The sequence below is a fragment of the Hyperoodon ampullatus genome (genome assembly GCF_949752795.1).
Source record: "Hyperoodon ampullatus genome assembly, chromosome: 7".
Taxonomy (NCBI): Eukaryota; Metazoa; Chordata; class Mammalia; order Artiodactyla; family Ziphiidae; genus Hyperoodon; species Hyperoodon ampullatus.
Window position 1 is genome coordinate 11,997,248 of NC_136920.1, and position 127,118 is coordinate 12,124,365.

General features: G+C 50.5%; 2 protein-coding genes across 5 annotated transcripts; both read left to right on the plus strand.

Moving 5' to 3' along the window:
* Nucleotides 1-544: 544 nt before the first annotated feature.
* EEF1G (eukaryotic translation elongation factor 1 gamma) lies at nt 545-11,325 on the plus strand. The gene is made up of 10 exons (XM_079708729.1): nt 545-561; nt 1,649-1,807; nt 2,480-2,543; nt 2,701-2,843; nt 3,351-3,494; nt 5,443-5,572; nt 5,971-6,175; nt 10,466-10,638; nt 10,732-10,856; nt 11,088-11,325. The coding sequence occupies exons 1-10, from the start codon at nt 550-552 to the stop codon at nt 11,244-11,246; spliced, it is 1,314 nt and encodes a 437-aa protein (XP_079564855.1). The 5' UTR covers nt 545-549; the 3' UTR covers nt 11,247-11,325.
* A 1,577-nt stretch (nt 11,326-12,902) lies between these two features.
* AHNAK (AHNAK nucleoprotein) lies at nt 12,903-109,620 on the plus strand. Of its 4 annotated transcripts, XM_079708962.1 has the most exons (8): nt 12,903-12,936; nt 16,066-16,791; nt 31,729-31,832; nt 32,102-32,258; nt 32,678-32,865; nt 71,568-71,667; nt 92,849-92,905; nt 109,300-109,620. In XM_079708962.1, the coding sequence occupies exons 4-8, from the start codon at nt 32,102-32,104 to the stop codon at nt 109,305-109,307; spliced, it is 510 nt and encodes a 169-aa protein (XP_079565088.1). In that variant the 5' UTR covers nt 12,903-12,936; nt 16,066-16,791; nt 31,729-31,832; the 3' UTR covers nt 109,308-109,620. The 4 variants fall into 4 exon arrangements, with proteins under 4 accessions (XP_079565088.1, XP_079565089.1, XP_079565086.1 ...); XM_079708963.1 differs by lacking the exon at nt 92,849-92,905; XM_079708960.1 differs by lacking the exons at nt 71,568-71,667; nt 92,849-92,905; nt 109,300-109,620 and adding an exon at nt 33,813-51,578.
* The last annotated feature ends 17,498 nt before the right edge of the window (nt 109,621-127,118 follow it).

Below are 127,118 nucleotides of genomic sequence, written 5' to 3' on the forward strand. Positions count from 1 at the left end.
TCGGACTTGGGCTCGGGTTAGATGTACAAGCTCTCCTCTAGAAAGAGCCGGAACAAAAGGAACGTGGCACCCCGCCACCTCCACGCAGTTGCTTCCGCTCCTATGAGTGTCACACAACCACGATGTTAGGGGGTCTGGCAGGACCTCCATCAAATCACCGCGGGCCCCGCGACCCGGAGGGAAACGCCTCTGGGGCCCGGCGCGATGCCGGGCTGGCAGCTCTGCCACGTAGCTGCAGAGGGGCGGCTTTCCAGCTAGTTCTCACAGTCTCCCCACCCTCCACGCCTGCTACCTCCATGTCGGGATTCGGATTGGCCCTCCCTCACCGCGCAGGCGCGAGCTTTTTCCGCGCAGGTCCCAGGCCCCACCTCCTGTTTCCTTTCAGCTGCCGCGGGATACCGAACTGTCGTGTGTAAGCGTTCTCTGCCGTCCTCGCTTTCCGGCTGCTGTTTCTCCACGGCTCTCCCCCCCTCCCCGCACCGTTCTCTCCCTGACGGCTTACTTTGCGGCAGCGCGAAGAGCCCCACCCCCTTTCTCTGCGGAATCACCATGGCGGCTGGGGTAAGTTTGCCGGCTCTGGCAATCCAGGTCACCCTATCCGACGCCATCCTCTGCCGGAGTGGGTCCAGTCGGCGTCAGAGGGTTTCTGGAGCCGAGTGGGGAACTGATCCGGGGTCTAGAGACCGTACTGTTGGAGATTAGGGCTTCCAGGCCCCGGAGGGGAACTGAGGCTGGGGCTCTGGGAGGCCAAAGAGGTGGAAGGATCTGGGGTAGGAGAGAAGAGGGATGCCAGATCCTGGCAGTCTGGGACCTGAGAACGGAGTTCGGTTCGTTGCCTTCTCGAGACGTGGGATCCGGGCAGGTTGACAGAACTTTTGCGATCGTTTTGTGGGGCAACAGGAGGGACAAGGGAAGAGGAGGGTCTTTGTGGGCACGGTTAAGGGTCGTCCTGCGGGGAGGTTTGGCAGCGAGCGGAGCCTCCGGACGCTGGAGTCAGACCAGTTGGACCCCGCTGGCCACGTTAATAGAAGGAGAGAAGGAAACCCCTGGGAACTCACTGCGGGACAGGACCGGAGGGATGGTACGCGTGACAAGGAATGAAAGGTTTTTTAGGGAGACCGAGTTGGCTTAGGAAGAGAAGATGCCATTCGGTCTCTAAGTGGCTGTTCGGAGGGGACTTGGAAATGTCTTGGTTGGTGTGTGTGTCTTGGAAACAAGGGTGATGCTTTTGAAGGGTGAGCGGCTCAGTAGAGTAAGCAGGCGCTCAGTGACCATCAATGAATGAACAAGGGCTCTGGGAAGGGAGGGGCGTGTATTTGTCGGCAGATGGAGTCTGAGGGAGCTAGAAGTTCTGCATTTCTTAGAGATGTATTTGAGGGGACGAGAACGCTTCCAGAGACGTCCTTACGGAAGGTCACATCTGTCAACAAGCTTTATTTAGCAGTTGGTGTGTAGTTCTCTCTTCGTATTTTGGAGGACTCTGATTACACAAGACTGCAGATACTGAAGAACTAACTTGGTTCACCAAAGGGAGTAAAAGAGTGAGTCGAAGCAGATTGGGATTACTCGGGGAAGTTGTTCCCGGGTAACACTTAGGACTGGGACCCTTCTAGTCATTAATGGCTTATTCCCCGCCTTTTCCCCACAGACCCTGTACACATATCCTGAAAACTGGAGGGCCTTCAAGGCCCTCATTGCCGCTCAGTACAGCGGGGCTCAGGTCCGCGTGCTCTCCGCACCACCCCACTTCCATTTTGGCCAAACCAACCGTACCCCCGAATTTCTCCGTAAATTTCCTGCTGGCAAGGTGAGTAGGAAAGTGGAGAGGGGCCTTTGGTCCTGAGAACCCAAGGAGAACTGAGATTCCATCACTCTGAAGATGACCTCCATCTTTAAAACGGAGCTTTCCATGTTACTTTTTTTCTTTTCATGTTTCAGAGACTTAAAAAAACTTTTATTTTGAGACAGTTGTGATTTCTTTGTTAAAAATAGTACACAGCTATTCAGTCATTTCCTATGAAATTCACAGGCTTCTTTGTGGGAGAGAGGATCAGTTTTGACTGATCTCAGTGCAAATAGATCAAATATTTGCTATGAGTAGAATTCTTGCCCCAAGGGGCTTACAGAGATAGATAAATAACCATGCTACATGTAGAAGAGATCAAGTGCAGTGGGGGAGTACTATAATACTTGGGATAATATAGACACAGAAATATCGGACTCGGGTTTCTTGCCTTTTGCTTATTTGACTGAGGTTATATACAAACATCTAATATCTAAATTTTGGGGGTCTCTTATGTGAGTTCAGATTGTAGGGGATGGTAAGTTACTTTTGGTTCTTAAGTTTCAGATAGTGTCAAGAGTTTGGTCAGCAAGGGTTCTCAGCCTTGTATAAAAAACTTGATTCAAAACGATTGAGTCCCTGGGCTTGACTAGTGAGAAACTGCTGTGTATTTACTTATGACTGCTTTGTCCCCAGGTTCCAGCCTTTGAGGGTGACGATGGATTCTGTGTGTTCGAGAGCAATGCCATTGCCTACTATGGTAATCTGCAGTGGCTGGGGAATGGGAGGGTCTGGAGGTGATGGGGTGCAGGAGAGGGTGAGGGGAGCTGGAGCGGGCAAGGAGAGGAATTTTCAGGGACCTGCACTGGCTTTTGACACAGCCCCAAAGTTCTGACCTTTATGTTCCGCCTCTGCAGTGAGCAACGAGGAGCTGCGGGGAAGTACTCCCGAAGCAGCAGCCCAGGTGGTGCAGTGGGTGAGCTTTGCTGATAGCGACATAGTTCCCCCAGCCAGTACCTGGGTGTTCCCCACCTTGGGCATCATGCACCACAACAAGCAGGTGAGCCTTGGAACTTGGGGAGAAACTAAGAGCAGGGGTGGCGTCAGCTCCTCAGTATCAGGGAGGAAGAAATAAAAAAGATTGAGGAAGGGTGATGCCAAGAATATGTGCATAATAAATACCTAATCTTTGAGCTTTCAGTTTGGAGCACTGGGCTGTTGATGGTATATGGATTCTTTGTCAGACAGACCCAGTGGAGGTGGGAGGTCTGAGTGGCCAGACGAGAGGCCTCTGCTTTAGAAAGGTTGTACCAAATGGTAAGGGAGTGGTTAGACCAGATGACCTCTAAGGTTCCTTCTAAAATTGAAAGATATATGCCTACGATCAATACAGTGGGAAATGAAGCCAGACTGCGCCATGAAAAAATTTAACATTGAGAGCTTCATTTGCGATACATTTAGAAGGAGCCAGGACTCAGTGGAACAGCTACCTTAGTTATTACTGGGGGAGAAGGGCAGGGACAAGGGTTGGTACCCACTGCCAAGTCTGACCATTTTAAATCAATAGGCCACAGAGAATGCAAAGGAGGAGGTGAGGCGAATTCTGGGGCTGCTGGATGCTCACTTGAAGACAAGGACTTTTCTGGTGGGCGAACGTGTGACGCTGGCTGACATCACAGTTGTCTGCACCCTGTTGTGGCTTTATAAACAGGTGAAGTTTATAAAGAATCTGGGTTGACGGGGTAGGTGGGGATTAGAAACAGAGTGACAGGCCTGCCAGGTTATCTGTATCCTGCTGATGTGAGGGAGTCTGAGGCAATAGCTAGTCTTCAGGAATTCCAGGATTGAGTACCACTGTTAACAGAGAACCGGACTGGCCTCTTGATGGGCATTGAGCCAGAAGACCCAGCGAAGCCAAAGATCAGGATAAGGAAGGATTGATTACTTTCAACAAGAAAGGAAAACACTAGGGATCTTTCCCAATAGCAAAACTGGGGAAATTTTTAAGCTAAGGGTACATGCGTACTCATGATTGGGCCTTGGGTGGTTGACAGTCTGAGCTTTAGCTGATTGAATTCATGAGGGTCAGAAAATGTCATCATCATCAACCCTTAGGTTCCAGTTGATCTGGTAGTTGAGGGCTTCAGGCTAATCTTTACTATTGAAACAGAACTGGGAGTCTACTACTGATACACTATCTTTGCTGCTGTTACTTCTCTTGCCTGATAATAGTTGTTTCCGCATTTTTTTTTGTTTGTTTTGTTTTGTTTTTTTTGCTATGCCATGCAGCATGCAGGATCTTAGTTCCCCGACTAGGGATCGAACCTGTGCCCCCTGCAGTGGAAGCGCGGAGTCCTAACCACCCGACCGCCAGGGAATTCCCAGTTTCTGCGTTCTTTTGTTCCCTTAAGATCATTAATTACAAAGACCTGTTCAAGGACAAGCATTACAGCCAGGTTCAGATCATAAAATGGCTTAGGCCAAAAATGGCTTCTCATGTCAAGAAAGTGCCTGGTTCTCTTTTTCCAGAGACCCTCTAACCCTGTCTTCTTACACCATGACTGCTTTCCCTCCTTCTGAGAAGTTTGATCCTGTTCTATTGCCCTTAATTTCTGTTTGGCAGCTAATGTGTTTAGTTTGTTCCCATGTTTCTCAGGTTGCCCAGTTGTGCTTAGTTGTGAAGACAGAGGTAGAGGTGATAGCTTCAGCATCAAGATCTTTGGAGGCAAAACTAGGATCAGTTCTTGACTTCACTACTTACTGGTTGTTGTGGGGAGGGTGTGTGTGGATTCGTTTAGTCCTCTTTTTTCACCCTGTGGAAGCTATAAAACCAGGGTAGGAATAATCGCTGTTGAGGTTATTGGGTTAAAGATGGCACATTGCTGGTTCCTAAACAGCAGCTCTTGGACTGTTGCTGGACCAGAATAGTAATGTGATAACAGCAAAGAATAAAGCACCTACTTCGTGTCAGAGCCTGTGCCAGGGCATAACAAGGACAATCTTAGTGAGTCTTTGCTTGTTGTGTGGGTGAAAGAAATTTAGCCCGGAAGTTGTGGAGTAGGATTTGAACCCAAGTACTGCAGAACCAGCAGTACAGAGCTGACTGTGATGTATCCTTGACAGGATTATTTTCCCTCTGATCGTGGCAAATGGAAAAAATGGTAGATGAATTTTTCATGAAGCTGAGTTTAAGCACTCTGTTATTCTGAAACTTTTGCTGTTGAATATTTACTTTCTGAATTTTGATGCATGTATATATCTCTCACACATCACATAGTTCATATAGATAGTTTTCATTATTTGCTTGGCAAAGTGAGTAGTTTGTAGTTCTCTGTTGGTCCCAGTCTTTTAAGTTTTATTGACATGTGAAATTATAGGTATGAAATGGCTTTGTAAAAGGAGTAAGGCACAATATAAATATTCCTACCAGGTAGATTCATACTGAATAGAGGGTGGGACCAAGCATCCATTAAATTGGATTGGACTGCAGGAGAGAGATTAGTAAGGTAAGTGGGCAGTAGCTCTCCAGGGAAAGCTGGTGTTCTGGGGGCTGAAAGGAAGCTGGAGCTTTGGTGTAGAAAGAAACAAGGGGCTCTGACTGGAAACTCGTCAGGATTTTTCCCTCCGCTGATGATATGTCCACTCTTGCATCCTGGCAGGTTCTGGAGCCTTCTTTCCGCCAGGCCTTCTCTAATACAAACCGCTGGTTTCTCACCTGCATTAACCAGCCCCAGTTCCGGGCGGTCTTGGGGGAGGTGAAACTCTGTGAGAAAATGGCCCAATTTGATGGTAAGTCTGAGGAGGTAGGGGAGCATGCAGGCAGGGTCAGGGGACTGGTCTGCTCAGTCTTAACCCCTTGATTTCCTGTCTAGCTTTTGGGTTATGTGGATCCACAGAACGCAGGGCATTGCACGTAGCAGCTAGTATTTTGTGATACTACTTGTCTTATACACACACATGCTCCCACTCATTTGTGTTAATATGTAGAATCATGATGCACGTGTATCTGTAGCTGAGGGTTGCATTCTTGCTCAAGGATGTACTGTGAACTGGTAGCAGGCAGTGTAGCGTCTAGATCCCTTAGCTGTCCCACCCAGCAGTTTTCCTCCATTACTTTGCTTGTGCCTGGCTTGGGAGGGTTGTGGAAAGAGACCAGACATTGACTTTTCTCCTTCCCTTTGCACCAGCTAAAAAGTTTGCAGAGAGCCAGCCTAAAAAGGACACCCCACGGAAAGAGAAAGCTTCTCGAGAAGAGAAGCAGAAGCCCCAGGCCGAGCGGAAAGAGGAGAAGAAGGCAGCTGCCCCTGCTCCTGAGGAGGAGCTGGATGAATGTGAGCAGGCGCTGGCTGCTGAGCCGAAGGCCAAGGATCCCTTTGCTCACCTGCCCAAGAGGTACGGATGGTGGAGGGTAGGGGGCATGGGGCCCAGGAGGGCCTGTGCTCACCTATGTGCATCCCCCTCATACTGCTAGTGCCTAGGATTTTAGGTTGTCCATATAAAATTGAAAGATGTATTTTAGTTGCAAATAAAGCAGCTTCCTGACTTTACCATCAAGGGTTGGGTGACTTTTGAAAGGAGAAAACAAGTTCCGAATGCATCTGGTATTTGAGGATATCAGAACTCCCCTTCTAGCAAAGAAAGCAGATGGGCCCAGGGCCCAGAATTCGGTGTGGAGGTGAATTGATTGGTCTTGTGTGCGCACGTTAGGATTTGAGATTGAGAACGCTTGGAACTCATACACTGAGGGCTGCAGGAAGGAAGAAAATGCAGAGAGCCTCCATCTGCTCTGCTTTGCTGGCTTTGCTGAGGCAGCAGACACCATGTCAGTGTCCTTTGATTGTCTTTTTGCTGTTTTGATGCATCAGCCTATATAAAAATTGCTCACTTTAAGAGAAAGGATGATGACCATGGCTACGTAGTGCCTGTCTGTTTTATTGTTTCCCAGCGTGGGGGAGTTAAACCCCGCAAGGAGAAGGAAGTAAATGGGGTGGTCGTCTGTGTCCTCTTCTCAGTCACCATAGGGGTTCTTGGAAGAAAGAATACAGTGAAGGGGGATTTTTAGTGTGAAAAAAGTGGTACAGCCAGTACTTGCCCAGTTGTTTACCATCAAATCTTTCTTCAGTCACTGCTCCGGGTCACCTTATTAGAATTTCAAGCAATATGAGAAATGTCTTTTCCGTGGTCACGTCACTTAGTTCGCTTTTCTGTTTTTCTTGCCCATTCTGCCTTTCCTAAAGCCATCTATCCTTTCACTAGTTGGTTTGTTGGGGTGCAGCAGTGTTTGACCTCCCCATTTTGTCGTGGTTTGTATATGGGATGAAGGAGCACGCGCTGGTGGTAGGCATAAGAAGTATGTGGAGTTGTAAGCGACCTAGTACTGGATGGTTGCCCTCAGGAACCGCTGCTTCCCCATTTGGGGAGCAACTTGGGGTGCAGCTGAGAGCTCTTACTCCCAGGTACTTCATACAAGAAGGCTCCTAACGCAGCTGCTTTTTAAGGATATATTTCTTTCCGAACCAAAGTGATTACCTTGAATCTAGCACAGGGGCAGGTCAAGAGTGAGCAGGATTTTTGGTATCTGGAAGTAAGCTATGATAACCAACCCAAATTATGTATGTATGCCCTTGTAACATAGGTACTGCTGATAGCTAGAGATATTCACACATATTGGATCTGTACACTGGACAGAAAATAAATCAGGCAGTAAACTTAAAATCTTTAATAAACTTAGCATTTTTTAAAAAATTTTATTTATTTATTTATGGCTGTGTTGGGTCTTTGTTTCTGTGCGAGGGCTTTCTCTAGTTGTGGCAAGCGGGGGCCACTCTTCATTGCGGTGCGCGGGCCTCTCACTATTGCGGCCTCTCTTGTTGCGGAGCACAGGCTCCAGACGCGCAGGCTCAGTAATTGTGGCTCACGGGCCCAGTTGCTCCGCGGCATGTGGGATCTTCCCAGACCAGGGCTCGAACCCGTGTCCCCTGCACTGGCAGGCAGATTCTCAACCACTGTGCCACCAGGGAAGCCCGAACTTAGCATTTTTTTTTTTTTTTTTTTTTGCGGTATGTGGGCCTCTCACTGTTGCGGCCTCTCCCGTTGCGGAGCACAGACTCCGGACGCGCGGGCTCAGCGGCCATGGCTCACGGGCCCAGCCACTCCCCGGCATGTGGGATCTTCCCGGACCGGGGCACGAACAAGTGTCCCCTGCATCGGCAGGCGGACTCTCAACCACTGCGCCACCAGGGAAGCCCAGCATTTTTTTTAAAAATAATTTTTTTTAATTTTTTGGCCGCGTTGGGTCTTCGTTGCTGCTCACGGGCTTTCTTTAGTTGCAGCAAGCGGGGGCTACTCTTCGTTGCGATGCGCGGGCTTCTCATTGTGGTGGCTTCTCTTGTAGCGGAGCACGGGCTCTAGGCGTGTGGGCTTCAGAAGTTGTGGCACGCAGGCTCAGTAGTTGTGACTCACGGACTTAGTTGCTCCGCGGCATGTGGGATCTTCCCGGACCAGGACTTGAACCTGTGACCCCTGCGTTGGCAGGTGGATTCTTTTTTTTTTTAACAGTTTTATTGAAGTATAATTTCCATTATGAAGTATAATTTTCCATATAAAATTCAGTCATTATAATTATATAGGTCAATGCCTTTAACTAAATTTATAGATCTGTGTAACCACAAAAATTCAATTTAAAAACATTTCCAACACTACAAAAGTCACTGGTAGGCGGATTTTTAACCACTGCGCCACCAGGGAAGCCCCAGCCCTTTTTTTTTTTTTTTTTTTGTATCGTTTGGGAGTGCTTATTAGTACTTATTTGTTGCATTACCATGGTGTACTCCTGGGCTGCCAAGATGGTTTTCCCCAGGATTCTTAATGACTCAAAGGTGATGTCTTCAAAGACAAGACTCATTTGTCCAGAGTTAATTTGAAGGCCTTCCAGCTACCCTAACTCTGTGGTCATTTGTTTGGGTTTTTTTGAATTTTATTTATTTTTTTATACAGTAGGTTCTTACTAGTTATCCATTTTATACATATATCAATCCCAATCTGCCAACTGTGGTCAGTTTGGGGAGAAAAATGGACACATGGTCATAAATAATAAAGTTCAAACAGCTCAGGAGAAAGTGAAGAAAAACTCCCCAGCCCTACTGTTTTTTTTGTTTGTTTGTTTTTTAAAGTCTTTACTGAATTTGTTACAATATTGCTTCTGTTTTATGTTTTGGTTTTTTGGCCCTGAGGTATGTGGGATCTTATCTCCCCAACCAGGGATCGAACCCGCACCCCCTGCATTGGAAGGTGAGGTCTTAACCACTGGACCACCAGGGAAGTCCCCCCCAGCCCTACTTTTTGCGTGGTTGAGGAAGTAAAGCACCTCAGATGAGGTCTCTGATGTGCATTTGGGAAGGAACCTGGGACCCCCGGTTAAAGGACAGATTCTCTGCTTTGCTACATTGCAGCAGTGAGCAAGTCACACCACTTAACCTTATTTGTAAAGGGAGGGATGGTAACGTTCTCTGACTCTAGGGTTTGTTGACATTGATTATATACTAATGAATAATTGAACCAATTAAACATTCAGTATAAGGGGGTTTAATAGATTTATGGCACATTCATGCAGAAGATTATTTAGCCATTAAAACATCTGCAAAACGTTCTTGTTAGCCAGGCAGTATTAAGTGAGCAAATTGTGTAGGGCACAGAATTACATGCATCATCTTTGGAAAACTGCCAGTGGGAAATACATTAAAATATTAGTTATCTTGTCTGGCAAAGTGGGTGATTTTCTTCAGTTAGTATGTGTTTTTATAACTGGAAGGAAAGAAGAAGAAAAAAAAACCAGAAGCCCTACCGTTGTGGGGGGGCACCTCTCCTATTCTGAAGCTCAGTGTGCCAGATTGCTTCAAAGATCACCTGAACTTGTTTCTGAGCAGAGTAACTAAAGGACACGGGTGTAGGATTTGGGGTGGAGGCCCTTTGCAAACATTCGCTTACATTGCTGTCATAGTGTGTGTAACCTGAAGAGGCCTGTGTGGTGGGGAGGGGTGGGGGCAGCGACTTGGGTGAGTCAGGAACTGAGGGTGACTCTTGGGAAAGAGCCCGGGGAGGGGCTGGCCAGAAAAAAAAAAAAAAGGAGTCCTCGCTGTGAGTCTCCACCAGGGGGCAGCAGCTCGCCATGCCTTTCTTCGGGCAGATCCTGGGCCCCACCCTCCACGTGCCTAGCATATTTAAGCTGGGGGTGGGGGGATAAGGGAATGCCCTGGGCGCCTCTCATACCCCCCAGCTCTCCTCCCTTGGAAGGTGATACACATCTGCCAATCCAGCGACTCTACCTTTTTTTTTTTTTTTTTTTTTTTGTTTGTTTTTTGCGGTACGCGGGCCTCTCACTGTTGTGGCCTCTCCCGCTGCGGAGCACAGGCTCCGGACGCGCAGGCTCAGCGGCCATGGCTCACGGGTCCAGCAGCTCTGCAGCATGTGGGATCCTCCCGGACCGGGGCACGAACCCGTGTCCCCTGCATCAGCAGGCGGACTCTCAACCACTGCGCCACCAGGGAAGCCCCCAGCGACTCTACCTTTAAAGCAGTAAATTTGAGTGGAAACACCCTTAGCTTCTCTTAGCACGGCAACGTTGCCGTTGCCGCGGTAGGACCTTCTCCACCTTGATCTCCTTGCTTTTCTTCCTTCATTCAGTACCTTTGTGTTGGATGAATTTAAGCGCAAGTACTCCAACGAGGACACACTCTCTGTGGCGCTGCCGTACTTTTGGGAGCACTTTGATAAAGATGGCTGGTCCCTATGGTACTCCGAGTACCGCTTCCCTGAAGAGCTCACCCAGACCTTCATGAGCTGCAACCTCATCACTGGTGAGCAGAGGGTGGCTCTGGGAAGAGGAAGGGAGGACATGAGGTAGTGAGTGACATGATTTCAAAGGCTGAATGTTCTTCCTTGCCCTTCAGGAATGTTCCAGCGGTTGGACAAACTGAGGAAGAATGCCTTTGCCAGTGTCATTCTGTTTGGAACCAACAATAGCAGCTCCATTTCCGGGGTCTGGGTCTTCCGAGGCCAGGAGCTTGCCTTTCCGGTGAGGAGGGTGCAGGGGAGGGGCCTTGTCTCTTTAGGGTGGGGTGAGGGCTTGGGAAGTATTCCTGAGCCGGTGGGCACTCCCGAGAGTTCAAGGCATGTGTCCATGAAGGAGCTGTCATGTTCACAGGAGTCCTGGGGTCTGATGACGGGTGTCTGCGCTGGAAATAACAGGTGTGGGGCAGCAGCCGATAACCTGACCACATGCTTCTACCTGGCTTTTTCTCCCCAGCTGAGTCCAGATTGGCAGGTGGACTATGAGTCATACACATGGCGGAAACTGGATCCCAGCAGCGAGGAGACCCAGACGCTGGTTCGAGAATACTTCTCCTGGGATGGGGACTTCCAGCATGTGGGCAAAGCCTTCAATCAGGGCAAGATCTTCAAATGAACATCTCTTGCCGTCGCCTAGCTGCCTGCACCTGCCCTTCAGGGAGAATGGGGGTCATTAAAGGAAACTGAACATTGAACCCTTTCCTGCCCTGCCTCCTTTGTTGGGTGATGGCTTCTTCAAAGGGGAGTAGATATGTTGAAGCAGGGTGTTGTCTATACCTGCAGGACCTCCCTGTGTAGGAGAGAAGTCTTCAGAAGAGCAGAAAGAGAGGCCTCTCCTCAGTTTTGATTTTTTTTTTTTTTTTTTTTAATTGCCTTGCCTCTCCTGTGATGACCATCTTCTATCCTAGCTGGGAGAGATTGGATGTAGTTAAGAGGTGGTGACACGGGGCTTTTGTAACTACCTAACTCCAGACCTTCCCGCACGAAGGGGGAGAATACCTGCCGATGGGGTGAGAGCACAGCATGCAGAGCGACTTAACGCTACTTCCCACAACTGCCCTGTGAGGTGGGGCAGCAGCCGTATCCCAAGAGTCATAGTTTCAACACTTCAGACAAACAGCGAGAAGAGACTGCTTGGAACAGATACTGGCCTGTGGCCCCTAACCTGGCTACGGATTATCTCTGGGGTATCCCTACTTTCTAACAAGGAAGTGGGGCTCAGGGATTTAAGCAACTTGCCTGTGATCACATCTTAGGTGGTGGAGACAGGATTTTGAACCCAGTGGGTGTCACTGGAGCCTGTACCCTAAACACGCCCTAGCGCTTCCTGCAATGTAGAGCAGTCATAAATGTCTTCTAACAACCCTGCTCAGACCGGTGGTTGCTGTTTTTGCTTCTCTGAGCTTATTTTTTTTTTTTTTTTGCGGTACCCGGGCCTCTCACCGTTGTGGCCTCTCCCATTGCGGTGTGCTCCGGACGCGCAGGCTCAGCAGCCATGGCTCACGGGCCCAGCCGCTCCGCGACGTGGGATCTTCCCGGTCCTGGGGCACAAACCCGTATCCCCTGCATCGGCAGGCGGATTCTCAACCACTGCGCCACCAGGGAAGCCCTGAGCTTAATTTTTTATTATACCCTTTTCAGAGATCACTTGCCCCTAATCTGATCGTCTTTCCCGTGTATTCTGAAGAGCATTAACAATCTCCCTGTAAATTTAACAGCTCAGGTGAAGTTGGAAACCTGGTTTGATTCACATTTTGAGGCTTTGGTCTCCAGGTTGTGGTTTTCTGAATGGTTATTTTTTTCCCATCCCTTACGTCCAAGCACAAAGCAAGGGCAGGGGGTCTTGGCTTGGGAGGGGAAGAAGGTGATCTTTCCCAGTACAGGTGGGGGCTGCTAGCTTTTGAGGGAGTAGGACTGTAATCTCGCTGGTACCTTAACTGCAGTTAGGGTTCTGTGAACAAATGGGCAGGGGAGAGTGGTGGTTTGGAATCCAGTTGGGTGAGGATGGGTTGATTCTTGCTCAGAATTTGCTCCTTGGTAGTTGTGAGTTGGTTCCAGACTTGCCACCTGTCTTGGTTCTGAGCATTCTGGCCTCCTCTAGGATAGGAGCTAAAAGTGCTAGGTGCTGGCCAGGGTGTGCCCTGAGCTGGTTGCCTGGGCCTCACAGAACCGGTCAGACTCCCCTCCCGGGTTCCATTTCCCTCCACACCCTCTGCTCCTTGGCTTGTGTAATTTTCACGACCTTCCTGGTATCCTTAATCTTCCCAGGACCTGAAGATGGAGGCAGGAGAGATTGAGCTGTGCAAGTAGGTTTGCGGGGTTAGGCCTGAGAGGCCCGGGGAAAAGGGGGCGGCTTGGGCAGCGGCGGGCCTGGCAGCCCACGTGCATGGGGGGCGGCGGTTCTGGCCTGGGGGCGCTGGACCGCCTCCTAGCCTCCCTCTGAGACTGCAGGAAGAGTGACTCACCCACACGTCCTGCTTCTTGTGCCTCTAGCTCTGGCGGTTTGGTGCCGAGGAGTGTGGCCAGGTTGGTTGAGGCCAGGCCTGCGCTTGGGGGAGGGCCAGGACCCAAAAGCAGGAGGTGGGGTGGGAGGCCCAGAGGAGGGGGGGTTGTGGCCTCAGGAAGGTTTGCTGTTGGCCTCCAAAGGTGGGGGGGGGCCTCTACTCTGCCGGGGTGGGCAAGAAAGAGATTAACATCAGGAGATTCTAGGGCAGATGTGGGGCGGGGAAAGGGGGAGTACAGCTGTAGTTGGGTCGGTCCCCGCCCTGCCCCGGGGAGCCCTGAGTCACCACCGCACCGCCTGAGGACTCGGGATCTCTCCAGGATCCGCTTGGTGCCCGCCCCGCCCTCCGCGCTGCTCTGCTAGAGCCCCGCCCCCCGCTCCTCCCAGTGCGGGGTGTGGGCGCTCTCGGCCCCGCCCGGCTCCCTAGCCGCAGCCAGTGAGAGCCTGCGCCGTGGGGACGTCTCCCGTGGTGGGGTCGTTTTACAGACGTGCCGGGGAGGCCCACGCTACCGCTGGCGTCCCCGCGCCCACGCGCCCACGCGCCCACTGTGCTGCTCAGGCCGGCAGAGGCTGGGGTCGCGGGGCGGAAAGGGAAGGGGCTGCTGCGAGTGGGTGGAGAGCTGAGGACAGGGCAGGATCTTGGAGAAATGGGATAGGATGAGGGAAGGAGCCCACTTACGGAGCAAAATCTCAAGAGCCTCCAGAAAGGGAGGGTGAGAAACTGGAGAGGGGGCCGGGTCTCAGACGTGCGTTTGACTGCAGATACAGTCTTTACAGTGGCTGGAGTGTGAATGGGAGGCCGATACTTGGTTTAGCTCGTAGATAAACCAGTAGATACTGGTTATAAGCGGCTGTTTATTTTAGCTTTGTTGGCGTTTCTGCTTAAGTCACTTATTAAAAAGTCAAAAGCCTTTAAAGTTCTTCCAGGAAAGACCTAGGTTGTCTTTTCCTCATGTCCTGGTTGGAGCTGGACAGCTGCTGCTCACACTGGGTCAGACCCATCCATCCCACCAGCTGCCCACATGCCCCAAATGTGCCACTTCCCCTTTTGAAGGGTGGGGGAAGGGTCTAGAATGTTGAAGGGAGAGGAGTGAAGTGCTTTGAAGACTCCACCCAGTCATTTCTGAAATTAATACCGTGGTTTTCATGGCAGCCTTTCATGGCATGTCCTCAGAACCCGAACTTACCCTCCACACATCAGATGGGTGTTCCTGGGTGACTGTGGCTTCCCCGGCTCACCCCATCAGTGGTACCTGCAGGACACTGTAACTTCCCCAACTTGCTTTGGTCCTCTAATGTATTTTGGTTTGGGGTTTTTTTGAAATAAATTTATTTTCTTTATTTTTGGCTGCGTTGGGTCTTCGCTGCTGTGCGCAGGCATACTCTAGTTGCGGCTAGGGGGGCCACTCTTCGTTGCGGTGCACGTGCCTCTCATTGCGGTGGCTTCTCGTTGCGAAGCACGGGCTGTAGGTGCGTGGGCTTCAGTAGCTGTGGCGCATGGGCTCAGTAGTTGTGGCTCGTGGGCTGTAGAGCGCAGGCTCAGGAGTTGTGGCGCACGGGCTTAGTTGCTTCGCGGCATGTGGGATCTTCCCGGACCAGAGCTGGAACCCGTGTCCCCTGCATTGGCAGGCGGATTCTTAACCACTGTGCCAGCAGGGAGGTCCCCTCTCTGTATGTTTAAATGTAATTCTGGGGCACCCACCTTATTTATTCTTCCCCTAATGCTATGGAGCTAAAATATTGGTGCTCCAGAAAGGTTAGAGAAAGTATGCCACCTGCTCTTGTCTGTTTGCTCTAATCAGGCTGGCATGGCTCCCAGAGAAGGCTGTTGTTTTACTCCAGTGGAATGACTGGGGTGTCCCAGTGCCTCAGCACGCAAGGGGTGGGTGGAGTGGGGGTAATGGGGGTTGCTGGGGAGTAGCTCTGTATTCATTTGAATCTCTTGTTAAGAGAAAGAACGCCTTGGGCAGGTGGGGCTGGTTCAGTGGCAAAGGTATCCTTGGTGACCCTGGATCTCTACCTGTTCCTGGATTTTTTTCATTCTTGTAGCCCTCTCCCCTCATGTAGCCGCCCCCTTTTGTTTTGCTGATTTCCTCAGGATTCCAAAGGGAGCCTGTTGACCTTACTTTGTTTTACACGATGGGCAGGCCTTGCGCTGAGCCGAGGTGGATGGTCATTAAGGGTTTGGGGCTATTTCTGATCAGATCTCCCATGGAATGTGCCTCCCTCTACTTCCAGCTGCCCCCTCCCCTCTGCAGCAGGAACAGCTGTCATGTGAGGGCCTCTCCCGCTGGCTCAGCCCTTTTGCAATCGTTTGGCTGGCTCTGCCTGGATGGGGGTGGATAGTGAGAATGGGCAGAGCCAAGGGGTAAACGAGGGGACACGGCAGGGCAGGGGAGCCATTGGAGGGTAGGGAGGGCTACGGAGTTGAGGGCAGAGGGGTTGCCAAGGCCAGGCAGGAGGAGTGGAAGCTAGACCAGGGAGGTTAGGGTGCTCGTCGAAAGACGTGGGGCCCACACTGGGATCAGAAACTTTGTAGGTGTAAGGGAGAGTTGGTTATAGCGGGACCCTGGCCAGTCATTCTCCAGGGAGATCTGCATTTCCCCTGATTCACAGGAGAGTCACGGGGTGCTTTCCTGCCCATTGGCCTGTATTCGGGACCTGAGTCACCGAGTTGCCTAGAGGGTTGGCTGCCCTATAGTGGCGGTTCCTGTGCCCTACCCCATCCACTCCTACTGTTAAGACAGGGGTTAGCAAACACGCCCCTTTTATCCCGCTGTCTTCAATAGCAACTTTCCATCTCTTTGACTCAGTCTTACAGAATGTACCTCGGGGAGACCACAGCAAGTAGTCCCTTTCTTTCGCCCAAGAGAAAACTGAAGCCCAGAGAGGGGAAGTGACTCATCAAGGGTGCATGCTTCTCTTTCCACAGTTCCTGCAGCCGCTCACCGAGTCACTTTTGCTCCTAAGAAGAGCAGGAGGACGCGTCCCTCAAAAGCTGTGGACAGGGACTTCCCTGGTGGAGCAGTGGTTAAGAATCTGCCTGCCAGTGCAGGGGACACGGGTTCGATCCCTGGTCCGGGAAGATCCCACATGTCACGAGCGACTAAGCCCGTGCGCCACAACTCCTGAACCTGCACTCTAGAGCCCACGAGCCACAACTACTGAGCCTGTGTGCCACAACTACTGAAGCCCGTGTTCCTAGAGCCCATGTTCCACAACAAGAGAAGCCACCGCAATGAGAAGCCCACACACCTCACCACAGTAGCTCCCGCTTGCCGCAACTATAGAAAGCCCGCATGCAGTAACAAAGACCCAATGCAGCCAAAAAATAAATACAATTTAAAAAACTAAAAAAAAAAAAAAAAAAAGCTGTGGATAAAATACAGTTTCGGAAGCAAGGAGAGCCTTGTAACTAAGGCTGCCAGCAGCCCGACTAAGGCAGCCCTGACCCGGGAAAGGCTTATGGAAGTGGAGCAGGTCCTGGGGCAGGGGCAGGCCCAGCGATCCAAGTCCTGGGGCGCGCAGAGGGCACAGGGTGTAGCAGAGGCGGGACTTCGAGTGACAGGAACCTCAACTATGTGGTGACTCAGGCTCTGGGCAGCCTAGGCCCTTCCTTCCCTGCTCAGCCTGATTCTCCTTAAACTGGACTTGAGAAGTATGGGCACAGGAGGGAGAGGAACCCTGGGCTGGTCTTCCCTTCCCTGGGGAACTGGGGGAAAAGCAGAGGAATTTGGAGAGGACGGCAGAAAGGCAGATCCCAAAACAGGAGAGAGGAGGCCGGTGTTCCCCTCTCCCAGCCCCTCCCTCCCTGCTCCCTGCTCCCTGCTGGGGAGGGGAGCTGCCTGGGGCGTTGGCTGCTCTGTTCATTCCAGCTCCCTCCCTCGGCTCCTGTTTACAAGTCCATCCGCCCAGTCCCTAGCTCAGCTCTGGGCTCTTTTTTTCTCTCTCTCCCTCCCTCCCTCCCTGTACAGCCTCATTCAGTGCTGTTTTGCCACTTCTTTTCCTTAATCTTGAGTCTCCATTTCCTATTATCTTTTTGCTCCCCCAGCATCCCGGCACCCACGGCTCAGGTGCCTCTAGGCCATCTCTCTCTGCCGCTGGGAATCCAGCTGTCTTGATGTGGTCACCTGCCCTACTCTCCCTGCTCACATCTGTTCCCCGTCTCTTGCCTGGACAGCCTTTCTTTGCCTTCGTACATCCCAGAGTCTCTACTCAGGGCCCTGTGTCTCATCTCTTGTTCTCTAATCAGCTTTAACTTGGGTTCTGCTTGGGCCTGAAGATTTCAATTAGGACTGAGTGTAATGGGAGGGTTTCCGGTATCCTAGCTGTCTGATCTGCGTAATTCAGGAACTCCTTATTTGAAGCCTGAGGTTTAACACAGGCTGGGATTTGAATTGAGCTGGAGGAGGATGGTTTGATTTGGCTTCCTATTTTGGGTTTGGGTTAGGAGTTTGGGGTTTGAGAATTGCTTAGAAAATAATGTTTGGATCCCAGAATCGCCCAATAATTTTGCTGTTCCACGAGGGAAGATGATAGATTAGAATCAATGAAAGTGAATGGAGAAGGACCTGGTGCTTGGCAGGGATGCTCATCTCTGGGCTGGTGTGGGTATGAGGTAGAGGTGGGGTCTGGGAGATCCCAGATGGCTCGAAGAATGGGTAACAGTAATTTCTGTGCTTCTAAGGCTGACATGCCAAAGGGCCCTCATCCGGGGAAAAAGTCTGCTTTCAAAGAGACTGCAAGCAGACTGCACACTTCGCTTCCGTTCTGGGATCAGAGTTTAAAAGCCATGATGACTCTTTGAGCAGTTGGCTTCTTTTCTTCCTCGTCGTAACACACTGATTTCAGAGAAGGGGACTGTGGAGAGAAGGGAGGGGAAGGGGAATCCCCTGGCATGGGGCCTGCCCACGGAGCTCCCCTCTGTGGTAGCTATGGAAACAGGCATAATAAGAACAAAACAGAGGCACGTTGCCTGGCAACAAAGGAGCCCAGGGTTCATCACACACATACTACATACATATCAGGGAACCCCCAGGGAGGGCGTGACACTTCTGGGGAAGCTAGGGTATCCCAGTGATGAGGAGTCCTAGAGCTTACCTAGCTTTTCCAGTGAGTCTGGAGGACTGGTGTGGGATGCTTCTGAAGGATGGTGTAGTGGCAGGGGAGGGCTCACGTCCTCTCAGATCCCTGGGGAGCCCTTATTTTGACAGGGAAGTCCGAAACAAAGGTTTTCTTTGCGATGTTGGAACCAACTGAGGGGACATATAACTAAAAAATAGTGTGTCTGTGTGGGGGGAAGTAAGGTAGGGGTGTAAAAGATCTGTAAGAAAAGATAATGTCCAGTTTCTCCAAAGCATAGGACTCGAGTACAAGGTAAGGTGGCATCAGAGGATAGTTCCTTCTGGACTGAGCGCCTTGAGGGCAGGGATTCCATCTTGCCAAGTACTCCATTACCTGCACAATCACCACCAGCACCACCACCCCCAGCGGCCTCTGACCCAGTGCTGGACAGTGAATGTTTGTGCAGCTGCATGAGAGACCTACACGTGGGGGAAGTGCTCCCTGGGGCTGAGAGCAAGGGGAAGCTGACTTCCCCTCGTGAGAATCATGGGGTACAGGATGCTGTTGTATAAAGAACAAGGGCTTTGGGGCCAGTTATACCTGTAGTTCATTCATTCATTCACTCATTTAACCAAGTGTTCTGGAGTGATTGCTTGGTGCCAGCCACTGCTCTAGGCATGGAGTATACAGCAGAGAACAAAGAATTCCTGCCCTCGTGGAGCTTAGATGCTGGTGGGAGCTTTGACTCCTGCTTCTGAGGGTTGTGTGATTTTAGCTAAATCACTGCCCCTCTCTGAGACCCTTTCCTTCCTTCATGTGAGGATTAAACGAGCTGACACGTCAAGTGCCTGCAGCAGTGTCAGGCACAGTCCCCACTGAGGTAGCTTTGGGGAGTGAAAGCTGGGGGCTACAGCAGTGGGCGGAAGGAACAGGGTTGGCAGAAGTTTCTAAAAGTGTGTGTCTCCAGTTGCACCATTGCCAACTGTTGAAAATATTCCCTTCGCCTGGGCTGAGGAGGCTGACCCTAAGAAACCCCAGCTTTGGTCTGGCAGGCACGATCATGGCTTTGTAGCGGGCAGGGTCTAGGTTACCCCTTATCTACCCTCCTAGCCTAGAATGGGGCAGGAGCCAGTCCCCAGGACCACCTCCCAGCAGGTATCCTGACCCTCCTACCCCTGAATGAAGTACCTGGACAGTAATCCCTGCTCTGTGGCTGCTCCCCAGACCATCCTCTCCCACCTTTTTCTCTGTTGACCAAGAGGGTGGCCAGAACAAACAATGGAGCAGATAAGTTGGCTCTGAGCCCAGGACACTAGCCTCTGCTCTTTCACTCCTGGGGGGCTGATGGCGCCCAAGCCAAGGTGAGGGGACAGTATCCACACCCGTTCCCCACTCTTCCTTTCCTGCTCCAGCCCCTCCCTCCAAACTCCCATGGCCATCTTTTCAGAGCTATCTTTCTGAAAAACCTACCTGTAAATCAGCTCCCATCTTAATATGCACTGGAAACCCTTGTACTTTCAAGGAACCAAATGACTCATTTCATAAAGTTAAAATCCTCTGGTAAACTGTTAACAGTGATTACTTTTGGGGAGAGGGACTGGGTGTGGGTGGGAGATGTCTACTTTTTTTTTTTTTTTTTTGCGGTACGCGGGCCTCTCACTGCTGTGGCCTCTCCCATTGTGGGGCACAGGCTCCGGACGCGCAGGCTCAGTGGCCATGGCTCACGGGCCCAGCCGCTCTGCGGCACGTGGGATCCTCCCGGACCGGGGCACGAACCCGTGTCCCCTGCATCGGCAGGCGGACTCTCAACCACTGCGCCACCAGGGAAGCCCCGTCTACTTTTTATTGTTCTACTTTTCTGTACTGACATTCTTCACCCTATGGAGGTATTGATTTTGTTTCAGAAACAGCAACAAGGATTATCCGACTTGTAGGATCACAGGACACTTTGTCTGTATTCTTGGTTCATATTTAAAAACCGAGTAAATGTTATTTAAAATGAGATAAAATTTAAAAAGCCATTGGTATAAGGAAATAATTAGCTCTTGGTCTCTATTTTTATTTTTTAAAGCATCCCAAAGTTGAAAAGTTTAGATTTTTTCTTTAAATAAAGTAGGTGCTGGGAAAGGGGTGCAGACCACAATGGAGGTGGAGGTGATTCTTCAGAAAGTCTGGGTTTCTGATTGTGTGCTTGTGATATGGGTGGTGGAACCGCCTCTGCTGTGGGTTTGAGTCACTGTGTGTGTGTGTGTGTGTGTGTGTGTGTGTGTGTGTGTGTGTGTGCGTGAGAGAGAGAGAGAGAGAGAGAGAGAGAGAGAGAATGAGAGAATGCTGGTGCCCAAGTCTGTGCTTTGACTATGTGTCTCTGCATGTCTATGCCTGTCTGAATGTCTACACATGTGTCTCCACCTTTCTGTGTCCATTATCTGAGTGTCTGCCTGTCTGTGGCTCCTTTGGCTGTCTCTTCCCTCCCCCATGCCTGTACCCTGTGCTGGTAACTGGACCTGGGACACAGCCCCCAGGGCTGGCAGCAGAGTTGGCTGCTGGGTATTTTTAGCCTGTAAACATGCTTGCCATTTCAGAGGACAGGGCCGCTGGTCTCAGCCCTAGCCCACTCATGATCATACAGCGAGGAGGGCGCTCCCTGCCGGGGCCAGGTCTTCTCAGGTCCCCAGCCTGGGGTCTCCCTTCTGCACGCAGCATTCCAGAAGGAAAGAAAACTGGCTTCGCGTGGGTAGTGGGTGGCCATCCAGGAAGGAGGATAAGAGAGCTCACGGGGGAGAAGCGAATGAGGGTGTAGCCAGAAGGCCCCTGCACCCCGTCATTAAGCGTTTAATAAAATCTCCGTGTAGTTAGAAGTGCCTGTGGGAAATGGCTTAAATTTGGAAACTCAGCGTCCGGCCAGTGGGGCGGTGGAGGGAGGGGGTCGGAGAAGAAATAGGTAGAAAGCGAAAAGCGGGGGAAAGGGAGGTAGACAGCGGGCTCTGCTCCTCCAAGGGGTGCAGGCCTGACTCCCGTGTCGCTGCAGAGGCCGGAGCAGCACGGTGGCACGGGGGTCACTGGTGACCCTGACTCCAGCAGGTGGGGCGAGCGTCTCCAGGTCGGTTCTGTGGGGGGAGGGGCTGAGGGGCCCCCAGAAAGAGGGAAGGCGAGAAATGCGCGCGGCTGCGTGGAGCCTGGGAACCGAGTGAGGAGCCTGGGGCCGAGGATTTGAAGGGTAGCTGCCCGTGTTGAGAGAAAACTCAAAGGTCCGCGTCAGGCTGGCGGTCGCGGCTGAATCACCCAAGCCCCCCAACCGCAGCCTGAACCCCTTGGTCCTTCCTGAAAAATGGGCTGATTCGCAGTTCCAGCTGTGAGGATGAACCTCAGGGAGCTTCGAGGAGTTTCTTGCCGAAGAAGCCACATAGTGCATCCTTTGGGGGTAGATCCAGGCCCGGGCCAGGCCGAGGGGCAGTGGATGGGGGGAGGGGAAGGCAGCACCTCGGACGTGCGGCGCCCCCGGGTCCCCGCGGCCCCTAGTGCCCTAGCAGCCCGTTCCCTGGTGCCTCCAGGGTTGGCCCCGCTCACCAGTCCCAGCCCCGCTACGGCCCCGCCCGGCCCCGCCCTCTCCCCACCGCTCAGGGCAGACCCGCCCGCCCGCCCCAGCCGGAGTTACAAGAGCCGCCTCCGCGCGCGGGGGCCGGGCCACTCGGAGCAGCTCCGCCGCGGGGACTGCACTGCCCGCCCTGCCGGACCCGCCCCGACCGGGGCTCGCCGCCCGCAGCAGCCGCAGCACCGCGACCTCGGGCCCCGCGCTGGCTATGGCTGTGCCCTGGGGCTGAGCGCGCAGGTAGGGGCGCCGGGCGCACCTCGGCGCAATCGGGGAACGGGACTCCGGGAACGCGCGAGGGGAGGTGGGTGGCAGGGCTTGGGCGAGGCACCTTGGGCGGGTGTCACTGGGAAGATTCAGTTCGGCGCAAGGTGGGCAGCCCTGGGCCGCACGGGGAGGCGACGCGTAGCGCCCTGGGAGCCGAGCTCTGCCTCCGGAGTTGGGGCGCTGGTAGGGGCGCAAGTTGGGCAAAGTTGGAAAATCGCTCCGAGGCGCGCTTTGCTCCAGTCTGTCTTTCTCTCGAGGGCTGACTGTGGTCCCTGCTGCACGGCCGGGCGTCCGTTCTTGGCCTGGTGGCCCCTGTCCCACCCCCTCCTTCTCCGTGGGGCGGTGGCTCAGCGCGCTACTCCGTTCCTATTCCATGTTTACTGGAGAAGTTTCCGAGATCGCGGCGCGGCCCCTCGGCCCCGCCCGGCGCCCCAGCGCCCCCGCGCCGCGCACTCCCTCCGCCGTCCCTCCCCGCGCCCCACACCTCCGCCCCTGACTTCGCGTCCCGGGTCCTCCCGGCCCCACCCAGTTCTGCACCACCAGCCTCTTCTTTTCTTGCTCCGGGCGGCCCCTCAGCCTCCCTCCAGCTGCCCCGCCCTAGTCTTGCCCCTGTGTGTTTCCAGCTCCAGAAAACTCCCTTCTTCCGCTGGGGCCGTTGAGCCTAGGAGTTTGCAGCTCGCCCGGCAGCGGGACGGGTGGGAGTGGGGGTGGGGGACATAATTGGGGAGATGCCTGCCCTGGGGTGGGCGGGGAGGGGGGCTGTGCCGCGGCATAGCCCTCGGGACCGCCCCTTCCCCTTCCGAGGCGGCGCTCTCTCCCCAACCCCACTCCCAAACCCGGCCGGGTGGGACGGCCCCCGCCCCAGCGCCTGGCTCGGCGCCAGCAGCCTGAGGAATGTGGTGGTTGGAGCCGGTGACTAATTCAAACCAGAACTCGGGGAGGAGTGGTGAGGGGCAAAGGGGAGGGGGGCGAAGGGTCTGGTTAGGGAGGCGGGGGCAGGAGCCCGGCTGGCGTGGGAGGAGGGCTCAGCTGCCCTCCCTGGCTGGAGCCCTCCTCTCCAGAGACGCGCTCCTGGAGAGGCGGCTGGGGGGCGAGGTCCTGCCGTGGAGTTGGAAAGGCACTGGGCTTAGGGTGTGTTCAGAGAACTGTGTTATGTAAGGCTTTCCCATGCAGGGAGAGGGTGTGCAGTGTGCGAGGGCCGGCCCTGCTGGCGGGCTCGGCGCCCCCTGCAGTGCCAGTGCCTTGGGAGGCGGGGGCGCAGCCCTTTGGCGTCTCTGGCCACGAGGGACACGTGGGGTCTGAGCAGGGCTGACTGTGCCCCATGCGTGGGAGGGGAGCCGAATGGGCAGACGGGGCATCTCACGGCACTAGCTGGGCCCCAGCACCACGTGGGGACAGCTCTGGCGCCTCTGCGAGTCGTGGCCACGGAGAATTGTGTGCCTTGTGTGTGTGCCTTTCACAGGGCGTGGCTGCCACCGAGGAGGAGGTGAGGCGCCCCCAGGGAGCCTGCCGCTGGGTGCCCTGCTCTGTGGAGTGGATTTGTGGAAAGGCGAAGTGGGATCCTCCCATGGCAGTGAGGTCCTTAGAGAATGACCTGGACTTTCGGGAGGAAAAGGGACCCAGATATTTACCTCTGGGTCCCCAGCACAGCGCTGGGCTGCCAATAATTGGTTTTGAAACAGTTTATTAGAATCCAGCCTCTGACTGCAGGGATCGCATGCCCTGTGCACAGCCTAGCACATGATAGGGATTGGGTTGATTTTGTGGGACACAGTGACACATTGGAGGGCTGCGGTAACAGGTGATGGTGAGGGATTTCGGGGAAAGGAGGAAGAGATTGAAGATGCCTTGGAAGGCATTTTAGGGCCTCCTCACCTGTAATGTGTCTAAATTCAGGGAGTAGATTCTGCTTTCATTCCCCCCCTCTTCCCCTGCCCCCCATGAGGGAAATCCGTGGGGCAGGGTACTCACTTCCTTTCCGAGGCTGAATGGGGCAGCTTCCTTCTCCTTGGCACCCAGGGATGTTGGGTTGGGCCAGCACTTGGTGGGTGTGTGTGTAGAGTGGGGAGTAGAAGGGAGCCCCAAGATGAGGGGGTACCTCCTTGCTCTGAGCTGGGAGCTGTGGGATGAGGTAGCGGGGAGAGGACCTGGGACCATGAGAGCTGGGCTAGCAGAAGTCAAAGGGTCTGGACTATTGGCAATGGGGATTGGAGGGTGTCTGAGCCCCTCTCCAAAGCCCTGTCTTTAAAGGTTACATGCAGGGACATTGTTCAGAGAACCAGGACACAGAGGTAGCCACAGAAGTCATGTGGGGCTTAGTGCTGCAGCTGTGGGCCCACAGCAGTGATTCAGGGGTCCTGGTTTGGGCAACTTCTTGCAGAGCTAACCCCACAGAGCTGAGAACTTGTACCAGCCAGACTTGGTTGAGGGCCATGCGACTACAGGTCCAGGGCTCAAAGTGGGACCCAATAGAGTGAACCATGGGAGACCTGTGGAAGGAGAAAGCCAGCATCAGTCAAGGGCAGGGTATGGGCTGGGGGTCCCCAGGGTCACCTTAGTCCCAGGAAGGCCGTGGGTGGAGGTGCCTGGGGACCGCTGGGCTGGATTCTTAGGCTCACTTGGAATTGGCTGGCTGGCCCTGGCAGAGCACGCCACCCAGAGCCTGAGGATCTTGTTTGAGGGGTTGGGGCAAAACTGCGGGAGTGGAGGAGTGTGTGGGGCTCTGGGGTGTGGCCATCACCTTCCTCAGAACCTGGGAACCGCTGGGGGACGGACAGAGAGGCAGACGGGGAGAGCTAGTCTGACTCCTGCTGGGAACTCTCCCATGCCGGCTCTGTCCTACCCCCCACACCTGGAAGCCCCAAGCTTCTCTCCCTGGAGCTGGGCTGATCAGGTACGTGTGCACACGAGGAAAGGAGGTGGCCCCTGGAGAGCAGTGAGAATGGGACGTTTCAGCTGGTGGGTGTCTGGGGCCTTCTGTTCTCCCTCTGACCCCCATGGGCTTTATCCAGGCTCCCAGGGAGCTGGCATTTCCCTGGGCTCCGACCATCCCACTGGGCTCCCAGGCCTTCCTGAGAACAAGCGGTTTCCTCCAGGCCTGGGGGAGCCCGAGGAGTTGTGAGGACCACGTTGGGGGGAGGGGGCACAGCGGGCTCAGCAGGAACGTGTTTTGATTGAACCCTTCTTCCTCCCTGCTGGCCTCAGTCCACATCCGGGGGCCCGCTGGGCTGTTGTCCTGGAGGTCTTGGGTCCGGGGTCCCTGTTTCACTGTGGCCTTGAGTCCCTGTGACCGCTAGTGTCACAGTAGAGAGATACGTGTTATTACCTATGAGAAGGTGTCTCTGGCTGTGCTCACTGGTCCTGAATGTGTCACCTCTGCTTGCCTCTGGGGTTTATAGGGCAGGGGACACCAGTGGGACTCTGTCCCAGTGGCGGAGGTTTCATGGGGGCTTCAGGGGCTGTAGGTAAGGACTCAAGTAAGTTTCTCCGTCCTGGACAGGTTCCAGGCCCTGGAATTTGTGTCCAGAGGCCCCAGGGAGGGTGAGCACAGACGTGGGAGTGAGGCTGCGCCGATCCAGGCTGAGCGAGGCGCCGCACAGGGCCGGTCTGGGAGGGGCATCCTGCCCCGTCCCCGGGGGCTGGAGCGGAGGTTCTAGGGAAGGGGAAGCGCCTGGTTTTGCGTCCTGGCCAGGCTGGGGGGGTGGCTCTTTGGCAGCTGAGCCGAGTGGCCTGGCCCCGAGCCCCTGCACTAGTGTGACCCGACTGCTGGGCGGAGAGATCCGCCTTGGTCTTGTCCGCGGGCAGCTCCCAAACTGTAATCTACCCCCGGGGCCAGACCCGGTGAGACAGCGAGCTCTTCTTCACCCCTTGCCCCAGTCAGGAGGACCGCCCCCCCATCCCCCATCCCCAAGCTGCTGTCTTAATCCCAGCCATCCAGGGTCAAGGCCCACTCTTCCCTGGCGAGGTGGCCAGGGGTGGGGACTGCCCGCTGGAGAATGGAAGCTGCCCCCAGCCCCTGCCACAAGGAGAGGGGAGTCCAGTTTGGTGAGGGGAGGAAGAAGGAATCTCTCTCCCTGTTGGAAGCTTGAACTTGGAGCGTTGGGGCTGCGGGAGTGGGAGGGGCCAGGGGACAGAGGTGGAGAAAGGCGGCTGGGCGGAGCCCTGAAAGCGGCTGGCTGGCTGGCTGGAGTGGGGGTGGGGGGCTGCCCTGGAAGTCGAGGGGCAGGAAACTCTAGCGTGATGGTGAGGGGCCAGGGGAAGGGGCTGACGCGGAGGAGAGGGCTGGAGTGATGAGGCTGGAAAAACTTCCTCCAAGTGGGAGGTGTGGGCGGGACCAGCAGCCCTGGTAGCCTGGGAGGAGCTAGGCAGGCGCACGCGCTAGAGGGAGGCACGGAATCTGGGCACCAGGTTAACGGGTATAGGCTCCCTCCATGATGCGCAGGGCCTGGGGCTGCCCAGACAGGTGTCTGTGGTGAGCTGGGGGAGGCAGGGGCTGTGGGCCTGCTCTGAGCTGTGAGGAGGGGGGACTGAGGAGTGTGTCTGCGCGCCCGGGTTGTGTGTGCTTCCTCGTGTGTCTTTCTTTGATTGTTTCTCCAGTGCCCACGTTGCCCGTGTCTTGCAACATGTTCGTCAAATTCTCCCTGATAATTCGACCTCCCCAACACACTATCCCATTCAAGTTGAAGGTGCCCGCTGAGGGTGTGCCATCCAGAATCAGCTGACCTCAGAGCTCTTGGTGCCAGCTTAGACTGAATATAACTACGCAGTGCTACTCCAGTTAGAATGGGGCAGGTTGTTTTCCAGACCAAGGTCTGGCGGCTGCATATGTGGAGGTCCGTTTGGAGGCTTCGGCGCTGGAAGAGAGGCGCCCCCGTATTCCTCCGTATTCCTCTGGACCTGGGATTTCCCAGTGAGTGGAAACGTTTGCCTTGCCCTGCTGGTGCCTGTCTCTAGAGTGGGCCTGGTGCCTGCCAAGCCCCAGAAGGGGATGATTCCCTTGGTCTTCACCGGCTGGGGTCCAGAGAGTCTACAGGTGAGCTGGGTTCTGGGTGGCTCAGGATCTCTGACTCCTGGGGACACAGCGTTGATGAGCCTCAGAACCAAAAAGGCCCTCAGATCCTGGGCTCCGGGATGCCTGGGATTCTGCCCATTCTGGGTTAGCTGTCCCCAAGCTGGGCCAGGACAAGGCTGGTGTGTGGGCAAGGAAGCTGATGGCCACTCACCCTTCCTCTTGTGCTGGTGGAGCTTGATGGGCATCACTGCTTCCTGGGGTCCCTACCCGTGCCCCTACCCAAACCTCAGCCCCTCTCTTTCCGTGTGTTTCTGTCCCTCCGAGACATCCTTCTCCCGCCATGCCTGCCTCCCTCTGGATGAGCATGGAGGCCTCTCCGCCTTCCTGTGGACGTCTCTCCAGCTCACTCTGCCCCCCTCCAGTATAGGTCTCTCGGTTTCTCCCTCCCGTGTATCTCCCTTGTGCATCTTTCTCTGTGGTTTCTCATCCTCTGTGTGTGTTTATTTGTGCCTTAGTCGCTGTCCGTGGGTAAAGAGGCCTTGGCGTCAGAGAACCCCGGGCTTGTATTTCAACTGTCTCATACTCGGGCCAGTCATTTTACCTTGGGGCCTATTTCTGCACTCTAAAATAAGGATATTAATTCTTAATCACATAGGGTTGTTTGGGGAAGGAAGGGGACCCCTTGGTGCCCCAGGCATAAAACAAGCACAGTCCTGGGGCACCATAGGAGCTCTGCAAAATTCTCTTTCTCTCCCCCTGGGGCAGGGGATGGGGGTGGCAGTGGCGGTTTCTTTTAATGTGGAGCTTTCTCTTCCTTTTTTACCGCCCCGGAGTGTTCATGAGCCTAGACGGCCTCTCGGGCGTGTCTCTCTTTTCTCCGAATATCTCAGCCCCTTGGTCCTGGTTATAAGTGTTCACAGCTTTCCCGCTGGTGGAAGTCTCTGGCTCTGGCTGTGAGTCATCTCATTGTTCTGAGCTTGGGGACTGCTTCTCCCTGGCCTGTGTGTATGGTGGGTCGGTTTGCTCGTGTGCTGGGTGGAAGTTTCATTGCTGTCAGTGTCCTCCCCACCGTGGGTGGGTGTGCTTCCTTCTGCCTTGGAGTGCCACCTCCTACGTCCCGCCTGTGCTGGGCTTATGCACAAACTTCTGTCCCTCTGCTATGTATCTTGACTTCAGGGTTGGTGCGTGGAGGCCTTGAGGCCCGTGGGCCTGACTCTCGGGTGTGTGTATGTATCAGTTCCTGTCATCTTGACACTGACGCTGGCTGCGAGGTTGTCTTTGGCTGCTGCAGCAGTTAGGCTGGGTCCCCTCCCTCGCTGTTTTCATACTGGCTCTTGGGCAGAAGGGGCTCTGTTTCCTGGGAGCAGTGGGAGAACATGTTCCTCTGGAGGTAGCACCTGGCGGAGACCATCTTCCTGGGGCAAAGAGTCTGTTTCCTGGGCCTTCTCCGGGATCTGCCTGGGTGTTGCCCCCAGTCTGCAGAGGTGGCATGAGCAGAGCCCTGCTGCTCTGCACATCCTCTTTGTGGTTTTGAATTGTCAGGGCAGCTTCGCTCTTCTCTAGCTGCTTCTGGCCTGAATTACACTGTCCCTGCAGCCTCAGATGCGTGTCCTCTCTACCTTGAAGCTGGAGTGGCCTCACCATATCACTCCTTTTTTGCCCTCCAGGCAGCCCTGTGTCTTCGCGGGTCTCCACTCCAGCCCATCCCATCACGAAGGTTACTGTGAGCCAGTGTCGGGTGGACTGCAGACAGGGAGCTAGCAGTCCTGGGTTCTAGGGCCCCAACACTCCCGCATTCTCAGGGCTCTGGACCTCTCTCTCCCCATCTATAAATAGCAGGCGGTGCTGTCCCACAGGACTTTGCAGCGGTAGAAATGTTCTGTATTTGTGCTTCTAATATGGTAGCCCTGCGTGGCTGTTGAGCTCTTGAAGTGCGGCTCCTGTAACCAATGGACTAAATGTTTAAGTTAAATTAACTTACGTTTAAATAGCCACATGTGGCCTCAGTTTTCTTCCACTCCGAGGGCTTATGCCACTTGACTGAATGTGCAGAATTCCCCAAAGCTTCAGAGACCCTGCTTTGGGTAGCAGCAAGGTGGAGCCCCCAGCCCCCCGGGTAGCTGGCTTCACCTGACTTGTGTGGGAGGAGAAGGAAGGCCCATCTGGGCTCAGTACAGGCCCCAGGGGTGGGTGAGATGGAGGGCTGGGACCCAAGTGCAGAAAATAGGCCCTTGCCACCGTGGCCTCGAATCCCCTATCAGCACCCCCGTGTCCGGCCAGGTCAGATGAAAGAGGAGGGGAGTCTTTCCTGGCTGTGCCAGGAGGTGAGGCCTGAGCCAGAGCAGGCGTGGTGGTTGGCAGCCCTGCCTGGCCAGGAAGCCAGCGGGTGCTCTGCCAGGGCCAACCTGTAGCCTTGGGTCCAGCGCCTCCTCTTCTCATGGGCTGTGGCCCTTTCTCTGCTCACGATGGCCTCCTCACTAGCCCCAGGGGTTGAGGCATGTGGCACATCCCTCCTGAGCCTCCCAGCTGTGCTTCCCTGGACTCCGGGGCTGGGGCTCTGTGCCGAGCAGCTGGCAGCGAAGCTCACTGCCTCTCACCGGGCCCCAGCCCCTCTGGCACCCGGGGGTCTGGCCCGTGAAGCACTTGGTCGATCGGGTTTTAGGCGTGACCCTTGGTGTGTCTGGAGCTACTGCAGCCGCAGTGACTCATTGGGGAAGGAGGGAAGGTGGGGCTGAGATGTGGGCGAGGGTGAGCTGGCTGGCTTGCTGCCCCATCGCCGCTTGCTGGCTCAGCACCAGGATGCTGGGCTGAAAAAAAGGGGCCCCGCTCAAGGAGGAAGAGGGGCGTGCCAGTGCAGTCGGTGGCTTCGGAGATCTGAGAAGCCCTCGGGTGGAAGCCCTTTCCTTCCCTGCCCTGCCTGGCTCCTTGTCTGCAGGGCTGGCTTCTCAGTGCTGGACGCCGGGGGAAGACACCATTTAAGCTCCAGCTTGCTGTTTCACTATGGGTAGGGTCAGCGGGACTTCCGGTAGGAAGGGAGGAGGTGATTTCCTCAGCTCACACCTGTGCCAACTGGCTGCCCCCTGGCCTCCTAGCTGGCACCTGTGCTGACATAAATACCGCGCGAGCGAGTGCAGGTGGTTGGCGAACAAGGTGTCTGCGGCTGTCTTCACCAGTGTGGTGATCTGCCTGACACTGGAAGTCCTAAGTGCCTATGAATTTCCACGAATCCCGTCCTCAGAGGCAAACTCAGCACCTTCAAGACTCCATTTAGATTTCATTCCCCCAGAAGGCTCCCAAGCCTTCCGGAACATTCAGAGGCTAAATTGGTCACGCCCAGAGCACCTTGCTCATAACTTATATCCGGGACAGGAGCTAAGTCTTTTAACTCTCCATATCTGGCACGTGGAGTGCATTCAATAAATGTTTGGAGTGAAGTTAGGTAATAGCCTGATGCAGTGTATAGTTCAGTGCTGGGCCGAGCTGTCTCCGTCCCTTGCTAGTTTTCTCGGCAGTGTCCTGTACAATGTTGGACATACAGGAGACGATCAGTATGCATGTATTTATTGATTGGTTGGCTAATTTCTGGGTGTCAGCAGATTCAGGGCGGAGCTTTGGGCGAGGTTCTCCACGATTTATAGCACCCCCCGCATGGTTTCACAGGCGTACTTCTGGGTGTCTGGAGGCTGGAGGCCTGCCTGGTGTCTTCCCCTGCGCCTCTGCAGCCGACAGTTCATCCCGTGGCTGGAGGGTGTCTTTGCTCCCTCAGTGCCCGCACCTATGGGGGCCTGGTTTCAGGGCCCAGCAGGTGCAGCCAGATGGGCCCTGACTCACCACGTCCTTGAGGCAGCACAGCTGGACCGCAGCCTCTTGGGCTTGGGCCGGTGCTGGGGGGCCTGGGGCTTCCATTGTTTGGCCTCTGCCTGTGGCAGGGCTCCTGGAGCTCCCAGCTGGCGAGCGTCCCCCTGGTTCTGAGGCCGGGGTTAGGGTGACCCGGAGTCACTCACCGTCGGCCACTGGGGGACGGAGGGCACCACCAGCCCTGCTTGCAGGTTGCCAGTGGCCCCCCAGTACCGGAGAGTCCGAGGAGGGGTCTCGCACAGGTTAGAGCTGCAGGCCTGATGTGGCATCGGAGGAAGAGTTACAGGCTCAGAGCCCGATCATAGCTGCTGTCTCACGGTGCACCCCCGGCCGGCTGGCCTCTCCGAATCTCGGTTTCCCCACCTGCACTATGGGGGCAGTAACATCTCCTGCCTGAAGCTGTTACAAAGGACCTAATGAGAATGGGGATGTTGGGAGGCTCCGGTGGGCCAGAGCTTTTCTCACATGCTTTCTCTCGCCCCTTCAGTCCTCATGGGAATTCTTTATCATCTCCATTTTTGCAGATGAGGAAATGGAGGTTCAGAGAAGTTAAGTGACTTGGCCCGGGTCGCGCAGGCGGGAAGATGCAGGGCCAGGATTGGAATCTGAGTCTGGCCTCTTCCAAACCCCCTTCCTGTGATCCCAGGCTGGAGAGTCTTGTGTGAATGGAGCTGTTGACAGTAGCAGGGTTGGGGATTTGGTTTGGCCCGGCGGGCAAAACATCCAGCCCTCTCTTGCACAGCAGCTGGTCGGGGTTTCGACAAGCCGAGTGCTGAGTGTGAGCCTGATTGTGACCTTCTCCCTAGGCTGTGTGACCGAGATTCCCAAGAGAGAGACACTCCGAGGAGAGGAGAGGAAGGAGGGGCGGGCTCCTGGCAAGGCATCCGCTCCTGAGCCAAGTCCTGCGAAGGTCAGTAGGAGGGAGGGTGACAGGGGCGGTGGAGGTGAGAGGATGGGGAGGGTAGAGACCCAGGAGGCACGTGCTATCGGGAGGCAGGGCCGGGGTGGGGTACAGGACGAGGGGCTGGTTGCCTCCGCTGCGGCTGTGTCCACTGTCCACCTTGGGAGCCCGCCCACAGTGGAAGCAGGCACCTCGGAGACAGTGCCCCACGCCCAGGGGGATCCCTGGCTTCCCCATCCCCTCATGCCCCCACTGCCCCGTTTCCTTACCTCATCCAGATGGAGAAGGAGGAAGAGACGACCCGGGAGCTGCTGCTGCCCAACTGGCAGGGCAGCGGCTCCCACGGGCTGACCATCACCCAGAGGGACGACGGCGTCTTTGTGCAGGAGGTGATGCAGAACTCCCCTGCGGCCCGCACTGGGGTGGTCAAGGAGGGTGAGTCACCTCGGGGTGCGGTCTGCTGCTGGGGCGGGGAGGGGGAGGGTGCGGGAGGGAAAGGCAGGGGCAGCACAAGCGGGTGGGTGGTTGCGGAGGGCTGGGTGCCAGTGGCATCAGGATGGCCGGTACGTAAGCCCTGCCCTCCCCTGCCCGCTCTCTATCCCTCGTTCCCTCACAGTCCTCGCGGCAGGTGGTTCTGAGGGCTGGTGGACGCGCCGTCCTCTGTTCCAACTCCACCACCCATGAGCTCTGCCACTTTGGGCGAATTAGTTGGCCTCTCTGCCTCAGTTTCCTCATCTGTACAATGGGTGTTACCACACCTGCACGTCAGTCTGAGGGCCCGGCACAGAGTGGTTGTGTGTTGTTTCCCCGAGACCCTGGGTGGTCTTACCCGCTTCCTGCTCCTCCCTGCTCAGGGGACCAGATTGTGGGTGCCACCATCTACTTTGACAACCTGCAGTCGGGAGAGGTGACCCAGCTGCTGAACACCATGGGGCACCACACCGTGGGCCTGAAGCTGCATCGCAAGGGGGACCATTCCCCTGAGCCTGGCCAGACCTGGACCCACGAAGTCTTCAGCTCCCACAGCTCTGAAGTGGTTCTGGTGAGTGCCTGGCTGGCCGGCCGTGCCCTTAGCTCCCCCGACCACGCCGACGGGCCGGTCCCCCTTCCTGAGCCTCTGTCCGCCCGCTGGACCTTGCTCGCTTGTCCTTCCTGGCTTCTCTCCTGCTCTCACCCTCTGCTCTCTGTAGAGCCAGCCTGTTTCTCCTTTTCACGTGTGGCTGCCGCTAAAAGTCTTCCATCAGTCTCTTCCGAGGGTCCCCGCCTGGGGAACCCACTCATTGGTCTGGTCCTTGGTGCCAGGAGGAAGTTGGCTGCTTTGCAAGCATCTTTGAAATGATTTCACAGGTGCCCAGTTCTGCCTCACAGACATCATTTTTCTACTTCCAGAGGCCTGGACTCATCTGTGAGTCAGAGGCTGGGCAGCAGAGTGCCTGAGGGACAGTTCTCTGCTGCTTCTGATGGCTTGTTTATTTAACACATAATGAGTCCTCAAAGTGGAAGTGTTAACCCCGGCACAACCAGGCTCAACAAATGCTTTCCGAAGGGTCCCTGGGAGGATTCCCCTCCAGATTAAACAAACAAGCTAGGCAGTTGAGAGGTGAGAGGTGAGAGGTGAGAGCTGAAGGTCCAGTCAACACGGAGCTAGTCACCAGGAGGTGTCCATGAGACCTGCTGGGCCGATTTGAATCTAGAACTGATTGTAAATCCTTCTCCCAGACTCCACTGTCCAGGAGTCTACCTGTCCCCACTCCCCATGGCTTTTGCTTACCAGAGATTCCCCAAGTAATTTCTGTTATCGTCCTGTGGTGTGGCTGTCAGCCCCTCTCTTTAGTCCCCTGTGCTGTGTCCCAGGAGGCTCCGTGGACCTCCCTTATGGTCCCGGCTTCTTTGGGAAACAGGCAACCATGCTGTGGGCTGGGCTGCGGCCAGGCGGCTGTCACTCACGCAGACTCTGCTGCAACCTGTGGGGGGCGTGTGTTTCTGCAGAGCGGGGATGACGAGGAGTACCAGCGCATCTACACCACGAAGATCAAGCCTCGGCTGAAGCCAGAGGATGGAGTAGAAGGGGAGCCTGGGGAGACCCAGAGCCGCACCATCACGGTGACTAGGAGGGTCACAGCCTACACTGTGGATGTGACAAGCCGCGAAGGAGCCAAGGACATTGACATCAGCAGCCCTGAGTTCAAGATCAAGATTCCACGGCACGAACTGACTGAAATCTCCACTGTGGATGTGGAGACCCAGCCTGGGAAGACAGTGATCAGACTGCCCTCGGGCTCGGGGGCACTGTCCCCCACCACAGGCTCCACTGTGGACATCCAAGCAGGGTCCATTTCCACTTCAGGACCAGAGCTCCAAGGTGCTGACCACTCGAAGGTCCAGGTCACCGTGCCTGGGATAAAGGTGGGAAGCCCGGGTGTTAGTGTCAGTGCAAAGGGCTTGGACTTAGGTAGCAAAGGAGGGGTCCAAGTCCCAGGGGTGGACGTTTTGTCTTCTCTTGGGGGTGGGGCAGCAGAGTGGCAGGGCCCAGCTCTTGAGAGTGGCAATAATGGGAAAATTAAATTTCCCTCCATGAAGCTGCCAAAATTTGGTGTCTCAACAGGGCTTGAGGGTCAGGCCCCAGAGGCAGGGTTGAGCGTTTCTGCCCCTGAATTCTCTGTGGGGCACAAGGGTGGCAAGCCAGGCTTGACCATTGGCGGGAACATCCAGACCCCTCAGCTAGAAGTCAGTGGTCCCTCTGCCAGTATTAAGGGGTTTGAGGGGAAGCTGAAGGGCCCCCAAATCACTGGGCCATCCCTTGAGGGTGACCTGGGCCTGAAAGGTACCAAGCCACAGGGGAGTTCAAGGGTGGACATCTCTGTGCCCAAAATCGAGGGCAGCATCGCTGGCTCCAGGGTGGAAGTTCAAACTCCTAACATTGATATTCATGGGCCAGGGGGCAAACTGAATATGCCCAAGGTGAAGGCCCCCAAATTCTCTGTATCAGGTTCTAAGGGAGAGGGAGCTGGCATTGATGTGACACTTCCTGGGGTCTCTGGGGATGTTGGCCTGCCTGAGGTTGCTTCTGGGGGGCTGGAAGGGAAGATGAAAGGTCCTAAAATCAAGACTCCTGAAATGATTGTTCAGACACCTAAAATCTCCATGCAGGATGTGGATCTGAGCCTCAGGTCCCCTAAACTGAAAGGAGACATTAAGGTTTCTGCTCCTGGGGTTCAAGGTGATGTTAAAGGCCCTCAAGTGGCAGTTAAAGGCGCCAAAGTGGACATAGAGACACCCAGCCTAGAGGGGACCATGACTGGCCCCAAGTTTAGTGGTCCTTCTGGGGAAGAAGGAACCTGCAAGATCTCTATGGCAGATGTAGACTTAAATGTGGCTGCACCAAAGGTGAAAGGGGGTGTGGATGTCATGCTTCCAAAAGTAGAGGAGAAAGTCAGTGTCCCTGAAGTTGATGTCAGAGGCCCCAAAGTGGATGTCAGTGCCCCAGATGTGGACATTCATGGCCTGGACTGGAACCTGAAAATGCCCAAGATGAAAATGCCCAAGTTCAGCACTCCAGGAGTTAAAGGGGAAGGGCCAGATGTAGATGTGAATCTCCCCAAAGGTGATGTCAGTATTTCAGGGCCCCAGGTCAGTGTGGAAGCCCCAGATGTGAACATAGGGGGCCCGGTGGGCAGCCTTAAAGGCCCTGATGTTCAGCTGCCTGAAGTGAGTGTCAAGACACCAAAGATCACCATGCCTGATGTGGATTTGCATGTGAAAGGCCCAAAGGTAAAAGGAGAGTATGATGTAACAGCAACAAAACTTGAAGGAGAGCTGAAAGGCCCCAAAGTGGACATTGATGCCCCTGATGTGGACGTTCATGGCCCAGACTGGCACCTGAAGATGCCCAAGATGAAAATGCCCAAATTCACTCTGCCAGGGTTCAAAGCAGAGGGCCCCGAAGTGAATGTAAACCTGCCTGAGCCTGATGTGGACATTTCTGGGCCCAAGGTAGATGTCTGTGCTCCAGATGTGAGTATTGAGGGACCAGAGGGGAAATTGAAAGGACCCAAGTTTAAGATGCCTGAGATGAATATCAAAGCCCCAAAGATCTCCATACCAGATGTGGACTTACATTTGAAAGGCCCTAGTGTAAAAGGAGAATATGATGTCACAGTGCCGAAGGTTGAAGGTGAGATTAAAGTTCCTGATGTTGAACTTAAAAGTGCCAAACTGGACATTGATGCTCCAGATGTGGACATTCACGGCCCAGACTGGCACCTGAAGATGCCCAAAATGAAAATGCCCAAGTTCAGCATGCCCGGCCTCAAAGCAGAGGTCCCAGAAGTGGATGTGAACCTGCCCAAGACTGACATTGACATCGCTGGACCCAAGGTGGATGTTGAACTTCCAGATGTGAATATTGAAGGACCTGAAGGAAAGCTGAAGGGTCCCAAGTTTAAGATGCCTGAGGTGAATATCAAGGCCCCCAAGATCTCCATGCCTGATGTAGATTTGCATATGAAAGGTCCCAAGGTAAAGGGGGAATATGATGTTACAGTGCCAAAGCTGGAAGGGGACCTGAAGGGGCCAAAGGTAGACGTCAGTGCCCCAGATGTTGGAGTTCACAGTCCTGATTGGAACCTAAAGATGCCAAAGATGAAAATGCCCAGATTCACCAGGCCCAGCCTTAAAGGAGAGGGCCCAGAATTGGATGTGAACCTGCCCAAGGCTGATGTCGACGTTTCTGCATGCAAGGTAGACATTAGTGCTCCAGATCTGAGCCTTGAAGGACCAGAAGGGAAGTTGAAAGGCCCCAAGTTTAAGATGCCTGAGATGCACTTCAAAGCTCCCAAGATGACCCTGCCAGATGTTGACATGGATTTTAAAGGACCCAAAATGAAAGGGAATCTAGATGTGTCTGCACCAAAAATAGAAGGTGAGATGAAAGCTCCACACGTGGACATCAAAGGCCCCAAAGTAGATGTTAAAGCACCAGATGTGGAAGTTCAGGATGCAGACTGGAGTCTGAAAATGCCCAAGATGAAAATGCCTAAATTCAGCATGCCAAGCTTCAAAGGCGAGGGCCCAGATGTGGACATGAAACAGCCCAAAGCTGACATTGATGTCTCCGGACCCAAGGTGGACATTGAAGCCCCAGATGTGAGCCTTGAGGGGCCAGAAGGGAAGCTCAAGGGTCCCAAGTTTAAGATGCCTGAGATGCACTTCAGGGCCCCCAAGATCTCCATGCCTGAGGTGGACTTAAACTTGAAAGGCCCCAAAGTCAAAGGGGATGTGGGTGTGTCTGTGCCCAAGATAGAAGGTGAAATGAAAGTGCCCGATGTGGACATCAAAGGCCCCAAAGTGGACGTTGATGTCCCAGATGTGGACGTTCAAGGCCCCGACTGGCAGCTGAAGATGCCCAAGATGAAAATGCCCAAGTTCAGCGTGCCCGGCTTCAAAGGAGAGGGCCCTGAAGTGGACGTGAACCCACCCAAGGCGAATATTGATGTCTCAGGACCCAAGGTGGACATTGAAGCCCCAGATGTGAGCCTTGAGGGGCCGGAAGGGAAGCTCAAGGGTCCCAAGTTTAAGATGCCTGAGATGCACTTCAAGGCCCCCAAGATCTCCATGCCTGATATAGATTTACACTTGAAAGGCCCTAAAGCCAAAGGTGATGTGGATGTTTCTGTGCCCAAGATAGAAGGTGAAATGAAAGTGCCAGATATGGACATGAAAGGCCCCAAAGTGGATGTTGATGTCCCAGATGTGGATGTTCAAGGCCCCGACTGGCACCTGAAGATGCCCAAGATGAAAATGCCCAAGTTCAGCATGCCTGGCTTCAGAGGAGAGGGCCCTGATGTAGATGTGAACCTGCCCAAGGCTGACATTGACGTCTCAGGACCCAAGGTGGACATTGAAGCCCCAGATGTGAACCTTGAGGGACCAGAAGAAAAGCTTAAGGGTCCCAAGTTTAAGATGCCTGAGATGCACTTCAAGGCCCCCAAGATCTCCATGCCTGATGTGGACTTACACTTGAAAGGCCCCAGAGTCAAAGGGGATGTGGATGTGTCTGTGCCCAAGATAGAAGGTGAAATGAAAGTGCCCGATGTGGACATCAAAGGCCCCAAAGTGGATGTTGATGTTCCAGATGTGGATGTTCAAGGCCCCGACTGGCAGCTGAAGATGCCCAAGATGAAAATGCCCAAGTTCAGCATTCCTGGCTTCAGAGGAGAGGGCCCTGATGTAGATGTGAACCTGCCCAAGGCTGACATTGATGTCTCAGGACCCAAGGTGGACATTGAAGCCCCAGATGTGAGCCTTGAGGGGCCAGAAGGGAAGCTCAAGGGTCCCAAGTTTAAGATGCCTGAGATGCACTTCAAGGCCCCCAAGATCTCCATGCCTGATGTGGACTTAAACTTGAAAGGCCCCAAAATCAAAGGGGATGTGGATGTGTCTGTGCCCAAGATAGAAGGTGAAATGAAAGTGCCAGATATGGACATCAAAGGCCCCAGAGTGGATGTTGATGTCCCAGATGTGGATGCTCAAGGCCCCGACTGGCAGCTGAAGATGCGCAAGATGAAAATGCCCAAATTCAGCATGCCTGGCTTCAAAGGAGAGGCCCCTGAAGTGGATGTGAACCTGCCTAAAGCTGACATTGACATCTCTGCACCCAAAGTTGAGATTGAAGCCCCAGATATGAGCCTTGAAGGTCCAGAAGGGAAGCTCAAGGGTCCTAAGTTTAAGATGCCTGAGATGCACTTCAAGCCTCCGAAGATCTCCATGCCTGACATTGATTTAAACCTCAAGAGCCCCAAGGTGAAAGGTGATATGGATGTTTCTCTGCCCAAAGTTGAAGGGGGTCTGAAAGGACCAGAGGTTGACATCAAAGGTCCCAAAGTGGACATTGATGTCCCCGATGTGGATGTTCATGGCCCAGACTGGCACCTGAAGATGCCCAAGATAAAAATGCCCAAGATCAGCATGCCCAGCTTCAAAGGAGAGGGCCCTGAAGTGGATGTGAACCTGCCTAAAGCTGACATTGATGTCTCAGGACCCAAGGTGGATGTTGAAGTTCCAAATGTGAATATTGATGGTCCAGATGCAAAACTAAAAGGTCCTAAATTTAAGTTGCCAGAAATGAATATAAAGCCTCAGAAGATATCCATGCCTGATGTTAGTCTGCATTTGAAAGGCCATAAAATGAAAGGAGATTATGATGTTACAGTTCCAAAAGTAGAAGGAGAGATTAAAGCTCCTGACATTGACATTGAAGGTCCAAAAGTAGACATTAATGCACCAGATGTGGGAGTTCATGGTCCAGACTGGCACCTGAAGATGCCCAAGATAAAAATGCCCAAGATCAGCATGCCTGGCTTCAAAGGAGAGGGCCCAGAAGTGGATGTGAACCTACCCAAGGCTGACATTGATGTGTCAGGACCCAAGGTGGACACTGATGTTCCAGATGTGAATATTGAAGGTCCAGAGGGGAAACTAAAGGGTCCCAAGTTCAAGATGCCAAGCATGCATATACAAACACACAAAATCTCTATGCCTGATGTTGGACTTAATCTGAAAGCCCCTAAACTGAAAACTGATGTAGATGTTTCTCTTCCCAACGTGGAAGGAGACTTGAAAGGTCCTGGAATTGACATAAAAACCCCTAAAATGGATGTGGATATTGGTGATATAGATGTTGAATGTCCAGAAGGAAAGCTTAAGGGTCCCAAGTTTAAGATGCCTGAGATGCACTTCAAAGCCCCCAAGATCTCCATGCCTGATGTGGACTTAAACTTGAAAGGCCCCAAAGTCAAAGGGGATGTGGATGTGTCTGTGCCCAAGATAGAAGGTGAAATGAAAGTGCCCGATGTGGACATCAAAGGCCCCAGAGTGGATGTTGATGTCCCAGATGTGGATGTTCAAGGCCCCGACTGGCACCTGAAGATGCCCAAGATGAAAATGCCCAAGTTCAGCATGCCTGGCTTCAAAGGAGAGGGCCCTGATGTAGATGTGAACCTACCAAAGGCTGACATTCATGTTTCTGGCCCCAAAGTGGACATTGGTACTCCTGATTTGGATATTGAGGGACCAGAAGGAAAATTAAAAGGTTCTAAATTTAAGATGCCTAAGTTGAATATCAAAGCTCCCAAGATATCCATGCCAGATGTGGACTTGAATTTGAAGGGACCCAAACTGAAAGGAGAGATGGATGCTTCTGTGCCACAACTAGAAGGTGATCTCAAAGGTCCGCAAGTTGATATCAAAGGTCCTAGTGTGGATGTGGAGGTGCCTGACGTTGATCTGCAATATCCTGATGCAAAGTTGAAAGGACCTAAGTTTAAGATGCCTGAGATGCACTTCAAGGCCCCCAAGATCTCCATGCCAGATGTGGACTTACACTTGAAAGGCCCCAAAGTCAAAGGGGATGTGGATGTGTCTGTGCCCAAGATAGAAGGTGAAATGAAAGTGCCAGATGTGGACATCAAAGGTGCCGAAGTGGACGTTGATGTCCCAGATGTGGACGTCCAGGGCCCAGACTGGCACCTGAAGATGCCCAAGATGAAAATGCCTAAATTCAGCATGCCTGGCTTCAAAGGCCAAGGCCCAGATGTGGATGTGAACCTGCCCAAGGCTGACATTGATGTCTCAGGGCCCAAGGTGGACATTGAAACCCCAGACGTGAGCCTGGAGGGGCCAGAAGGAAAGCTTAGGGGTCCCAAGTTTAAGATGCCTGAGATGCACTTCAAGGCCCCCAAGATCTCCATGCCTGATGTGGACTTAAACTTGAAAGGCCCCAAAGTCAAAGGGGATGTGGATATGTCTGCGCCCAAGATAGAAGGTGAAATGAAAGTGCCCGATGTGGACATCAAAGGCCCCAAAGTGGATGTTGATGTTCCAGATGTGGATGTTCAAGGCCCCGACTGGCAGCTGAAGATGCCCAAGATGAAAATGCCCAAATTCAGCATGCCTGGCTTCAGAGGAGAGGCCCCTGAAGTGGATGTGAACCTGCCCAAAGCTGACATAGACGTCTCAGGACCCAAGGTGGACATTGAAGCCCCAGATGTGAACCTTGAGGGACCAGAAGGAAAACTTAAGGGTCCCAAGTTTAAGATGCCTGAGATGCACTTCAAGGCCCCCAAGATCTCCATGCCTGATGTAGACTTACACTTGAAAGGCCCTAAAGTCAAAGGGGATATGGATGTGTCTGTGCCCAAGATAGAAGGTGAAATGAAGGTGCCAGGTGTGGACATCAAAGGGCCCAACGTGCACACTGATGTCTCAGATGTGGATGTTCAAGGCCCTGATTGGCACTTGAAGATGCCCAAGGTGAAAATGCCGAAGTTCAGCATGCCTGGCTTCAAAGGTGAAGGCCCAGAAGTGGATGTGAACCTGCCTAAAGGTGACATTGATGTCTCAGGACCCAAGGTGGACATTGAAGGCCCTGATGTTAATATTGAAGGACCAGAGGGAAAGTTGAAAGGTCCTAAGTTCAAGATGCCAGAGATGAACATCAAAGCCCCCAAGATCTCCATGCCTGACTTTGATTTGCACCTGAAAGGTCCTAAGGTGAAAGGAGATGTGGATGTTTCTGTGCCTAAGGTGGAAGGTGACCTAAAGGCCCCTGAAGTTGACATCAAAGGCCCCAAACTGGACATTGATGTCCCCGACGTGGATGTTCATGGCCCAGACTGGCACCTGAAGATGCCCAAGATAAAAATGCCCAAGATCAGCATGCCTGGCTTCAAAGGAGAAGGCCCAGAAGTGGATGTGAACCTTCCCAAGGCCAACATTGATGTGTCAGGACCCAAAGTGGACATTGAAGGCCCTGATGTTAACATTGAAGGACCAGAAGAAAAGTGGAAAAGTCCAAAGTTTAAAATGCCTGAAATGCATTTTAAGACTCCAAAGATACACATGCCAGATATTGATCTTAATCTAACAGGTCCAAAGATGAAAGGAGATGTGGATATCACATGCCCCAAGGTAGAGGGAGATTTTAAAGGACCTGAAGTTGACCTCAGAGGCTCCAAAGTGGACGTTGATGTCCCTGATGTGGATGTTCAAGGCCCAGACTGGCACCTAAAGATGCCGAAGATGAAAATGCCCAAGTTCAGCATGCCTGGTTTCAAAGGAGAGGGCCCTGAAGTGGATGTGAACCTGCCCAAGGCCGACATTGATGTGTCAGGACCCAAAGTGGACATTGAAGGCCCTGATGTTAACATTGAAGGACCAGAGGGAAAGTTGAAAGGTCCTAAGTTCAAAATGCCAGAGATGAACATCAAAGCCCCCAAGATCTCCATGCCTGACTTTGATTTGCACCTGAAAGGTCCTAAGGTGAAAGGAGATGTGGATGTTTCTGTGCCTAAGGTGGAAGGTGACCTAAACGCCCCTGAAGTTGACATCAAAGGCCCCAAAGTGGACCTTGATGTCCCTGATGTGGATGTTCAAGGCCCAGACTGGCACCTGAAGATGCCTAAGATGAAAATGCCCAAGATCAGCATGCCCAGCTTCAAAGGAGAGGGCCCAGAAGTGGATGTGAATCTGCCCAAAGCGGACATTGATGTGTCAGGACCCAAGGTGGACACTGAAGGCCCTGATGTTAATATTGAAGGACCAGAGGGAAAGTTGAAAGGTCCTAAGTTCAAGATGCCAGAGATGAATATCAAAGCCCCCAAGATCTCCATGCCTGACATTGATCTTAATCTGAAGGGCCCCAAACTGAAGGGTGATGTGGATGTGTCTTTACCACAAGTGGAAGGTGAGCTTAAAGTTCCTGAAGTTGACATGAAGGGCCCCAAAGTGGACATTGATGCTCCAGATGTGGACGTTCATGGTCCAGACTGGCACCTGAAGATGCCTAAGATAAAAATGCCCAAGATCAGCATGCCTGGCTTCAGAGGAGAGGGCCCAGAAGTGGATGTGAACCTGCCCAAGGCTGACATAGACGTCTCAGGACCCAAGGTGGACATTGATGTTCCAGATGTGAATATTGAAGGTCCAGATGTGAAACTGAAGGGTCCCAAGTTCAAGATGCCAGAGATGAATGTCAAAGCTCCTAAGATATCAATGCCAGATTTGGACCTTAATCTTAAAGACCCTAAAATGAAAGGAGAGGTGGATATTTCACTTCCAAATGTAGAAGGTGATTTGAAAGGGCCTTCTCTTGGCATCCAAGGACCGAAGATAGAGGTAGATGCGCCAGATATTGATATTCATGGCCCAGAAGGCAAATTAAAAGGTCCAAAGCTGAAGATGCCTGATATGCATGTAAACATGCCCAAGATCTCCATGCCAGAAATTGACCTGAATTTGAAAGGCTCAAAACTTAAGGGAGATGTTGATGTTTCTGGACCCAAATTGGAAGGTGACATTAAAGCTCCCAAGTTAGATGTAAAGGGCCCAGAAGTGGACATTTCTGGTCCTAAGCTCACTATTGAAGGCAAGTCAAAGAAATCTCGTTTTAAGCTTCCCAAATTTAATTTTTCAGGCTCCAAAGTTCAGACACCTGAGGTAGATGTCAAAGTCAAAAAGCCAGATATTGATGTAACAGGTCCAAAAGTTGACATTAATGCTCCCGATATTGAGGTCCAAGGAAAAGTGAAAGGACCCAAGTTCAAAATGCCTTTCCTGAGTATTTCGTCTCCTAAAGTGTCTATGCCTGATGTGGAGTTAAATCTGAAAGGTCCTAAAGTCAAAGGAGACTTAGATGTTGCAGGTGCTAATTTAGAAGACGATTTTAAAGGACCCAAAGTGGACATTAAGGCACCAGAAGTTCATCTTGATGCACCTGATGTGGATGTTCATGGTCCAGACTGGAATTTGAAAATGCCCAAGATGAAAATGCCCAAGTTCAGTGTGCCCGGCTTAAAAGCAGAAGGGCCAGATATGGCTGTGGATCTGCCAAAAGGAGATATCAACATAGAGGGTCCCAGAATGGACATTGAGGGCCCAGAAATCAATGTGGAAGGTCTAGAGGGAGGCTTAAAAGGTCCCAAATTCAAGATGCCTGATATGAATATCAAAGCTCCCAAGGTCTCCATGCCTGATATGGACTTACACTTGAAAGGCCCCAAAGTCAAAGGGGATGTGAATGTGCCTGTGCCCGAGATAGAAGGTGAAATGAACGTGCCAGGTGTGGACATCAAAGGGCCCAAAGTGGACGTTGATGTCCCAGATGTGGATGTTCAAGGCCCTGACTGGCACCTGAAGATGCCCAAGGTGAAAATGCCCAAGTTCAGCATGCCTGGCTTCAAAGGAGAGGGCCCCGAAGTGGATGTGAACCTGCCCAAAGCTGACATTGGTATTTCTGGCCCCAAAGTGGACATTGATGCCCCAGATGTGAATATTGAAGGTCCAGATGCGAAACTGAAGGGCCCCAAATTCAAGATGCCAGAGATGAATGTCAAAGCTCCCAAAATGTCCATGCCTGACCTTGACTTTAACCTGAAGGGCCCCAAACTAAAGGGTGATGTGGATGTGACTTTGCCAAAAGTGGAAGGTGACCTCAAGGCCCCTGAGGTGGACATCAAGGGCCCCAAAGTGGACATTGAAACTCCTGATATTAACATTGAAGGCCCAGAGGGGAAATTGAAGGGGCCCAAATTCAAGATGCCAGAGATGCACCTGAAGGCGCCCAAGATCCCCATGCCTAACATTGATTTAAACCTGAAGGGGCCCAAGGTGAAGGGTGATATAGATGTTTCCCTTCCCAAGACTGAAGGAGATCTGAAAGGCCCTGAGATCGACATCAAAGGTCCCAAAGTGGACATTGATGCTCCAGATGTGGATATTCAAGGCCCAGACTGGCACCTGAAGATGCCCAAGATAAAAATGCCCAAGATCAGCATGCCCGGCTTCAAAGGAGAGGGCCCAGAAGTGGATGTGAACCTCCCCAAGACCAACATTGATATGTCAGGACCCAAGATGGACATTGAAGGCCCTGATGTTAACATGGAAGGACCTGAGGGAAAGTTGAAAGGTCCTAAGTTCAAGATGCCAGAGATGAACATCAAAGCCCCCAAGATCTCCATGCCTGACTTTGATTTGCACCTGAAAGGTCCTAAAGTGAGAGGAGATGTGGATGTTTCTGTGCCTAAGGTGGAAGGTGACCTAAACGCCCCTGGCGTTGACTTCAAAGGCCCCAAAGTGGATATTGATGTCCCAGATGTGGACGTGCATGGCCCAGACTGGCACCCGAAGATGCCCAAGATAAAAATGCCCAAGATCAGCATGCCTGGCTTCAAAGGAGAGGGCCCAGAAGTGGATGTGAACCTGCCCAAGGCCGACATTGATGTCTCAGGACCCAAGGTGGACGTTGATATTCCAGATGTGGATATTGAAGGTCCAGATGTGAAACTGAAGGGCCCCAAGTTCAAGATGCCTGAGATGAACATCAAAGCCCCCAAGATCTCCATGCCTGACTTTGATTTGCACCTGAAAAGTCCTAAGGTGAAAGGAGATGTGGATGTTTCTGTGCCTAAGGTGGAAGGTGACCTAAAGGCCCCTGAAGTTGACATCAGAGGTCCCAAAGTGGACGTTGATGTCCCTGATGTGGATGTTCAAGGCCCAGACTGGCACCTGAAGATGCCCAAGATAAAAATGCCCAAGATCAGCATGCCCAGCTTCAAGGGAGAAGGCCCTGAAGTGGATGTGAACCTGCCCAAGGCTGACATTGATGTCTCAGGACCCAAGGTGGACATAGACACTCCTGACATTGATGTTCATGGTCCAGAAGGGAAACTGAAGGGCCCCAAGTTTAAAATGCCTGACCTGCACCTCAAGGCACCCAAGATCTCCATGCCTGAAGTTGACCTGAATCTGAAGGGCCCCAAGGTAAGGGGTGATGTGGATGTTACCCTGCCCAAAGTTGAAGGTGACCTCAAGGGCCCTGAAGTTGACGTCAAAGGTCCCACAGTGGACATTGATGTTCCAGATGTGGACGTACATGGCCCAGACTGGCACCTGAAGATGCCTAAGGTGAAAATGCCCAAGATCAGCATGCCTGGCTTCAAAGGAGAGGGCCCAGAAGTGGATGTGAACCTGTCTAAAGCTGACATTGATGTCTCAGGACCCAAGGTGGACATTGATGTTCCAGATGTGGATATTGAAGGTCCAGATGCGAAACTGAAGGGTCCCAAGTTCAAGATGCCGGAGATGAACATCAAAGCTCCTAAGATCTCCATGCCTGGCATTGACTTAAACCTGAAAGGACCCAAAGTAAAGGGAGATGTGGATGTTTCTCTGCCTAAGGTGGAAGGTGACCTCAAGGGCCCGGAAGGTGACCTCAAGGGCCCCGAAGTTGACGTCAAGGGCCCCAAAGTGGACATTGATGTCCCAAACGTGGACGTTCATGGCCCAGACTGGCACCTGAAGATGCCTAAGGTGAAAATGCCCAAGTTCAGCATGCCTGGTTTCAAAGGAGAGGGCCCTGAAGTGGATATGAACCTGCCTAAGGCTGACATTGACGTCTCAGGACCCAAGGTGGATGTTGATGTTCCAGATGTAAATATTGAAGGTCCAGATGTGAAACTGAAGGGCCCCAAGTTCAAGATGCCGGAGGTGAACATAAAAGCCCCTAAAATCTCCATGCCTGACCTTGACTTTAACCTGAAGGGCCCCAAAATGAAGGGTGATGTTGATATCTCTCTGCCCAAAGTTGAGGGTGATCTCAAGGCCCCTGAGGTGGACATCAAGAGCCCCAAACTGGACATTGACACTCCTGATATCAATATTGAAGGTCCAGATGGAAAACTGAAGGGGCCTAAATTTAAGATGCCAGAGATGAACATTAAAGCCCCCAAGATCTCCATGCCTGACTTTGACTTAAGTCTGAAAGGGCCAAAGGTAAAGGGGGATGTGGACTTTTCACTGCCTAAGGTAGAAGGCGATCTGAAAGGGCCAGAGGTGGACATTGAAGGTCCTGAAGGGAAACTCAAAGGACCCAAATTTAAGATGCCTGATGTCCATTTTAAAACCCCACAAATCTCCATGAGTGATATTGATTTGAACTTGAAAGGACCTAAGATAAAAGGAGATTTTGACGCTTCCATCCCTAAACTGGAAGGAGATCTGAAAGGCCCCAAAATAGATGTTAAAGGCCCTAAGCTGGATATAGACACTCCTGATTTTGACATTAATGGTCCAGAAGGGAAACTGAAGGGCCCCAAGTTTAAAATGCCTGACCTGCATCTCAAGGCGCCCAGGATTGGTGTGCCTGGCTTCAAAGGAGAGGGCCCTGAAGTGGATGTGAACCTGCCCAAGGCTGACATTGACGTCTCAGGACCCAAGGTGGACATTGATGTTCCAGACGTGAATATTGAAGGTCCCGATGCGAAACTGAAGGGCCCCAAGTTCAAGATGCCAGAGATGAACGTCAAAGCTCCTAAGATCTCCATGCCTGGCATTGACTTAAACCTGAAAGGACCCAAAGTAAAGGGAGATGTGGATGTTTCTCTGCCTAAGATGGAAGGTGACCTCAAGGGCCCCGAAGTCGATGTCAAGGGCCCCAAAGTGGACACTGATGTTCCAGATGTGGACGTTCATGGCCCAGACTGGCACCTGAAGATGCCTAAGGTGAAAATGCCCAAGTTCAGTATGCCTGGCTTCAAAGGAGAGGGCCCAGAAGTGGATGTGAACCTGCCTAAGGCTGACATTGACGTCTCAGGACCCAAGGTGGACATTGATGTTCCAGACGTGAATATTGAAGGTCCAGATGTGAAACTGAAGGGCCCCAAGTTCAAGATGCCGGAGATAAATATCAAAGCTCCCAAAATCTCCATGCCTGATGTTGACCTGGATTTGAAAGGATCCACAGGCAAAGGAGATTTCGATGTGTCTGTCCCTAAGATTGAAGGGACTTTCAAAGGCCCAGAAGTAGACCTTAAAGGTCCAGGTCTGGATTTTGAAGGCCCTGATGCCAAACTCAGTGGCCCACGTTTGAAGATGCCCTCACTGGATATATCTGCCCCTAAAGTAACCGCACCTGATACTGATTTGCATCTCAAGGCACCCAAAATTGGAGTTTCTGGTCCCAAATTAGAAGGCGGTGAACTGGACCTCAAGGGACCCAAAGTTGATTTAGAAGCTCCAAGCTTAGACGTACACGTGGAGAGCCCAGATATTAACACTGAGGGGCCAGATGTGAAAATTCCGAAATTTAAGAAACCCAAGTTTGGGTTCGGGGCAAAAAGCCCCAAAGCTGACTTCAAATCCCCTTCGCTTGATGTGACAGTTCCTGAGGCAGAGCTGAATGTTGAGGCTCCTGAAATGAGTGTTGGTGGCAAGGGCAAGAAAAGTAAGTTTAAAATGCCTAAAATTCACATGAGTGGTCCTAAAATTAAGGCCAAAAAACAAGGATTTGATTTGAATGCTCCTGGGAGTGAGATCGATGCCAGTCTCAAGTCTCCTGAGGTAGACGTCAACGTTGCAGGGCCCGATGCCTCACTTAAAGTCGACATGAAATCTCCCAAGACCAAGAAACCTATGTTTGGAAAAATGTACTTTCCAGATGTAGAATTTGACATTAAGTCACCTAAATTTAAAGCTGAAGCTTCCCTCCCTGGCCCCAAAATGGGGGGTGAAATCCAGGCACCTGATCTGGATAGTTCCTCACCAGGGATTCATGTGGAAGGTCCTGACCTCAAGCTGAAGGCTCCCAAGTTCAAGGTGCCAGGCGTGGATGTCTCAGGGCCAAAAATAGAGGGCGACTGCAAAGGCCCCAGGGTGCAGGCAAACTTGGATGCATCTGACATCAACATTGAAGGCCCAGATGCTAAAGTCAAAGCACCATCATTCAGCATTTCTGCCCCTCAAGTCCCCATCCCTGATGTGAATGTTAACTTGAAAGGACCAAAGATAAAGGGTGACATCCCCAGTGTGGGACTGGAAGGACCAGATGTAGATCTGCAAGGTCCAGAATCGAAAATTAAGTTCCCCAGGTTTTCGATGCCCAAGATCGGCGTCCCTGGTGTGAAGATGGAGGGTGGGGGAGCTGAGGTCCAGCTGCCCTCTCTAGAAGGAGGCTTGAGTGCACCAGATGTTAAGCTTGAAGGGCCCGATGTGTCTCTGAAAGGGCCAAAAGTAGACTTGCCTTCAGGGAACCTCTCTGCGCCAAAAGTCTCTGGACCTGACCTTGACCTGAACTTGAAAGGACCAAGTTTGAAGGGGGGCCTGGATGTATCTGTTCCCAGCATGAAGGTGCATGCTCCCGGGCTTGACCTCAGAGGTGTCGGTGGAAAGGTGAAGGTGGAAGGTGATGGTGTGAAAGTGCCTGGAATTGATGCCACAGCAATGCTTGATGTCGGTGCGCCAGATGTGACCCTGAAGGGACCAAGCCTGCAGGGAGACCTGGCTGTCTCTGGTGACATCAAGTGTCCTGAAGTATCAGTAGGTGCTCCTGATCTAAGCTTGGAGGCACCTGAAGGTGGTATCAAACTTCCTAAGATGAAGCTGCCCCAGTTTGGCATCTCTGCTCCAGGGTCCGACTTGGACATCAGCGTCAAGGGGCCACAAGCTGCTGGAGAACTAAAGGGGCCTGGCATAGATTTGAACCTCAGAGGCCTGAACCTGAAAGGGCCTCAGATCCCTGGCCCTCAAATCTCAGCACCAGATGTGGACTTGAACTTGGAAGGACCAAAAGTAAAAGGCAGCCTCGGGGCCAGTGGTGAGATGAAAGGCCCCACGGTTGGAGGAGGTCTTCCGGGCATCAGTGTTCAAGGCCTAGAAGGAAACCTCCAAATGCCTGGAATTAAGTCATCCAGATGTGAGGCGGAGCTGCCAGGTGTGAATGTGAAACTCCCAACCGGGCATATTTCTGGTCCTGAAATCAAAGGTGATCTGAAAGGTTCAGGAATAGGTTTCCACGGGGCCTTTCCTGACTTTGGCATGAAAGGGCCTTCATTTAACGTGGCATCTCCTGAGTCAGATTTTGGTGTCAGCTTGAAGGGCCCGAAAACCAAAGGAGGCATGGATGTTTCAGGGGGTGTCAGTGCCCCAGATAGCAGCCTGGGTGAGGGGCACGTGAGCGTCAAAGGTTCCGGGGGGGAGTGGAAAGGACCCCAGGTCTCCTCTGCTCTCAACTTGGAGGCACCTAAGTTTGCCGGAGGACTTCATTTCTCAGGACCAAAGATAGAAGGAGGTGTCAAAGGAGGCCAGGTTGGACTTCAGGGTCCTGGGCTGAGCGTGTCTGGGCCTCAAGGTCACTTGGAAAACGGATCTGGAAAAGTAACATTCCCCAAGATGAAGATCCCCAAGTTCACCTCTGGCCATGAGCTGGTTGGCAGAGAAGTAGGGGTGGATATTAACTTCCCTAAAGCGGAGGCCAGTGTCCAGTCTGGTGCCGGAGAGGGCGAGTGGGAAGAGTCTGATGTAAAACTTAAAAAGTCCAAAATCAAAATGCCCAAGTTCAGCTTTTCCAAACCTAAAGGGAAAGCTGGTGTCACCGGCTCACCGGAAGCATCCATTTCAGGGTCCAAAGGTGACCTGAAGAGCTCCAAGGCCAGCCTAGGCTCTCTGGAAGGAGAGGCAGAAGTCGAAACAGCTTCGCCCAAAGGCAAATTCTCCTTATTCAAAAGCAAGAAGCCACAGCACCGCTCAAATTCCTTCAGTGAAGAAAGGGAGCATTCTGCATCTTCTACCCCTCCGGGAACTTTGGAGTTCGAAGGTGGGGAAGTGTCGCTGGAAGGCGGGAAAGTCAAAGGGAAACATGGGAAGCTGAAATTTGGTACCTTTGGTGGATTGGGGTCAAAGAGCAAAGGTCATTATGAGGTCACTGGGAGTGATGATGAGGCAGGCAAGTTACAGGGGAGTGGAGTGTCCTTGGCCTCTAAGAAGTCCCGACTGTCATCTTCTTCTAGCAGTGACAGTGGGACTAAGGTTGGCATCCAGCTTCCCGAGGTGGAGCTGGCAGTTTCCACAAAGAAAGAGTAGCAGGCCTCTGTGTGTGTGTGTACATATATGTATAAAAATACATCAGCCTGGGGTGTGTTTGTATATAAACTCCAAAGAGAAACACGCCGCCGACAGCCTCAGCAGCAACGCAAACATCTGGCCTCTGGCAGGGGCAAGCGCTGAAAAGCCAAGCGCCTTTAGGCTCCTCCTGGAGCTTTACAGATAGGTAAAGAGTTCTAAGTTCTTCGTCCAGCCCGTGTGCAAAGTCAACAGTATTTGCCTTAAGATTTCGGTGTTTGTTTTTTTTTTGCATTGAACGCTGAGAGCTCCTGTTTACTAAGCAAGCTTTTGTGTTTATTATCCTCATTTTTACTGAACATTGTTAGTGTTGGGGTCATGGAAACCCACTTTTTCATTGTAATGACTTTTGGGGCTTACGTTAGTAAGGGTGGGGGGTGGGGAAGGCAGTAGAGGGGGGCCAGACCTTCATTTCTCCTACCGTCAGATCTACTCAAACAGGAAACACCCAAAGATGGCTGAGAGGAGCCGCCAGGCAGAGCATGTGGGTGTTTCTGGAACTCCTTAGCGTTGCTTTTTCTTCCCCAGGGGTGGCGGTCCCAGCCCGTTTGGTGCTCACGGTGAGAGGGACTTTAGAATCTGTTTGCAAATTAGCCAACCCACCAACTCAACATGAGGGCCTTCCATTCTGTGTGTTGTAAGAGAAGTGTTTTCTTTGTGATCGCCACGTTCCTGATATTAATTCTGATTCCTTTTAACAAATGTTATTGTGATTAAGAAAATTTCCAGCACTTTAATGGCAAATTAATTGAGAATGTAAGAAAATTGATGCTGTCAAGGGCCAATAAAGCTGTTTATGAACCCGGATGTCCTGTGCCTTTTATATTCTGTAACGGGAGGATGAGGCCTAGGGAGGCTGCACACCCAGCCCTGACGGGTCAGACTGGGTCCACTCGGTGGCATTGCTAGTTGCATTAGTGGGTGATGGAAGGGATTCTTGGCTTCTCATGGTGAGGCTGGTTGCACCATTGCTGAGACATCAAGAGAGGCTGCGCACACTGGCAGCCCGAGCCCCAGGACCTGCCCACCAATTTGGCATCCTCAGATGGGAGTGTACGATTCAGAAATGGTTCAGACATGAATGGAAGAAAAGGCCTGTTGGAATGGCAGAAAGGGATCTGGCCGTGGGTCACAGGCCTGCCAGCTATTCCAAACTTGGCTGTAGGTTTGCTGGCTGGCCTCGTTACCTGCCCTTCTGGGCCTCAGTTCCCTCTTCCTTGAAATAAGGGTGCTGATCTCGAATCACGTGTCTTTATGCTTCTTTCTAGTCCACGTGAGCGCTAAACTTCACGAAAAATCTCTTCTGACAGAAGTCCCCTCCCCCACCCCCTTTTTTTCGGCCTTCCCTTGAGGCCTGCAGGATCTTAGTTCCCCGACCAGGGATCGAACCCACGCCCCCTGCATTGGGAGCACGGAGTCTTAACCACCGGACCGCCAGGGAAGTCCAAAAGTCCTCTTCTGATTTACAGCTCTGTAGACAATACAGAGTGGGGGGGGGCCTTCTAGAAACTAGCTTCTGATGTTGGTCATTGCTGGGCAGACGGCAGTGCCTTCTTAGGCCAAAATGATCGAACCAAGCTCATCCCCCTTGCCATTCCCCAGAGCTGCTTCCTTTCTGCCAGTGGAAGCAGCTCTGTACCTCTCCCATCAGCCCTGGAGCGGAGATACCAGCTCCAACGCCCTCCTGCCCTCTCCAGAGCCAGCTTATTTGCGGGTCTCAGTGCAGAGCAGTGGGATCTCTTGCCCAGCGTGAAATCCACCTGCCCTTGCTTGGATTTCAGACGGGCCTTTGCCAGCTTCATCCACTCCCGCGTCAGCCAGCAGAGCCTGTGTCCCTGGGGGGTTTTGGAGCTCACGGGTGGCTCTTGGTTTTGGAAAGAGATAGGTAACAAGGGAGGTGCTTGATCCCCTGTGGCTTTTTAAAATAATTTTTAAAAATTTTATTTATTGAAGTAGATTTACAATGTTGTATTAGCTTCAGGAGTACAGCAAAGTGATTCGCTTTTATATATAAATATATATATATATATATATATATATATATATATATATATATATATATATATATATATATTCTTTTCCAGATTCTTTTCCCTTATAGGTTATTACAAAATACTGAATATAGCTCCCTGTGCTATACAGTAGGTCCTTGTTGGTTATCTATTTTATATGGAGTAGTGTGTATCTGTTAATCCCATACTCCTAATTTATCCCTCCCCCAGCCCCCATGGTTTTTTTTTTTTTTTTTTTGCATTACGCGGGCCTCTCACTGTTGTGGCCTCTCCCGTTGCGGAGCACAGGCTCTGGACGCGCAGGCTCAGCGGCCATGGCTCACGGGCCCAGCCACTCCGCGGCATGTGGGATCTTCCCAGACCGGGGCACGAACCCGTGTCCCCTGCATCGGCAGGCGGACTCTCAACCACTGCGCCACCAGGGAAGCCCCCCCATGGCTTTTTAAAAGCTGATTTGTGAATTGGGCAAGAGTTTCCTCACCCAGAAAATAGGGGTAGCATCCACAGGACCAGAGTCTGTCTGTTCAGGTGTTTGGGTTGTCTGCTGTGCAAGGGCATCGCATTTAAGGGTATAGCATTCATGTCACAGCCATATGCTTGTTTATTGAGAGCATGAGGGTGGGCATGGAGTCCTAGAGAGGTGGGTGTGAGCCCCTGCACACACACTGAAAAACTAGAGTGTGCACACGCCCACTGGCACACGTGCCTACACGCAGCTGCCTTCCGTCCTAACCAGGTCTGGGCACCCCACAAGTGTGCTTCTTTCAACCACGGCTCAAATCCCAGTTCTCAGTTCTGAAGCTGATGAGTGTGGAGTGGGACAGGGTGTGCATGCTGCCTGAGATGTGTGGTCCTGGCGTCTGGAGGAGGGATAAGTGGGTGACAGTGCGGTGCACTTGTGTACACAGCCAGGGGGATGCCCACTGGGACACTGGAAAGATCTCCCAGGCGGAACTACCCAGGTTGTCCAATAATATGGCAATTTAAAAAGTTTTTTTTTAGCTTGAGGAAGGGGTGATGTACACTAGTGTGGCCCTCAGCGTCCATTCATTCAACAAGTATTTTTAGAGCATCACGTGGTTAGATGCTGTTGCTGCCCGCCTGGTCTCAGAATCCTCCTCTGCTGACCTCCACAGATCAAATGATGTGATGGATGTGGGACACTGGAACACTGGAAATACACACGTGTAAGTGACGCTTCTACCAGGGATGATGAGGATCATGGTGATGTTCCCTGGACTCTCAGGGTGAGATCGCATTGGCTGGGACAGTCAGGGTTAGTGGGTCAGATGGATCAGGAACATGGCAACGGGCCATTCAAATGTGAGAAACTTCTCAGCTGCCCTCCTCCCACATCAGGCCCAGGCTGGAGGCAGTGACCACAAGACAGGAGCCCTCCCTGCTGCAGTGACTGTTACCACTGGAAGGGGACACGTGGAGGAGGTGCCGGGGGTGGAGATGCATATGCAGGGCCCATCCCGGCGAGCTTTCCTTCGCTTGTTCTACGCACCCACTCTCAGTTCCCCCCTTCCTCCGTTCTTCCTGATGCCTTCTCACCGCCTACCTGATGAGGATGGTCCAAGTTATTCCCCGAAGTCCTGCAGGGCCCAGATTCAGGAGGCCTTAATACTCTGAGGTCCCAGTTCCTGCATTTGAGGGCGGGAGTGGTCTCAGGAGACCTGGAGGGGGCTGGGCTGGGCTCCTCTGGGTCCTTCCTTGGAGTTCCAGCACGCAGAGCCACAGCAGGGCCTGCAGCCTGACAGTGCACCTTGCTTTAAGCAGTGTGACTGACTGTGGGTGTGGCTAAGGGGACATTTGGCAAATTCAATTCTTTTTTTTCTTTCTTTTTTTTTACTTTTTTTGGCCACACCCCACGGCATGTGAGATCTTAGTTCCCTGACCAGGGATCGAACCTGAACCCCCTGCATTGGAAGTGCAGTGTCTTAACCACTGGACTGCCAGGGAAGTCCCAGATTCAATTATGTTGAAATGCACCCCATGCTCACAAAAGGCAGTGTATGTTTTTCACCAACTCAAACTCATTTCTGTACGTGTCAGGGTCCCTACAGGAAATGTTTGTGAAGACAACTCAGCCACAGAGAATTTAACGGCGGCTGTTTATGCAGCAGTGGGCCAGGACCAAGCAGCCAACAAGGGGTGGTGAGACCCCCAGGGACAGCGGGAGGCTGGTGCTACCCCTGGGCCTGAAGGGGCCTGGGAAGAGATGGTATTCCTGGAATCTAGCCATGAGGGGCCACAGCATCTGCCAGAACTGCCTGCCATGAGAAGCAGGAATAAGCACCCTGACCTTTCCTTCTGCTGGTGCCTTGCGTTGGAGGGCAAGCGAGCCCAGGTCTTTTTTTTTTTTTTTTTTAAGTTTATTTATTTGGTTGTGCCCGGGTCTTAGCTGCGGTAGGCAGGCTCCTTAGTTGAGGCATGTGAACTCTTAGTTGCGGCATGCATGTTGGCTCTAGTTCCCTGGCCATGGGTCGAACACGGGCCCCCTGCATTGGGAGCACTAGAGTCTTCCTCACTGCGCCACCCGGGAAGTCTTGAGCCCAGAACTTGTGGGTAGAGGGACTGGCCTTCCGGAGGCACAGAGCAGGGCAGAGAAGCAGGGAGAAGGGGTCTCAGCGTGGATGGCGAGATAGAGAACGACCAGGACAATGCCCTCATCCTCATTTTTCTGTCTGGCAAGTGTGACTTTCTATGTTTTGAGGTTTCTTAAAATAGCCACAGTCATGTGGGATGTATCTAAGGTAGGATCATAAAGTAATACGACAATTTTTGTTTTAAACAAGCACACTTATACTTGGGAGGTGCTACACTTACTTCTGTGAAAATTTTATCGTTAAGAATATTTTTGTCCCCTCTCTTTTGGAACTGCTCTCAACATCACTTGCGCATTAAAAAAAAGTAACAATTTCCTTGGGGAAGCACAAATCTTCCTCTTTTGAGGCCTGCAAATAGCCAGAGGGCCTGGAAGATCCTCCAGGGTTCCCAGGACAAAACCCTGAAAAGACCACTAGCCTGGGAGTCAGTGGGATTCGCCATGACCTTGAACAAGTGAAGGCCCCTCTTTGAGCCTCGGTTTACTCATTTGCAACATGGATAAGGCACGCATTCTCTAAGGCCCCTTGCCAGTTCCAATAGTCTATGATCTTTTCAGAAGCAAGGCTGGTTAATTAGGTGGATGGGGCTGTTTGGGGTCAAAAACAAGGCATGATTATAATGTAGTGCAACTAATTTTCCCATGTGGCTGGTAAACCAACTCAAGTGTTTTGAGCAACAGCACTGTTGAAATACTGCTATGTCTCTAGTGGCCCAAAGCCAAGGCACTGCACCCCCAGGACTTTGCATGTTGCTGGCACGTGCGTCTCATTTCTCAAGTCCCATCTTAGCTCTCTGGCATTGCGTGTTAGCTGTGACGTGAGAGATGCTGCTCAGCTTGTAACTGACGTTCCTTTTTTTTTTTTTTTTTGCGGTACGCGGGCCTTTCAGTGTTGTGGCCTCTCCCGTTGCGGAGCACAGGCTCAGGACGCGCAGGCTCAGCGGCCATGGCTCACGGGCCCAGCCGCTCCGTGGCATGTGGGATCCTCCCGGACTGGGGCACGAACCCACGTCCCCTGCATGGGCAGGCGGACTCTCAATCACTGAGCCACCAGGGAAGCCCAGACGTTCCTTTTTTTTTTTTTTTTTTTTTACAGTGTATTTATTTTGAATTCAAACCTACAGAGAAGTTGCAAGAATGACACAGTGAATATCCATATAACTTTCACTTAGATTTCCCAGTTTTACCTTGTTGGTTTTAATCTCTCTCTCTAGATGTTATAATTATCATTATATCTGCTGAATCATTTGAAAGTGAATTGCAAACATCATGACCCTTTACTCCTAAATCCTTCAGCATGTATGGACATTCTCTTATATAACCACAAGATAAGAGCCAAATTCATTGTTATTAAACATTGTTATTATTATCTGACATATTGCCCATATTTAAATTTTACCAATTGCCCCAGTAATTACAATTTCCTTGTAGCAGTGTCTTTTTTCCCACTTAGGCTTCAACCATCTGTGATCCCATGTGACATTTACTTGTCATGGTCTCTTTAGCTTCTTCACTTTGGAACAGTTCCTTTGCTTTTTTTTTTTTCCCCCTTATAATTTTATTTTATTTTTTATTTTTATTTTTTTTACATCTTTATTGGAGTATAATTGCTTTACAATGGTATGTTAGTTTCTGCTTTATAACAAGTGAATCAGTTATACGTATACATATGTTCCCATACCTCTTCCCTCTTGCATCTCTCTCCCACTTCCTTTGCTTTTTGTTGTCATTTGTGACACTGAGATTTTTGAAGTGTACAGGGCCAGTTGTTTTGCAGAAACGTCCCTCAGTGTGGGTTTGTCTGAGGATATTTCCTCATGCTTGGGTTCAGGTTATGTGTTGTGGGGCAGAGATCCCACAGAAGTGGAGTGGGGTCACTGCTCAGGACCCTCATGACTTGGATCCCTTGGTGAAGGAGGAGATTGCCAAGTTTCTCCATTGTAACAGCGCTGTGTTTTTTTCCCCTTAGGAATTAAAAGTAAACCCAAGTTTTCAAGAAAGAAGTCCAAGTTTGGGCAAGTTTATTTTGCAAGCAAAATAGGGCTGAAAGGGCTGGTGGCCTTGAAAGGGCTGGTGGCCTGCGTGCCTCGGCCTTGGCGTGCTTTCTGGCTGGTGTTTGGAAACTGGAGTTCTGGCTTTGGGCTTTGCACCACAGAGTAGCTCTCTGTCCGTCCCCATCAGGACAAAGAATTCAGTGCATGAATGCTTGCCACGGGTTGGGATTCGCCAGAGCTGTTTACCGGCCTCTGAATCGCCCCGTGGAGTCAGGCATTTGCTAGTGCTTCCCAAGGCTGACTGATGCCAGCAGAGGTGCTGCCGTGCATGGGCCAGAGCAAATGTGTGTGGAACATTCTGCTGAGGCCGGTGGTTTCAATTCCCTTTAAAAATCTCTGTTATTTTCCACCACAAACTTGAGACCTGGCCTTAATGGTAAAACCTCCCAGCAGCGGGGCCGAGGATCAGAAAGGGTTAAGAAAGAAGAGCTTCTCTCGGGACAGGGCCTGGTGGTCCACAAGGTGCCCATCTCTTGAGATCTCATGCTGAGCTCTCACTCGGCCCCTGGCCAGAAGGCTATAGAAAAGTGAGGTTCAGAGAAGTGAAGCAATCCGTCTCCACCCTTAGAGCTGGAAGAGGTGACTCTCTCTAGGTCAATCCAAGCTTTCTAATTAAAAAAAAAAAAGCATTTTGGGACTTCCCTGGTGGTCCAGTGGTTAGGACTCCATGCTTCTACTGCAGGGGTTCCATCCTTGGTTGGGGAACTAAGATCCCGCATGTCAGGGTGCGGCCAGAAAAAAAAAATTTTTTTTTAATTTAAAAAAGCATTTTTCCCCCTTTCCCCTGATGCCATTGCTGCTTCCCTGAGGAACCCGGGAATTTTTTTCTGTGGAGGTTTTAGGAAATGGAAGCTGTCTTTCAAAATTTGTAGGGCCTTGACCTTTTGAGAACTGAAGCAGTTATTAAATACTTATGGGCAAAGCCCATTTCCTCAAGGAGCCTGCAAGGGAATAAGTAAGGGAATAATGATGATGATGATGATGATAATGATGATGATGGTGGTAGCTATCAGTTCTGCCACTTCCTAGCTGTGTGATCTTGGGCTAGTTATTGAACCTCTCTGTGCCTCACTTCCCTTATCTATAAAATAGTGATGATACATTACCTCTCTCATAGCAGTTTTGTGAGGATGATGTAAGTTAACACATACAGTATAATGTATTTGGCATATAGTAAGTACTGGAAGTGTTAGCCATTTCTATTGAATACTTACTTTGTGTTAGGCATTGTATATGTATTGTACACACTTTATCTCTTTTGACTTCTACAACCCTATGAGGTGGGTATTACTTTCCTCAGACATAGAAACTGAGGCTCAGAGAGGTTAAGCAATTATGTTCAGGGTCACACAGCTAGTAAGTAGCAGAAACTGGAGACCCCGGCAACTTGGCTGGTTTCTGGTCCAGCCCAGAAAAGGCTCTTATTCATTTGCCCATTTGGGGGCTAGGGGTAGGCTCCAGGCCTCAAGCGAAGTGAACCCTTGGCCCCGGTTCAACCTTGTCAGCTGCTGCCAGCCCCTCTCCCCAGTCTTTTCCCCTCCTGAGTATTCACTCTTCCAGGATGATGATAAACAAGGGAGAAACGACAATCAAAGCATTTGCATTATAACTGCCTCACCCACTGTTCCTGACAGCTGTCCAGGAAGCCTGGAGGCCCCTTCCACCACCCCATCCAGTGGACTGGCTGCCCCCCAGCTTCAGGAATGCAGGCCAGCTGAGGCCTCTGGGGATCCTCTCTTGGGGAGGACCTGGGAATGTGAGGGGGCTCCAGAGAGGAGTTTGGGGCAGCAGAGTTGTTCCCAACCGTGGACAGTCTCCCTCATCCCTTCGCCTGCAGGCCTCCTGGGCTCCAAAGCTGAGGCCAGTTGGAGCCCAGCTTGAGAACTCGCTAACCCTGAGCCGTGTGAGCGGAGCACTTGCTCTGTCCCACCCACCAGCGGCGCCCCGCCCAAGGGGAAGGAACTGAGGCCTCCACGAGTTTGGACCACTGGCTCTTTCCTCCGGAGATTATGGGGGCCCGAGGGAAGAAGGAAGTAAAAAGTAATCTATGGGGAAAACTGAAAAGCGAGCCCGGGACAGAGCAGAGGTGGATGCGGCGTGGCCAGTGCCGGGAGGGAGAAGGCAGCAGGGGAGGAGCAAAGCCCCAGGAAGGGGGACGATTTGGAACGAGCAGCTGGGAGCGTGTCAGGGCGCGCGGAGGGAAGGAAAGAAGACAGGACCTACAGGGAGCAGGGACTGCGCCGAAGGGCTTTGAGGGGACTTTAGCCCCGTTCCCTATCTAAGTCCCTCCTAGCGCCCCAAATGAATTTACCACCTAAATAAAACAGCATTCTTGCAACTTCAAGTTCTTCCGCTCCAACCAGAAACCAGGTGACACCCTTAAGCCCTCCATAATGTAATCATGGGGCCGCCATTTTCCAGGGAGTAAGAGAGCCTTCCGGAGACTCGCGGTCCGGGAGAAGTGAGAGGGAGCCTGGGAGGGAGGGACGGGGGAGGGGGGGAGGGTGCGCACAGGACAGTCTCTAGGGAGCATCTGACGCCACGCCCCGTTCGGCCGAACTGCCAATTGCCAGGCCGCATCCAGGTCCCCGTGACTCGTTGCCAGGCAGATTTCTATCCACCTCTGGGCTGCTGCGAGCCACCAGCCCTGCTTTGGCAGAGTGGGGTAGGGCGCGGGGCACAGCGAGGAGGAAAGAGGAAAAGGAAGACCGGGGGTGGGGGTTGGGTGAGGGGCGTGGTGCGTCGGGAAGTTGCTGGAGGCCAGGTTCACACCTCCCAGGGAGGGCGCGGCTGCGGGAGCTAGCCACTTTACCCTGGTGGGTCCCTAAGCCCTAAGCCTTGCAGGGACACAAGCTTTTCCCTTAGTCAGTCGACAGCTTTGTACTCTGAGAAACTGCTGTGCTGGAGAGTGCCGGGGCCCTGTATGTTAATTCTTTGGGATATTTACATTTAACAAGAGGACTTTTGGGCCCTGAGGTGTGGGTCCCTCTTGGTGGTTACTTCAGGCCTTTGGGCAGGCCAGCTCTGGGTATTTTGGGTCTGGAGAGCCTTTTAGCAAAGCCTCACAAACAGCATGGGTAGGTGCCCGCCTTGCTTTCCCCTCTGGAGGCCTGACATGGCCCCTCGCCTGTAGCCTGGCATTCAGACTCCTGCCTTTTTGTTTGTCTTGTTTTGTATGGCCACGCTGGGCGGCTTATGGGATCTTAGTTCCCCGACCGGGGATCTAACCCGTGCCCCCTGCAGTGGAAGTCCAGAGTCTTTACCACTGGATCGCCAGAGAATTCCTGTCCCCTGCCTGTCTTAAGGTCCCCCACTCCAGGCCAGGTGAGGGAGAAGGCTTTTGACAACCCCTGGCTTTCCAGCCAGTGCCCTGTGGCCTGGGTTTGGGGTTTTACCTGGGGGTGTGGTCTCCACCAGGACGCAGGGCCACCATCCTGGCCTCCATCCTCTGGCTCAGTGGCCAGGCAGTGGGGAGGGCTGGAATGTGAACAGGCAGGAGAGAATAATACCAGGGCTTTTTCTGCTTGTAAGAGTGCAAGTTCGCTCACAACTTGAATTTCAAGTGGGCCCTTCAGGCAGATTAGGGATGTTAAGTGAGAGTGGAGGCATTCGGTGTGGATTGACTAAATTCCTAGAAAATAAATTCTAGGAATTTAGCTGCGGGAGGGAGAAGTGCCAGGTGGGCATTGTCGGTGCCAAGCGTGGCTGGGGTTAGAGCTGGTGGTCCAGGAGGCCTGGAGGGGAAGAGGTGGTGTTTTTCTTTCCTTCTTCTATTTAAACACCCTGTGTTCCAAAAAGTACTTGTTTCTTGAATCTTATCTAAGAGACAAATGAATGCTTTTAGCTAAAGTTTTAAAAAATTATTATTATTTGAAAAAACGGAGCTGCAGTTCTCTTACGGAGGAGGACCAGTCCTTCTAAATAACGTAAACGCCCTTTGGTAACTGCCCTTTGTTTGAAGTAATTATTGTCCCTAAAAATGGGAAATTACACGCTACTGTTTATCAAAAGGAAATAAACACCTTGGGCTAACAGGGTTCTTGCCACTGGATGGTGATTCCAGACCTTGCCAGCAACCCAGGGAAACAGCCTGCACTGCATGTTTTGCTCACACACGCTTTCGGTGTTTTGCGATTTTTAAAGGGGAAACGTCTGGATTCCGTGCGTCCCCCAAAGCTTGCTTGCCCTGTTCTTGTTATGTAATCATGGAGAACCTTTGATAGGGCTTCTCTGGTGGCTGAAATAAGTACAGGAAAAAACATGGGGAGTGGGGCGTGTCTGCTGCTCTCTTTGCTCTGACGTGGATGGGCCCCTTCTCACTGAGTGAAGAGTTGGCCGGGGATGCTTTATAGAGACAGCATGTAGGTTCACAGAGGGAAGAAAAGGTCTTGGAGGTGGCTCTGGGCGTGTCTGAGCTTTTCCGGCTCCACCCAAGGTCCCAGGGAGTCCTCGAGCACTCCCCTATTTTTTTTTATACTTTTATGAATTTTATTCAATAACACATGTATAGATTCATGTAATTACCACCACAATCAGGAAAACCTCCTCACGCCCTGAAACCCTTAGCTCTCCCTTTATAGTCACACCATCCCTTGATTCCCTGGCAACCACAAATCTGTTCTCCCTCAGTATAGTTTTGTCTTTTTGAGAATGTCGTATTAAAGGAATCACACAGATCATGTGGTAGGTAACCTAAGACTGGTTTATTTCACTCAGCATAATGAACTTGAAATTTATCCCAGTTGTGTATATTGATAATTCATTCCTTTTTATTGCTGAGTAGTATTCCATTGTATGAATGTACCATAGTTTGTTTATCCATTAAACTGTTGAAACACATTTGGGTTATTTCCAGTTTGGCACTCCCCTCTTTTTAACTCTGGTCCTTGTCAGCCCCTGCAGCCTCAAGCCGGCCTCTCCAGCCACACCCAGCTCTTTCATCTCCTGCTCTCTGGCCCCCTGGCTTTCAACAAGCTTCTCTTCCGCAATCCTTTGGGTTTCAGCTTAGGGAGCATTTCCTCCTGGAAGTCTTCTTCCCCTGACACACAAACACCCGCCCCCGTCCTCCCCCCACAGTCTGTGCACCCGCGTTGCTCTGCACTTTCCTGTTCTCAGCACTATTCATATTAGATCATCAGTAACTGGTTGCTTGTCTAGCTGCCTCCCCATCAGACTGTCAGCTCTGTGAGGGAGAGAGGCGGTCAGCTCATCCACCATCATATTGCCAGCACAGTGCCAGGCACATGGTGCACAGCTTGTGGCAGAAACTCCATCAGCCCTCCTATCACTGTCTTATCACTTAATACACTTCCCCTTAGCGACATGGACTCCTATTTTCCTCCTGTCCATTACTGCATATTTCCCTGCTCTCCAATGCATTCCCTTAGACTCTGGGTAAAAACAATCCAACAAAAACAAACAAAATGAAATCCAAAAGCAAACAAAAGAAACAAACACCAGAAATGATTCCCTAATAAGTTATTATGCAAGTTGTGCAAATCAGCTGCTCTCCTTGAGCTGTTGATGAGCCTGATTTAACTTCAGTAAAGGATGGAAGGTCAGCAGACTTCAAAATCCACACTTTTCCAGCACGTGGGACTGCCTTGTTGCGGTGGAAAAGGAGGTAAAGCAAAAGCTTAGAGACTCAATCTTGTAATAACCTATAATGGAAAAGAATCTGAAAAAGAAATATATATATATTTATATATGTAACTGAATCACTTAGCTGTACATCTGAAACTAACACAACATTATAAATCAACTATACTTCAATTAAAAAAAAATGCTTGGAGACTGAAAAAGTGAAGAGCTGATCTAAGAAATGTGGGGTGCCGCTTCAGAGGGGTTGCTGAGTGGGGAAGAGACCTGTGGGGCTTTGGTGGGAGACTCAGGCAGGTCATGGGTGGGTTGGAGATGGCCCCCACCAGAATTACAGCAGAGATTTGATGGCCAAGAATTGCAGTTGACGAAGGGGGAGGGGAAGAATGCTGGGGTGTGGAGGAGGAGGAGGAGGGTCCCCAAATCTGATCAGTTTGGTCCAGTACCGGTGACTGACATCTGAAATGTCAATTAAGTCTGGAAAGTGTGACTTTTGATTATTCTGTTCCCAATTGATTATTTTGTTTTTATTTAAAAAAATGCATCTTTCGGATGCGATTCTTTTTTTAAAAAAAAAAATTTATTTAGGGACTTACCTGGTGGTCTGGTGGTAGAGAATCCGCCTTACAATGCAGGGGCTGCCAGTTCGATCCCTGGTCAGGGAACTAAGATACCACATGCTGCAGGACAGCTAAGCCCACGTGCCACAACTACTGAGCTCGCACACCTCAACTAGAGAGCCTGCGAGCTGCAAACTATAGGGCCCATGCACTCTGGAACCTGTGTGACACAACTACAGAGCCCACATGCCCTGGAGCCTGTGGGCCACAACTAGAGAGAAGCCTGCGCGCTGCAACGAAGTGCCTGCATGCCTCAACGAAGATCCTGCGTGCTGCACTAAGACCCGATACAGCCAAGAATAAAAATAAATAAATAATAAATAAATCTTTAAAAAATATATTTATTTATTTGGCACCGGGTCTTAGTTGGGGCACGCGGGATCTTTGCTACAGAAAGTGGGATCTTTAGTTGGGGCATACAGGATCTTTAGTTCTGGCATTCAGGCTCTTTTAGTTGTGGCATGAGGGATCTAGTTTCCTGACCAGGGATCGAACCTGGGCCCCCTGCATTGGGAGCACAGAGTCTTAACCATTGGACCACCAGGGAAGTCCCGCGGGTGAGATTCTGATGCCCTGACCAGGCTTTGTTATTTATTTATTTATTTATTTGGCTGTGTTGCATCTTCCTTGCTGTGCGCGGGCTTTCTCTAGTTGTGTCGAGCGGGGTTTACTCTTTGTTGTGGCTTCTCTTGTTGCGGAGCACGGGCTCTAGGCGCGCGGGCTTCAGTTAGTTGTGGCACACAGGCCTAGTTTCTTTGTGGCATGTGGGATCTTCCTGGACCAGGGCTCGAACCCGTGTCCCCTGCATTGGCAGGAGGATTCTTAACCACTGCGCCACCAGAGAAGTCCCTAGGCTTTGTTTTATTAAGGGAGCAATACAAAAAAAATCACCTTCATTTTTCTCCCCCATCCCTTCCTTCCTAGTGAGATTTGTGACCAGAAATCCCAGCCAGGATGTGCAGAGTTGTGTCTTCCCCCTGCAGCAAGGTGGGGCTGACCCTCTCTCCATGGCAGCTCACTGCCACCCTCCACCCAGCTGTTCTTTCTGAGCTGGACAGACACAGTGACAGTGGCTCCGATGCCAGTGCAGACTGTTGCAGATTGAGACAAAGCCCTTGTGTATTTTGCTGGGAAGCACTTGGCTGTGAAATAGTGACATGTGAGCAGGGGAGCATATGCGGTGTCTGAGCACATGGCACTCACATCCACGCCTTTCAGGGCGTTTCCAAGCCTCTGTTGAGGACAGTGAGGCTGGGGTTTGCCAAATGTGTTTATCTTTCTCAGGTTTGGGCAAAGTCCTTCTAGAAAGTAGATTTGAAAAAAGAAAAAAAAAAAAAAGAAAGATTTGGAGGCATTGAGATCAGACATCTCCTGGGGAATTGTGTATTTTAAAGCAATGCCATGTGTTTAAGCAATGTACACCTCGAGTTGCCAAGAGAGAAACACCATTGCCAGCCCCATACAGACCTGTGCAAGTGGTAGCTGACCCAGGTGACTTATGCTGGTTCTTTGTTCACAGAGCAGGCTCCTGAGCTGGGAAGGACTTGCCAGCTGAGAGTGAGAAGAAAGCATTATTATTTTAATAATTAAAAAAAATTTTTTATTCAAGTATAGTTGATTTACAATGTTGTGTTAATTTCTGCTGTACAGCAAAGTGATTCAGTTATACATATATATATACACATTCTTTTTTAAAAAAATAAATTTATTTATTTATTTATGGCTGCGTTGGGACTTCATGGCTGCACGCAGGCTTTCTCTAGTTGTGGCGAGCGGGGGCCACTCTTCGTTGCGGTGCACGGGCTTCTCATTGCAGTGGCTTCTCTTGTTGCGGAGCACAGGCTCTAGGCGCGCAGGCTTCAGTAGTTGTGGCACACAGGCTCAGTATTTGTGGCTCGCAGGCTCTAGAGCTCAGGCTCAGTAATTGTGGCACATGGGCTTATTTGCTCTGTGGCATGTGGGATCTTCCCAGATCAGGGCTTGAACCCGTGTCCCCTGCATTGGCAGGCAGATTCTTAACCACTGTGCCACCAGGGAAGCCCCATACATGTACGTTCTTTTTCATATTCTTTTCCATTATGGTTTATCACAGGATATTGAATATAGTTCTCTGTGCTATACGGTAGGACCTTGTTGTTTATCCGTTCTCTATTGAAAGGATTATTTACTGTGTGAAGTGGTGGGTCAGGAATCTCCCCATTGATTCTCTGAGTTCAAAGTGGAAAAGAAATGAAGTGGAGGTGATTCTTTAGCTTGAGGTCCAGTCCCGTCAACTGGGCATGGCAGTTTAAAACCCACTTGGATCTTATAAATCATCAGACCTCTGCAAAGCTGCTCACACCGCCCTGCGTTTCTCCCTGTCTTGCTCTCTGAGGTACAGCACGTGGGTCTGGGAAGAACAGGTTCAAACCTGACACTGATCTGTAACAGAGCCAGTCTTCCCTAGCAAACATGACTTTCCAGAACAATCAGATTACCTTTGCCTCCCAGCACCCGTGTGAACTGGCATCACATGACGCTGGCTGGGTCAGGGTCAGGTGGGGCATCCCTGGGGCCTCTGAGGGATGATTTGAAGGCCTCAGGAGAGGCTGCCCGAGCCTGAAATCTCTCCCTTACTGGCTTTTTAAGGATGTCTGCCATTTCACTATTATTGAGTCATTCCTCTGTGTGTACGCCAGGGCCCCCTCCGTGCCATCATCCTGTGGATGCAGGTTGTTCTGGGTTACAGGATTCCCTTAACCCTCTCTCCTTAAACTGTATGTTTAATCTCTTGAGTAAGCCACAAATTCAGTTCCACTTTTTCTTTTTCCAGTTTTATTGACATGTAATTGACATATAATGTTGTGTTAGCTTTAGGTGTACAAGATAATGATTTGATCTATGTATATACTGTAAAATGATTACTATGGTAAGCTTAGTCTCAGTTCTGCTTTTTCAGGTTAGACCTCTCTGGAGTCACTTCACCTATCCTATTCCCTATTCCATTCAGCTCAGGCAGGAAGCAAAGCAGAAATCAGGTGCCCTGGTGTCGGGGACAGAGGAGCAGGAGGAGGGGAAGTGAGGATGCTGAGGAATGGCAGGCTCTCACATAACTCCCAGCACAGTCAGGGCTGCTGGGCCTTGCTCTGGCGCCAGATGACACTTGAAGGGAGAGATGGTCTCCCCGCTTTTGGCCAAGGTGGAGCAACGCCTGCTCCTCCACGAGCTCCTTTCCTCTCTAATCTTCCTTCCTTCCACTCACTTTCCTCTTACTCTCTGTCCCTCTGTCCCCCTACTTGTTGGCTCTCAGCCATCATCATTCTAAGTGGCCCCGTGCAGGAAGGGAACTCTTCTTGGTAGCCCTGAGGACCCAGGCCTCCTAAGCCAGACCAGAGCTTGGCTGTCCCCTTCCCTCCTTCCATACTTGGTTCTCAATCCCTTCACAAGGCCTGGGGAGTGGCACTGGAGCTGCCCAACTGCAGACACCTCTTCCTCTTTCCCTGGCCTAGAAGAGCTGACCCTGCCTCTGGGCAGCTTCTCTCCCAGAGACACCGCCCCCTGCCGCCCCAAGGAGATGATGCCATAAACTCCCCTGGAATATAAACTCCACGAAAGCAGATATTTTTAATATTCCCCAGAGTCTAGAACAGTGCCTGGCCCATAGTAGGTGCTCAATAAATATCTGTTGAATGAACCTCCTCTTGTTGAAGTAATTACAGCTGGTAAAATACTTCCAACCCTGATGGACACTCGATTGGGCAGGTAGACATTTTTAGAGCTAACATGTTCAAAGATTTAATTTTTAATTACACCGCATAGCAAGTCGTTTTTATAAAAAATTTTAAAGAGGGCTGTTCTCCTTGTCCCAAGCCCGCTTGCACGCTCCTCCATAGTGCTAACCACTGCCATAATCTTGGCATGCTCCCTGCAGACTTTGCTCGAAGCTTTTGGACACATCTGTAGAGTAACCCAGACGTCTATAGTTTGGTGGGTTAAAAGAAATCATAAATAAGAACTTAGAATTGGGACTTCCCTGGTGGCGCAGTGATTAAGAATCTGTCTGCCAGTGCAGGGGACACCGGTTCGAGCCCTGGTCTGGGAAGATCCCACATGCCACAGAGCAACTAAGCCCGTGCGCCACAACTACTGAGCCTGTGCTCTGGAGCCCAGAAGCTACAACTACTGAGCCCTCATGCCACAACAACTGAAGCCCATGCGCCTAGAGCCTGTGCTCTGCAACAAGAGAAGCCACCACAATGAGAAGCCCGTGCACTGCAACAAAGAGTAGCCCCTGCTCACTGCAACTAGAGAAAGCCAGTGCGCAGCAATGAAGACACAACACAGCCATAAATTAATTAATTAATTAAAAAAAAAGACCATAGCATATTGTTTTGCAATTTGCTTTTTTCCCCTTAACAGTATGTTTTGGAGATGTTCTGTGTGGGTAAATACAGATCTGCTTCATTCTCCTTCACTGTTGTGAAATATTGCATAGCCTAGATGAAATATTGTATGTTGCATGTTTTTTCCCGTGTCTAGGAACATCCCGGCACATGCCATTTTGAGCACATGTACAAGGATTTCACTCAGATACCTAGCAATGGAATTGCTCGGCGAAGGAGCACATGCATTTAACATTTTAATAGCTGCTCCCAATCGCCCTCCCAAAAGGCAGCATCTATGTACATTCTGGGTATGAAAGCCCCTGCTTTCTCTATACCCTTATTTGTTTTTATTGAGCTCTTTTATTTTTACCAATCTGTTGGTCAAAAAACATGATTTCATTGTTAAAATAAAAATTTCAGTTCAATCTTCCTGGCCAGGAAACTGTGAGCGATTCACATTAGTAACATAATAACATGTATAGTAATAACACTATTTAACCACTATGTGCTTTGTTACTATTTTACAGGGAGTGAGTAACTAAGCCGGTCTCTACCCTTCTGCAGGGGAATCTTGTTATGTATCAGTTTTCTCCACACAGTTCACTGTACCTTTTAGATGTAAAACCCAGCGTCTGGGGTCTTGGAGGGCCTCTGGGGAATGCCCCACCCAGCCCCCCATCCTCTCTTCTCTGGAAAGGCTCCAACGAGTTCTTTGGCCACAGCCTGCCCTTCCTTCACGTCCGTTCCTGCCACACAGTGGTCATGCCCTGGAATGACGATGCCAATTGTCTGGTCTGACACAGCAGTACATTCTCTGCTCCCGGCCTCTGGGTTTCTCCTTAGATCAGCGTGGGACACGTCAGCAGAAGTCGTTGGTTTTGTCCCTTGCTTGACTTAGATGATACCAGGCCCATCTTCTGGTACATCAGAAGCTGTACCACCGGCTGGATCCTGCCTTAATCTTTTCCAAGCTCACACGTCATCTAGTACAATGTTTTCCACAGAGGAGTCCCTTTTATTTATTTTTTATTTGTTTTGGCCACACTGTGCAGCATGCGGGATCTTAGTTCTCTGAGCAGTGATGGAACCCTGTGCCCCCTGCAGTGGAAGCATGGAGTCTTAACCGCTGGACCGCCAGGGAAGTGCCGGGGAGTCCTTTTTAAAAGGAAAAGCTTTGGGCTTCCCTGGTGGCGCAGTGGCTGAGAGTCCGCCTGCCGATGCAGGGGACACGAGTTTGTGCCCCGGTCCGGGAAGATCCCACATGCCGTGGAGCGGCTGGGCCCGTGAGCTATGGCTGCTGAGCCTGCGCATCCGGAGCCTGTGCTCCGCAACGGGAGAGGCCACAGCAGTGAGAGGCCCGCGTACCGCAAAAAAATAAAATAAAAATAAAAATAAATAAATAAATAAATAAATAAATAAAATAAAAGGAAAAGCTTTAAGAGCATTTAAATTTTTACACCATTTAATTTCATGAGTCTTTCCCTTCCCCATCTCCACCTCGATGTCTTGGGTTCTTTCTTCTATTTTTCTCATCCTCTGTATTCAGGAAGACACCAAAATAGTGGCTGTGGAAGGATTTTTCTCCCTGAAAGTTTCCTCTGGGCACTGTTCTCTGTTACTAACAAGATACACCTTAGTGTATCACTTAGTGCCTTAATATTAATCTCTGGGGATTGAATTGGACTCACCACTCAGTACGCCTGGATTTAATAGTGGCTTCCTTCCGAGGTTTACATATTTAGAGGGATTATAGGATTTTAAGGCAGGGTGACTTGTTCTGATGGTTTCAGAATAATTTCCTATTTGTATCAGATTAATTTCATATTTGTATCAGAAAACCATTTGCTTGCTGATTTGATTATCTCCTTTCCTAAAGTCAGTTGAAACCGAATTTGGCTTTTACCCCTTTATCCAGTCCAACTACTACAGAATCTTTGTTTTGCTAGTTTAGTAATATTAATCTCTTGTTTCTAAAGTGCTCTAGTTTTGGCTATGAGTTTTGCCAACAGGACAGTGCGAGGCAATCTATATAATTAGCTAAGAACCATATTTTCTTCAGGATAACTTCTTCTTTGGGATATTTTGGTAACTTTGCCTTGGACTTTTTTTTTCTTTCGTATTTTCTAGTATATGCTGCGAAACATAAGTGGATGGTTGAATAGGTTTGAGTGTGGGTCCACGAACCCCAGGTGGCCTGGGTTCAAAATCCAGCTCTGCGACTTCCTAGCTGTGTGATCTTGGGCAAGTTACTTAAGCTCTCTGTGTCTCAGTTTTCGTGTCAGTGGTTGTTAAAGAAATGCAAGTATCATTCGGTCGAAAAAATATTCCTTCCTCCCTCCCTTCCTTCCTCCTCCCTCCCCCTCCCTCCCCCTCCCTCCCTCCCTCCCTCCCTCCCCCCTTCCCCCTTCCTCCCTTCCTCCCTTCCTCCCTCCCTTCCTTCCTTCCTCCTCCCTCCCCCTCCCTCCCGCCTCCCCCTCCCTCCCTCCCTCCCCCCTTCCCCCTTCCTCCCTTCCTCCCTCCCTTCCTCCCTCCCTCCCTTCCTTCCTTCCTTCCTTCCTTTATTCCTTCGTCAGTCATCCATCCAAGCCACAAACTTTTCCAGAGTGCCTGGGACAATGTGCTAGGCTCTATAAACAGGGATACAAAGACAAATAACCCATGGTCTCGACCCTTAGGAAAGTCTAATGAGGGATTTGCTTGTTACTTATGGTGAGGATAGATCACCTGGAAAAAGAAAGCATGAAGAAGAAAATTTACCAATTTGAAGTTGAAGATCCAGACTCATTCCATTCATCAATCTCCAAGTTACTTTCTCCTGAGAAAGAGTAATTTCTTGGGATGATGTTCAACTTGAGCAAACACATGAAAAGAACAGCCTGTGGCAGCTGCTGATGGTAACTGTTCTCCACAAACTGGTTTCCATGTCGTTGCCAGACAGGATTCTGCCATTGGCCAGGGAACCCCGTGCTCGGGTAGGCTTTCCTGCCTCAGGGGACCCCCTACTCTGAGACGGTGGTGACCCCTGTGTTGGAGATCTACCACATAGGCTTCAGGAGCTCTTAGTGGAATTCAATCCACTGGTTAGAGCTCCTGCTGCATGGCATCCAGGTCGGTTGTGGTTCAGAGAAAAGATGCAGAGCAGACAGTAACTCACACCCTCCTTTCTACACACTCCTCACCTGACAGCATCTTGTTCCTCAGTATTGAATTGCACCTTATCTCTTTTCTTCTGCCACCGCCAAACCCTTGAGGGACTGGGTCTGCTGTACTGATGAACCTGAGATGGCATTGTCCCCTTTGTACGAGGGTCACTGGACTTTCACAGAAGGATGTCTTTCAGCTGATGCCAGCTCACTTCTTAAGATCCTGTTATCTCTTCTACAGGCAGAGCTTCCAAGTGATGGGTGGGCTGGACTGAGAGGCGGTGGGGCGTAAACGTGGGGCCCCTCGTTTTTTTATATATTAGGCATTTGAGAAACGTTCATTGGTTGGGTGATTTGATGTGCGACTGGTAACAATCCTTGTCCTTGTTGTTAGAATGCACCACAGCCATCAGCCGTGGAATGCAAAGACCAGAATAAACCTGAGGAAGCCACCAGCCAAGCCCGGGCAGAGTCAGTCTCCACCCCAGACACAGGTGAGAGAAGTTTCGTGGGCACCGAAAAAATGATAACTTTAATTGTAATAATGATACCTCCATCCAGACGTGAGGCTCATGGGAGCCTCTGCAGATGACCATGCCTCCCTGGACCAGAAGTCACACTCAGGAGAGAGCTGGCTCAGAACACCAGGGGCCCCGCCCCTTCCTCTCTAGGACCTAGAAATTCAAGTCTTCCTCTCTCCTTTCAGCTGTTTGAAAAGCCTGTGGAAAATGCACAGAAGAATTAGAAGAATATAGAAGAATAACTGACTCCTCCCAAAGGAGTCTCAAGGGTTTCTTTGTATGTAGGACTGTTAACATTTGTGGCATATGTGGAACATGTACACGGCTTATAGGACAGTATCTGTTGAATTCAGGGTGGGGCAGAGACCAGAGACTTGGAACTTAAGGGTTAGTAGCTACTTTTAGTGAAGATCTACAGAGTTTAGGAAAAAGTATTTTGGGTCCTGTAACGGAAATGCTTTCTCCAGAGGGGAGACGCCCACATGAAGGGGGAGATGAGAGGAAGAAGTAACTGTGGGAAGTGGAAATCCTGGTCATAGGGATCTTAATTTGGGCCATAGTCAGGTTTGAGGCTTACTGTATTTGAGGTAGTTGTGAACATTTAAAAATCAGGAGATTTCCATGGGCTTCCCTGGTGGCGCAGTGGTTGAGAGTCCGCCTGCCGATGCAGGGGACACGGGTTCGTGCCCCGGTCCAGGAAGATCACACATGCCACGGAGCGGCTGGGCCCGTGAGCCATGGCCGCTGAGCCTGCGCGACCGGAGCCTGTGCTCCGCAACGGGAGAGGCCACAACAGTGAGAGGCCCGCGTACCGCAAAAAAAAAAAAAAAAAAAAAAAAAATCAGGAGATTTCCAGAAAATCGGGAACGTATTCAAGAGGAATAGCCTAGCTTCTCTTGAAATGTTGAAATCTTCACCGAGCCTGCAGCTCACATGGGCCCAGCAGCTGGAGCAGTCACTGTGCGTCACCGGGGAATATTGGGGTTTCCTGTCCCTTCGCCCCCGCAGACGCCCCCCACCCCCACCTCCTCCATCCCGGCATTAGCCTTGGCTGCCCAGGCTAATCCCTCCAGGGGGTCTGTGCATACGCTTCCCTCACCTCCCTCAGTCACCCCCGCTCTCCTCAGCACCCCAACTCTATCTTGGCATCTCCTTTCAGCAAATACATGTGCTCTCGCCCCTCCCCCTTTAAAGCAGCCCTCCATCAGCCCCGTCCCCCTTGCTGTGGTGGTGTCCTTGCAGAGCCAACCTGCTTGAAAAGGTCACCTGCTTTCTCTGTCACCTCTTCCTCATGTCCCACTCATGCCAGTGCTCCACCCACTGCTATGGGGCTTCCCCTGTCTCCACCCACAGCTGTTCTTGCTCATCCTTCATTCTGCCCAGGGAAGTCTTGGGGCGCTTAGTGCTGTGTCCTCTCCCTCCTGGAATCCCCCTCCTCCCTTGGCTTAGTGATTTCTCTCTTTTTTCTTTCTTTTTTTTTTTTTGACCTCACTGCACAGCTTGCGGGATCTCAGTTCCCCGACCAGGGATTGAACCCAGGCCACAGCCGAGAAAGTGCCAAGTCCTAACCACTGGACCGCTAGGGAATACCCTAGTGATTTCTCTTTTGTCTGCATGGTTAGGACCACTTTGCCCCCTCTTCCCAGGCCCCTTAAGGCCTTGTCTCTTCCCATGAGCTCACAAGTGGCAGAATTTCCCGAGGACCTGTCCTGGGCTCTTTATTTTTCTTGCTCTGGACTTTCTGGGCAATCTCTTGGGGCCACTGATTCTCAAGCCTGCTTTCCAGCAGTGGGCCCACCTCCGCCTCCCCTCACCCTGCCAACCGGACCCCCGTCGAGTTTTCTCTGCCTCTGATCAGCTCTGTAACCATCTGGTCGCCACACCAGCACCCCCATCCTTAACATCCCTGACATCTTAGGTTTTCATTATTTACTGCAATTGCCACCATTATTTACTGGTCTGCCTGTCTTAGACCTTTTCCTCCACAGAGGGAGTGAGCTTTAAGTAGAGGCCAGTCTAAAATAAAAATCGGATCATGTTACTCCCCTGCTTATAATTCTTCAGAGGCTCCTCTTGGCTTTCAGGGTGAAGTTCATGTCTTTGGCTTAGCACCCAAGGCTGCCATGACCTGCTTCCATTTCAGCACCCATGGCTTTCCCATGTGCACCTTTCACCCCAGGCATACCAAAGTGCTTGCTGGTACCCAAACTCATGATGTGGGTCCCTGCTCCTGTCTTCACAATTCTCCCCAACACTCTTTCTGCCCCCCGTTTTTCTGGGCCTTTGAGTTACTACCTCAGACCCCCTGAGCCTCTGGGTCTGGACTCAGTGCCCTCCTGTGGTGCCGGGCACCCCTGTTTCAACTCCCACAGTACTGAGCTTCTGCTAGACTTCCCATGCCCTGGGGACCCGGGAAGGTCCCCTGCACAGTATGCCTGGCACATAAAATAGAGAGATGATGGCAGGAGCTTCTGGCTGGCTTCCCAGCTCTCACATGGCTGCATACTCCTCTCTCGTCCTTTTGGGAGCAGCTTAGCCTCTCACAGTGTTTGCGTTTCCAACACAGCACTTTTTTCTAGTACAATGTACTTCAACATTTATTAAGCATCTCAAGATTTAAAGATGATTGGGATTCGACCCCTTTCCCCAAAGGACTTGTTATACACTGGATGCATCACATCTATTCATTCAGTAAGCATTTACCAACAGCCAGCACAGAAGGAGGTAGAATTAATGCAGCCAGGCACGGGGATTCACATAAAGTCTGTGGAGCTTAGAAGAACTTGCTGTGGCTTTTCATCTTCACAAGCTTTGCTTTAAACGACAGGAGAAAGATGACAGCTCTCCTTGCTGGGACTCCTCTACTGGCCAGGTTACAGGCTTTTCCCTGCTCACAAATGTTTCCTTTGAAACCTTCTTTCATGGCCCTCACTTTCATGGACTTTGAAGTCGGAATTTCATGTAAACGCGACTTCAGCAGAAACGAACATTTCCTGCCCCTGCCATTGGCCTCTGGCTTTCTCTACTTCAGCTTCTCAAGAGGATTCTGCCGTGTCCCTTAATAGTTAAAAACAGAACAGAGCTTGGGGTCGGCCTTCTCACAGCAACACTGCTGTCAGCTGTTGTCATAAAGAGTCATGTTGGTAAATAAGCAGAAAATCAGTGTGTTTGATCAGAGAGCCATGGCTGGACTTTGAGATAAGACTGTGAGGGTCAGACCAGTGGGGCTTTTGCTCAAGACATCTATCTGGCCACGTGGTGTCTTAAGTGCCTAAGAGGGTTTTGAAAGATGAAATGCTGGAGAGTTGAATCTATAAATGTCCACCCCCAAAGTCACAATGTTTGCACGTCACACTGTCTGGCCTTGAGAGCTGGGTAGCCTAGTGGTTAAGAACTCCACTCCAGAACTGGACTGCCGGGGTTTCAATCCTGTTTCTGCTACTCTAACCTTCTGATGGGACAAGTTCTTGTTTCCCCATTTGTGAAATCAGGATGATTAGAGTATTTCCTGTGGTGGTTGTGAGGATTAAGCCAGTTAGTAGCTATGCAGGGCTTAGACACAGAGTACGTACTCAGTAACGTGAGCTCTTGTAATTATGCCCCTTTATCAGCTTCACACAGGATGTCAAACACGATGACTTTCTCTGGGTCACCAAAGCCGTCATCAGATCTCCCCACCTTTGGTGGTCCACGGCATCCCTGCTCCCGTTGTTTCAATCCTCTTTGCTTCTCGGGCCGTCTTATTCAAGTCCTCTCTCTCTCTCTCTCTCTTTTTTTTTTTTTTGGCTGTGCTGCGTGGCTTGTGAGATCTTAGTTCCCTGATCAGGGATCCAACCTGGTCCCCGTCTCTTTATATTTGAGAGCACCGAGTCCACTGGGAGTTCACTGGACCACCAATGAATTCCCAGTCGTATCTCTCTTTTTTTTTTTTTTTTTGCGGTACGCGGACCTCTCACTGTTGTGGCCTCTCCCGTTGCGGAGCACAGGCTCCGGTCGCGCAGGCTCAGCGGCCATGGCTCATGGGCCCAGCCGCTCCGTGGCACGTGGGATCTTCCCGGACCGGGGCACGAACCCGTGTCCCCTGCATCGGCAGGCGGACTCTCAACAACTGCGCCACCAGGGAAGCCCAGTCGTATCTCTTTCATATGTTCTTTCTGCCTGGAATAAGCTTCTATTTCACCTCTGCCCCTCCCCCAGTGCTCTGTCTCTCCTTGTTGAAGCCCTCTTGGTGGATTGGGTAGAGATATTCCTGCAACTACCACTAACCATGGGGAAACTCTAGGATGATTTTTTTTTTTTTTTGAGTTTGTATTTATAAATCTCTAAAGCCTTTATTTATTTATTTATTTATTTATTGCACATTCGGGATCTTAGTTCCCTGGTCAGGGATCAAATCTGTGGCCCCTGCAGTGGAAGTGTGGAGTCTTAACCACTGGACTGCCAGGGAAGTCCTTCTAAAGCCTTATAGAGCCCTTGCCAGTGGACTAACCTGTGAGATTGCCATCTTTTTTTTTACTTGTGAAATATACATAAGATTTAGCGTTTTAACCATTTTTAGGTGCACAGTTCAGTGGCATTAAGTACATTCACATTGTTGTGCACTCATCACCATTCTCTGTCCCCAGAACACTTTCATCTTCCCAAACAGAAGCTCTGTACCCATTAAACAATAACTTCCCCTTTTCTCCCTTCAGTTCCTGGCAACCACAATTCTGTTTTCTGTCTCTATGAATTAACTACATTAGGTGCCTCATATTGGTGGAGTCATACATTTGTCCTTTTTAAAAAAAAATTTTTTTATTTATTATCTTTGGCTGCGTTGGGTCTTCATTGCTGCACGCAGGCTTTCTCTAGTTGTGGCGAGTGGGGGCTACTCTTTGTTGCGGTGTGAAGGCTTCTCATTGCAGTGGCTTCTCTTGTTGCGGAGCATGGGCTCTAGGCACGTGGGCTTCAGTAGTGGTCATGGCATGCGGGCTCAGTAGCTGTGGCTCACGGGCTCTAGAGCGCAGGCTCAGTAGTTTTGGCACACGGGCTTAGTTGCTCTGCAGCATGTGGGATCTTCCTGGACCAGGGCTTGAACCCGTGTCCCCTGCATTGGCAGGCGGTTTCTTAACCACTGCGCCAGCAGGGAAGCCCCATACATTTGTCCTTTGATGGCTGGCTTACTTCACGTAGCATAATGTCTTCAAGGTACGTCCATGCTGTAGCATGTGTCAGAACCTCCTTTCTTCTATAGGCTGAATTGTATGTATAGGTCACATTTTGCTTATCCAGTCATCTGTCAATGGACATTTGAGTTGTTTCCACTTTTTGGCTATTGTGAATGGCACTGCCGTGAACATTGGTGTACAAGTATGAGTCCCTGCTTTCAATTCTTTTGGGTGTTATGCCCTGTGGTGGAACTGTGGGATCATATGGTCCATCTCTTAGGCAAGGTTGACTTTATAAATCAAGATCAGAGCTTGAACACCTGGTGGGAAAATTCTCTCTTTACCTCCCTTCTCCCCCACCCACACCCACCCCAGCCCCTCCCACGGACTTCATCTCCATCAATGTCAACTCTACCCTCAGGTGCTTCAGGCTAAAACTCTGGTGTCATGTTGGACTTCTCGAATTCTTTTACAACTCATATTTAGACAATGAGCAATTCCCATCGGCTCCATCTTCCGTATCCAGAATCGAATCACTTCTCACCATCCCGAACATTGCTGCCGGATCCAGGCCACCACACCTCTCATCTGGATTATGACAATTGTTTCCTAACTGCTCTCCCTGTTTCAGTCTTGGTCCCCCTCTGGTCTCTTCTGAGCACAGCAATAAATTCAACCCTTTAAAAACATTAGTCAAATAATGTCATTCCTCATTCCAGTATCTCACTCCCCATCTCACTCGAGGCAAAATTTAAGTGCTCGCAAAGGTCTGTTGGCCCTCACTGCTCTTCTGACCCCACCTCTCCTCCCCTCATCAGCTCAGGCCACAAGTGTCCCCTTGCTGTTCCGCCTCAGGGCTTTTGAGTTTGCGGAGAACTATGCCTAGAATGTTCTTCCTTTGACAAACTCTTCCCCTTCCAATGCCACCTCTCTAGAGAGCCCTTCTCTGAAAAGTTACTTAAAGTAACAAGCCCTTGCTCTCCTGATTCCAGGCATCACCCATGCCTTTTACCCACTTACTTATCACTGTCTGACACATATTCACTCCCTAATCTGTTCCTTTCCTTCCTCCTCACTAGAATGTAAGCTTCATGATGTCAGGGGCTTTGTTTGGTTTCCTGTCATATCCTCAGTTCCTGTAACAGTGCCAGGCACACACTAGGTGCTCAATTAGTATCTGTTCAATGAATGGATGGATGGTGCTTTGAGGTCCCCACCTTAACGGCCCACAGATATTCCTAGTCTCTGAGAGTTATGCAGACGTATGAAAGTCCCATGGCTACCAGGCTCCAGTCTCATCCTTCTGGCCCAGGGCAGCTTCAAAATGAAGCAAACTGGGTTGATCACTTTTTGCAGCTCCCTTTAGCCTTAGTAGTTCTTGTAAATGCCCCTCATCACTGCAAGGATTTATCCTATAACAAACAGCCCTTCAAAAACCTGTGCCATATCTGAGTTCCCCAAACTGGACTCTGTGGGTATCTTCTTAGGGGCTCAAGGAGTCTACACAAATCAAATAGTGTTTTTACATTTTGATGACAATCTGAGGGGAAAAAAAGGCAACAAATTTGTGGTCTTTTGATGGCTGCCTTACAGCTGAGGAGTGTCATATAAGTGGTTCCAGGGTGGTTGCATTTGTGTGTGTGGTATTCTTGGTGCCCAGGGATGCCCTGAATTGATGGTCTTTAATTTTTATTTGTTCAAACTGGGGTCACTGGTTCGTGAATGTCTTCTTGCAAATCCATGATAATTTTTTTTTCCCTGTAAATGTGTCTGAAAGAGATATACTCAGACTGCACAGCTAATAACCATGAGCTACTGTGCAGGCTGAAATACAACACCAGGAGAAATCTTCCAGGCTCCAGGCCTCAATTTTCCATGGTCTGAGTCAGCCTAGGGCAACAGGGTATGAAGCAGAGGCAAGAATATTGGTCTTAGAGTCAGGACAATGGAGGTGGCACCAATCTCGATCTCTGAACTAACCGTGTGACCCTGGCTTTGTCGGCCCACCTTTTTGGGTTTCATTCTTCCTCTATAAAATGAACCAGAGACTCTGAGTCTCTTCCAACCCTGATACTGTCTTTTGTGAGATATGTTGGGGAGAAATGCTCATTTGGACACCAGGAAAAATACATTGTTGGCACCAAACCCTGGCGCCAACAGGACTGGCCATGAGGATAATAGTGACATTTACTGAGGTGTCCATTCAAGGCTCGTCTTCTCTGAGTGGACTTTGCTGAGGAGTCTACCTAGAAATCCCACCTCCATCTCTATCCTATTTACCCTAGTTGATTTTTCTTCATATTCTTCTCCTGTGCTTTTGAGGAAATCTGACCTTTATTAAGGTTATTTCTTATTATCTGTCTTCTCCTTCTAGAATTAAACTCCATAAGGGAGAGTTTTTTGTTTTGTTTTGTTTTGTGCAAGACTGTGCTCCAGTGCCTTGGAATAGTGTCTGTTCCTTAGTGGGTACCTGATCAACAGTTTCTGAATGATTTGGGCACCTCCTCTGCTTTGGGTCCTGCGCAAGGTGCTTTACATTTTAATCAATAAGTGCATGAAGTAAGTATTATTATTAGCCTTGTGTATTGGCTGAGAAAACTGAGGCTTCACAAAAATCAGGTAACTTGCCTGTAAGTGTCAGAGCTGAAACTTAAACCTGGGTAAGTTGCACTCCTTGTTGTATTCATCCTTAGCTTCGGCACCTCTCAGCCAGGAGGGCTCTAGTGCCAAATGCATGAAGCACAGATGGGCTATTCTGTGGCTCTGGTTTTTTTCCTTCTTTTGTGCAGCTCTGTGTACGGGGAAGGGGAAATTAAACTCTCATTTATTGAAGAGACTATCATTTTCCCATTGTATAGTCTTGGCTCCTTTGTTGTAAGTTAATTAACCGTAAATGCATGGTTTAATTTCTGGGCTCTCTATTCTGTTCCATTGATCTATGTGTCTGTTTTATGCCAATGCCATACTGTTTTGGTTACTACAGCTTTGTAATATAGTTTAAAACCAGGACGTGCGATGCCTCCAGCTTTCTTCCTTCTCAAGATTTCTTTGGTTATTCAGGGACTTTTGTGATTCCATAAAAATTTTGGGATTTTTTTTTTCTATTTCTGTGAAAAATGCCTTTGGAATTTTGATGGGGATTGCTTTGAATCTATAGAGTGCTTTGGGTAGTATTGATGGAAATCAAACTCTCAGAGTCCTCCTTGACTGCCTTTGCTTGCTCTGACTGCGCAAAGAACTCACTGTGCAGAATTGCAGAACTGGGTGGTTTGTTAGCTATCCTCTGGTTCCACCAATCCCTTCATTTTAAAGTGGAAGAAATGGAGACCTGAAACAGCTGAGTGCCACATAACTCCTGTATTGTCTTGATCTATGGACTGATTCATGAGCTTTCAGTGGTCTGGGTGGTAAACCAGAAGGCCCTTGGCAGCAAAGCTGGGTGCCTGCACAGCATCAGGGGCCCACCCCACCTTGATGCTATGGCCATCTGCTGGCCCCTTGGGCCCTGGGCCTTTGGGGTCTTCTGTTACTTGGGTGCTGTTCAGCTTCCAGGGAGCAGACACTGGTTGAGGGCCCTGCCTCTGGTCAGGCCACCCCCCCCCCCCAGACAGTGCTTCTTGATGTGAAAACCATGTCTGTCAAAATGTCATCTTCTTGGTGTTCAATGTTCCAGGAGGATGGGTTTCAGGACCATTCTGTGGGCATTTTCGTGTCTTCCTGTTCCTGACACGTTGTCCCTATCTTTTCCCTCCTGGGTCTCTTAGGGGTTAAATGCTACCAGGAAGAAGCAGGGCAAGTTCTCCCCCTTATGCTGCAAGTAAAGAATGAGGAATAGTTTATGTTCATGAATAAGCTACTGCTTATTGATATTCTGATCACAGATAAAATGTTCTTGTTCCTGTTTGTTACACATGAAATTGCAGTGAACAGTACAAGACTGATTATAATTAAGTACTTGAGTGATGTGGTCTCTATTATACCAGGTGTAGAAATTCAGGGAAAAGAGTCTTGGAGAGGGATGAAATGGTCAGGTAATAATAAAAATGAAATAAGAACTAACCCTTATCAAGTGCTTTCTATGTGTCGGGCACAATACAAATATTTTACGTGACTTAACTCATTTAATCTTCACAATAACCCTGCGCACCCTCTTCATCTCCATTTTCCAGTGGAGGAATCTGAGGCACAGAAAGATTAAATAATTTGTTCAAAGTCATACAGAGCTGGAAGTGCAAAGCCAGGATTTGAATCCAGACAGCCTGGCTCCAGGGTCTTTTCTCTTAAATACTGCACCTAATGGCCTTGATGAAGGCTTTGTGAAGGAGATGAGACTTGAGCTGGACCTTGAAGAAGGAAGGGTCTGACAGCGTGGGGACATATCTGAGTGATGGAGTGGGCATGGCAGACCCCAACAGGGAGGAAGGGACTGGCCTCACTCGGCAGAGCGCATGTATTGGGGAGCAGCAGGGAAGACGGCGGGGCAGTACGTTGGGAACAGATTATAAAAGGTCTTAGCATCTAGTCAGAGGGTTTAGACTTGATCTGGAAGACCCAGCCTTTGAAGTGTGCTGAAGGATGACTTGCTAGAAGCAGAGGTTTGGGGAGGTTTTTTTTGTTTTGTTTTGGTTTTTTGCAGTACGCGGGCCCCTCACTGTTGTGGCCTCTCCCGTTGCAGAGCACAGGCTCCGGACGCGCAGGCTCAGCGGCCATGGCTCACGGGCCCAGCCGCTCCGCGGCATGTGGGATCCTCCCGGACCGGGGCATGAACCCGTGTCCCCTGCATCAGCAGGCGGACTCTCAACCACTGCGCCACCAGGGAAGCCCCCTGGGGAGGTTTTTTTGGTGGCAGTGGTAGGTCTGAGGGTAGGAGGTGCAGAGGCAGGAATGAGGCGCTGGAAGGTCTAGCCTAGACTGCTGGTCTCAGCTGGGCCAGCTTGGGAGGGAAGATGCACTCAGAGTGGGAAAGACAGGGGACAGACCGGAAGGGCTCTCACCACCTGACATCACCATGATGCAGTGACATCCTGGGCAAGCAGGGGCCCCGCACCCCAGAGCTGCACACACCTGGCCCAGGAGTGGAGGGGCTTCGGGCCAGTGGCTGCCCCAACACTAAGAAGTATGCCTGAACTGCCCCGCATCTGTCTGTCCTGCTCCACCCTCAGAGCACAAAAGGGCTGCACTTCCCCTGCATCCTCCAAGTCCTGCACACCTTTCTCATGGTCACCCCAACCTAGGACCCCACAGGGAGGGGAATTCTGGAAATTCCACATACAGAGCAGATTCGCTTTTCTTTCATTCTTCTCTTTTCCTCCTCAGCGATTTGACTGAAAGGGCTTCCACAGATGCAGCATAAATTTTCTCAGCGAATCAGTTGTAGCCAAACATCATATCTGAGGATCTCCCACCCTCCCTGCAAGTTCTTAATAAATCTCACCTCTTCTCTGAACTTCCTGAAGTTTCATCTGTGCCACTCACATCCAGGGCACGTGGTTTTCTACAGCTGCATCTTCTGTACTAGTTTGCTCGGGCCTGCAGGACAAAGTGCCATCGAACAGATGGCTGAACAACAGACATTTGTTTTTTCACAAACCTGGAGGCTAGAAGTCCAAGATGGAGGTGTGGCAGGGTGGGTTTCTCGAGGCCCCTCTCCTTGGCTTATAAATGATGGTCTTTTCCTGTCTCCACGTGGTAGTCGCTATGTAACTGTCTGTGACCTTATTTCCTCTTGTTATAAGGACACCGGGGTCGTATGGGGTTAGGGCCCACCCTAATGATCTTATTTTAACTTAACTGCTTCTTTAAAGACCATCTTCAAATACAGTCACTTTCTGAGGTACTGGAGGTACTTATACATGTGAATTTTGGGGGGCAGGGGACACAGTTCAGCCCATAACACCTTCCTTCTCATGCAAGTTACCTCAGGGTGAAGGGTCAGCCCAGCAACTACCCAGGCTGCGCTGTTCTTACATCCAGTCCCTCATGGGAGACAGCCTCTGGGCTTTTCTGTGAAGGGTGTTATTTACTGAGGGCGTTATTTACTGAGGCCCGGTTTCCTCCGCAGTGTTGTCCTCCTCCAGGCAAGGAGCGTTTCTCCATGCAGGCATTCCAACTTGGTCAGATCAGAAAGTAGTAAATCCAGTGGAGATTTTTTTCTTTTTTTTTTTTTTTTTTTTTTTTACTGTGTGCAGAATTCCTGGCATAGCAGAGAGCTCAGGAAGGAAGGCCCTGTTTGGGGCCAGAGATCAAGGCTTTGGAGGCTTAACCCTCTGAGAAAGGGTTAGGCCCTCCTCTCACTAATCCTGTTTGCTTGATTAGCCTCTGAATTGATGTACCTAGAATGACGCACTTTGTCACAACCAATGATTTAATGTAACCCTTGAGCTTTTTTTTTTTCTCCCACCCTTAGAGTACCAGTCACTGGGGGATCTAGAAAGGAGTAGAGAGGCAAGGTTGGCAAAGGGGAGGGTTCTGTGGCTCTCAGGGTCCAGGACAGGCCACTGGGTCCAGTCTGCTCCCCCAGCAGGCACCAGTGGGGGCCAGAGGGCTGCCTGCCTGGCAGGAAGTGGGGGTCTGGGCGAGGCAAGGCTTCCCAAGCCCTGCCTACTGTCCTCCTGCTGGAAATGGGGAGAGGGTGGGTGACAGCCTTCTACAGATCTGGCAGAATCAAGCCACAAGGGCACCGGGCATCTTACTCCCTCTTCTCTAGATTCCAGCTCCCAGGCACCGGCCAGAGTTGCCATCGCTTTTTATTAAAGTGAAAAACACTTCACTGAAGTGAAATATTCGAGATACGAATATTCTCCAAAGCCATTTTGGAAAATTTTCAAGAATAGTTTCTTAGGCAAAACAGGGAAAAGGACAAGATTGCACACAGGGCTGGATGACCCACTTGGAGAGCCGGTTCTAGAAAGACTTTGATTTTATGCTACGGCCTCACGCAGAGGGAAGGAAGGGAGCGGGAGGGCTGGGTTGGAGGGCTGGAGGCCTGGCCCTTCTCCAGGGTGTGACACGTGACAGGCCCTTGGGGAGACACCTTGATAAAGGGGTCGCGCGAGCAGCCTGGCAGCCTTCTGACCCTCCTGGTACCCAAGACAAAAGTGTTAGCCTGAAGTGACTCTTTAGGTAATTTCCTAGCACATTTACCCCTTTACAGACCCCAAACTACGCAAGTAAATGGACCTCTTTAAAAAAAAATAAAGGTATTAAAAACATCCAACTATCTTATTACGGTAAGTGCTGAAGTAGATGCACTTTGTAATCTTAGCTGTCGACATTAGTGAAAAACTTTTTTTTTTTTAAATTTATTTATTTTTGGCTGTGTTGGGTCTTCGTTTCTGTGCGAGGGCTTTCTCTAGTTGTGGCAAGCGGGGGCCACTCTTCATCGCGGTGCGCAGGCCTCTCACTATCGCGGCCTCTCTTGTTGCGGAGCACAGGCTCCAGACGTGCAGGCCCAGTAGTTGTGGCTCACGGGCCTAGTTGCTCCGCGGCATGTGGGATCCTCCCAGACCAGGGCTTGAACCCGTGTCCCCCTGCATTAGCAGGCAGATTCTCAACCACTGAGCCACCAGGGAAGCCCTAGTGAAACACTTTTATCCCAAAAGGCCTGGGAGGTATTATTTTAAAGCTATTTTTGTACTAGTGTAGACTTTCTTCTTTTCTAAACATGGCTAGAAGTGGTCAATTTGGGAGAAGTAAAAGAGGAGAAAAAAGGAAACGAAGAGGCACTTTCCTACCAGTGCTTTCCTGAGGTCTAGAAGCTGGTAGAAATGGCCTGAATGAGAGCTGAACCAAGTGCCCTGGGTCGGTGGCGGAGGCTGGGAGGGGCACTGGCAGGGCCGGAGGGGTCCAGTTTTGGTGTGAGGCGGCCTTGGGGCCTGCCCCATCCCTCCCAGCCCCTGGGCTCTTGCTGAGAGGAATGGAATGTGTGTGCGAACCGGACCTGCCAAGCGGAGGGCTCTGAGAAGTCAGGAACCTCCTTACCTGTTGCCAGATGTTGTTTCTGGCAGGTAACTCTTCGGAGGCCTGAGCATGGGGGAAGGGAGACGACCCCTGCGGTGTGCAGGCGCTGGGGCTTGAGGGATGACTGAGGGCAGGTCCTGGCTCAGCTTGGTACCCAGGCTGCTCAGTAAGTGTTTGTGGACCGACTGTCAAGTTCACTTTTGTTGGGCAGCTCCCACACTCCTGGCACTTTGTATTCCTCCTCTAGTGTAATCTGCACAAGAACAGGTGAGGAAAGTCTCATGTCCATTTCCAGACAAGGGACTTTGGGATCTGTACGTTCTGTGACTTGACTGAGGTCGTACAGCTAAGAGGCCATGACATTCCCGGCTCTCGTGCTGAGGGGGCATAAGAACCACTGGGGAGCTGGTTAAAAACGTGGGTTTCCCCGCACCACTCAAGATTCTGATTTTGTCATAGCATTTTTTAAAAATTGTGGTAAAATATACAGAATAGAAAATTTACCATTTAACCATTTTGAGTGTATAGTTCAGTGGCATTAAGTACATTCACATTGTTCTGCAACCATCACCACCAACCAGCTCCAGAACTTTTTTCATCTCCCCAAACTGAAACTCTGCCCCCATTAAACAACCACGCCCCCTCCCCCTCCCCCAGTCCCTGGTGACCACCGCTCCACTTTCCGTCTCTGAATTCGACTACTCTAGGGACCTCTGTAAGTGGAATCATGTAGTGTGTGTCCTTTTGTGTCTGGCTTATTTCACTGTCACAGTATTTTAAACAAGGGCCCCTGGCAATCCTCATGTAGGGGTCTGGACCTCTCTGAGGAATTCTGGCAGAGGCTGGGAGGAGGGTGAGGGGAAATGCCTTCCTGGCACAGGCTTTGCTGGCCGAGTTTATAAGCATGGGAGGGCTGGGATGAGTCAGGGAGTGCTGGTTGAGAGGTAGGAAGTGGGAGGTGACGGTATGGTGTCAGAGGGACCCTGGGGTGGGCAGTGGCTGGTTTCTGGCAGGTATTGCTTAGGGTAGGGTGTTGACCAAGGCCTAAGAGCTCAGGGCGGGAGGACTGGAGGGACAATGGTGTGGACTGGTCAGTTCAGGGAGGGCTCCCCCTTTCTTCTTAGCTTCTCTTTCTCCTAACTGCTACAGAGGATGGAGGTGAGGTGCGCATGCACTGCGCCTGCGCACGCATAGCACTCTCCCGCCCCCAAACCGCCGACCTGGCTGCGGTCTGCCTGGCCTCCTATTAGTTGCCTGGCCCCCTATTAGTTGCCTGGCCCCGGGCAGGTCTCCCTCCATCTCTGTACCTCTCTTTCCCCATTTATGACATTTATAGTTACAGTACCAATCACATAGGTGTGTCGTAAGGATTAAATGAGAGAATTCCTGCAAGGGCTTAGAACGGTGCTTGGCACAGATTAAGCGGCCAATAAATATCCAGCATAACGCAGAGGTTTCTGGTGGGGCTGTGATTTGCCCCGACTGTTTGTTTTTTTCATAGTAACGCAAATACAGACTCGGAGAGGAGGTGGCGGACTTGTAGCCGCAGGGTGTACTGATAACATGGGTAGTGAGGGTGGGCGCTGGTGGGTGGTCCCCTTGCCAGCTTGAGCCCGTGCCACGTCTTCTGCTTGGTTTCAGCCTCTCTTTCTCTCAGCCATATGAGGATATAGCAACTAAGAGGTCGTCGGCAAACCGAGAAGAGGGTTCTTACCAGAACCCTACCATGCTGGCACTCTGATCTCAGACTTTTAGCTTCCACAGCTGTGAGACAGATTTCTGTTGTTTAAGGCACCCCGTCTATGGTATACAGTATTTGTCATAGCAGCCTAAACCGACTGAGACACAAGGGATGGGGCTAAACATCCTACAGTGCACAGACCCGTCTCCCACAACAAAGAATTATCCAGCGCAAAATGTTTTTTTATTTTTTTATTTTATTTTGGCTGCGCCAGGTCTTAGTTGTGGCACGAGGGGTCTGTAGTTGCAGCATGCGGACTTCTTAGTTGTGGCATATGGGATCTAGATTCCCGACCAGGGATCGAAACCGGGTCCAGGCCCCCTGCATCGGGAGCGCGGAGTCTTACCCACTGGACCACCAGGGACGTCCCAGCACGAAATGTCTGAAATGTCACTTCGAGAAACTCTGCTCAAGGGTAGCTTTTTTTTTTTTTTTAATATTTATTTATTTGGCTACAGCGGGTCTTAGTTGCGGCACACAGGATCTTTAGTTGTGGCATGCCGGATCTAGCTCCCTGATCGAACCTGGGCCCCCTGCATTGGGAGCGTGGAGTCTTAACCACTGGACCATTTAACCACCAGGGAAGTCCTGCTCTAGGGTAGCTCGAACTGTGCTTGCAGCCAGAAAGCACTCCTCCAAGGACTGCCGGCCTCCCCATGGTTCCAGATAGTGACCCCTTTGTCCTCATCCCTATGGCTGCAGGAGGCTGAAGCTCATGCCCAACTTCTCCCGTAGTGGTGCAAATAAGCTCAGAAGTTCTTTAACTTGCAGTGGTAGACCACAGGTGGAGCGGGCATCTGGGGCGTGGCAGGGAGGGTTAGGCCCGAGGGGTTGCAAAAGATCCATTATCTCGTATTATCTATGTATTGAATTGACATTCACCAGCTGGGTTAGCACAGGGTTATTGTGGATAACTGGGCTGTTTAGAAGTCCCACTGCTCCCCCCTCCCCCACCCGGAAAGAACAGAGATGAGTTGAAGATTGTCAGGAGATGATGATCTGCTGCAAATGGTCATTCACAAAGTTATTGACCTGCCCACCTGCGATGGCCACTCATTGGACCCTTGACTCAGCACTCAAGCCTCACTCTGTGGCTGCATGACAAAGCAATTGGATGATGTGATGAGTTTTAAACTTCTCAACTTTTGTGGTTTTGGTGGCTAGGAACCAGAGCCCTAGTTACAGGAGTGTTTTCTAATCTCTATGGGGTTCTTCCACGTAATTTTTGGTTTATGATCCAGCGCTCATACGTGGATGAGCTGTACTTTCTGCTTTCCCCGTGTTGTCCACTTTGTAAACTTGAATGGTTTCACATGTCACCTTCTCTGTCCCTGACACCTCTCCCTCTTGTGGAATGACCTGTTGCTTTACCTGTACCCACACAGCCTGTTATGCTGTGAGAGCCCATAGCTCTCATCAGAGTCTGGTTATGTCAATATAGTCCCAATATAATGAATATAACTCATATAATTCTCCCCAATGGAAGAAGATGCTGGAGGGGAGGGACTACATGTTTTCTCATCCTTGAGCCCTCAGTACCGGGGCTGGGTCTGACCCAGGATCAGGCTGCAGGAAATGTTTGCTGAGCTGAACTGAACTTCAAAAGAGTAAAGCAGGGCTTCCCTGGTGGCGCAGTGGTTGAGAGTCCGCCTGCCGATGCAGGGGACACGGGTTCGTGCCCCGGTCCAGGAAGATCCCACATGCCGCAGAGCGGCTAGGCCTATGAGCCATGGCCGCTGAGCCTGCGTGTCCAGAGCCTGTGCTCTGCAATGGGAGAGGCCACAACAGTGAGAGGCCCGCATACCGCAAAAAAAAAAAAAAAAAAAAAAGAGTAAAGCTTATGCAACAATTTGATGGTGAAAATGGCAGATCTGGGCCACTCGATATATATATGGAGGAAAGAAAGACACTGCAGCAAGTTCTAGCAGGTTATGTTGGAAACTGCCTGAGAGTGTGTCCATCCTTCTTTTTCAAACCAACTACAGCTGCTAGCATGCATTCCTCAGTGTCAAAAGGCTTGAGTGTTTCAAGATGCATTTTTGGAATGCTGGGCTAGCCATCGAGAATTTAAGATGTTTATGGGATATGCTTTCTGGTGAGATCACTGCAAAAGTTTGAATTGTAGAATATGTATTTTCTTTTAAAGAAATGCAATTATATTACTTTGAAGACTATACTAAGTGTAATTGAACTAAGCTGCGAGGAAGGACCTAGGCTTTGCATAACCACCAAGTAAACTAGATCTTTTAGAAGAGGAACTTGGGGACCGTAATGAGTATACAAATGATTCATAGTTAACAGGCATGTTGTTTGTAAATAGTTTATTATCCCACATAGTTTAAATGCTTCCTCATTTTGGATATATGGTCAATTTGCTTAATAGCCTCTGTTTAAACGATCACAAATACTGGATCAGGGATATTAAAATTTTATTTATTTATTTATTTATTTATTTATTTTGCGGTACGCGGGCCTCTCTCACTGTTGCGGCCTCTCCCGTTGCGGAGCACAGGCTCCGGACGCGCAGGCTCAGCGGCCATGGCTCACGGACCCAGCCGCTCCGCGGCATGTGGGATCTTCCCGGACCAGGGCACGCACCCGCGTCCCCTGCATCGGCAGGCGGACTCTCAACCACTGCGCCACCAGGGAAGCCCTATTTTTTATTTTTATTTTATTTTTATTTTTGGCTGCGTTGGATCTTTGTTGCCGCGCACGGGCTTTCTCTAGTCGCGTTGAACGGGGGCCACTCTTCGTTGCGGTGCGCGGGCTTCTCATTGCAGTGGCTTCTCTTGTTGCGGAGCACGGACTCTAGGCACACGGGCTACAGTACTTGCGGCATGCGGGCTTTAGAGCACAGGATCAGTAGTTGTAGCGCACGGGCTTAGCTGCTCCGTGGTGGCATGTGGGGTCTTCCCCGACCAGGGCTCGGACCCATGTCCCCTGCATTGGCAGGCGGATTCTTAACCACTGTGCCACAAGGGAAGTCGTGGCATGAATGAATTGATAAGTTTTTGTTTCATTCATTGATCTAACCAGTATTTATTGAAAGCGCATTATGTTCCAGACCCTGGGGATAGCAATGAGCAAGATCAAGTCCTTGTCTTCTTGGAACATTCTAGTGAGGCGAGGCGTGTTAAGGGTTGCAAAAATCCAGATGGCTAATATTCTGTATAATTAACTTGTTTCAGCGTAAGGCACTTTTGTGTTGTCCTGGAATAACTGAAGATGGATACATCATTAGAAACACATTCCTGGTCTATAGGACTTGGAGATAAAAACAGAGAGAATGACACCTTCACCCTCACCTTGGATTTCTTCCATTAGGGACTGCTCACACTTATAGCGCAAACCCTTTAAAACCACATCACCCTTTGGTTCATCCACAGAAATGCGTTGGTGGCTTGTTTATACCCAACACTTCTTTGCAATTAACAATTACAGTGATTTGCATGAGCAACGATTTAACACTCATGGGAGTAAGAAGTCATTGTCAGGCTTGATTCCACTGATCTTCATATCAAAGGAGCTCAGATATTTTCAGAGTTGGTGATTCAAAAAGTAGCAAAATATATGGATTTGGAGTTAGAGGGCCTGGATTCACGTTATCCACCTGCCATTTATTGGTCAGGTGACCTTATGAAGTTCCTCTAACCTGTAGACCTTAATTTCATCATAAAAATGTGGCTAAAGCTGCCTGTGCTGGTTACTTCGGGGGTGTAAGTGCTTTATAATAATTTATAAATGAAAGCGTCCTATGTTGAATGAACATGGGCCGTTGCTATGATAATTTATAACACAGTTCTGTGACTTTCTTCAGTAGTTTTCAGTTCTGTAGCTTTAATAAATAGGGACAGAGAAAACTGCTGACCCACTGGGCGTGGCAGCTGAGTATTCAATAACTGTCAGTCCTAAGGAGGGATGAGGTGCAGGACTAGAGACCAGAGATAAAATGAGAGGGGAGGGCAGGGGTGGTGGGAGTGAGGAACAGCCGGTGGCCGGGCGGGGGGGCTGTGGTTATAGAGGGAAAGTTCTTTTTTTTTTGTTGTTGTTAATTATTTTACTGAAGTATAATTGATTTACCATGTTGTGGCAATCTCAGCTGTATAGAAAAGTGACTCAGTTATACACACACAGACATTCTTTTTTTAATATTCTTTTCCATGATGGTTTATCCCAGGATATTGAATATAGTTCACTGTGCTACACAGTAGGTCCTTGTTTTTTATCCATCCTATATATAATAGTTTACATCTGCTAATCCCACACTTCCCTCCCCCACCAACCTCCCCCTTGGCAACCACAAGTCTGTTCTCTATGTCTGTGAGTCTGTTTCTGTTTTGTAGATAGGTTCATTTGTGCCATGTTTTAGATTCCACATATAAGTGATATCATATGGTATTTGTCTTTGTCTTTCTGGCTTACTTTACTTAGTACGATAATCTCTAGTTGCATCCAGGTAGCTGCAAATGGCATCATTCCATTCTTTTTTATGGCTGAGTAGTATTCCATTGCCTATATGTACCACATCTTCTTTATCCATTCATCTGTCGATGGACATTTAGGTTGTTTCCATGACTTGGCTATTGTGAATAGTGCTGCTATGAACATAAGGGTGTGTGTATCTTTTTGAATTACAGTTTTGTCTGGGAATATTGCTGAATCATATGTTAATTCTATTTTTAGTTTTCTGAGGAAGCTCCACACTGTTTTCCATAGTGGCTGCGCCAACTTACATTCCTACCAGCAGTGTAGGAGGGTTATAGAGGGAAAGTTCTGCATGTAAGATACTGAAAGTGGAGTAGTTTCAGGCCCTCTTAAGCCCTAGGGTGCCACCTAGAAATGGCGTTGCTGAAACGAGGTCCCAGCTACCCTGTTTTAGAATGCAGAGGCCAAGAGGCCATTTTAGAAAGACTTCTATTTAAAAGTTTAAATGTCTATCCCTTAAAGGTTTCATCTTTAGCCATTCAGGAAATTCTACTCTATAAAGTGACTCATTCATTCCCCGAGGGTTCCACAACGCCAAGGTTTTACTGGGCCAACCGCAGAGACGTCCATTCCTGGAAGATTGTTCCCATTTTGTCATGGACTTGGAGGGAATATTTTTGAATTCTCAGTTATGGAGAACTCAAAACACTTTTTTAGAAATTAGTTCTAAAATCCTTAGGTATTGTCCTTCTCTTACTCTTGAGTATGAAAATTGGAAATGTCTTATGATCTCCAGATTAAATAATCTTAATGTGCTTAAAAAGGCAATTTAGATTCCAACCCTACTGCAATACAGACACCCCGTCTCCAGGACATCCCAGCCACCTTCCCTCCAGTTAGTGGGGGATTATTTGATCTTTCTTTCTTTTTTTTTAAAATAAATTTATTTATTTATTTACTTTTTATTTTTGGCTGTGTTGCATCTTTGCTGCTGCGAGTAGGTTTTCTCTAGTTGCAGTGAGCAGAGGCTACTCTTCATTGCAGTGTGCGGGCTTCTCATTGTCGTGGCTTCTCCTGTTTTGGAGCTCAGGCTCCAGGTGCACAGGCTTCAGTAGTTGTGGCACACTGGCTCAGTAGTTGCGGCCTGTGGGCTCTAGAGCGCAGGCTCAATAGTTGTGGTGCACGGGCTTAGTTGCTCCGGGGCATGTGGGATTTTCCCGGGCCAGGGCTCGAACCCATGTCCCTTGCATTGGCAGGCAGATTCTTTTTTTTTTTTTTTTTTTTTTTTTTTTTTTTTTTTGCGGTACGCGGGCCTCTCACTGTTGCGGCCTCTCCCATTGCAGAGCACAGGCTCCGGACGCGCCGGCTCAGCAGCCATGGCTCACGGGCCCAGCCGCTCCATGGCATGTGGGATCCTCCCGGACCGGGGCACGAACCCGTATCCCCTGCATCGGCAGGCGGACTCTCAACCACTGCGCCACCAGGGAAGCCCCGGCAGGCAGATTCTTAACCACTGCACCACCAGGGAAGCCCTGATCTTTTTTCTGTAATCTCATCTTCAACCTTAAAATCCCACTGTCCTCACCTCTCTGCTTCCAAAGCTCAGGGCTTAGCCTCCTGCTCTTCTCTATCCACTAAAGAAAGACTTATTTCCCCTTGAATCATTTTTTCCTTTTTTTATTGAAGGATAGTTGGTTTACAATACTGTGTTAGTTTCAGGTGTACAGCAAAGTGATTTGGTTACACATATACACATATATATTTTAAAAAATTCTTTTCCATTATAGTTTATTACAAGATAGTGAATACTGTTCCCTGGGCTATACGATCATTTTTTTAAGATATGACAAAAAAGCCAAGTTTTTACCAATTATTTCAGATAACTCAAAACTGTTGAGAGGGAAAAGTGGACGTCACCCCCGATGCCCTCTCCAAGGTAAGCCCCACTTGGCCTGCATATGCACTCTTTCTGGGAAAGCTCTCCCAGGCTGGGGGCTTTGGGACAGGGTCTCTGGATCCAAGTGTCCAGCTCCAGCTCTTTGTGGTCCAGCCCACATTTCTGCTGGACATGTGAGTCCCTCATTTCAGATACAGCAAATCTTTTTTTTTTTTTGGTGGTACGCGGGCCTCTCACTGTTGTGGCCTCTCCCGCTGTGGAGCACAGGCTCCGGACGCGCAGGCTCAGCGGCCATGGCTCACGGGCCCAGCCGCTCTGCGGCATGTGGGATCTTCCCGGACTGGGGCACGAACCCGTGTCTCCTGCATCAGCAGGCGGACTCTCAACCACTGCGCCACCAGGGAAGCCCAGATACAGCAAATCTTAAGATCTGCTGGCAGAATCCACTTCTATAGCCACTGTGGACGGGCCTTTAGTGACCTGCAAGACAGGTTTCCTGTATGTAACCGTGGGAACTACCTTGGACCTCTGTGTGCCTCAGTTTCCTCATCTGTAATGTGGGTTAGAACACTATGATCCCTCACACACTGTTTTGCTCTGATCAGTCTATGCGTCCAGCCTCCTCCTCAATTAATATTTCTAGTTTCCCTTCCTGCACGGGTCATTTTTTTTTGCCCAGCAGAAGGGCTTGTGGAGCAGTGCGGAGAACAGGAAGACCGAGGTCATCTTTGGGCTGTTAGCTGTGTGACCCTGCCAATCATGTGGTCCTCTGGACCTTAGTTTTCTCATATGAGAAATGGGGGACCAGGGCTGTCTGATCTCCAGGAGATGTTCTGGTTCTCATCTGAAGCCCATGATTCTCATGACCTCCTCCTGCCCAGGGTGACCCCTCTGATCCTGAGGGAACAGTCAGCTCAGCGTAGGTGTTTGCTGCTTTCAGCACACAGTGACAGTGGTAGGTTTTGGGGAGGGGACAGTCTGGGGAAGATGGACCCTTTTCTAGAGCCCCTGAGTCAGTTCCTCATGGTCTGACTTCCTTTTTTCCTTTGAAGTGTTGTGAAATCTCAGCATATCACCCACGCGCACATTCGACTCTGAGTGTATCCCGACACCATTCCAATCCCAAGTACGAGTGATTTGGAGATAATCTCTCACCTGTGAGCTTGGCAACCCCTGCTCTTTGTCCTTGCGTGGTGTTTTGAAGGGGCTAGGATAACCAACCATCCCGGCTTGCCCTGGACTGTCCTGGCTTTAGCCCTGGAAGTCCCATGTCCCAGGAAACCCCTCAGTCCACACCAGGATGGTTGGTTCCCCTCCCTGTGGTCCCCATCAGGGCCTGGCTGATTTCCTCAGTGGGACGGGCCACAGTTAAATAGAGTCCGCACGGCAGTGAATCTCAGAATCAGCTGGGGTTCTGGGTACATACAGATTCCTGGGCCCCATCCTGGAGGGTCTGAGTCAGTAGATCTGAAGTGGGGGCCAGGAATTTGATGTTATCAGGCCCCCAGGTGGGTCTGGGGTAGGTGGTTCAGGTACCACACCTGCTAGGCTTGGGGAAGTGGAGGAGACAGAGTCAGCTCCTGCTCTTCTGACACAGGCAGGAGCCAGGTAGAGCCAGAACTCCCTCTGATATGCAGGGGAACGAAATCAGAGCTGTAACATGAGTACTGGCCAATTTTTTTCCCTCCTCCCATCCTCCAAAGTCATTCAGTGCTTACAAAGCTTGGCTTTGTTCATTATGAGGGCTGACGTGGCATTTTTTGGCAGGGGGTCTGCACAGAGGGTGGGTAAGTTGCAAGAAATGGCCATTGCCTGAGGCTCACATCAGACTCACCTGTCTCAAAACACCTCTGCACTGGGTGACCCCTCTGGTGAGGGGACTGAGGGGGACCATCATTAAAGCCCCTTGCAGCTCTGATGTTCTGGCCCCGGTGGTGAGGAAGTAGCCCTGTCCTTATTCTTGGTGGGCAGCTGTCACTGCTGTTGCTTACAAGCTAAGCCTTATTCTAAGGTGAAGTGATGCTCTGGTGTCCTCAAGGGCCCTTAATGATAGGGTTGATGGAACAGGACCTGGAGGTCAGGTGGCCGTAAAGGGCTCACTTATTCTCTGGGTTCGGGGATGCTCCCTTGTCCCTGATGCCAAAGGATAAAGTGGCAGAGATGTCCTTTTTTTTTTTTCTAATTGAAGTATAGTTAACTTACAATGTTGTGTTATTTTCAGGTGTACAGCACAGTGACTCATATATATATATATATATATATATATATATATATATATATATATATGTATATATATATTCTTTTTTTCAGATTCTTTTCCCTTATAGTTTATTACTAAATATTGAGTATAGTTCCTGATGTCTTCTTATTCACACCTCGCATTGTTCTTTCGATGGTTTGGTTTTCCAGAGTCTCTCTGTCCATGGTCATTCTGAGGGTGCTGGTTGGTGGTGGAAGATGGTATTCTTTCCAAACCCTTTGGTGGCCTCAGAGTTAACTTAGAGCTTCGGACTGTGCACATGGCAGTGCGTTTAGACACAGTCCTCTTGCCGAGATGTGTTCCGGGAGCAGAACCCCTACATGCGGACCTACAATTCAAACTCCACCTCCTGCTTCCAGTCTCCTCCAGTCCCCATTCCTCTGGGTGAGCTGAAACCCCCCTGAAGGCTCTCTCCCCTCCTGTGGACACCAGACTTGACCTTCTTGGAAGACAGTGGTGCAGTGCCAAGTTCAAGTCCTGGGTTCAAATCCTAGCTCTGCTATTGACTAGCTGGGTCTCCAAGATAAAAACATGGCAGGGGGCTTCCCTGGTGGCATAGTGGTTGAGAGTCTGCCTGCTGATACAGGGGACACGGGTTCGTGCCCCGGTCCGGGAAGATCCCACATGCCGCGGAGCGGCTGGGCCCGTGAGCCATGGCCGCTGAGCCTGCGCGTCCGGAGCCTGTGCTCCGCAACGGGAGAGGCCACAACAGTGAGAGGCCCGTGTACCGCAAAAAAAAAAAAAACATGGCAGGGACTGTGATGGCTCTAATGAGGCAGTTGCTAGGAGACTGTTCTGACAGTTCCTTCCCACCTTCCCCACCCCCCAAATAATAGCAGCTAGGAAGAAACTACAGGAATGTAACAGACCCCCAATCCACTAACCCCATCTGCAGACAACACAAAGGAACAGGCTGTGCAGCATCGTGGGTAGGACCTCTGGCTCCAGAGAGGGGCTGCCTGCATCCAGTTCCAGCCCCCCCCACCCCCTACAAGCTGTTCTTCCTTAGCCTCAGTTTTCCCCTTGCCTTGTAGATAGGGTTGTTTTACTTATTATTTATTTATTTTGTTTATTTGTTTATGTTTCTCGGTACGCGGGCCTCTCACTGTTGTGGTCTCTCCCGTTGTGGAGCACAGGCTCCGGACGCGCAGGCTCAGCGGCCATGGCTCACAGGCCCAGCCGCTCTGCGGCATGTGGGATCCTCCCAGACCGGGGCACGAACCCGTGTTCCCTGCATCGGCAGGTGGACTCTCAACCACTGCACCACCAGGGAAGCCCCGGGTTGTTTATTAAATGAGGGCCCACACGTGAAGTGTTTGGCACAGTGCCTGGCACGTTGTAAGTGCTCAATAAACATCAGCCATTTGCTATTTTTGTTATTGTTGCTATTGTCTGCTTTAGAGAGGGCCCCCTGGCATGCTGGGTATTGGCTGGTGCGAGTGAACTGTGCCAATAAAGCCAACCCCGGCCAGAGATGGATGCTTAATAGGATGTATGGCCAGCATCTGCCGCGCCCTCCCCGGTTGCCGTGGTTACTGACCTGGGCACCTGGTTCTCTCTCTGTTGCTGGTGCCTCTCCAGCTCAGGTCTAGGTGACCCCATTCAAACCTGGTGTCATTCCATGACTGTTTCTCTGCGGTCCCCTCCTGGATGCTCTGGTTTCAGTTTTGCTCCAGCTGAGCAGAGGCAGACCCCACAGGTGGCAGAGTGAAGGGTGAACTGGAGGGACCAAAGGCCAGGTGTTGGCTGAAAATCTCCAGGGGAGGCACGGTGAAGGCTGGAAGGGCACCAGCCATGGCAAGGGAGAGAGGACAGCTTTAAGAAGTGTTCTGAATTTAGAACTAATAGGATGTGGCATTCTAACATATGAAGAGAAGAAGTGAAAAATAAATGATACTTCTAACTTGAAAAGCCCTATCCTATTCTTTCTATGCTTCACTCAATGGATCTCATCAATTCCTGTGACTTGAAAGACCGTTTCTAGGCTGATAATCTCCAAATTCTCAATTCCTTGAGCTCCAGCCTTGCCCCCTTCACTTGGATGTCTCTGGAGGCATTTCAAACTCAGCATTTCCAAAATGAAACTCCAAAAATGGCTTGCCTCCCTCACTCCCAAATTCTTTTCTCCATCTCAGTAAATTGTACTACTTTCCCTTGTGTCCAAGGTAGAACATATGAGTGTCATCCTCCATGTCTCCCTCTTCCTCATCCCTTGTATCCCACCCACCAGCAAGTCCCATCATGTGCATCTTGGGACTACATCACAAAGGAAACACACCATCTCTCTCCATCTCTACTGCCACCATCCAAGGCCAAGCTACCACCATCTCTCACCTGGGAGACTGTGAGTCCACACTGGGCTCCCACTTCCACTCTGGCTCCAAATTCCAGCCATTTGTTTTAGGAGCACAAATTTGATCGTTAATCCTCTTACCCAGTGATTTCCAACGGCACTCAGCACGACAATCACCACCATCCCGTGGCTTACCCTTTTCTATCCTGGATCTCGCCTTCATCTGACTTCCCTCCTCCCATCACTCTTCTTTGGCCTCACTGGCTTCCTTGGGGTCCCCGTGACACGCCAAGTCTTTCCTTCTTTCGCTCCATCATGGTTCCCACTGTCTGGAATGCTCTGCCTCATCTTTGCATGGCCAGCTTCTTTTCATCCTTCAAACTTCAGCCTAAGTGTTCCCTCTCAGCTCACTGCCCAAGACCTAAGGAGGCTCAGCATCCTTCTCATCATCCTCTTTAGCCAATCATTTCACTCAGAGCACTCACTGTTCACAACTTGACATTTTCATTTGTTCATCTTGTTTATTGTTTGCCTCCCCCACTGGAGTGTCAAGCCTATAGGGCAGCCTGGCACACAGAAGGTGCCAACAGGTATTTGTTGAATCGATGAACAGGTGGCTGATGGGGCTATGCACTTAAGGAGCACAGGGGGCCAGGAGAACGCTGGTAGTCAAGGGGTGGCAGACGGGCTGTCAAAGAGACTTGAGACCAAGGGATAGGAAGGTAGTGTCAGTAAAAAGAGAGGAGGGTCACATTGGTAGGGTACACTTTTGGCTGCAGGTAACAGCAAAAGTGTCCAGTGGTAAGGTAGACAAGAGGGATTATTTTTAAAAATTTAAAAATTAAAGTATAGATGATTTACAATATCATGTAAGTTTCAGGTATACAGCACAGCAATTCAGAATCTATATATTCTTTTTCAGATTCTTTTCCCTTATAAGTTATTACATAATATTGAGTGTAGTTCCCTGTGCTATACAGTAGGTCCTTGTTGGTTGTCTATTTTATACATAGTCGTGTGTATATGTGAACCCCAACCTCTCAATTTATCCCTCCCCCCGCCCCCTTTCCCCTTTGGTAACCATTAGTTTGTTTCCTGTGTCTGTGAGTAAGCGGGATTATTTTTCTCCTGGTTGAGATGGTCAGTAGCCAATCTCTGGTCAGTGTCACTGAGGTCCTTTTGACCTCCCCTCAGCTTCAGGCATCACATCCTCACACGACTGAGTTCAAAGACAGAAAAGGAAGCAGCCTGGGCAGACACTGTCCTCACGGCTCCCTCGTATTGGTGGGGGTGGGTGGTGGTAGAGGGGTTGTCCCCAGAAGACCCTCACTTATCTCGCCCTATATCCCACTGGTCAGAAAGGACCCATGCTGCCCTTGGACCAGAAGCTGTGCCCATCTTGCTGAAATAAAAGAATCTCTTTCCTGTCCTTGAACTAAGTTGGGATTCTGCCAGCTAAAGAGAAGGGAAATGGCTCTGAGTAAGCAACAAGCAGTGCTGGCCCCAAGTACCTCTCACAAGGAAGCGTCTTTTCCGTTGGGTTCACTGCTATAGAGAGGTCAAATGGGATGGGTGTTGCGAAGCGGCCACTGGATTCAATGCTTGTAGACTATTTGTGGCCCTTGAGAGGCAGTTCCCCATCGAGTAGCCGGGCTGGGCTGCACCCGGCAGGGGCTTAGGAATCCCTGGGAGAAGTTCAGGAGATGAAAGTGGGCTACCAGGAAGTTTGGAGTTAAAGCTAAGAGGAGAGATGGGACGGTCTCTGGGCACAGGAGGCAGACACAGGAGGTCTGACTTTTCATCCGGGACAGACTTGAAGATGTTTATAGGCGGAGCAAAAGAAGCCAGCAGGAAAGAGAGGGTAGGGATTTTGAAGCAAGATGGGATAGTTGATTCCTGTGCTCTGAAAGAAGCATGGGAATGGGATCAGTGCACAAGAGGTGGTGGCTGTTACTGGAACAAGTGGGGAGGCTTTTATGAAGAGACTCAGATGCCTTCTGAGACTGGGGGGAAGGAGGGCAGGATGGTGAAGACCCCCAGGAGGGACAAAGATTCCTTATTTTCTTTGATGTGACAATGGGCTCACTTAGAGATTGAATTCATGATCTTGATCTTTCCATCAACCCATCATTTTAACATCTGATACAATAGACTCTAAAGAGACAGATCACGTTCCTGTGGTCGTACACTGGAAAGTCCAAGGACAGAGCCAATCCTTGAGTTTTCTTGTTCAGATGGACGCAGCCACCCAGGACATGGTCAGGGGCATGGTTATTACATGATGCAATCCAGAGGGTGGAGGTCACTTCACACACAGCATGGAGCTGCCAGATCCTGTAGCCGACGGGCAGCAGGGTGGAGAGGGAGAGTCCTGGGTTGTACAGAGAGGACTAGGGAGCCAGGTCAAGGTCCACCACTTACAAGCTGGGGTTCGCTGGCATCTTCCAAGCCTGACCTTATCTGCAGGGGGGTGGGTTATGCTGCTTGTCTCCTCCCTCCACTGTCCACAGTTATAAAACGTGTTGGCTTCTCACAGGGATTAAGGGAATGCCTTCTTGCCCCGCCACCACTCCTCTATGGGGAGTTTTGACCCTGCTCAGTAGCCCCTGGAATAGGATGGCAGTTTTCGTCCCCATTAGCCCTGGCCTGTCACTTCTGAAATCTTTCCCCTCTTGTTTTGCGGGATGATGGCACAGCGCCCAGCTCGTAGAACAGGGAGCCAAACCCTCTCCTCTGTTTACTCAGATCGTAGCTATGGCTGCAGCAAAAAGCAAACAGCAGTTTGACTAGATGCATGAGCTCAATATTCCACAACATTGGAAGCTCGTGTCTGCTTACGTAGGAGGCATAGAACACAATATTATGTTGAAATGACTAATAGTCCCTACAGAAAAAAAATGCATTTTTAAGAAAAAGTTCTTAGCAGGAATGTTCAGATGCTGAGTTGGTAAGACTGACACTAGTTCTGTGTGTCTCCTCTTCAGAATCTCCTTCCTGTCCATCCCCATCACATGCTGCCTCGGGGTGTGGGTTCTGAAGGGGACACGTCTGCCGTGTGGTCACCCTCTTTACCCAGCCCGTGGGGTAGGACTTGGGGCTCCACACACGTTCACGGAGTCGCTGGGGGAGGCTGATGCTGGTAAGAAGTGAGGAACAGGATCATTTGATCCCATTAAAGCTGTCATCATTGGATCAGTCCTGCCCACTGGCTGGGTCGCCTGGACCCCACTTTGTCATCTCTAAAATGGGACTAACGATAGTGTCTCCGTCACGGGATGGCCGTGGAGAGTCAATGAGTTTATTGTGAAGTGTTTAAGAGGGTGCCCAGAGGCAATCAGTTACTCAATCAACAAACACAGAGTGCCTGTAACTTGTCCCTGTTGTGCCTTGCGGGAAGGAAGCCCCAGATGCGTCTATGCCCTCGAGGAACCAGCATCTATCTGGAGAAGGAAAATTGGACACTCTGGACATCAATAGAGAGCAGTGAGGCCTGGGGGAACAGCCTTTCCCGTGGCGAGGATGTCCTGGAGGGCAAGCAGCTGCTGGGTGGGGTGCGCTGTCAGCCAGCCCTGCTTAATCTCCTGGCAGCCGAGGCAGGGAGAAAGGAGAATCTGGTATTCATTGTGTGTTGTTTCTGATTTCCTTCTGCTTTTGAGATCCTCTTCTGAGGGAGAACAATGGCCCAAGAGGCTCAGGCTTCCTTGGCCAGGTACCCACCAAGCTGTGGGGGAGGCAGCGCCCAGAAGGAGGCAAGAGCCAGCCAGGCACTCGCAAGCAGGTGGCATTTGATTCCCGTCTTCTGAGAATCTCTGGGGACACTGGGTTTTGGTGGCTGGTTCGAATCCCAGCCTATTATTTATCATTATATCCCTGGGGCTTTGAGTGAGTTCTCCCAATCTCATTTAAGAGTATTCTTTTAAAACTTTCTCTATTTGCCAAGGAAGAGCAGTCCTTCCTGTACCACCAGGAAGGCAGTACCATCAGACGCTGGGTGAGCAGAGGGGGCCGTCGAAAACATGGGACTCCCTGTGGGCTCTTGATTTTGGAGCCACGAGGTTGCTCCCTGCCACTGTGTCCCCAGCAGGAAGTGGAGAGTGCAGGGTCCTCGAGCACATCGTCCAGACCACAGACCAGCGCCGGGGACGGATCCTCAGCGGAGGACCCCGGGGCTGGCGTTTCCCCAGCTGGTGCCTCGTAAGGCCAGTTGGGGGCAGAAGGCCCAGGACTGTGTCCAAAGAATGGGGTGGGGTTTCCTCATTCCTCTCTGTCATCACACTTGGCCTCTTATTTGTGGATTTTAGTACATTTAGCGGCCTTGCTGGATTACTCTTTCATCACCAGAAAGCAGAGAGAATCTAAAAGTGACTGACCCACATGTGGAAAGGGGCAGAGACAGCCGGAGGGCTACTGGATTACGATCTTCAAGTCTATTGAGAAAGAGGCTCTGAGGATGACAGGTCAGCATAAGAGGAGGGAGGGGGCGACACAGCCCTGCAGGGGCTAGGGCAGGGGTCAGCTGTCTTCAAGATGAGACAAGACCAGAGCAGGGTTGCCCAAGCTTAAGATGTCCAGTGCCATCATCACAATTTCTGCCACATCCACATGCCATCGTATACTATTTGTTTAATAACTGTCTTTAAGTAGGTTTATTTTAAAAACCTTACTTTTTAAAAAAAAACACCTTACATTTAATTAGAAAAAAAAACTTTATGTAATTACCATAAATGAAATCCAGAGTTTTTCTAATAAGCACTGAAAAAAGTTCATAACTGTTAGAGTAAAAATATTCATCGTGTACCACTAAAATTTTGACCGCCACCCAGAGCTTTGTGTAAGTTCTTGGTGTAGGCTTTCTTTTTGAATTTTATTTATTTATTTATTTATTTATTTATTTTTTGTGGTACGTGGGCCTCTCACTGTTGTGGCCTCTCCCCTTGCGGAGCACAGGCTCTGGACGCGCAGGCTCAGTGGCCATGGCTCATGGGCTCAGCCGCTCCACGGCATGTGGGATCTTCCCGGACTGGGGCACGAACCCGTGTCCCCTGCATCGGCAGGCGGACTCTCAACCACTGCGCCACCAGGGAAGTCCTTGAAATTTATTTTTATTTAACAATTGTTTTATTGAAATATAGTTGATTTACAGTATTCTGTTAGTTTCTGGTGTACAGCAAGGTGAGTCAGTTTTATATATATATATATAATTTTTCATATTCTTTGTCAGATATATATATATATTCTTTTTCAGATTCTTTTCCATTATGGTTTATTACAGGATATTGAATATAGTTTTCTGTGCTGTACGGTAGGACCTTGTTGTTTATCTATCTTATATCTGTTTTGTACCTGTTAATCCCATACTCTTAATTTATCCCTCTCCCCCCCTCCCCCCCTTTGGTAACCATAAGTTTGTTCTCCATGTCTGTGAGTCTGTTTCTGTTTTGTAAATAAGTTCATTTGTATCATAGTTTAGATTCCACATGTAAGAGATATCATATATTTGTCATTCTCTGTCTGACTTACTTCACTTAGTATGATAATCTCTAGGTCCATCCATTTTGCTTCAAATGACATTATTTCATTCTTTTCTTTATGGCTGAGTAGTATTCCACTGTGTGTATATATACCTTGGTGTGGGCTTTTACACACCAGGGGGTCCACGTGTGTCGGAGGGGGGCGAAGTTGACATTAGCTCCAAGTAAGGAGAAGCGTGATTTGTGTTGACTTGTGACCCCATAAAGATGCTCCAGGAGAGCATCCTGCTGCTTGACCAAGGTTTCCCCAGGCCCCATATCCGCATCTCCAACATGGGAGAATGGCAGTGTCTCCGGGGGAGGATGGACTGAATTCATGTATTTACAAGGTATTTAGAACAGCGTCCAGTGCATAGTAAGGGCTCAACAAGTGTTAACGCCCACCATGACTTGGGAGATTCTGGCTGAGGGCTCTCGGCTGCCCTGGGCATCCCATCGCCTGTCTTCTTGGAGACAGGGCCAGGACTGACATGGTCTTGGGGTTCCCTCCCCCTCTCATGGTCTCTTGCTCTGTAACTTCTCCACTGGGACAGGTGTGGCCGGGTGGCCTGACCATCATTTACCTCATGATTATAGGATTAAGTTAGGATGCAGTCATGGCATTAGTCATCATGAAACATCCCCGTTGGAACTGGTGGCCATCTATGTCCACTGGAGGCTCTGGCATGGGCTCCCAGGGGTGGGCACTCATGTTGGATCTGGGTCTGCACCTCCATCTGAGCAGCCCTGTGTTGTTTCTGGAATGGGACTCATGGCTTGGAGAAAGAAAGGAGCTGTGGGAAGCAATCCCAGGTTCCCCGGCGGGACTGGAAATACTGCTTCAGGCCCTGGAATTTTACTTTCCTGTTTGGCCTGGCACTTGTCCTCCCCTCCCCCAGCCCACCACATACTCGTCTCGGATGCATCCTCTCCCTCCCCCTCTCGAATCCGTTTCCTCATCTGTAAAAGTGGAGGTTGCACTAGATCGTATCTGAAGCCCCTTTGAGCTTGAGAAAGCTATGATTCACCTCTCAGCCACCCCCTCACTTTTCCCGCGGGCCTCTTGATTGACACTGAGAAGAAAGGTAGGAAGGAAAAGAGAGAAACAAGGGGAGCCGTGCATCCTACAGTGTAGGCACCGGCCCCCACGACACAGAAGGATCCGGTCCAAAGTGTCAGTAGTACTGAGGCTGAGAAACCCTGCTTTAGGGAAGGAGAGACAGAAGGAAAGAAATGATTTAAAAGGCAAATGTATAACAAATGCCCCCAGATGATAAGTGATTAGACAAATGATAATGAAAGGGAAAATTCAGGGAGCAAAGGAAATGCATGGGGAAAAGGTTTATAAATGGGGAGAGAAAACATCGCTAGGGTGGAGAAGGATGTGTTTGTAAGATGATCACGGTGTGGGTTGTGAAAGCGAGCTGCTGGCCTGAGAGTATAAACCAGCGCTGGGGGGATTGCCATCCCCCTTTCTTGGTCACTCTGGAAGCTGCCGCTCCTCTGCAGCTCCTCCTATGGAATTTCAGCAGTGCAGCCAGTCAGCAATAGTGCCTGTTAATGCCCCCAAGTGGCTTTAAGGTAACAGGCTGGATGGTCCAAAGACTTAGGCAGTCATTACCGTGTGAGTATTATCATGTGAGTCGGTCATGCTTCGTTTTTTCTGTGAGACCTTTGCTCCTCATTGAATTAACCACACAGTTCTCTCCAACTCGAGAGGAAGACAGGAAGACACCACAAACACACGATGAAAAGAAATTAGCATAGAGTGTATTTATGACCCCGGGGGTAGGCAAACATTTCTAAAAGGGAACACCAAAAGCACTTCTAACCATAGAAGAAAAATGGATACATTGGACTTTATCAAAATTAGAAGGCTCTCTTCATAAAAAGGTACCATTAAAAACATGAAAAGACGAAAACTCTAATTCAAAAAGATACATGCATCCCAATGTTCAGAGCAGCACTATTCACAACAGCCAAGACATGGAAGCAACCTAAATGTCCATCAACAGATGAATGGGTAAAGAAGATGTGGGTATATATGCATATATTTACAATGAAATGTTCCTCAGCCATAAAAAAGAATGAAATAATGCCGTTTGCATCTACATGGATGGACCTAGAGATTATCATGCTAAATGAAGTAAGTCAGACAAAGAAAGGTAAATATCATATGATATTGCTTATATGTGGAATCTAAAAAAATGATACAAATGAACTTATTTACAAAATGGAAATAGACTCACAGACATGGAGAACAAACTTGTGGTTACCAAAGGGGAAAGGGAGGGGAGGGATAAATTAGGAGTTTGGGATTGACAGAGAAACGCTACTATGTGTAAAATAAATAAACAGTAAAGCTCTACTATATAGCACAGGGAACTATATTCAATATCTTGTAATAACGTATAATGGAAAAGAGTCTGAAAGAGAATATATATGTGTGTATATGTGTGTGTGTGTGTGTGTGTCTGAATCACTTTGCTGTACACCTGAAAGTAACACAGCATTGTACATCAACTATACTTCAATAAAAAATAAATTTTAAAAGGCACCATTAAAAACATGAAAAGGCGAGTCTCAGTCTCAGAAGATGTCTGCAATACATATAACTGGCAAAGTATTCATTTCCAGAGTAAATGAAGAGCCACTATAAATCAGTAAGAAAAAGGCGAATGACCCAATAAAAACTGGGCAAAAACCTTACAGACACTCACAAAAGAGCATATCCAGATGGTCAAATAAACTGTGAGAAGGTGCTCAACATCATTACTCATCAGGGAAATGCAAATTAAAAGCACAGGAAGCTACACTGCACAGCCACCAGAAGGGCAAAAATAAGAGCGAGCAGCAGGCATCACTGAAGATAAGGAGCCACTGGAACGCTCGTGCATTGCTGTGCGGGGTGTAGAAATGGCACAGCCGCTTAGGAAAATTGTTTGGCAGATTCTAGTAAAGCTAAAGCTTTCCCACTCTGGAACCCAGTAATTCCACTCACAGGTACACATACCCAGTGCCTGAGCTGACAAAAAGGTATGTACAGAGTGTTCAAAGGAGAAATTCCCTGGCGGTACAGTGGTTAGGACTTCGTGCTTCCGCTGCAGGGGTTACAGGTTTGATCCCTAGTCGGGGAACTAAGATCCTATGTGCCATGTGGTGCGGACAAAAGATTTAAAAAAAAAAGAATATTCAGGGCTTCCCTGGTGGCGCAGTGGTTGAGAGTCCACCTGCCAATGCAGAGGACACGGGTTCGTGCCCCGGTCCGGGAAGATCCCACATGCCACGGAGCGGCTGGGCCTGTGAGCCATTGCCGCTGAGCCTGCGCGTCTGGAGCCTGTGCTCCGCAGCGGGAGAGGCCACAGCAGTGAGAGGCCCGCGTGCCGCAAAAAAAAAAAAAAAAAAAAAAAAACGAATGTTCAAAGGAGTTGTCTCCAAATCCCATCAACAGAAGATGGGACATAGATTGTGATATATTCATACAATGGACTGCTACAGAATCCACATTGTCTGAGTCCATTCATATGAAGTTCAAGAAGAGGCAAAGCAAAAATATGAGTCAAAACGTGGTCGTAGCTGGTGGGCATACGGATTGAGATGGTGCAAGGGGGAACTTTTGGGGGTGCAGAAATAGTCTATATCTGGACTGGGGTGGTGGGTATACACATGCATATAAATGTAAATAATTATCATTGAAGATGAGTGAGTTTTATGTACTTTATATATGTTATGCTTCGATTAAAAAAAACAAAAAGATGCAGATTCTTATGTCCAAGTGAAGTAATAACAACAATAATAATTTATTGAATACCTTATATGTGCCAGGTGCTTAATACAGATTATTTCACTTCATCCACCCAAACTTACCTGTCGGCCAGGTATTATTCTCATTTTACACGTGAGGAAACCGAGGCCTAGAGAGGTTCACTAGCTTGTCTGAGACTCACAGCTAGTGGGTGCCGGGGCCAGGACTCGAGCTCCACAATCCAAGCTCTTGCCACTCGGCTTGGGATCTCACAGTGATTCTTGGTTCACCACCAAAGCTCTCTGTTTCGCCTGCTACTCCTCCCAAACACAGAAGCTTTAAATACCATATTTTAAAGAGAACTTCATCGTGTATCCTGATATTCCAGGAACTCAAATCCCTGTACCTTCTTTAAAAAAAAAAATCCCCTTTATGCATCCTTTCCATGAATTTGTTCCAGTCGGAAGAAGAACTCATGGTTTCCTACCCAACCCGTTCTTTATTTTATTTATTTATTTTTTATGTGTGTGGGGTACGCGGGCCCCTCACTGCTGTAGCCTCTCCAGTTGCGGAGCACAGGCTCCGGACGCGCAGGCTCAGCGGCCATGGCTCATGGGCCCAGCCGCTCCGCGGTATGTGGGATCTTCCCGGACCGGGGCACGAACCCGTGTCCCCTGCATCGGCAGGTGGACTCTCAACCACTGCACCACCAGGGAAACCCCCCTCTACCTTCTTTAAAAAAAAAAAAATCCCCTCTATGCATCCTTTCCATGAATGTGTTCCAATCGGAAGAAGAACTCATGGTTTCCTACCCAACCCGTTCATTTTAATCGTTTCGTGTTGTAAATTCTCTGAGAATGAGGCACTGAGTATTGGCTATAGCGGTCAATGTTGTGAGCCAAGCTGGAACACCAACTCTGCTCCCCTTAAACGCTGAGGCTCTCAGGAAGTTAATTTCTCAAAACCCTTGTTTCCTTGTCTGTACAAAGGGGACAGTGGTATTTACCTTATAGTCTCATTGTGAGGGTAAAATGAGGTCCTGCGTCAGAAGTGCTCAGCTCATTGTCAGCCCCATAGCAAGTGCTCAGAAAAGGGTGGTGTAGAAATGTCAGGGCTTTCCCCTTTATTGACGCCCAATTCCTTCCAACCCTCTTCTTCTTATTATTATTATTATTTAAAATTTGTTGGCTGCGCCGCGCCAGCATGTGCAATCTTAGTTCCCCAACCAGGGATCAAATCTGCGCTCCCTGCATTGGAAGGTCGGAGTCTTAACCACTGGGCCACCAGGGAAGTCCCCCGACCCTCTTAAAAACACTTAGCACTTTGCTCCTCTAAACGTTCAACACATGTTTGAAAAAAAAAAAAAAAGTTATCCTCATGATTTCTCCAGAAAGTGGAGATGCAGAAGGAAGGGGTCAGAATCTCAGTGCTTCAGTGAGGGAGAGAGGAGGGAGGTCACTTTCAAGTAGATCGGTCAGCGAGAGGGTATTATTTGTGTAGATCTTCAGAAATGGGTAGGATTTAGTCCCAGAGGGAGGACCAGGAAGATCATTCTAAGTTGGGGGAGGGGGAGGAGGTGGGACCTAGAGCAGGTGGGGGTTGGGGAATGGTGAGCCCGCCATTTTGGTTGGCACCTAAGATTTATGTTGGGACTTGTGGAAGATCAAGTTGGCTCCAGATGAGGTCCCACCAAAAAATCTGGACATTTTCTATAGGACCTGGAGTTGTGGAACATTGGTTTGTTTGTTTTTTTGCGGTACGAGGGCCTCTCACTGCTGTGGCCTCTCCCGTTGCAGAGCACAGGCTCCGGACGCGCAGGCTCAGCGGCCATGGCTCACGGGCCCAGCCGCTCCGCGGTATGTGGGATCCTCCCGGACCGGGGCACGAACCCGTGTCCCCTGCATCGGCAGGCGGACTCTCAACCACTGCGCCACCAGGGAAGCCCTCGTGGAACATTTTTGAGTAGGGAGGTGTACGAGGAAGCCCGGACGTGCACACCCACATGGGAGGTGAAATCGACTCGGTCAGGAGGCCAGTGAGGAGAGAAACGTGCGGGTCCAGGTGGAGATGAGTTGGGTGCACCTCAGGGTGGTGGTGGTGGGATGGAAGGAAGGTGCAGGTAGATGGGGAAGCGGGTGAAGGACTCCTCAAATCTGGGAGCCACTCTTCTGAGTTCACGAAGCAGGGAGAAAGTCAGTTTGGAGCTGATGATGAAAGGGATTCCTTGGTGGCTAAGACCAGAGGGCGTGCATCTCACCCCGCCCCGGTTCCTCACCTCCCTCGGCCTGCTATTGGCACATTCTCAAGAACACACTGTCCTCTCCTGGCCTCAGACTTGCACAGGACACCCGAAGGACAGACACTGGCTTTCTACAAGCTTCCTTTCCACCCTTGCCACACGGGAACCCACAGAGGGAGGCGTGTCAAGACCCAAACAGATCCCACAGCGGAATCGTTTCCAAATAGACCCCTCCCCAAAGTAAGAGTTTGTTGAGGTGCTCTTCCAAGGGGTGGGGGGACCTTTTTTATTCAGCCTGTGAAAAGTTAACGAAAGGCCTCCCAATTTTATGGAGAGACGCAAACAGTGTTTTGAATAAAAATCCCTTTGTTATTGTTGTTTTACAGAGCTGTAGCCGTGGCCAGGAAGAAATCCGCCCCCTCTGAGGGTTGTTTTTGTGACTGTTCTTGGGAGCATTGTTCTAAAAATGGGAAATTACATATCACTGTGCCAAAGGAAACAAACACCTGCAGTTAAAGGAATACCTTCCACGAGGTGGCTTTTAGAGTCCCAGCCAGCTCTGGACGAAGGGCTGCTGCACCAGTTCTTTTTGGTGCGTTTCTTCACTTCTAAGGGAATCGGGTTTGTAACCAGAGTGGGCTTTGGCAACGATGGCGCTCGGGTGATGGTCCTTCGCTTATTCACTCAGTAAACATCTATCAAGCATCTGTGCTGGGTCAGTCTTGGTGGTTTTTACTACTTCCTTCCCTGGCGTTGTTAAAATTACTGGGAGTGTTGGCTACAGGCAGCGACTTTCTGACACTATTTTTCAGAGTCAGTATTTGACTTCTGCCCCCAGATGATGAGGAGCCAGAGAGAACATCAACTTCTCTCCTTCCTCTCCTTTCTTTCTTCCCTCCCTCTCTCCCTTCTTCCTCTTCCTTAGTCTACAGAAGTAAAACCGCTATTTTCAACATGTCAGTCAATACACTTCTTTAGGCAAAGGATTTTTCTTTTCTTTTCTTCTTCTTCTTTTTTTTCCTTTTTTGGCCGTGCCGCACAGCAGGCGGGATCTTAAGTTTCCCCACCAGGGATGGAACCCGTACCCCCTGCAGTCTAACCACTGGACAGTGAGGGAATTCCCAGGCAAAGCATTTTTCAAAGTTTCCGGTCACTGGGGTACAGTCTGAAATTCTTGCCTATGGTGTAAGATATTGAAAGATAAATTTTTGGTTATCTGGTTAATATTTAACATTTTCAGCATCAATATAATTGCAACATAATCAGGTCTTGAACTTTATTGATCGTGAAACGAATACATTTCAGATGGATTTGTGGTTTCAAAGAATCCAGTTTCATAAGCTGACCTCATCTTTATGAGAAACAAGAATGAAGAAGGGAGCAATGGGAAACAATGAGCTTCTAACTTTGGGGACTGCGTTGACCTTGGTTAGAACTTCCTGCCCATGAAGTGCTTGCCTTCCTCCAATGGGTTGGCCAGAGAGTGACGGAAGATCTTTGGGAGTCAGGGGTATCTCCCTGGGACCACTTGGTTATTGACGTGGTCCCACCGGGAAGTAGATGGAATAAAAAGGCTCTCCAGTCCCGTAATGTACTTAATCTACTGTCTTAGTTTCCAGATGGGTCTTAACTTAGCCACTAGAGGAAGAGCCTAGGAGCTGAGTCTTGAAGGAATCTTAAGGTTGCCAGATTTAGCAGATGATAATACAAGATGTCAGGTTAAATTTGAATTTTTTTTTAGGTTTTTGAAAATATATATATTTATTTGACTGCACTGGGTCTTAGTTGTGGCATGAGGGATCTTTAGTTGTGGGATGTGGAATCTAGTTCCCTGACCAGGGATCGAACCCAAGACCCCTGCTTGGGAGATCAGAGTTTTAACTGCTGGACCACAGGGAAGTCCCTAAATTTGAATTTTAGATAAATAATGAATTTTTTTTTCTTTTTTTAGTATAGCCATGTCCCAAACATTGCATAGGGCACGGAGGATGGAGCTTGGGTCTTCAAGTGACTTTGGGAAGGGGAGACATTATAGTCTGTGGAGGTGGGAACAGCATGGGTTTGTTGCCTGTTTAAATATTAACGTGTGTGCCTCATGGTAATGCAGGGAAGTGTCACCCAAGGAAGGAGGTCTGCCCGCCAGGAAGATGGTCTGTTCTGGGCTGGTGGCATCAGGAGATTGACCCTTTGCTCTCCCTTCTCTGGGCTGGCAGGAGACAGATGAGAAGTGGGTCCTGGTTGTCCCTAGATAGCACTGCCCGGGTCTGCCTTGTGGTTCTGTGGCATCAGGACCTGCCTGAGGGACACAATGAGAAGGGCTCCATGTCCCTAAGGCAGCTGCACACTAACTGAGCATCCACACCGAGAGCTTCAGTGAGAAGCACGTTGGTGGATTAATCAATCAGAGGCTAGTGGACCAGCTGGCGTATCCTCCCCTGTGGACGAGCGTCAGGAAGGTCAGGAAGTGAGCACAGACTTAGAACCAGTAAGCGTTCTTCCATTGCTTTTTCTCCCTGCTCAGGACCTCTGTGCCTCCCTCGCACTGCTGTCCATCCCCTCCTGTTTGGCACAGGTTATCAGGTTAGATTTCCATGTCCTACACGACACCCAGATTCTGGTCCTGCCCCCCAGATGACTCCCTCATCACCTTGCTGGAGTGTAGGGTGTGGCTGCATTCTTTTCTCCTAGTTAGAGACAATCTCTTGGTTCATCCCCATAGATAGCTCACCCCATATACCATCTGTGAATTTACCAGCCTAACCTGGAGGGCAATCTTTTTTTTTTTTAACATCTTTGTTGGAGTATAATTGCTTTACAATGGTGTGTTAGTTTCTGCTTTATAACAAAGTGAATCAGTTATACATATACATATATCCCCATATCCCCTCTCTCTTGCGTCTCCCTCCCACTCTCCCCATTCCACCTCTCTAGGTGGTCACAAAGCACGGAGCTGATCTCCCTGTGCTATGCGGCTGCTTCCCACTAGCTGTCTATTTTACATTTGGTAGGGTATGTATATCCATGCCACTCTCTCACTTCATCCCAGCTTACCCTTCACCCTCCCTGTGTCCTCAAGTCCATTCTCGATGTCTGCCTCTTTATTCCTGTCCTGCCTCTAGGTTCTTCAGACCTTTTTTTTTTTATATATATTCCATATATATGTGTTAGCATATGGTATTGGTTTTTCTCTTTCTGACTTACTTCACTCTGTATGACAGTCTCTAGGTCCATCCACCTCACTACAAATAACTCAATTTTGTTTCTTTTTATGGCGGAGTAATATTCCATTGTATATATGTGCCACATCTTCTTTATCCATTCATCTGTTGATGGACACTTAGGTTGCTTCCATGTCCTGGCTATTGTAAGTAGAGCTGCAATGAACACTGTGGTACATGACTCTTTTTGAATTATGGTTTTCTCAGGGTATATGCCCAGTAGTGGGATTGCTGGATCGTATGGTAGTTCTATTATTAGTTTTTTAAGGAACCACCATACTGTTCTCCATAGTGGCTGTATCAATTTACATTCCCACCAACAGTGCAAGAGTGTTCCCTTTTCTCCACACCCTCTCCAGCATTTATTGTTTGTAGATTTTTTTATAATGGCCATTCTGACTGGTGTGAGATGATACCTCATTGTAGTTTTGATTTGCATTTCCTGGAGGGCAATCTTATTTCCAAACCTTGTCCACTGCTGTACCCCCAGCGTAGGTGGGGGAAGCAGCAGGATTTGAGTCCAGAGCACCGGGGAGGACCAGGCTCTCAGGAGGGCCTCCTGGACCAGGCGAAGAATCTGGAATTTATCCTGTAGGAGCCTGTTAGCAAAGGGAAATGAAGGTTGCAGATGGAATTAAGGTTGCTAATCAGCTGATGCTGAGATGAAGAGATCACCTTGGATTACTGGGGTGGGCCCAGTGCAGTCACAAGGGTCCTTCCGCATGGGAGAAGGAGGCAGAAGAGGAGGCTGCACTGCTGACTTTGAAGGTGAGAGAAGGGGCCACGAGCCAATGAATGAAGGTTGCCTCGAGAAACTGAAAAAACAAGAAAACAGACTCTCCCTTAGAACCTCCGGAAGGAACACAGGCTGCCAACACTTTGATTTTTAGTTCAGTGAAATCATTTTGTATTTCTGAGCTCCAGATCTGTAAGATAATAAATGTGAATTTTTTAAAAAAGCCATTAAGTTTGTGGTGATTTGTTATAGGAGACATAGGAAACTAGGTTAGAGAACTATTTGCAATACTCCAGGCCACAGATGGTAAAGACCTGCTACTGGAATCAGAGTAAGGAGAAGGGGACACATTCAAGGTAAATTGAGAAGAGACGGACTCAGAGACCAATGGACGCATAGGGTCAGAGGTCAAGAGATCCTTCCTCTGGCCCCAGTGCCCTGAGGCCTGGTCCTCATCTTATCTCTCCCAAGGAGTCCCTGACCAGCATCTCCATCCTGTCCCAGAGCTGAAGGACTATCTACATGTGTCACCAGGGCCATAAGAGGGAATTTTAAAGGACTCTCTGTAGCTACATGTCTCGCAGTCACACAGGATGCTTGGGTGCTGCAGGCACATAACTTTAGATATTTTAGGAGTTATCTAGGCTACTGTCATAGGCTAGGAATCCATTCACTTGATGGGGGACAAATCTGAGTTCCAAACGCCTGGTTTATCCATTCTGATGCGACCGTGCATGCTAAGCTGAATCTATTTTCAGATTTATTTATATTTGCATGTATTATAGCGTTATAATTTTAGTTTGCTCACAGAAATCCGTTGGGTGGCTAACTCCTAATGATTCATGCTCACATGGTTTCCACGTGCCCGCTGGTGTGTTCCATAAGTGCCTGGGAGGAACGTTCCCTAATTACACGTTGCAGAAGGCATTGTTTATGTGGCCCCTTCCTCATCAACCAAGGTTTTTTTTATCATTTGTCTGAAGCCATTCTGAACAGCAATCACCCTACGGTGAATTACTACCCACAAATCCCCTGGCATTCGCAAACAGCACGCTGGCATTAGCCATAAACTAGACATCATTTTATCCATATCATCTTCATAAAGTTGGTAAGGGCTGGTTTCACTTCCTCTTCCTGCCTTGTGAATCATTTATAGATTTTTCTGCCTGGCTAACATTAATCCTCTCACATGTTGAGGGTGTAAAACTGCAGCTTTCCTACTGATCCATCAAGTTAGGCATTGACATAGCAAGGGCAAGTCTTTGGATTTTGCAACGTGGTGGCAATATTTGGTAATGACCACTCCTCTTTAGCTTTTTTTTTTTTTTTTAACATCTTTATTGGAGTATAATTGCTTTACAATGTTGTGTTAGTTTCTGCTGTATAACAAAGTGAATCAGCTATATGCATACATATATCTTTAGCTTTCTTCAAGAGTAAACGTTCCGGGCTTCCCTGGTGGCACAGTGGTTAAGAATCTGCCTGCCAATGCAGGGGACACGGGTTCGAGCCCTGGTCCCGGAAGATCCCACATGCCGCGGAGCAAGTAAGCCCGTGTGCCACAACTACTGAGCCTGCACTCTACAGCCCGCGAGCCACAACTACTGAGCCTGCGTGCCCCAACTACTGAAGCCCGCGTGCTTAGAGCCCGTGCTCTGCAACAAGAGAGGCCACTTCAATGAGAAGTCCGCGCACCGCAACGAAGAGTAGCCCCTGCTCGCCGCAACTAGAGAAAGCCTACGTACAGCAACGGAGACCCAGTGCAGCCAAAAATAAACAAAGAAAAATAAATACATTTATTTTTTAAAAAAAGAGTAAATGTCCCTTTGGTGGCAAGGTAATACTTTTCAAAGATCAATTTCACCCAGATTCACAGTTTCATTGACAACGTGATCAAAAAAAAATGTGGGGCTTCCCTGGTGGTGCAGTGGTTGAGAGTTCGCCTGCCGATGCAGGGGACACAGGTTCGTGCCCCGGTCTGGGAAGATCCCACATGCCGCGGAGCGGCTGGGCCCGTGAGCCATGGCCACTGAGCCTGCGTGTCCAGAGCCTGTGCTCCGCAACAGGAGAGGCCACGACAGTGAGAGGCCCGCGTACCACAAAAAAAAAAAAAGAAAAAATGTGATCTTTCCCCTGGGCTCCTCAGAGGTATGAATGCTAAAAAATGCTAAAAAATGCTAAAAGTAATATAGTGCTAAAAATACATTTCTTGTTTTTAATCTTTTTTTTGGCTTTATTGATATGCATTTTACATTTTTTTCTTTACACAGTTTGTGCATAATACTTCTCAAATGCAGGAAGCTTATATTCATACATTGGCTTCCTTGTGTTTTAGAGTTTGGCAGATTCACAGTGAAAAAGGCTGATTATATAATTATATATTTATATGATCCAGGGCTGGACACGCTTTTTCTCCTCCTCCTCCTTCTTCAAATGTACAAATCATTCTTAGCTTGAGGTCTGTTCAAAAATAAGCCATGGCTTTAGTGTGGCCTGCCAGGCGTAGTTTGCAGACTCGTGCTATATAACGTAGGCCAGGGAAAAAAAAAAAAAAGACAAAAAAGAACCCAGTGACATACCTTCATTTCTCTAATCTCCTTTTGCTTTCTGGCAACATGCGTCACACAGATACGTGCTCTTTCCCTGGCTGTGATCAGTTCATCTTGCCTTCTGCTCTTTTAAAACTAAATGTACATTTCTGTGTGCTGACAGCTCACATTCTTTGGATCCCCTACCTCTGCAGCTCCCTTGAGGTGGAGACTCCCTTTTATCCGCAGATACCTGTTGTATTTGCCCTAGGTAAATATTTCCCCAGTTGTGACTAGGTAATTAAAATTCTCAACCTTTTATGACCCTGGATCTTTATCTGTTTGAACAACACTCATCTAGGTGGATGGCTCAGAGGAGCCCCGGGGACTCCGCAGTGAGGAAGTGGGGGAGGAGGGGGAGGCAGGAGGCGCCCCACCCTCTACCAAGAACCTTCTGGAATTGCCAATCCCCCTGACCTGCTCTGGAATTTTTACAGTCACAGGCCCTCTTTTGTGGCACACAATGAGGGAGGGGTGCAATGGCTTTACAAACGGTTTGTGTGTGTGTGTCTGCACAAGCATGCACACACGTGTGTGTTTGGGGCAGGGTGGGTGGACATTTCTCATGGGTATCACTTCAGTTATTAGCTCAGGAAATTCCTGCGTCTGGGATCCTACTCTCTGTAGGGCAGGGGTTGGGGCCTGGGCTCTGGAATCCGGGTTGTGTGAGGAATAAATAAGAAATTGCAAAAATGCCTGCCAGCGAGTAAGCGATCAATAAAAGAAATTGTTAGGTTACTTCAGACTTTAAAAATGGGGTGGATGGAGGTCAAAGGTCAGCTCCACCAGCGCCCCGTGGTCCTCTGTACCTCTGGGGCCATCGTTGCAGATTCCGTTGGACTCGCCCTTGGAATTGTTTGGGAATGGAATTATTACTAATTCCAAAAGTGCTGACACATCACTGGCAGGGTTCAGCGGGCAGCAACTTTGTGTGACTGCCCTTGCTTTTCCTCAGAATTCTGATGAAAAACCCCCCTGAAAAATCAAATTAAAGCAATCAAAGATGATAAAAGATCCCTAGAGAGGAACTGTGTTTCATCATCTGTCCCGCGGAGTGAGCCGGGCTGGGTGGAGCCGCAGGGCTCAGAAGCTCCAGGGCCGGACCAGCGCGTCCGCTCCTGGACACCTTGGTCGACACTGCCCCCCAGTGGTCTCGGCGGCACCGGCCGCTGAGGGCGGGGGAGGCGCGTCCCCGTGGGACCACGTTGCTTCTTGGAAAAATCCGGACGGAAGAGGTTTCTCTCTCTCTTCAGACCTCCCCTTGCGTGCTCTCTGCTTATGCCCTCTCCATTCCCGCTTCCCCTGTGCGCGTCCTCCACTTTCATTCAATTGCTGGGGATGGTGTGGCCTAGACAGGGACCTTTGCCACAGAGACAGGGGATGTTTGGGGGATATTTATATCCACATGGGACCCATCTTTAGGACGAGTTCTAGCCTTTGCCCATTTCGCTCTAGGGCGAATCCCTCGCTCCCCCGCACCAGGAGGCATGTGGGATCTTAGTTCCCCCTAAGGGGATGGAACTAAGGGATGGGACCCACACCCTCTTCATTGGAAGCGCAGAGTCTTAACCACTGGATCTCCAGGGACGTCCCTAGGGGAAATTTTTACAGCAATCATCAATAGTTTTTGTTTGTTTGTTTGTTTGTTTGTTTGTTTGTGGTACGCGGGCCTCTCACTGTTGTGGCCTCTCCCGTTGCGGAGCACAGGCTCCGGACGCGCAGGCTCAGTGGCCATGGCTCACGGGCCCAGCCGCTCCGCGGCACGTGGGATCTTCCCGGACCCGGGCACGCACCCGTGTCCCCTGCATCGGCAGGTGGACTCTCAACCACTGCGGCACCAGGGAAGCCCCATCAATAGTTTTTGAGCAGCTTATGCTCCGTGGCCTGTGTAAAGGCCCTGAAGTAGGAAGGGGCTTGGTGGCTTGGTTCTTAAAAAAACTAAAGGCCAGAGGGGTGGACTGCAGAGATGGAGTGAGCAGTGGGAAGGAGGGTGGGAGATGAGAGCCAGTGATGAGCCTGTTCTGCATTTGGAGGTTATGAGAAGAGTGCTGGAAAGGGCTTTACTTGGTTGGGGTGGGGGAAGTGGCCCAGGAAGGGGGTTTTCATTTGATAAAAACTACTTTGGCCTCAGTGTGGAGTGTGGACTGCAGGGGCGCTAGAGTGTGAGCTGGGAGCCAGTTAGGAGGCTTCCCTCCCCTGGGTTGTGCGTCAGAGGAATGGGTAGTGTGGGCCAGGGTGGCTCTGTGGACATGGAGACAGTTCCCAGAGGTGCTTTGGAGGTAACCTGCTTGGCTGGACGTGACAGTGCTGGAGAGGGAAGGGCCGGGGATGCCCCTTGGACTTCAGGCCAGAGCAACTGGGCGGCTAGGGATAGAATTTACAGAGATTGGAAAGAGATGGGGTGGGGTGGGGGGCAATCAGACTTCTGCTGGACAAGAGGAGTTTGAGATGTTGGGTAGATGGTAGGATATAAGGGGAAGAGGTGTGGGCTGTTTTGGTGGCAGGTGATAGAAACCTGGAGGTAAAGTCCTTTCTTTCCTTTTTTAGTTTTATTTTTGCTGCACCACACAGCTTGCAGGATCTCAGTTCCCCAGCAGGGATTGAACCTGGGCCCTGTCAGTGAAAGCCCAGAATCCTAACCACTAGGCCACAAGGGAACTCCCTTTAGAAGGTTCTGAATTTTCTCCCAGGGCCCAAGGGCAGGGCTCAGTGGGGCCTCAAGAAGGGCAGGGGTTGGGCTTCCCTGGTGGTGCAGTGGTTGAGAGTCCGCCTGCCGATGCAGGGGACACGGGTTCATGCCCCGGTCCGGGAGGATCCCACATGCTGCGGAGCGGCTGGGCCCGTGAGCCATGGCCGCTGAGCCTGCGCGTCCGGAGCCTGTGCTCCGCAACGGGAGAGGCTGCAACAGTGAGAGGCCCGCGTACCGCAAAAAAACAACAACAACAAAAAAAGAAGAGCAGGGGCTCGGGAAGAAGCCCAGGCAGCCACCCCTCTTCCCTCTTGCTTCACCTTCTGCCTGCAATGCTCTGTCCGCCTCCCCCCACCTCGTTGAATTCCGCCCATCCCTGCTCAGACCCTGAGCAGTGGGACTCCCGGGCTGGCCTGTCCATGCTGCTCTTGGTCACATCACTCCCTGTATTTCTTTTAGGCTTTTATCAGAGTTCTCTCTGTCTATTTGTTTCCTTGTTGATTTGCAGGGCGCTGACCATCTTCCCTGCTAGATTGCCAGCTCCTTGAGAGGAGAGGCCACTGTTTTCTTCACTCTGCTCTACTTGGGCCTCAGTGTGGTTCTGGCGCTGAGCAAGGGCTTCATGCATATTTGTTGGGTTATGAAATCTGCTCCCGGGTTCCTCAGAACGCCCAGCACCACTATGAACACATGGAAAGTGCTGGTAAACACCCAGGGATTGATTTCACGCCTGAAAACTCCTTCGCCACAAGACAAAAAGGGGGTGGCGTGAAAGTTGGCTGGGAGGGGACTCAGGGAACGGTGGGAGACAGGGGCAGGTCAGAGAGGGGCTTCAGGGTCGAACAAGAGCACCATCGCCAGTGGATGGCAGTAATCAGGTGCTGACCAGCCTGGTCCCGACCCACCCACCCCCCAGACTCCTCTTCTGGGCAGAGACTGACGTGAATGGACAGTTTGACACGTAGGCCTCTGCAATTTCAGCCTGGAAATAGGATGTCCTAACAATGATGACTGATAAAGGATCTAGAAAATGCATGAGTAGAGGGTTTTTGCTTTAAAAAATAGTTTGACAAATAATTTCGTGTAGCAAATATGAAGTGAGCGAAACAGCCTGCCTTCTCTGGGGATGCCCCTCAGAGGCTATTGCTCCTTGAAATTAGCCCCAAGGACACTGGATTCCTAATCAAGGAATCGAGTCTGTTCCTCCCTCCAGCCTTTGTTTCCTAAGTTTCTTAGGAATCTGATCCTTCTGTAGGTGGAGGGCGTCAGTCGTGTGCTGGGTGTGATTTGCAGGACTGTCACAGGGCCACTCAGCCCCTCATAGCACCCTACTGCTCTGTCAAAATGCTTGAAAAGTCCACCATTTATCTTTTTTTTTTTTTTTCCTGAGGTATGCAGGCCTCTCACTGTTGTGGCCTCTCCCGTTGTGGAGCACAGGCTCCAGACGCGCAGGCTCAGAGGCCATGGCTCACAGGCCCAGCTGCTCCGCGGCATGTGGGATCTTCCCGGACCGGGGCACGAACCCGTGTCCCTGCATCAGCAGGTGGACTCTCAACCACTGCGCCACCAGGGAAGCCCCACCATTTATCTTTGCGAGACAGAACTCTCTGGAAAGCTCCATCTTTGTCTGCAGGCATGTCTGGGTAGCATAATCACCTGAAATATTTCTTTTTCCACCCAAGAGTGGGATCCCAAAGGGTCTGGAAGAAACAGAACACTTACTTCCATTATTAAATGGGTGTTAGAGAGGTCAGCCTCAGGTCAGCTGCCACCCTGTCTAACCTCTCCCTGCCTTCCCCCGTAGGTCAAGTTTGAGCAAGGCCCTGGGAACCTTTCCAGGCCAGCTCTCTGCCCATGGAAGGGAGTATGTGCTAGAAGCTGGTCTGGCCACCTGTGGACCGGAAGTGAGAGGGCCTGGGCCCCTTGGGGATGTGTTTCCATGGCCACTGCTTTTTTTTTGCTCTAATCCTACCCCAGGAGCGGCACACCTTCTCACTCTAGCAGGTGAATAAAAAAGAGATGGGGACACAGAGATGTAATGCTTGTACTTTATTGCAGGGAGCCAGGCAGTGCTGGTGGGGATGGAGTGAAGGAAACATCCGGGGAGTGGCAGGGGCCTCGGCAGGTGGAGATCTTCAGCTTCTAAATCCTAAGCACAGTGTGGGCTTTTGATTATTTTGTCCTAAAGCAAACAAACAAAAAACCCAATACAATAGTGAATGAACGTCAAAGTCAGACCCAGAAACTTTAATGTCGCCTAAGAGGTTCGGTGTTTCTGGGAGGAGCTAAGCTTAGACTATTTCTCAGAAGCTTTTTTATTTTTATTTTCTTATTTTATTTATTAATTTTTTAAACTTTTTGGCCACACGGCATGCAGGATCTTAATTCCCTGACCAGGGATTGAACCCACACCCCCTGCAGTGAAAACGCCGAGTCTTAACCACTGGGCCGCCAGGGAAGTCCCTCAGAAGCTTCTTTAGAAAAGGTAAGATGGGGCTTCCCTGGTGGCGCAGTGGTTGAGAATCTGCCTGCTAATGCAGGGGACACGGGTTCGAGCCCTGGTCTGGGAAGATCCCACATGCCGCAGAGCAACTAGGCCTGTGAGCCACAACTACTGAGCCTGCACGTCTGGAGCCTGTGCTCCACAACAAGAGAGGCTGCGATAGTGAGAGGCCCGCGCACTGCGATGAAGAGTGGCCCCCGCTTGCCACAACTAGAGAAAGCCCTCGCACAGAAACGAAGACACAACACAGCAAAAAAAAAAAAAAGAAAAAAGTAAGATGGCTGTGTCTGCTCCCTGGGGACATTTGCACTATGACTCTCCTCTCTGGATTAGAAAAGGGTTCCCAAAGGGAGTTGACACTGCACCTGAGGGATGTGGGAAATCCTCCACTGGGCAGTGGGAGAGGAGGGAGCCGTGTACCGTGAGCTTTATCATGCTGTCCTTGGCCTTCTGGGGGAGGTGTCCACCAGCATCTTCAACTGGGCCCCTGCATCTTTCATGTCTTCCTCAGGGCTGAAGGGTTCAAGGGCAGCCTCATAGCTGGAAAGCGTGCCCATGAAGAGGTTTTCAACGACATGTAGAAAGTTCAGGCAGACCTCTGTAGATGCTGGAGCACAGAAAAGAGAGAGCACGTGTATCCAGGCCCTTGTCTACACTGGCCAGCTTCCTGCCTGGGCCTGGCCCAGATGCACATAGCTGGGCCTGTCAGCAAGAGATAGCAGCCCTTTCATCGACGGCCTTGAATGTGAGACCTGGTGGCGCTCCAAGCAGTTGGCTCTTTGACGCCACGTGGATGCCTTCTGGGTTGCGGCCAGCTTTTCGTGGCTTGCCTGAGCCTCCCTTGTACTTCCTGGGTTGCGGTGGGCAAGGTGCTACTGGCTCTTTCTGATAGAGTTCTAGGCAAACACTGAGCATAGAAGCTGCTGATCTAATTTGTTTGGTGTGCGTGCGGGGGCTGGGAAGAGGCCGTCGAGGGTTTTGGCTCCCACATGCCTCTTACCGATGGTTAGTGATGGTCTGAGCCACACGTGACAAAGTCAGGCTCTGGCAGGAAGAGGCACTTGTACCAGCCAAGCATGAGCCCCCGAGCCTGGCCCAGAAGAGGAATCCACTGTGGGCTCCAGGCCTTGTGGGCTCATCCACACACAGACACACCTCTGCGTCTATTCCTGGCCCTGCCGTGTTCCCTTCACCGGAGTTCTTCCTACCCCGCCTCCGGTTGTGCTCCTTTTTAGGTCCCTGCCCCCAGGAATGTGGGGAGAGTCACCATCCCCTACTCCCTGCTTGCCTATCTTCCTACTGAGTCTCAAATCCCCATCCTTGAATTTGCTGCCTGGTGTGCAGACACCCCTGCCTGGGCTCCAGGGCCCTACTGAAAGTGGCCACTCCAAGTCAGACCCTCTCCAGAACTTAGATCCCTGCTTTGCAACTTACTATGTCATCAGCCAAGTTACTTTATCTTTCTTTAGCTCAGTTTTCTCATCTGTAAAATGGGGATAATGTCCCCATTTCATAGGCTTGTTGTGAACGGGGTTCAGCATGGTGATGGGCACATTGTAAGCGCTAAATAAATGTTAGACCTTATTATTGGTATTATCATCTGTGCACACACAGGAACATACCAACGCATCCCAGCCCCACCTCCTAACATATTTCAGTCCTGTCTTGCTGAGCCACCCCGCTCTGTACCTGGCATTGAGATCTTCTAATTAACATACGTTTCAGTCCAAATGATGTTACTTCCCCTTTAAAATAGACATCTCTGCACCACAGTTGTTCCCACTGCCTCTTGGTCTTGGTTTTCTAACTAACTCCCCCGCCTCGCCAAGGTCATAAAACGTATCTCCATGGTTGTCAGGAAACTTTGAAAGTGAACTAACGGGAATTTGTTTAAAATTTTTGGTTGTAGAAGGAGTAAAAGAGGCTGATACAGAGTAAAAAACAGTTCAGTAACCCAGCTCCCAAGAGATCAGGGGGTTTCTGGGGGTGTGTGTGATTCACCCCCCACCCCATTCCTTTCCTCTTAGTGACAGCTGCAACTCTTCAGAGACTCCTAACCCTTTTTTTGCAGAGGACAGAAAATGTTTAGAAATCTCCATTCTGAGTTGGCAGTTTCCCAAAGGGAAGAGCCCTTTCTAGAATATTCCTCTCTGTGCAGAATGGGAGACCTTGCCTTGGGTTGGGTTTCTTTGGAACCCATGAGGCTCCTTCCAGCCCCTTTGGCTGCCAGAGTGGTGTGTTGACCCCAAATCCAGAGGCAGCATCCAGGTCTCTTGGCATCTCAGGGTCTGTCCAGGCCTGGGCTTTGAGAAGCTTGTTTGTTACTCTTATTCCGCTGGTCATTGCATCTAGGTGGGATATTCTCCATCCCTCCCTCCAGTCTGTTCCATTCCCTGCACTTCTGAGGTTGTTGGGTATGGAAGATGGGGTCCTTTTCAGGTTTCCCCACAGCCTCGGGGCTCTCCCCAAGTTCCCAAGATGAGCTTGCTCGCTAGACCCAGCTTCCTGGCTGGGAGTCAGCTTTCCCAGCCTCTCCCGGCAGCTAAACAGAGGGCATGGACAGCCGTCCCCTCTCCCGAGCAGAAATGGGAAAGTTCTTGAGCTCGGCTTGGGGCAGAGGGCTCTGGACACTCACCAGGGCTGCAGAAGAGAGTCAGGGAGACCAGGGTGAGGGCAATGGCGAGCTTCATGGTGGGAGGGAGGCTGGTGAGGGAGGCTCTGTCCCTGTCTCTGGATCTGGTGGTCTTGTGGGAGATGTGCCCATCCGGGTATCTTCTTATATGCTCCTGGAGCGGGTAGGGCAGGGCGAGGGCTCCACTTATGGGACCACACTGTTTACATGGGCATCAGCTCAGTGGAAAAAGTAAACATTCTCCTTTCTCAACCCGGTTTCTGTCCCCATGGAAACTGAGCTCACACAATAGGCCACTTGGGAGGGGGGAACCCAGGGTCCAGTGTGGAGGAAGCAAGGGTTCCCAAGTCAGAGGGTCTGGAGAGCTGGCTGCCTGTGCCACTCTCTTTGAACCTGAGCACCGGGCAGTCCAGATCGACAGATAGAAGCAATTGTAGAGCCCACCTGGACACATTACCCTGGGAGAAACTGAGGCTTAAGGCCCCATAGCAGTGGCAGCAACAGGACTAGGACTTGGGACTCCTGATACTTCAATGGGCTCCTCTCCAAGGAAATGGCTGGACCTTAAGCTTCCAGGGTCCCACGGTCCAGAGCATCTCATGGTCAGACTTGGGGGGGAAGCTGGACTGAAGCATGTTGACAGGTGAAGGAGTTCTCCAGAAGGCCCCTGAAACCCAAGCCCCAGGTCAGGCTGGAGGACGCACTGCACCAGCTGGTTCTGGAGTCCTGCCCTCCTGAAGGCAAATCTATGGGCACTTTGGGCGTTATTGCACTTGACCTCTTAATGGCCTTGGCCCGTTTCCTTCTTGAACTGTTCTCCCACCTGCACTCCCACGACTCAGTCCTTTCCTGTTTTCCTCCCTGACCGACCTTCTTGTTCTTTAGACGTTGATTCTTCACTGACCGAGCTTACGTATTGGTGGTTCCAGGCTGTGGCCGTGGCCCCTTCTGGCCTCCTGACACTATGTCAGAGGCTGCCTGCTTCTCTCTCCAGTATCCGTGCCTTAGAACACAGGCCTGCCCGGGTCAAAGTCACCTCCTAAACGGCCTCTGCCTCCTAGCTCGTCCTCCTTGGCCATCCTGGGAAAGGCCACAAGAATGATCTTTCTAAAGCCTGCTGATCACATCCTCCTCCTTCTTTTTTTTTTTTTTTTTTTTTTTTGTGGTACGCGGGCCTCTCACTGCTGTGGCCTCTCCCGTTGTGGAGCACAGGCTCCGGATGCGCAGGCTCAGCGGCCATGGCTCACGGGCCCAGCCGCTCCGCGGCATGTGGGATCTTCCCGGACTGGGGCACGAACCTGTGTCCCCTGCATCGGCAGACGGACTCTCAACCACTGCGCCACCAGGGAAGCCCTCCTCCTCTTTTTTGAAACCCTTTTAAAGCTTCCTTGGGCGGCTGGGATAAAATTCAAGTGTGATTTATTACAAGGCCCTTGTCCACTGGCCTTTGCTCACCATTTGAGCCTTATTCTTCTGCTCCCCTGCTTGGGAATTTAACCCTATCTTAGTATTTGCCGATTTGGGAAAATGCCTCATTTTTCTTCATGCCTTTTTACCTTTGTACAAGCTGTGCCTCGTGCCTGGAACACACATCTGCCTTGTCTCCTCCAAATCCTATCTGTACTTCAAGATTCAATCAAATGTTCATTTATTCATTCATTCATTCATTCAATAAGTGCTGACCACCTGCTAGGAGTTTCAGGCACTGTGCTAGGAGTTAGGCGTTGGCTTAGACATGGAGCAGCCCTGCTCTGGAGCCCCTTCAAGATGAAATTGCCGCTGGGCTTCGAGGAGTGAGGTCAGCAGAGAGCAGCCGGTGACCAGTCCTGGGGGTCTGCCCAGTCCCGGGGGGTCTGCCGCAGCTGCAGGGAGCTCCTTGCTCAAGGTCACACCCTGCCCGGGGCGCTCGTACCTGGTGACCAAGCAAGAAGGGTGCTTCTGCGCCGTGCGTGGCAGCTCTAGCAGGTGGTCCTTTTACTCCAGTGCGCTGTGCCTGGCTGGCCAAGTCTTTGTCGGGCCTGCGTGGCCTGCAGGCCGGTTTTCCCCTCTGCCCAGCCCAGATTCCGCCCATTTCCCTTCACAGTGTTGTTGTTTTTTTTTTTTTCAGTACGCAGGCCTCCCACTGTTGTGGCCTCTCCCGTTGTGGAGCACAGACTCCGGACGCGCAGGCTCAGCGGCCATGGCTCACGGGCCCAGCCGCTCCGCGGCATGTGGGATCCTCCCAGACCGGGGCACGAACCCATGTCCCCTGCATCGGCAGGCGGACTCTCAACCACTGCGCCACCAGGGAAGCCCTTCTTCACAGTTATTGATCCCTAGGAATAATCTTGTACCCCAGACTCCGACTCAGCATCTGCTGTCAGGACAGCATCGACCCACAACAGGGAGGCAGGAATGAACCAGGCGGGCCCAGGTCCCTGCTGCTGTGGAACTTCACTCTGGTGGGGAGACAGCAAGCAGATGGTGAGACAAATGAAACACTCGCAGGTGTGCTAAGCGCTAGGGGAGAACGAAGCGGGGACCCTATGGTGGAAAAGGAGAGAGAGACTACTTAGTGGGGGGATGGGGTGGTCCTCTCTGAGCAGGTGACTCGGTGCCAAGATCTACAGGGGAGGGGCCTGGGCAGAGGGGGGTGCCCAGCACTGAGGCCCTCAGGTGGGAAGGACCTGGGCTTGTCCGGAGCACTGAGGGGCATTGTGCCTGGAGTGGGGAGTGGGGGCCAGATCCCGAAGGGCCTCCAGTTAACTTCTTTATGCTCTGGAAGGGGTTTCCTTGTTCACTGCTTTAAAAAAAAATTGTGTTAAAATGCACATAACATAAAATTTACTTTCTGAGCCGTTCTTAAGTGTCCTGCTCAGTGGTATGAAATACTTTCACACTGATGGGCACCCATCACCACCATCCACCCCCATAACTCTTTTCATCTTGTAACTGGAACTCTATACCCGCTAAACACCAACTCCCCACCCTGCTTCCTTCAGCCCCTGGCAACCACTGTTCTACTGTCCATCTCCATGATTTTTTTTTTTTTTTTTTTTTTTTTGCGGTACACAGGCCTCTCACTGCTGTGGCCTCTCCCGTTGCGGAGCACAGGCTCCGGACATGCAGGCTCAGCGGCCATGGCTCACGGGCCCAGCCGCTCTGCGGCATGTGGGATCTTCCCGGACCGGGGCACAAACCCGTGTCCCCTGCATCGGCAGACGGACTCTCAACCACTGCGCCACCAGGGAAGCCCCATCTCCATGATTTTGACAAGTCTAAGTACCTTATAAAAGTGGAATCATGCCATAATTGTCTTTTTGTGACTGGCTTATTTCACTCAGCATAATGTCCTCAAGGTTCACCCATGTAGCATGTTGCAGAATTCTTTCCTCTTTGAGGCAGAATAAGATTCCATTTTATGTCTAGATCACATTTTTCTTATCCATTCATCTGTCGATAGACACTAGGGTTGTGTCTGCATTTTAGCTATCGTGAATAATGCTGCTGTGAACAGGGGTGTACAGTCTGGAAGGTATTGATAGGGGGTGATGGGGTCTGATTTCCCTTTTGATGAGATGTCTCTGACTACTGCTCTGAGGGGAAAGGATGGGGTGGGGTGGGAGTGACTGAGCGGCTCAGCAGAAAGGATAGTGGGTTTGGACCAGCTGACGGCAGTAGGGTGAGGATGTGAGAGACCCAGGGACAGGCTTGACGTTGGATAGAATAAGACCGGTTGGGGAGGGAAGCATCAGGCTGGGGCAGCCAGGGGCCTGGGGTGCTATTTCCTGACCTAGAAAAGACTCGGGAGGAATAGGAGGGGGGTGGGATCCGAGCGAAGCGTTCTTCAACCTGCGGTG

Coding starts and splice junctions, on each gene's coding strand:
- EEF1G (XM_079708729.1), top strand. Junction 5,573..5,970: donor GAAAATGGCCCAATTTGATG/GTAAGTCTGAGG, acceptor CCTTTGCACCAG/CTAAAAAGTTTGCAGAGAGC. Junction 10,639..10,731: donor GAGCTGCAACCTCATCACTG/GTGAGCAGAGGG, acceptor CTTGCCCTTCAG/GAATGTTCCAGCGGTTGGAC.
- AHNAK (XM_079708960.1), top strand. CDS start 32,102: ATGGAGAAGGAGGAAGAGACGACCCGGGAGCTGCTGCTGCCCAACTGG. Junction 32,259..32,677: donor CACTGGGGTGGTCAAGGAGG/GTGAGTCACCTC, acceptor CTCCCTGCTCAG/GGGACCAGATTGTGGGTGCC. Junction 32,866..33,812: donor ACAGCTCTGAAGTGGTTCTG/GTGAGTGCCTGG, acceptor GTGTTTCTGCAG/AGCGGGGATGACGAGGAGTA.